The following is a 131053-nucleotide window of genomic DNA, read 5'->3' on the forward strand; positions in this document are numbered from 1 at the left end:
ATCTGCAGCAGGGGTAGCATGGGCGACATGGTGCAGCATGGCATTTGTAGTGCTAATCCATGTGGATTTCTCGTTCTTGGTAAAAATGGCAGACAACTGGCTTCAAAGATATCTTCTCGCACTTTGCTCGCTTTCAAAATGCCTCTCCAACTCGACATTTTCATTCTGCTCAGCGGTCTCCTAATGTCATGGCATTTCCTTTTCTCTTTTCCTTGCTCTCAATTTCTGCACATCATTAGACAAACACCTTCCCCATAAAGCAGCACTGATGACAAAATAAAATGTTGCGACAAAACGAATTCCACCACATGCAACTATATGTTCCTAAATGCATCTACATGGTCCTAAATGAGATCTTAGACATTCAATAACTTAAGTGAAAAGGTCCCAAAATACGACCTTTTTACGGAGTTATCAGTTCGACTTCTCAACCAAGTCTACCTCCACTACCTTAGCTCATCACTAAGGATTTTCTAACAAATTCACTAATTTATTCTTTCTTTTTCAATGACAAAGAGATAACCTTTACAAGACTCCCTAGCTTTTCAAAAGATCAGCTAGAACCAAAACCCCTTTACAAGAAAAGGAAATGTAAATAGAGAAAACCTCTAAAATGTAGGGTGTTTACAAAATAAAGTTCACAATAACAAAATATTTACAAGAGAATATGAATAAATAGTGAAAAGTTCTTCTATTGTGTTTGATTGCTTGGATAGGTGTTCTAGCCCTTCTTCAAGTGTCTTGAACTTGTATTTATATGTTGGAATGAGTTTGTGGTCGTTTCTAGCCTTTGGGAGTAATTTGAAGCCATTAGGGATGTTTTCTCTGCAAAATAAAATTACCCAGTACAGAGGGCATCGGTACTCCTATAGGGAGTATCGATATTAACTTTGTTATTTTTAAATAAAACTAGTAGTTGGTCCTAACGGTATCGATACTGAGCCTATGGTATCAATACTACTATGTAAAGTAGTATCAATACTCCTTTAAGAATCGATACCATTTTTACATTTTGGAATTTGAGCAATGCTTGTAGTATCAATACTACCTAGTGAGTATCGATATTTCCCTTACCTAAGGTATCAATACCATATGAACAATATCGGTACTGTTAATGAGTTATCAATACTGTAAGAACAATATCGGTACTTCTTGTTCAAAAAAGTATTTTGTGCTCAATTCTAAGTAAAATGGACTTTGAATTATTTTGGAAAACTTTGAATAAATTTAATTAAAGTCAAAAAAACATTTTGCCATAAATTTTTATATCAAAACATAGTTCAACAGAATTTGTATATGTTTGGTAATGATGATTATTTAGATTGTGTGATTGAAATTAAGATCAAGCAATATCAAAGCTAAGGAAAAGCTTAAGGATGAAATGTGAAATCCTAAGGGAAGTTTGCAAGCTAAGGACACCAGGTGAGTGCAAATTTAATTTGTACTTATGTTATCGAACAAACATTAGCTTGCGATGAGCCAGTTATGGAGTTACTATGGTAAGGAGTGACTCCTAAAATGTTATGTTATTTGTGATGCATGCATATATGTGCATTTGGTGAGCTAATATAATTAGTGAACTAGTTGAAAATGAAAATTGGTGAAACCTACTTAGAATTTATGTTATGGACGTTAAGTTTAGAAAATTACCATAAATTATAAAAAAACAATTAGAGAATGATTTTTATACTGTTGGATTCTTATATCAGTCAAGTTTTTTTAGAACAAACAGAAATTGATTTTGAGGTATATACAAAAATATATGAATTTTTAACCAATGATAGGTCAGAAATGGGGCAGCAGATTCTGCAAAACAGATTTTGTAGGTCAACTTTAAAAATTCACCATAAATTGTACAAATTGAAATAGAAGGAGTTCCTTATATGTATAGATTTGTATTTGAGTATAGTTTCCATTGGTACAAACGGAATAATTTTTAAAGGTTTATATTAATACATAATAATATTTCTTTAAAGGTAGTGCAAACTGCCATGATATGAAATTAAGACAAATTTTGGGATTTAACCAAATTAGAAGCAAATGATCAAGTTAAAGCTTATTGCGGCTTATATTTTGACTTGTATATAATATCAAAGTGAGTGCAATGCATACATAATATTATACATGGATGTTTATACATCATTGGGTAGGAATTACGATAAGTCTACCTTAATTATATTGTCATGATATTTATGGAAATTATCATATAATTGATATATTCTAGATATGTCAAAGGTGAATATAGAATGCATTGATCACTTTTCATTGCATATGATGTTATCATGAATACATATCATGTTTATCATAAATGTTATTTTGGGTATGAATTACCCAAAGGTTAAATGGTTTTGATATACTTTGCCATGGATGGATCAAATAAAAATAGACTATATGCCCAAGTATGTTATTGAGGGTCATTGGTATTAATGACATGTCATAGAGTCTAGCAACTGCATATTAGGTAGAACTAGAGTGTCTAGCGAAGACACGGTACAAAACACTACGGTGTATAAGGTGGGAACGGCTTGACCTCAGCACTACGGTGCATTATTAGGTTAGCAAGGCTCGACCTCAGCACTACGGTGCAATATTTGACTCCTATATCGAGTCCTCATACAATTATACTTTGGTCTATGGTTTATTGGTTAACAAATGATAAGCAGGTGCATAAGCTGTTGAGCTCATGGAATAAATGAAAAGTATATTGGTAAGAAATTTATATGTGATTCATATCATGTTCATATTAGTAGCATGATTGGAAATACATGTATAGTGATCATAATGCATTGAATATTATTATTTTTGACATTTATGTGTTGCATTGCCTTAAATGTTTCTATGGTTGCCTCACTAAATGTATACTTAGCGTGTGGTTATTTTCACGCGTAGGAAAAAAAAGTAAAAGGAGTAAGGAACTGAGCTTGACATCAATCACCAAGGAAATATTTACAGGTAACAGTGATGACATCCTATTGTGTTCTAAAAGTTCTAGCTGGCATGTATACGAGAATGAAATGTCTGCAATTTCTTAATATAGTTAGTATTAAATATAATTAATAGTATGGATAAATATTATGATATTAAACTATGCTTAGCAAAAATTAATTTGGGTTTTAAATCAAATGTGTTCGACAATCTTATTTATTTTATGAAAATAGAACAAAAATATCTATCAATGCTTGAAACTGGTTTTGAATTGATAACTAACAATATTATATTACGATTTTCTCTGAATAATTATTTTATAATAATTGTTCAAGTTATGAAACTAGATATGTTTGAATGAAACAAAATTTTACTCAGTTCAATTAAATAAAAGTTTTGAATTTATGATGTGACATCTATAACTCGTATATGCAAACCAATACGAGTTATGGGTGTTACAAAAATATTTATATATAATTAAAGAAACATTTTAATATATTTTATATAATCGTATTTTTTGTTAATGTAAAAAATATTCTTAATTTTTATTTATTAATTATATTATTTGTTGTCTAAAGAAAAATTTACAAAGATACAAAATGTATATTATTTGTTGTATAAAACAAACTAAATGGATGCCTTGGTCCAATTGTTTGGTGCTTTCTACTTTACCTAAGGGATCCTTGGCTCAAATCCCACAAGTTGATTATGTTGTTTGTTTATTTTCTTGCAAACCAACGTGTCACCTTCTGATTGGAGTAAAATAAATTAAGTTCTCCAATCGAATGACGACGCATGCATTTATTTTAATTAATTAAAATGAAGACTAAATTGAAAGAATATATAAATAACATGAACCAATTGTGTAATTATACAAAAATGTTTTAATTGCCACGTCACATGTCCCATTAATTGTTAACCACATGTGGCTTTATTGAAGCACTTAAATAGTTGAATGGTCTGTTTGATCAAATTGAAAATCGGTAGTCAAAATGATTTTTGACCGTAGTTGAGTGGTCACATGTGTAGTTTACCCTATTATAAGCATAGAAGTGAAAATTCAAGTTCATTTAAATTGAAATAAATCTTTAATAGTAATTTTAAAATTTAGGGATTAATTTGGAGTTAATTATGTCACATGTCCCCAAACTATAACCTTAATTTAATATTGATCCTTAAACTTTTGAATATTTCAATTTCATCCCTAAACTATGACTCTCATTCTAAACTAGTCCTTAAATTTTTAAACATTCTAATTTCATCCCTAAAATATGACCTTCTTTCTAAATTGGTTCCCAAACTTTTGAATTTTCCAATTTTATCCCCAAATTCATCTAAATATGTAATTAGTTTCAACCATAATTTAACTTAAATTTTGTTTTTTTGAACATATAATAATATAATTTGGCCTAACGATTTTATTAACAATGGATGTGATTAGTATATACATATAGTTTGGGATGAAATTGGAATATTCAAAAAATTTGGGGACCAATTTAGAATAAAGGTCATAGTTCGGGGATGAAATTGAAATGTTCAAAAGTGTGAGGACTGGTTTAGAGGATATTCATAGTTTAGGGATGAATTAAAATATTTAAAAGTTTAGGGACCAATTTAAAATGAAGGTCATACTTTGAGAACATATGATGCAATTAGCTCATTAATTTGCAATATAATCAATTATATAGGGTTTTTAAAATATTTTTTTATGATTTCCAATTCGAGGAATTGATTCTTTTGCCAGAGAGATCAAACATTTTGATTATAGTAAGCTCCAAAAATTTAGGCGTAAGGAATTGGAAATCATTTTTCAAAACCAATTAATAAAACTTTACGATTTAACATATTTGATCATTTTTCGTACTTAACCTAATCATGCTTACTAACATATAACAAATAAACCAAATTAAACGTGATTTTCAAACAAAATCAAAATAAACTAAAACCTGGTAAAAAAGTTCATAATAAATGTAATAAGTTGAAAATAAAACATAGTAAAAAATCGATTCTAACCAACAGGATTAGTTTAAGTGATAAGCAAATTGATATCGCTTAAACAATGTCTTAGGTTCAAGTCATTCTGCATACATAAAATTCTCGCTGTGAGACTCACCCACCAAAGCCAAGTGTACGACCCGGGTCGATCTAGATTAATCAATGCGAAGTCTTGGAATTGGAGGACAAAAAAAAAGTCTGTCCTAAAGAGTTCCCACATTAACAAATTCCAAAACAAATTGATTTTATTACATATTCAAAAGATGAATACCACCCCAAAACTATTACAGCTTTCAGCCTTTATCAGAAGAAGATGGAGGACCCGTGCGACCAAGATAAGAAGGAAAGGGGCATAGTGAAAAGCCTCTGAGAAATCTAGTTTCAGCACCTTCTGGGTTACCATTGTTCGATATTTATAGAGTGAAGGACTTCGTTTTCTATCAAGATGTTTGATGAATGCACATTGCGTACGAGTCACTGACAACTGAGTTCATCACCTCTCGAAGTCTCCAGGTGAGCTCCTTGCATGGCAAGAATCTTGTCAACGGGTCCTATTAAACTTATAGGTCTTACGTATGAGACGTTGCTTGACTTAGGGATGAGGGCGATCAATAAATAAAAAACAAATGGAATTATACTATTGTATGTATATTATATTTTAATCTATACTATTAATAAAATTTTTGAACTCAGCTTCAGGAGTCAGAAATATCATCTAATAGAATTACATAAAAAACAAATGGAATTATACTGATAAAATGATGCAATGGGGTGTTTAAGTTATTTTAAAAATTTGCCACAAAAGTACAAGCGTATGCACGAAAGTTTCATTGCATGTGATTACAAATCTTAAGACTACATCCCTAACAATTGATGCTACCGTAAAAGCTTTAACTATTTTAATAAGGGTTTAACATAAAAAAATGTTAAATTTATTGATTTTTTTCGAATTAAAACTAAATTAATAGAATGCATATACTTTTAGACTAAAAATGTTATATTCCCAGACTACGTTAGACTTTTGTTTCAATTTTAATGTCGGCTTGACCTGCTTCCAATAATATTTTAAATGAGTGACTAAATTATAATTTTTAGTAAAAATATGACCTCTCTGTAGCTCACTTAATAATTGAGTGTCCTAAAATGGATTTTACCCTTGAATAAAGTAGGGTTCCAATTCCTATATTCAAACTTCAAAATCACGCAAATCACGCGTTTAAATAAGACTCCTGCTGCTCATGAATTTGCTGTTTTCACAAACTTTGAAGCGTCAAAACCAATTTCGAAGCCAAAAATAACAATTGTATTTGCTACTCAAATTTTGTCTTCAAACCCATTCAAAGAAGGTATAATAAGCTACAAAAGGGAAAGGGTAAAAGTAAAAGGAAAAGAACCCGATTCGTTTTGTTATTGCATGTAAAAGGGGAAACGATGTCGACTGATCTCAATGATTACACTATCATCAAGGAAGGAGAAGCCGAGATTCTTATGCATGCTAAAAATGAAGTCTTTTTCAACAAAACCCAGGTTTCAGATTTTATTTTTATTCTGGTTTCAATTGGATCCATCATTAGAATTTTCATGGGCTTTAGTCGATGGTTTGCCTTTTTTTTTGTTAGAAGATTCTCTTCATTGCGATGAATTTTTTGTTTTAAGAGGAACTAATTATGGATTTTTAAATTAAAAAAATGTAACTTCTGCTTAATCGGATGAACTGATGGGCGGGGAAAATATAATTGAATTTCATCGTTTTGTTTTGTTAGATTTTTTTCATTTTTTAGTTTTGGTTAATGGGAAGCTTTTGATTTGAATAAAGAGTTCTATATTAATGATGACTTATTGTTAGAAAAACTCTACTAGAGAGGTCTTCTACTAAGTTAAGTTGTTTATGAAAATTGAAAGCTCTTTGGTCGGTAGTGTGAACTAATGGCGCCGTGATTGGCTGCTGAGAAAGGGCGGGAAAAGGAAAGGAATTGTGAAATATTCTCTAAGTACAGCTTTCGCTGAAAACATGTGTACTCTATTTCTAGATGCTTTGAGTGGGATTTTGTTTCCGCTGCTGTGTAATTGTGGTTTTAGTTGTTTAATGATTGGTTCTTATTCACTAGTAGGGATTTTAATTGTTTACTATAATAATTAGGTTAATAACAGAGACATGTCCATAGCGGTCCTGAGGACATTTATATCAAGAAGGAAGCAGGAAGATGAGGCATTGTTGTCTAAAAGAAACAAATCAGCACCAAAGGCGCTTGATAAGAATGTTCCTTATTCTGGCGTAGAAGATAAACCCGCTGACTCTGATATGAATATTGAAAAATCGAATGAACAAGGGATTGAAGAGAAATTCAATGATGACCCATGTACAACATCAGAAGAACCGGTAAAGATAGAGGGAAAAGTTCGAGGGGAGCTCAAACCTCCAAGAGTTCTAGAGGTTGTTCCTCAATATTCTGTTTTTCCAATGTAAATATATATGCTTTTACTCCCATTGCTATATGTCATTTTCTTGTTGATTATGTAGGCCTTGTCTGCATCTGGGTTAAGGGCTCTGAGATATGCTCGGGAAGTAAAAGGGATTGGCCAAATTGTTGCCTTAGACAATGATAAAGGTATTATAGATGGACACAAATGTTCTGGATGTTATGATATTGAAGGTTTGCTTTGGACCTAGGAGGTCCTTTAGTTTCTGCCTTTCTGGTTCCCCTGCGCATTTCATGCTATATTACCTACCAAATGCGAACAGATTTTATCTAATATATATATGGTTTACTTGCTGCTTATATTTCCCAATACCTTGTGTCTACTTGCAGGGGCAGTTGAAGCTTGCCAGAGAAACATAAAGTTCAATGGCTCTGTAGCATGTTCGAAAGTGGAATCACATCTTGCTGATGCTCGAGTATACATGCTTACCCACCCAAAAGAATTCGATGTGGTATGGGATATGTTATTTTATATTTTATAGCAACTGTATAGGCAAATTAAATCTGCATGTATGGTCAACTGCTGCAAAAGTATTTGGTAATATATGTATCTAGTTAATACTTTAAATCATGTTTTGTAGAATATTTCCATTTTCTGTAGAAATAGTTCTTATTATGCATTCATTTGGTAGATACCACTTTAAACTCGGTGAAAGAGAAGCATGCTAATTTATTAGAAATTTGTAGGCTATTGCTGCTAATTGTTTTCCACATTTCATGATTAATGGGCAACTTTTGCTGTTTGTGGGTTGCACAATTGAAGGGGAGCTGTGCTTATGCCTTTTATTGCTAAATATGCTTTTCAGGTTGATCTCGATCCTTATGGTTCACCTTCTGTGTTCCTGGACTCTGCAGTTCAATCTGTTGTCGATGGGGGCATGCTGATGTGCACTGCAACTGATATGGCAGTCCTTTGTGGGGGTACTGGGGAGGTTTGCTATTCCAAGTAAGATTGTAGTACCTTTACTTTCATTTGAAATATGGCTTTGAATATTTCAGCTCATCTTATTACTGCAAATTCAAACAGATATGGATCATATCCCTTGAAAGGGAAATATTGCCATGAAATGGCTTTGAGGATCCTCCTAGCCTGCATTGAGGTAATTTAACGTCCTTCAGATGGCAAGTTCATTTAGCTTAGGAAACACATGATATAGTAAACACATCTTGATCTGCTGCTAAAGAAATGTGGCTACTATAGACTTCTTTATTGTTTCACTTGTACAACTTCAAATTGATGGACATAAGAATTTAGAAAAGATAGTTCATAGTTGTAACTATATCACTGTCTTTGAAGTTTATTCTCTTAAACAATATAGCTGAAAGCCGTCTTTTAGAATTAAATACCAATAACAATCTTCTTTGCCATAATTAGTATTTCTTCTTTCTTGAGTGCAGAGTCATGCGAACCGCTACAAACGTTATATTGTTCCTGTTCTGTCTGTCCAGATGGACTTTTATGTCCGTGTTTTTGTTCGTGTATACTCGTAAGTGTCCTGTTCTTTTAATTCGGTTTTATTAAGTAATGTTGCTCTCACATGATGATGATGGAAGGCCAATTAATTCAATGCAGTTCCGCAAGTGCGATGAAGAATACACCCCTTAAGCTCTCATATGTCTATCAATGCACTGGTTGTGATTCTTTTCATCTACAGTCTCTTGGGAGAACTGTTTCCAAGGTGTGCTTCCTGATTTACCATGCCGATGGTGCTTCTCGTTTCTTTTTAACATGTGTTTTACATCATCCGTGCTTCTACTTAGTGGAGTCAAATGTGTGTACATCTGAACTCACACTCATTTTGAGAATATGCCAATCTCTGAGTATTCAATTGCTTAGTGTTGCTAGTGACATGTTCATCCTACTAGGAGTTTTTCTAGAACGAGTCCAAATTGACATTTTTGGTTTTTACATGAGTGACTATCATTCTTGATGCAGCTTAATTTTTGAATTACACAATAGTTTGATCTTACCACCTTTCTATTTCTAGAATACCAGTGTGAGGTATCTCCCAGGCTTTGCACCTATCGTCCCTCAAGAGTGTAGTGATTGTGGGAAGAAATTTAACATGGGTGGACCTATATGGTCTGCTCCCATCCATGATCAAGATTGGGTAACTAACATCCTAGCTGATGTAAAATCAATGAAGGATTTTTATCCTGCCTACGAACGCATCTCGGCTGTTTTGACTACAATTTCAGAGGTATGCATTTTTTTTCCTTAACACCTCTTTGGCGACCCTTTCACAACCTTAGAACATTAGTTTCTGTTAGGGATTTCAGTAACTGTGAGCCATCTCATTTTCTATGCTAAACTATGAAAACTATGGCACAATATGATTATTTAGACTCAAATATTTCTATTGTGCAAGTGTTAGCTATCGGATATGTAAACTTCATGAAATATATATGATCAATCCTATTAAACGAACAAATCTGTTTTCTTTTCAGAGAAATTTTTATGTTCATCAGCTGATTTGCTATTTCTTTGCAGGAATTGCCTGATGTCCCTCTATTTTTGAGTCTGCACAACCTCTGTGCTACGCTAAAATGCACTTCCCCTTCGGCGGTTATTTTCCGCTCGGCTGTGATCAATGCGGGATATCGAATTTCTGGAACTCATGTAAATCCGTTGGGACTAAAATCGGATGCTCCCATGGATGTCATTTGGGACATAATGCGCTGCTGGGTAAGGGATTCTTCCTGTTGTTCCTTTATCTTCTGCATTTTTGTGTGGGTGTGCACACTAAAGAAATTTTTGTTTAAGTATTGGAATTTCAAACTGGTCAACATCCTATGCTCTACTAATTTGATCGAAACGTGATGAAATGGTTTTCATGAATTTTTTGTCTTCTATGTAGGTTAAAAATCATCCAGTGAAGGCTCAACCGGCTGATCAACCTGGAAGTGTGATACTTGCCAAAGAACCGGTTCTTCAAGTACGTCTTCCATGCCACTTCCTTTAGTTGCATGCTCTTCCCCTATCCTCTCTGTCCTTGTTTCATGTTCCATGTGTAAACGCGTGGCTTCTCTAACATAAACATGTACAACTTGAGATTAGAGGTGGGAAATGTTGTTTTAAGTTTAAACATCCTGCAACCTGTGCATCTATTTGGCAGGCAAATTTTGCTCGAGCTGTTGCATCCCTTAGCAAGGCGCAAGCTAAAAAGGTTGCTCGCTTCCTGCCAAATCCCGAAAGGCACTGGGGGCCAAAGGTTAGGGCTGGTCGCCAAATCACCAGCAAGCACATCTCTCTTTTGGGTGAGGATGCAGTAAATGGATGCCTCAATGATCAAGACAGTGAGCGTGATGCCAAACGTCAAAAGACCGAGAAGTCGGATGATGATGATGCTATCGCAGAACCATAGATCTAGGAGGGTAGCCTAGCCAAGGTGGTAGAAACTCGATTGTTACTGTCTCATCGCCTAGAATTTGTCATGGTTTAGTGGGTTAAAATTCATTGTTCTGTGACTATAATCCGTTTTGCAAAATGCAGTTTCTGTTTGATAACTAATTAAAATTTTTAAGCAATTTATTGAAGTTTTGGGGTGTTGGAAACCATAGGGAAAGTTTGATTCTCTGCTTAGTTTTTGTAATTGTAATCTGTCATGGAACTGGAAGTTGGAATGACATTCCATCCGTTAACACGGTTTATTCTCATTCGAAAGAAACCAAGCACACACCCTGTGCTTGTATGGGAGATTGGTTGAAGAATGGGAAAAATGAAAGAAATACTCCATTTTTTACGTGAAGAAACAAAGTAGGATATGTAATCTCATAAAAACAAACCCAGAGAACTGTAAGTTGATGCTCAAAGTTATGCAGTTATATATATATATATATATCCTAATGCCCATATAAATAAAAGGTAGGATTTTAGATATTTATTTTCACTCGTTTAATGATCTTAAAAATGTGTGAAACTGAAAATAATTTAAATTATCAAGACAAACTATGGTTGTTCAAAGCAGGGATTTAAGTTGTAGCTGTGTTTTCAGTTGCGTTGTGTTTATAATGATTATAGACATAATAGATGTTATTGTGGCTATTACGAATATCGCGATTGTATAATAACAATTTCGAACTACACCGTTACAACTATATAATGATCATTATTCTAATAACAGACCGTTTTTTAAATTCATGATTCAAAGAATAACATGTTTTTTACGCAATGAACAATAATATTTCCTTTGACTTAACTCTTTACTCATTCTCGAAAGAAAAAATCTACTCCTTGCATTGCGAATCAATAAAAATAAACTTGAGCTTTATTTAAAATTTAATTATTTCTTTAAATAATACTATCTTTAAATTTAAATTCTCTTATTGGAAAGTAAAATGAAAGCAATGTTAAATCAACTAACACATATTTATTCTCATTTGTAACTTGATAAACTACATACCAAAATCTAGTGACCAAACAAAAAAAATATTAAACTTTATCCAAAACTGTAGGGAAATAATGGTGCAGCCGACTGTTAAATAGAATATAAATAATAAATGTGATTTTCTAAGCTGCTTTGCCATTGGGAACAGAAGATCCTGCAGTGGGTGGGTTGAGCTCATCCCAGGCTTTAATCCAAGTGATCATTGCATCAGCCAGTTTGTCAAAGTAAGGATCAACTCTGCTAAGCTTCTCTTTCACCTGCTTAGCCAGTTCAATGTAGCACTTTTGAACGGTGGTGCAGTCTTTTGGAAGAACAGCCTGTTGGAAGAAGGGGATGATCTCTTCCTGCCAGAAAATTCCCTTGTATTCCTTCCTTAGGTTCACAAATGGGTTGCTGACTTTGCTGTGGTAGATGTAGGGCAGACCCGTTTTCACCCCCAATCCCAAATGATCACATATCACCTAAACATAATAAATTAATCATCGAAGTTATGTAAATTAGACAAGATAGATCATAAGTTATTTGAGTTAGATTTCATCAAAGCTTGATTAATATTCTATTCAAATGGACTCGATTTGAGCTCAACTTGAGTTCTTAATGAGATAAAGTAAATACTTTATACGTAACTTAAAAAGCTTGCAAGCGACTCAAAAAGCAATATAAGACTTTTATCTATTTAAAATTCATGTTTGAGTTTGAGCTTGAACAGATCTTGAGTTTCAATTGAGATAACTCCGAATTGTTTTGAGTTCAAGTTTTTTCAAGTTGGAGTCGAATTTGATAATTTTAAGTTCACGAGCTTTTGAGTTGAACTTGACAATCATAAGTTTGTGAGTTTTCAAGTCGAATCAAGCTAAACTTTAAACTTTTAAAATTAAGTCGAGGTCAACAATACTCAAACTCGATTCCGTTCATTTAACCCTCATCATCAACCAAAAATGAACATAAATCATAAGAAGAAGCAAACCCCCATGGTGATGTACCTTGATGCACCAGCCAGCCCACATGTCGTCATAGCGACCGATTGGCTGGCCATCACCCATGAGCCCAAAGTACATGGCAGGGCCAATCAAGTCACGGTCGAACGCCAGATTCATACCACACATGGGGAACAATGTGCCCTTGGGGATGGTAAAAACCGAGTCGACAAACCTATTGTTCCTCTCGAGAGGCTTCACCAGTTGGGTTGGTGCATCGTAGTCCGGAATGTTCAGCTACAGGCCGTGAGAAACAGCGGTCGGGACACCCTCACGGAGACTGAAAGGATAACCACGGACGAAATCCGCACCGTCTCGGAAGGGATCATACAAGGTGTTGAAGAAGAAGGGAAATGATGGAGATAGAATGTTCTTGATGTGCTGCTCAAGTGCTTTCACCACTTTCCCCGATGGGTCCTTGGCAACCTGATCACAGAATTCACTAAAACCCATGTTCCAAAACATCTCAAAACAAGATTAAAACAAGAAAAGTAGCTTACAAAGCAGTCATCATCGATGGTAAAAATGTACTTCTTCTTAGAAACCATGTAACCAAAGCAACGACAAGCAGAGTCCTTGAAGGAAATGCAGGAAGCCTTGGGACCAAGAATCTTGTTGATATCGTTCCTGTTATAAAGCTCATAGTCGAATCCAGGAGGGACCTTGATGGTCTTTGAAGGATCACCATCTTGAACGATGATGAGATGGTAGGACTGGAAAAATGGCCTCCACATCTCGAGAAAGTCCAAGTTTCTTATAGTGGGTATAACAATGTCCAGGTCGTCTTTCAGCTAAGGCATTACCGGAGCTGCCGTCTGGGTTGCCGTTGCTGGCTCAACCATTATTGATAGAAATCAAGAAGAAGCAAAAAAGATATGTTTTTGGTTGTGTTTGAGATGGATGTGGATGAAAGGAAGAGGTTTGTATGGGAGTATATATGGAGAGAGAGACGTGAGAAACGAGTCGGGCGCCATGAGTGAAGGAAGAGAGACCAGAGCACGTTTAAGATATTTGGAGGTAATCACGACTTTTTCAGTGCCTGTGATTTAGCCTTCAAACTTTGAGCTTTTTTGTCAAACCTAAAATATCAATATTTATATGGCTAAAATTAAAAACCATTTTACTAAATAGATATATTATTAAATATATGGAACTAAGGATAGACATAATATATTTATATTTTTATTCGAATATATATATATATATATATATATATATATATATATATTATGGTATCATATGCTTGTATTTGTATACAACCAATGTTCTTACAACAAGAGGGAATTCATTGAATCATAAAATGTTGATGTAGTCAAGTCTTCACCACATCCTCTGCCTGTAATTCATCTTATGGTGTGCAGGCCCCTGATGTTGATCCAGGCTGCAATCACAAAACAAACCCACATTTTCTTACCAATTTCGAAGGTCTACAGATATTTGAGAGAGGATTCGGATAAAAATATTAGACTCGAAATAAATTTATATTAACAAGACACATACCACACATGCATGGATATCATCACATCCACATAACAACTTCCCATTCAAAGTGTCCACAGCTTGGAATGATCCTCCTCCTTCGCTCCTCTATCCAAACCAAACCAATATATTTATATATATATATAGGATTAGGATCCAGTTACATAGTGTAAGCTTTTTAAATTTTACTTTGATTTAAAATCATTGGATGAATGAAAATAAACTATTGATACATTACAATATTTTCAAATTTCAAAGTAAATGAAGTTAATGAACAAGAAAGAATAGCAATTTAGAGGGACAATATTCACACAAATGCAGTAATGTCATGACATTGTCCTCCAAATGAATGGCACATCCACACATCTCCATCGAAATCGTAAGTGTCGAACATCAACCCTCTGGCTCCATTCTGCAACTCAAAGTGGAAAATAACTAGAAATAGAGATATTAAAGATTGTAGAACGTGAGTTGAGAAACATACGTTGAGCTGAGGAGTGATCATGTCTTCTTGATTGGTAAAGGTAACTCGAGGAATTGGGGTATGCAAAGGGTATCCATCGATGGCATATGCATTGTGGATTGTCAAGAAGGCGTATTTGTTGAAAGGAAGAGAGTTATTCTATTCACCCATAAGTAAACACACAGAATTAACATGTAAACTATACGAAGGGTTAGGATTAATTTACACAATGTAAAACTCTTTAATTTTAAACAGATTTATAACCGTTGGATGAGTAAAAATGGATGGATACGATTAACTCCTTGTTTTTTTTTCAGTAAATATGTTTACATTTCCTACTTTTAATCTCAACCATATGTTTTCACTCATCCAACTGTCTTAAATCTGTGTAAAACTAAAAGAGTTTTACATTATGTAACAGAATCATACCTCTTATATGAATATAATAAATAATAGAGTTACATTGTTCTTCACTCTACTTTACTCTCTCTCCTATTTTACTCACCGAACTTTACAAATTGAATCATTTTGCTCACTCCCCCATTTTCTCTCTAACGTGGCATTTGTTTATTATTTAATATAAAATAATTAAAAAAAATAAAATAAAAACATAAGGTGGTTGGATGCCACCGCCGTCCACAGTTGACTACCATAGATGGTGGTCGTTTGGTACCAAAATGGAATGGGTCACTTCGCCTCGACATCGTGAGTTCGAATCTAACCTCCATTTTTACGGAAGTTGCTTCGAATTCCATGAATTTGAGATTCAAAGTGAGGAAACCGAAACATTTCAGTCCAAATTCACGGGTTTTGAGACATTTTCCAGTGAAACAAAACCATATTTGGGCTCAGGGGTCGAGACGAACAGGCCCATCCCATTTTGGGACCGAACGACGATCATCTACGGCTGTCGACGATGGTCGAAATGACGTGGTGGCTGGCAGAGAGAAAATGGAGAACGGAAGGAAAAGGGTAAATTACACCATGAGTCATTAGAAAAATGGGTAAATTACACCATGATTCATTAGAAAAAAGGGTAAATTACACCATGAGTCATTAAACTTTACTCTACCTCATATTTTACTCACCAAAACGAAGTTATTTTAGAGTATATTTGAGATTTTCAAAATGACGTCGTTTTCATTCTTATGTCACGTCATAACACCGTTAAAAAGTTAACAGCAGAGTGAGCAAAATGATTCAATCTGTATAATAATAATTTACCCACTTTGAATGAGCAATATGTAAAGTTACCGGTCATAACACCGTGTAATTTACCCTAAGTAATAATTTGAATCAAATGTATCAAAGCAAACAGATCATTTAACTTTTAAACATGTAAATTTGAATTATGAAATCAACACATATTTTGTAATCATAATAATTATTGTAATTGTGAGTTATAAAATTTCTTTTCCAAATTTTAAAAATAGTTTATGATTCTTTATGCTAATTTATTGATAGAAGAATATGTGTATGTATTAACAAGTTATAAATTGAATTATATTCACGTAATTTTTTCTTGGATTAAATTATTAGATATGAATAACTCAACTATATAAAACATCAGTGGTGAAAATAATTTTGGACGATGTCGTTACCATGACATAACAATTATTGTTATGGTTACATGTTCGTTATTTAAGTAATTGTTCATAATAATAAGTATTGAAAAACTATATTTTAAGGATAGCTTCACAATAATAAGTATTGAAAAAAAGAGTCACTAATAACAAATATTAAAAAAACTAAATTTTAAGAGTATAGTCATAATAATAAATATCTAAAAATTGAACCTCCAATAAAAAGTACTAAAAAATTGGATTCATAACAACAAATAAATATTAGAAAAAATTGAATTTTAAAAGTATGCCTCTAATAACAAATATTAAAAAAATGGACCCCTAATAACAAGTATTGAAAAAATTGGACATTTAATAACAAATGTTAGAAAAAAATATTGGCAAAATATTGGACACTTATACAAATATTAGAAAAAAATAAATTATAAAAATAGGCCAATAATAATAAATATTAAAAAGATAAGCTCATGATAATAAACATCAGGAAAAAATTGAAACCATAATAACAAGTATTTCAAATAATTAGACCCTATAATACATTATAAGAATTCTAACCCCCGGGCAAGTGCCCCTCCTGCCCAGGACCAGATACGACACTGCATTTATCAACTAATGATTTTCATCTAACATGAACTATTTAGATCAAAAATTAAAATATTACGAACTAGAATGCTTTATAAAGAATAATAAGGGCTAGAATTATTATATAAGCAAACATTAAGTTTTTTTTTAAAATTATACCAAACAACAACTATTAAAAGTATTTGAATTTGTTTGTCTTCTCAACTCGAATGAATCCTAATCTAAAATAATTCAATTAAGTTTGTTATCAATCTGAATAAAAAAAATAAAACCTAATACGTATTTAGATGAAAATATTTAGGTATCTAATTATATGTTCAAGTCAAGTAGAAATACGGGTATTTATCCTTAATTATTATCATGTTCGTGTTTTTCTGGTGAGTATGAATTTAGGCCCACTTTCTTAGAAGCATGACATAAACGTCTAGCTCTAGCAATCCCAACTCTCAATTGAAAGCCAAAGGTCAACAAAGAAGCTTACGAATTTGTTCACTTACCAGAAGCTGGAGTTGGTTTGTAATGGTTGATCTCACGCATCTGGAACCTGAAAACCCTTGTGGGCAAGCGAAACAATACAGCCCAGCCTCGCAATCTCCATCCGAAGAACATTCGTCAAGCAACTGAACACATCAGAACTGTGAATATTACAGAATTCCACAAATTCAACAATAATAAAATCATATGAAATTGAGGGGGGGAAAAGGATACACGTATGCATTTGAAAACTCTACCTTGCACTGTCCATTAGAGCAAGCTGAAGCAATACTGAGAAACACAGAAATAGCAGTGACCAAATCCAGATTCTGAAAAAGATTCATTTTGTTGGTGTTTTGAAGGACTGCAAGGTGCAATCCTCATGGACAGAGTGGGTTTTATTGTGGAATAAATTTGGGGTTTTCTTCTTCTTTTTGGCTGAGAAAACTATGGAAAATTTTCATGAGATTCATAGTTGAATATATGGGGAAAAAAACAAGAAAACTGGACATTTATTGAGGGTTGGCTATCCACTTAATGATATTAATTACCTAATTAAGAAACAAAGTTAAACATTCCACCGGGATTTTAACTTCTAATATGCAACACTCTGGCTTAATTACTTTGTAATAGGGTAAAATAAAATCTTTAAACCATATTTAACATTACGTTTTGATAAAAATTAAATAATTTTTAATAAAAAGATTTAAATAATTCATTTTCTCATTCTCTCAAAATCCCAGAATTAGATTCCCTTTCTCGTTATTCTTGTTTCTACCAATTGACAACCTTCGTTTAGGAGTCGAGTGAAAGGAGGAGAAGAAATAAATTTTCGATATAAAAAACGTAAATTTTGATTGAGTAAACTATGCATTTAGTAAATCATTTTAATCATACAATTATATTTTTTAAAATTATATCTAACATTACGTTTTGATTCTATTTTGGTCACTCACTATTAGAAAATAAATATCGATGAGATGACAATCTTTTATTTCTTTTAATGATGATGCGACATTATCTTATGATGACACACAATATTATCATTAAAATTTTAATGGTGGACGACCAAAACGGAACATTAAGTATGATTTTTAAGAAGAAAGTTGTTGAGTGACCAATCAAATTAACGAGAATATGTAATGACTAAATATGTAGTTTATCCTATTTTTCTAGTAGAATATATCATGTGTACTAACATAAGCCACCCCTCAAATTTGAATCATATTACATAAGACATCTGAGAAATAAAATTAGTCCACTAACAATTATTTCCCGTCCAGCTCAGTTGGTAGAGCGCAATGCTCTTAACCTTGTGGTCGTCGGATCAAGTACTACGGTGGGCAATTCATAATTCTGACTGTCGGAGGTCTTTTAAGGAAGCTTCTCTCAACCTGGCGTTGGGGGCAGCCTATTACCTTACCTCCCCTCACCCCATTACATATGGGAATAGGGTCAGCTAATTTAACAATTATTTCAGAATAAGATGATAATGATCCCACTAGCATTGATATGAAAAAAATCTCCATTTCTTTAAAATGGTTGATGGAATTTATTTTAGGGTAAATTACATAGACGGCCATCAACTATTCTCCCTTTCATTTTGACCTCGGATGTTTTGATTTTGTCAATCTGATCATCCAACTATTTAAATGTTTCAATCAAGCCACTTGCCACTAACTTTTAATGAAGTGTGACAATTGCCGAATTGATCCCTAATGTTTATATATTCTATCAAATTGATAATAATCTAATTCAATTAAAATAAATTTAATCTCTAATTAGATGACTGAGGTTGGGGACCTATATCTTTATAAACTCCACAAAGAAATCCATATTTTTCCGGCTAAAGAAAACACCTGGAAATTGTTGTTATGCAATTTATCTCCTAAAAGCCAAAGAAGAAGAAACATTTTTGGGTAGATGTTAAACTGTTTTGTGGCAAAATATATAAGCTTAACTGGAAACATTTAAGCTATTCTGCAAATTAAGCATGCTGCCGCCTTTCACATGACGGTTTGATTAAGATTTAGTTGATCCTGATCATGATTGTAAAGAATCACTGGTACATGAAAGGAACTCTAGAAAATACTTTGTGAATCATTTTTTTATGTTCATGGTAAAAGAATTAAGTTTTTTGTTCAGTCAAGTATAACATCCGTACCATTTTTTTATATATTTATGACCAAATATACATTTATACCAAGTTTTTTAACTGCCACGTCACTTTCTCCCTTAAAAGTTAACAGCATGTGGCTTGATTGAAGTATTTAAATAGTTAGATAATCTGATTGACAGAATCAAAACATTGATATTCAAAATGAGAGGAGGCACTAATTGAGTGGTCACACGTGTAGTTTATCCTTTATTTTACAACATCCAATCGACGGTCTCAAATTAGGAAAGGGTTCGGGCACTAGGACTCGTTATTTATTGAGGACCCGAGTTCGAGCACCAAGGATAGTGTCAGCGTTTAATGTCAAATGAGTGAGAGTTATCTTTAAACAAATACTACTTTGTACTTACCATATATTAATAAAAAAAATAGGAAAGGGATTTATTAAAGGTATAATGCAAAAATTAGCCCTCAATGTTTATTGAAATGATTATTTTTCCTCATATTCTTTTTTGAAACATTTTGGTCTCAACGTTTCGTTTTCAGGCAAAAGTCTCTTTCATAAATAGAAATTGTTAATTAACAAACTATTAATGCTCTAAAATATAGATTCCTTTTATCCTAAAATGAAATATTGATAATCAAAATACTACGAAAAAACAATAATCAGAATGATTATTTGATCAAATGTTAGAGGATTTTTCTATTAAAATAAAACGTTGAGAGCTAAAATACTTCAAAAAACAAAGAAGAGATAAAATGACTATTTTAACCACGTTGGAGGCTAATTTTAATATTATTCTTTTATTAAATTAGATGCATTGGTAAGTGAACCCCAACAAAGATAATTAAATTTTAAAACTTTATATATATTATACACTCTATTTAGTTCAAACTTCGAACGACCTAACAAATCAATTCTAATAAATATTTATTCAGACATATTTATACAAAGACCAGTTTTCTATCTCACCTCAGTGGTTAAAGGAATCGTTGTTGTTCTTAGAAGTTATAGATCCGAGCACCAATGACTTTAGTACGGTGATTGAACGTTAATTGTCAAATAATGGAGAATATGTAGAACAAATACTACTTTATAATCACATTAGTTTAATAAAAAAAATTCTATCTCACCTGACTTCCATATAAATATTTACTTTAATTAATTTTATTATTTTTAAATTCAAAATTTCTATAAAATTGGAAATTTTAAACAGAAAAAGAAATACTATCACTGTCAGAGATAATCTTTCTTTATATCCATCTTATTTTTTTTTTAAGAAAATAACCTCAGTGACCAAAAATCCCAGATAATATACGATTTTGACCAATTTTTTTTGGATTTGCGAAAATGACCAACAAAATCGCAATGCGATCTCTAATTCGCATTGCGATCTCCAGTATCGCAAATTCGCGTTGCGATAGTTGAACGCAATTTTCCATTTCGCGTTGCGATTTTTCATTTCGCGTTGCGATTTTTCATTTCGCGTTGCGATAGTCTACAGTTGTCGTTGCGATTTTCCAAATTTGTTGCGATAGTCTACAGTTGTCGTTGCGATTTTCCAAATTCGTTGCGATAGTTAAAAAAAAGATTTTGTTTCTTAAGAATTTTCTCTAAAAAGATAGTATCCGCACGGACGTGTCGAAGACACGTATTACCACGACCACGACCACGACCACGACCACGACCACGACCACGACCAGACCAGACCAGACCAGACCCGACCCGAGACGAGACGGCGGCGGCGGCGCGCGAGAGTCCCCCTTGTTCTCTTTCACTCAACAAGGAAGTGCAAAATCCAAGCATTAAATACCATTCCCAATAGTATTTTCAATACTATGTGGGATTGAGCATTACTAATCCTATTGTGAAGATTGTTGCTTGAAGAGTTGAATAACGTTCATTACCACAAGCGTTGCATGATTGGTTCTGGTGGAGGTTCTGTCGGGTTTGTATTCTTATACTTGAAGAAATGATGATAACCTATGCTACTTAAATTAAGCACATGATATCTACGTATATTACTCTTAAGAATGTAAGTTGCTATATATGTGTCGTAACCGTCTTTCGGATGGGGCCCGAAATTGGGCTTCGACTTGAAATAATTGGGTTAGAGTCGCCACTGACCACTTTAAAACGAATTTAGGTGGGTCGGACACCATCTTACCTGATCTGCGTTGTACCAGAAACGTATCGGGTTCGGGAGTCGTTTACAGTCAATGAAGGGTTAGCACCCTTGAACTGCCCTTTCGGTACCAATTAATTTGTCGATTGTCTTAATTGCGAAAATTAAAAAGTTTAAATTTAAATTTAAAAACCCGATTCAAATTACTTACCTTTGATCGATTGAACTTTGTCTAAAAAAAGTCGAAAAGATTAGATAAAAAAACAAATAAATATTAAATAAAAAAAATGATGAATTTAGGGGAAACAAGATAAAAAAAAGAAATAAAAGAAATAAACAAGTGAATAATAATGATAATAACAACAATAATAATAAATGTTAAATAAAACAAAAGCAATATGAAGAAAAAATTAAAAATAATACAAGTAAAAATGATACGTAGATTAATGACCGCAATGAAAATATCCAAAACGTTTAGGCTCAAATCGAAATACCAGAAAGCTGCATTAATGGTCAAAGAGCATGATTATAAAATAAGGGGGACTAAACTAGACATTTCCCATTTTTTCTCAAAAACACGGTGGGTTTTGGCCCAAAACGACGCAGTTTTGGTTAAGCTATTTAAGCCTAAAATCAGGCTTTTCTCACCCCATCCCCCCTCATTTGCTAGATTTCTCTCTCTCTCCTCTGATGATATCTCTCCCTTCTCTCTAGACTCGACCAAGGTTCGGTCACCGCCCGGTGACCTCTCTCCATCGCACTGCCACCTCCCCGGCCGCCGCCGGCGGCCGGGCAAAACCCAAAACATCACGAGACACTCACCTTCCCCCCCCCCCCCCGAGATTCTAAATCTGAACCCCAAAACGTTAAACTCGAGCCGTCCCGGCGTAGATCTAGCAAACAAGGCTCGGCTTTTTACCTTCTTCCAACGGTCTCTTCAACTTCCGGTGACTGTGTTGCTGTCTTTGCTTGGATTTTTTTACTTTGCTTTGCTGTGGGGCTTCGGCCTTTGGGTTTATGTTTCGATTTGGTTTTTCGTTGGCTATAGTGGTTCGGTTTTGCTATTGTGGTTCTGTTGGTTTTTTGTTCGATGTGTGGTACGATGGTGGTTCTGGTACGGTGTTGGAACTGTGGTTGGCCGCTCTTGTGGCTTGTTGGCCTGATGGTTCTTGGTTGTTTACTAATGATGGTCGGTGTATCGTTGTTGGTACTGTTTGGGTTCTCTGTATCGATGATCTACTGTGTTGACCGATATTGTGGTCTCGGTTTTTGGCTCTCTGTTTCTGTCCCCCCTCCGTTGGCCTCACCGGGGGCTTTTTATAGCCCCGGTGTTGGTTGTTTGGCTCCCGAAAATAACGGGATGTGGGTTGTTGCTTGTTTCGATCTTCCAGTTCATGGTACCGGCCGCCTCGGGATGGTTCAGTCCCGTTGGTGCGGCCGGAATGTGCGCTGGGCGTTGACTGCTTGGCTCCATGCTTCTGGAACCTCCTATGTGGCGTTGTGACAAGGCTGATGTTAGGGTTGTGAAAACCCTAAACGTAACCGGGCTGGATCAGGCCCAATGTTGGACCCTGGACTTGGATAGATTGGACCCCGTTTGGACCCTAAAAACAAAAAAAAATGAAATTAATAATAATAAAACAGAGAAAAGGGGAAAAATAATAATAATATAAAAAATATTTTCCCAAAACCTATATAATATATACTTTTAAAAATATTTTAAAATTATATATTATATACTTTTTAAAAATGTTTTCAAAATTATATAGTTTTTAAAAATGTTTTTAAAACTATATATTATATGTTTTCAAAATGATTTCAAAAACTATATAATATATTTATGTTTTCAAAATGTTTTTTTAAAAACTATATATATTTTTAAAATGTTTTAAAAACTATATAACATGTATTTTCAAAAATGTTTTAAAAACTATATATTATATTAATTTTCAAAATGTTTTTTTAAAAACTATGTAATATATATATTTTCAAAAATGTTTTGAAAACCATATATTATATTAATTTTCAAAATGTCTTAAGAACTATATAATATATAAATGTTTTCAAACATGCTTTTCAAAATTATATTATATATATATATTAAAAATGTTTTCAAACTATATACTGTATATATATATATATAGAAAAAAAAATAAAAAAATGGGACGAAAATGAGTGTCTACAATATGCAAGCAAAGTCATCAAATTAAAGGACTACTTTTACTTGTTTCAAAACATTGTTAAAAGTAAAAAATTAGAAAAAGTGGGGTAATGTTCAATCCTACATAGTATTCAAAATACTATTGGGAATGGTATTTAAGGCTTGGATTTTACACTTCCTTGTTGAGTGAAAGAGAACAAGGGGGACTCTCGCGTGCCGCCGCCGCCGCCGTCTCGTCTCGGGTCGTGGTCGTGGTCGTGGTCGTGGTCGTTGTCGTGGTCGTGGTCGTGGTAATACGTGTCTTCGACACGTCCGCGCGGATACTATCTTTTTAGAGAAAATTCTTAAGAAACAAAATCTTTTTTTTTAACTATCGCAACGAATTTGGAAAATCGCAACGACAATTGTAGACTATCGCAACGCGAAATGGAAAATCGCAACACGATTTTCAACTATCGCAACGCGAAATGGAAAATCACTCGCATTGCGATTTTGTTGGTCATTTTCGCAAATCCAAAAAAAATGGTCAAAATCGTATATTATCTGAGATTTTTGGTCACTGAGATTATTTTCTCTTTTTTTTTCCTCTTCAAATGAAAGATTCGCTTCACATTAATAATTACGCCAATAAGTAACGAGAGTTTTTAAATGCCTAAAAAGTTTTATACAAAAGGGGTCCTGAATCGAAAAAAATGGCTAAAATGTCTTTGTAAAGGTTTTGGTGATTTATGTATAAGATTGTTATTTAATATATAATCAATAAAGAAATAATTTTATAAACGATCTTAAAATAATATATATATATATATATATATATATATATATATATATAAGTATAATATAATGTATGTTTAAAGATATTTCTCAATCACTTGACATTGAACATTCATATCATTAGCACTCATGATGTTTAAACACGTTATCAGAAGAAATAACAACTCTTTTACCATTGAGATCGCTTGGTTCATATAATATGAGTCTATTGTTTGATCTAAGTGGTAAAAAGCTATAGGGTAAACTCACTTTTAGTACATAAACTATTAGTTTTATTTCATTTTAATACTTAAACTTTCATTTATTTCAAAACAATGTCTAATATTTACTTTTTGCTTCATTTTAATACATCGCCAAATAAAAACTTAGCGACAATGCATTTTTATGTGTAAATTACATTATTCATCACTTAATTATCTTCTCACTCCTATTCTGGTCACTAAAGTTTAAAATTTTTCAATTTAACTACTCAACTTTCAAATTATTCTTATTTTAATCACTCTAATTTATTTTATTAAATTTTTTTTGGTGAAATAACATTTTTATTATTACTTTATTAATATATATAATTAAAATAAAAAATTAAATTTAAAAGTTAGAGTAATTAAATTAGGAGTATTTTGAAAGTTAAGTAAATAAATTAAAAAAATTTAAACTTTAGTGACCAAAATGGGAGTGAAAAGATAGTTAAGTGATGAATGATGCAATTTACCCATAAAAAATGTGCCAAACGTATAACTCACCTGTTAAGTTTAACAAAAATAAAATGTTATGTATAATTTTGAAACATATGAAAGTTTAGGTACTAAAGCAAAACAAATTTGATAGTTTAAGTACTAAATGTGTAGTTTATCCAAAGGGATATTATTTTCTTCAAAGGATTCAGAGTAGGGGTGAGTGTTCGATCGAGTCGAGTTAAAAAATTTTGAGTTATTCAAGTTGACGAGTCCTATTTTACAACTCGAAGTTGATCTAAATTTTTTTCGAGTCGAGTCGAGTTTATATGATTCGAGTCGAATTTTTGAGTTTCTGTTTGAATTTAACTGTAAATATTTTTAATATTATAATATTATTTGATTCCAATTTAAATAATTTTTTATAACCATATACAATACATATATATTTTTTTCATATTGTTTCATATGTGATATACGAGATATTATTTTATGGACCCTTTTCACCACGACATAAATGGTCCCAACCGATTAAAAAGATACATATCAATCTTTTTTCCATGATATTTATACACATGAATTTTATTTTCCAAATAAGTTTCGTAATGCATACCAAAATTAAACCAAAATTTAAACATTGTTTTTGGGTCTTCATTAATACATATAAAAAAAAGTTTTTATCTCTCTTCATCTATTTTTTTCTTTTAAAGTTTATCTTTTTATCTATGTTCATCCAAGTTCTTTTGCACAGCTTTCTGAATTAAAGCACCTAAGGTTTTCATCTATTAAGTCATGATGGTCATCGTAAAAAGCTTAAATTTAAAAATTTTGTTACTTCTTCGTGGCAACAGAAATGGTTAGTAACCTACTTTGAATGCATTCATAAAAGTCAGGTCAAGTGTGAGATTGTATTTAGATGTTATCAACATCATAAGTTCATGATTCATTTTAGTGCATCTCTCTCGATGCAAACTAGATTAACATTTTAAAATTAATTTTTATTGTTCTTTAGTTAGTGCCTTCGTCAAACCTCTCAAATAGAGAAGAAACAACTTTGATATTTTTTATGAATATTTATTCCACGATTTTTGTACATAATTGGTCACAAAAATCTTAGTTTCGGTAGCCATGAAATCTTATGAATTTGAGATAAAAAAAAAAGAGAGACTTTAAATGAATAAAAATAACTTGGTTTAAACGGAAGAAAGAAAATTTGGATGAAGAAAGGTAAAAAAATTATATGATTCAATGAAAATCCTAAAAAATAATGTTTAAATTTAGGTTTAATTTTGAGATGTATTAATAATGAAACTGATTTGGAAAATAAAATTCATGTGTGTGAATGACATGGGAAAAAATTGATGTGTATCTTTTTAATTGGTTGGAACCATTGATGAAGTGATGGAAAGAATCCATGAAATAGTTTCTCATGATATACATATATCATACAAATTCGAGGGACTCGACTTAAACTTAAAAATTAATCCACTAATTATTAAAAATTTTGATTTATTCGAGTTGTATTTTACAACTCAATTTGAACTTAAATTTTTTTCCGAGTTGAGTTGAGTAAAGTTTATGAAATTACAATTCGAAGTCAATTTGAGTCGAGTTTTCTCGAGTCAAGTAGAGTCGAAAAAAAATCAGTTTTTTAAGTCGAGTTAGTTTTATTCACTCATAATTCAGAGGACTTAAACAAGAATAATTACATTTGTATGATGTATATACATTATTAATTGATTAAAATTTTTAAATATGCATATACATCTCAACGGGTGCCGTTGAGATGTGTTCAGACAACTCTAGAAGTTGCTTCAAGTTATAGAAAGCGAAAATTCCAGAAAATTTATATATATATACCACACACACAATACAAGTACTTAACAACCAGTTGGTAAGCCATCTCCCAAGCTCTTCCCATATTGGAAATGTTGGAAGTTTTTCTTTATCTTTCTTAGCACTCAAACAGCACCAACTTTTCTTCTTACTAATAATATCTGCAATTGCAGTTTCCATTTCAGTGTCGGAAGAAAATTTATAAAGAGTAGTTGTTTGCATTCTGCCATTAGCCAAAACCTAACTCCATCCATTGCAAGTCGATAGAGATGAAAATTTTCATCTCAGTTTTGTTTCTCTTTGTGCTCTTTTCTCATTCGGGTGCACATTTATTCAGTTCCCAGAGCTTTCTTTCTTTGTATGTTTATTAAATTGCATTGCGTTTAATTTCTTTGCTTTGTTGCTGCAGCTGCATATGGTCCTTTGGATCCAAATGGAAATGTAACAATCAAATGGGATATCGTTTCTTGGACGCCTGATGGCTATGTGGTAAGTGCTACACATTCTATTTGTTATTCGGAATCAGGTGAGTTGCACTGATGATAGCTAGACACATGTTCCTGCAGGCAGTGGTAACAATGAACATTTTTTAAATGTATCGGCACATAATGAAGTGGACATGGGCTAAGAAAGAAGTAATATGGTCCATGGTAGGGGCTCAAACCACTGAGCAAGGTGATTGCTCCAAGTTCAAAGGGAATATACCTCACTGCTGCAAGAAAACCCCAAAAGTTGTCGACTTGCTCCCCGGTGTTCCCTATAATCAGCAATTCACCAATTGCTGCAAAGGTGGAGTGCTTGCAGCATGGGGTCAAGATCCTCAAGCTGCAGTCTCAGCTTTCCAAGTGAGTGTTGGATCAGCCACTTCGAACAAGACCGTCAAACTTCCCAAGAACTTCACTTGGTCCGCAACCAGGTTACACCTGAAGTCCTGCAAAGGACGTGCCTTCGACGACTTTTCTCACCCGGACTGGCACCGGCAAACTCAGGCCCTCAGTAAGTCCTTTTGGCTCACACGATCTGGACTTTATCTTAGTTTATGGAAGATTGTTGCTGTTAGATTGATTAGTTTCAATATCCTGTCCTGCAGTGACATGGAATGTGACCTGCACTTACTCACAATTTCTAACTCGGAAAAACCTGAATTGTTGTGTCTCTTTCTCATCTTTCTACAATGAAACCATCACTCCTTGCCCATCTTGTGCTTGTGGATGCCAGAACAAGAACAATTGTGTCAAGTGAGCTGCCATTCCACTCCAGTGCTTAAACTTGATTTACTTTTATATGAACATCAAAACCTTACAATGAATGAGATGATGCAGGAGTGATTCCAAGATTCTTAAAATGGTAGGAATGAACACTCCAAGGAAAGATAATGCTCCACTGCTTCAATGCACACACCACATGTGCCCGGTTCGGGTACATTGGCATGTCAAGCTCAACTACAAGGACTACTGGCGAGTTAAAGTCTCGATCACCAACTTCAACTACCGGATGAATTACACGCTCTGAAGCCTTATTGTCCAGCACCCTAATCTTAATAACGTAACACAAGTTTTTAGTTTCTATTAAAAGCCTCTGGTTCCTTATGAACCAGTCAGTAAGCAGTTGACAACATTTTGCTTGCATTTCTCATTAGAACGGAATAGTAATTAGATACCTAATCGCGGGTTCGCGGCTATGTGATAATGTGCAGATGACACAGGGATGTTCTATGGCATGAAGTGCTACAATGAACTATTGATGGAAGCAGGTCCATTAGGAAATGTTCAATCAGAGGTACTTCTTAGGAAGGACAAGGACACCTTCACTTTCAAGCAGGGGTGGGCATTTCCCAGGAAGTGTATTTCAATGGTGATGAATGCATGCTCCCTCCACATGATACATACCTCTTTTTACCAAATTCTGCGCATCAACACCTATTCTTCACCAACTTGTCATTTTTTGCTGCAATTCTTTCCTTATCGGTGACCATTTGGTAACAAAAATTTAGCAAAATGGTATCCGGATTTGTTCGCAAAGCTATATGCATCCCCTTCGTAACAAAATTCTAGCAAGGGGGTGAGTATTTTTGAAGTTCTTTCAACTAGTCAGAAAAAGGCATTTTGTAACAAAATTCTAGCACAATGGAATCCGAGTTTGTCAGCAAAGCTAATACGCATCCCCTTCATAACAAATAAAGTAATGCACCTAATGAAATGCGTTTTTTTTTGCTGGTGATGCACAATATTGAAATGCCAGTGAGTTTAGTCCTTGATGCCCTTACCGTAGTGCATTCACCGACCATAACATCACGAGAACAAACGTGGAGAACCTCTCTGTAGTTTGAAAGATTCAGTCACAAATGGTACATACTAGATGTTTGAGAACAAAATTGATCGATGTTTACTCGTATCCGAATAAAAACGCCATTGCTGCCAAGAGAGTCACCAACAGAGCAATTGTGGAAGTAAGCTGATGGGAACTGGCATTAGGCAACAGAGGATAAATATCAGGAGGTGGTACAAAATAATCATCTGTTGAATAAAATAAACAAAAGTCTGTTTAGTGACTAAAAAAATGAACTTCATTCTTCAGTAGTTCCACTTCCAGATATAAGGGAAAATAAGTATATTTCCTCTTTACAGGTAACATCTGCTACCCTTTACAACCCAGAAACAATAAAACTAGCATTCTACTCTGGAAAACATTAGATGCACGGAGCAGGAAACATACAAAAGTGACCAGGATCGATTGAACTTATTTCTGGATATGGTCGGGGATTTAAATTGTGGTGCGGTTGCGTTTTGAGTTATGTTACTTTTATGATATTTTATGCATATATAAAGAATTTATATGTAGTAAGTGATTCTCACCTTTCTGCCTCAATTTGATTTAATGTGCTATATATATATATATCCTGAATTCAAAGAGTGCAAATATGAAGAGAAAAACGTACAGAAATGAATATGTAAATAATCATCCAAAATCAATGAAATGTACATTCTATAACAGTATGTACATGTAAATGTGGATTTATTGGGCTATTGAGTCACGAGATATGTTGGAGAGACAGAAGAATGTGGAGGGCACAATTGATGCGTGACAGAGCTTTTAACTTTGTCATACTTCGATTGAGACATGTTTAGGACTCTACGAGTCTTTTTTAAGTGTTGTAAAGAGATTCTTGTATCCAATAACTTGTTTTTACGTAATATTTTATATGATCATAAGGGTCAATAAATCAAAGATAACAATTATAATATATGCATGTTGTGATTCATATACAGTGGTTAAAAGAAGCATGTGATTAGTACATGGAACTTGGTAAAAGATAGTGGTATGTGTGATGCATATGCAATGCTTTTATTTCACCTATATCGTAGTGTATGTATGTTGTGATTTAAAGCATTTATTGAGTTCTTATGAATTCATATTCGTTTTACTAATTATGTAACATTTTAAATTCGATCAACAACCTCTGACGAGTTTACAAGTATCACATTTGGTCATAGTGGCCCAAATATATGTAAAACAATACAAGCCAAAATAGCTCGATACTATCCTAAAAGTTGAGTGACTTAATTGAAAGGATTCTTTGTTATGCGGCTAAATTAATAACGGCTTAAGAGTTATATGATCATTTGAATAGTTTATCCATAATTGAAATAGAATGATTTTTTTTAATAATCTAGAGTGATTATAAAATAATATATCAACTTTCTTAACCAGTTAACAACACATACTATACAGATGTGATTGCTCGAATTCAGGACATCTTGAGAGAATAATTTAAAATAGAATAATTTTAATACTTATTATGAAAGAATCAACAAATAAATTATTATTACAATGATTACCATTTTTTATTCTTTTATCAATCTAGAGGGGGCAAAATTGCTTTAATAATATTGTGAGAAAAAAATTGCCTCACATAATACCCCAAAAGATTATTTGTTGAAATAGGACCCTCATTAAAGTGCTAAGGGGAAGACATTAAGGTGGTGTTTGTTTTTGCAGAGGTAAAAGGTCTGCAGTCTGCGAACCACATCTGCAGACATCTGTAGTAGAAGAGATGGACCAAAAGTCTGCAGTCTGCAAGAAGAATACTGTTTGTCTTTTAACGTCTGCAAACTGTTAAAATGAACTGAAATATAAATAAACTGATTCTTTAAACTTAAAAGAGTTTTGCAATATTGAGATTTAAATAATTTTAGTTTTACAATACTGAAATTTAAATAATTCATACAACTACAATAATAAATTATTTAAAATAAATCAATCCATATTTTAAAATAAATTATTTAAAATAAATCAATCCATACAACTACAATAATAAATCAATCCATATTTTAAAATAAATCAATCCATACAAATAAATTATTTAAAATAAATCAATCCATACTAATAAATTATTTAAAATAAATCAATCCATATTTTAAAGTAAATCAATCCATACAAATAAATTATTTAAAATAAATCAATATATACAACTACAATAATAAATCAATCTATACTAATAAATTATTTAAAATAAATCAATCCATATTTTAAAATAAATATGTATTTATTGACTTATTTATCCATGCATTGTATTTTATCTTTATTTTTAATTTTCTTACTGCCGGATGTCTTCCACGGAAGCTGCTCTCAACCTGGCGTTGGGGCCAGCCTACTACCCCACCTCCCCCTTACCCCATTGCATATGGGAATAGGGTTTTGTTGTTGTTGTTGTTGTATATTTTAAAATAAATCAATCCATACTAATAAATTATTTTAAAATAAATCAATCCATATTTTATAATAATTTATTTTAAAATAAATTATTTTATAATAAATTATTTTAAAATAAATTATTTTATAATAAATTATTTTAAAATAAATTATTTTAAAATAAATAACCTTATTAAATTATTTACAATTATTTTAATAAATAACTATATTTTATAATTGTTCTTGAAGAGGTTTGAAGACCTTTGAAGACATAAAACCAAGTATGCACCAAGAAGAGCTCGTGCAGACGTTTGAAGAGCTTCTGTCTTCTAAAAAACAAACAGTCTGCGAAACCTAATGTCTGCGCATAGTCTGCGCGACGCAGACATAAGTGATTTGAAGAGCTTACACAGTGAAAACAAACACCACCTAAGATCACTACATTTTTAGGAGACACCGAGAATATCATGCATCTTTAGTATCCATGTATCTTTCGGTGAAACTTAAAACGCATTGTGCTTCATACATCTTCCAACGTACACTATATATGCCATCCTAATTAAATAATAATAATCTCCTAATAACCTATACCAACTATTTTTTTTCAAACGCCTCAACCAAAAACAGTTTTGCCTACGAGAGGGTGTTTTTTTTTTCTCTTTTAATTTAAGGGGTTTCCTCGCAATTTCATCAAGCCATTATTTAAGTCATCAATGGAGGGCTAATGAAACCACTAACACATATAGGATATCACATTATCACGTTGAGAATAAGATTTTCGATGACTTCGAAAATTTCAACTCGTACTGAAATCAGTCATATTCAAACGATGGAAGATGAATTCATGGAACCATATAATATGTTTTCCCTGAATAATAACAGAATGCATATTAGCTTAACCTCTTACAAAAATGTTGGATATCTTCTCTCAGCATAGTTCGAACTCACTTCATGTTCTTTTTCTTTCTCGTAAACACCTACCGTTTCTTTTTTGGACTGCACTTGAAAAGGAATCCCTATGAAGATGAAGAATCGTTTATGTTCTCTTCTAAGCTTCTTCATTTCGAAGAAAAAATCCCCTCAATGTTCACAACTTCCGGAGGATATATGCCGTCAGTTTTCATTGGCCGAGATCAAAGCCGCGACCAACAACTTCCATCCGGACACCATAATCGCCACAAGTTATTTTGGCAGTATTGTTTACGAGGGGACCATAGATGATGGAACCATTGTCGCCATCAGACGCTGCGGAAGCAGTTTTGGAGGAGGAGCGAGCGAGTTACAATTAAACGAGGTACAGTTGCTTTGCCAGTTGCGCCACCCGCATCTCGTCTCTCTCATCGGCTTCTGCCTCGTGGAAAAGGAGATGTTCGTGGTGCTGGAATACATGAGCAGAGGGTCACTCGCCGATCTTCTCTATGGGGTCGGCAAGGACTTCGTTCCACTGACTTGGAAACATAGGCTGCAGATATGTATCGACGCAGCACGCGGATTACATTACCTTCACACCGGAGCCAAGCGTTCTGTGATCCACCATAACATCAAGAGCTCAAACATACTTTTAGACCAACAACGGTTCTGTAAACTCTCGGATTTTGGATTGTCGAAACTGGTTCCTCTTAACACGTCGAAAGCATCGATAAGAATCGACACGGATGGGGTGCTGAGAACTTGTGGATATATGGCTCCAGAGTACTGCAAGCGTGTGCTTACGGAAAAATCCGACGTCTACTCATTTGGGATCGTTTTGTACGAAGTTCTTTTTGGCAGACCACACTATGATAGCACACTACCGGAGGAAAAGCAACATCTGCTTGTTTGGGCCATGGAATCACTAATTGAAGGAACCATTTATCATGCCATTGATCCCTACCTCAAAGGAAGGATAGCTCCAGAATGTTTGAACAAGTACTTGGAAATCGCTTCCAGTTGTGTCCGCCATAAGGGAAATGAAAGGCCAGTAATGGGGGAGGTGGAGGCCACACTAGAGCTTGCCTTGGAGCTTCAAGAGAGAGCAGATTCTGAAATGGAGGCCATGAATCCTTGTGGACAATGTATGTATGATGAGGCATCCATTTCTGCCTCTCTTAGGAATATTTTGGGTTTTAATGGCCATAATTTTACTGATTTTGGTTTTCACTTATCAGATTCAGATAGCAATAATGTCAATAATAATAGTTAAATGCTTTTTCAGGGTACTAATATCTGGTTAGCTAGTCGTCTAGTTCAATTCCATACGAAAATTTTTCGATATCAATACTTATATGCTCATCCTAAAAAATATTTTTGCATCTACCTTTGTCACTATTAGACTATTAGTAGTATGTTAAGTGTGATGAGAGTATGAATGGATGCGTGAGGCAGTTAACATTGTTAGCAATCTGTTAGGGTGTTAGTTTCAGGTTGTTAAGGCTGTTAGAACTGCTGTGCAGTTACAGTTTGGTTAGTTGTGCAAGTTTGTAGACAATGCCAGCTGATGTATTGCAAAGTTGATATACATTCTGTTTTAGTATTCTTCATATATTACTATCTTAACATGGTATCTTTCGCTAAACAATCTGGGTGGTTTTCTTGTGCTTTCGCTGCTTAAAAAGAAAAAAGAAGGATAATCATCATCATGAATACTGATCGGTTGGCTTCTTCAATGGAGAATGTGTCGAAGAATGCAAAGACATTCTCTAATAAGAAGGTTAATTTCATTCTTGATGAAGCGAATTTTCTATTATGGAAGCAACAAGTGGTGTTCACTGTTCGTAGCCATAGACTAGAAATGCTACTCAAAGGCTCGATGCCTGCTCCATCGCAAACAGTGCTTAATGAGTCTGGTGAAGATGTACCAAACGAGTTGTATAAAGAATTTGTGGCGTAGGACAGTGCCCTTGCATCCTGGTTGCTGTCAACGATTAGTCCATAACTTCTACCTCAATTTGTGGGTCTTGAAATGACCTCTGCGGTTTGGACCACGGTACTTCAGTTTTTCTCGAATAGATCTACAACTGCTGTCATTAGCTTGCATTACAAGCTCCAGTCACTTAAAAAAGGTGATGAGTCAATGAGAGTGTACCTTACTCGAGTTAAAGAAGTTTGTAATGCTCTAGCATCGTGTGGCAGTGTTGTGTCTCAGGCAGTGCTTGTTGTCAATATTCTGAAGGGATTGCCTCGCGAGTATCAACCTTTTATGGCTGTTATAACCACTATGCGAAAGTTGGTGTCTCTTGATACTATTTACACCATGTTGTTGGATGCTGAGACTTAACTAACTGGATTCTGTGATCCACTTGATTCATTTCCCATGAGTTCTCATGTTGCTCAAGGGCAAGTATCATGTAAAACTGTAGATCAATCTGAGCGTAATGTTGTGTCTCGTCAGATGTATTCTTGTGGTCAATCGACTGGTAGAGGACGGGGTAGATCTCGACTGCAGTGTCAATTGTTTGGGAAGAATGGTCATTTGGTTGATCGATGTTGGCATTGATTTGATGAAGACGTTCCTGGAGTTACAGCTAATAGTAACTCGTACTCAAAGAATGAGTCTGGTACTGCTTACTATGCTGCTAAAATAGTAAGGATGTTGGGTGTGATTGTGGTGCCAATCAGAAGTCTGGTTCTCATCAGCTGACTCAACTTAAGCCACAAGCATCTCGCGAGCATTGGGTTGTGGACTCGGGTGCCACACATCATGTCACTTCTGATGGCATGAATATCTCTCAAACGATGGATTTTAACAATCCAGGTAAATTAATTGTTGGTGATGGTATTGCATTAGATGTTAAATATGTTGGTCAATCTCCTTTATATACATCTTCTTGCGTGTTGTTATTAACCGAATTATTTCATGTGCCAAGAATAACTAAGAATATACTCTCGGTGTCAAAGCTTGCTAGGGATAACAATATTTTCTTTGAATTCCATGCACATGAGTGATGTGTTCGTGATAAAAAGACTGATGCAACTTTGCTTCGAGGGAAAGAAGATGGTGGTTTGTACTCCTTTGTTATTGATTCATCGCTTGAAGAAAGTTCCAAGGCAGAAGTTTATGTAACACAGTTGTCTACATCTGTGTATGACTTTTGGCATCAATGTTTGGGACATCCCTCGCATGATAGCCTAGTAAAAGTTTGTAAGGAACTGAATGTAATTTTGCCTTCAAGTATTAATAAAACGTGTGTTGCCTGCCATATGGGAAAAAGTCATAAGTTACCATTTCATGCATGTACAATTGTGTATGATACTCCATTTCAGTTAGTATTTACATATCTTTGGGGACTTTCACATGTTTTCTCGAATGGTTATAAGTACTATGTAACATTTGTTGATGCATGCACCAGGCATCCATGGTTGTATCTGTTAACAGATAAGGCTCAAGCAGTTAATTTTTTCGAGATGTTTCAGCAAATGGTCAAGGTGCAGTTTGATTTGCCAATAAAGGTTGTTCAAAGTGATTAGGGAGGTGAATATCGTAGGTAGTCGAATTATTTGCTGAGAGTGGGCATCACACACAGCCTTACATGTCCACATACCTATAAGAAAAATGGAGTGGTTGAATGCAAGCATCGTCATGTTTTTGAACTTTCTCTAGTTCTGCTTGCTCAAGCATCAATGTTTGTTAATTTTTGGGCCTATACAGTGGTTACTGCAATTCACTTGATCAACAGGTTTCCTACAAGGGTCTTGTAAGAAGTTTCGCCGTTTGAGAAGCTTTTTCATCGAAAACCTGATTATGGGAAGTTGAGGGTGTTTGGTGTCTTTGTTTCCCTCATTTGAGACCTTATTTAAAGTATAAGTTGGATTTTAGGTCCAAACCTTACATATTTTTAGGTTATAGTGTGCAGCATAAGGGGTTTCAATGTATTGCTGAAGATGGTAGGGTTTATATAACAAGGCATGCGGTGTTCGATGAAATGCAGTTTCCTTTTGCAGGAATGAGTGTTCAAGTTTATGTTACATCAAATATAAGGAGTTAACTTGATTCACTACAAATTCTAATTGATTTAAACAAGTTTCATAGTGAAAGAGGCACTGCATAATCTGGTCATGGTTCAGTGGCCAGTACTAGTGGCAGCTCTAGTGATCTACCTGGTGCTAGTTCTGGTTCTGGAATGGTAGAGGTTATAGATGGTGTGCCAGGTGTTGAGCACCAAGTATCAGTTGAAGTCTCATATATTGATCAATATGTTGGTGATGATGAACAAGATGATGTTGTCAGCCCTCATGGTGATGATCAATGGTTGAATCTTTGTAATGCTTCTGCAGAAGGTACATGCAATCTGAGTGGTGCACAAATAAACAAGCATCCAATAATGACAAGAAGTGTGAGTGTGGAATATTTAATCCAAAATCATATACAGCTGATGTTTTTAATGAAGTTCTAGGTGATATTTATGAAGCACTTAAAACTTCCAGTTGGAGAGAAGTTGTTTAGGCTAAGTTTAATGCACTACAGAGAAATAATACCTGGTCACTTGTCAAGTTGCCTGCAGGGCATGAGGTTGTTGGATACAGGTGGTTGTTTAAAGTAAAAAATAAGTATGATGGGCCTGTTAAAAGACATAAAGCTCATCTTGTTGCTAAAGGATATTCACAAGTTCATGGTTATGATTTTAAAGAAACATATAGTCATGTTGTTAAATTTGCTACATTGAATGCAATTCTTTCGATTGTTGTTGTAAAGAGTTGGCCCTTAAGACAAGTTGATGTGAATAATGCTTTTTTGAATGGTGATCTGATCAAGGATATGTTTATGCAACAACCACCTGGATTTGAGGAGTATGCTGATGATGGTAGTCTACTTGTATGTAAACTTAATAGAGCACTGTATGGATTTTGAGAAGCACCAAGAAACTGGCATGACAAGCTTAAAGCCAGTTTGATTCGGTTGGGCTTTAGTGAATCTCGAGCATATGTAACACTTTTGTAAAGAATGATAAAGGGTGTTATACATATATTCATGTTTATGTTGTTGATGATATCATTTTTACAGGTGGTTCTTCTCATGCAATTGATGGTGTGGTTCAAGCCTTGAATCAAGATTTTTTCTTGAAGGATCTAGGAGAATTGTCCTAATTCTTGGGTATTGAAGTCAAACGCATCAAGGAATCCTTGGTGCTATCTCAGAAGAAAAACATAGTTGAATTGTTGGAGAGGACGGATTTACTAAATGCTACACCTTCAGCCACCCCGATGGTAGGTTCTCCAAAGTTGACCCAGGAAGTTGGTGAGCTGTTGACAAATGCACGATATTAGTATAGCATTGTTGGTGCTTTGTTATATGTTTGTCATACGAGACTCGATGTTGCATTTAGTGTCAACAATGCAGCTCAGTATATGCATGTTCCACGTGAGTTGCATTTGGCTGCAGTGAAGAGGATACTTTGATATTTAGCTGGAACACTAAACTATGGTCTCACATTTTCATGTATTGGCAAATCACTTGAAGTTGTGGCATTTGTTGATGCTGATTGGGGTGCCAGCCTTGATGATAGGAGATCAATGTCTGGACATATAGTATTTCTTGGTGCATGTCATGTGGTTTGGTGCTCGAGGAAGCATAAAACTGTCTCCAGGTCTACAATGGAGGCTGAATACAGAAGTGTAACTAATGTTGCTGCTGAAGTTACATGGATGAGTTCATTATTGTGTGATATAGGAGTTGAAAATCGAAATGCACCTGTTATTTGGTGTGATAATACAAGTGTTGTTGCATTAAGCACGGATACAGTTCATCACGCACAATCAAAACATGTAGAAATGGATGTGCATTTTGTTCGTGAGAAAATTGCAGCTAAACAACTACAGGTGAATTATGTTCCAGCTAGTCATCAAATCGCAGACGGGCTCACCAAGTCACTGACAAAAAGAGCATTTGAAGTGTTCAGGGATCAATTGCATGTTTTGTCTTGTTAATGAAGAAGGAAAAGGAAGGATTAGGTAGAATATTAGACTATTAGTAGTATGTTAAGTGCGATGAGAGTATGAATGGATGCATGAGACAGTTAACATTGTTAGTAATCTGTTAGGGTATTAGTTTCATGTTGTTAAGGCTGTTAGAACTACTGTGCAGTTACAACTTGGTTAGTTGTGCAAATTTGTATATAATGGCAGCTGATGTATTGCAAAGTTGATACACATTCTGTTTTAGTGTTCTTCATATCTTACTATCTTAACAGTCACCCACGTTTGAGTCTATCCTACCGACCACCTAAATAAGTAGTTGATTTCCCATAAATACTCTGTTGAAAACATTTTGATATTTCGATATAACAAATTAAGTTAAATGAATTTTAAGATTTTCCAAATGATTTTCTAAGTATATTCGATAGAATTATTCGAATATCAAAACATTACTCCAAATCTTTCAAAGATCATTTTTAATCCTTACTCAAAGTGTAAATTAAGTTTTAATCTTAAAACAATTTCAAAATAATTTTACAAAGTATTTCGAACCATTTCAAAGCCAAAAATTCCAGATTGCTCAGAGGGAACCGATTCCCCCCTAAGGGGGTACCGATTCCCCCTGAATGGTTTGGCTCTGAGAATTCCAGTATGCTCGGAGGGAACCGATTCCCCCCTTGTATAATGGTCGAAATATTTGAATTTTACACTTAGGGAACCGATTCCCCATAGGGGGTACCGATTCCCCCCACGATCCAAGTTGTTTTATTAATTGTTTTCACACTAAAATGGCTATATGATCTTCACTAATCATCCCCAACGTTAAGAAGTGATTCAAGGTGTATTTAAACAAGTTTTGAAGCCCTTGATCAATATGAAATTATAGAGAAACAAGAGAGAAAGCATCAAACACCAAGTTTGTGCAAATCAAGCCAATTTTCCTTTCAATATTCATTTTGCTTTCAAAGAACACCATTTGTGCTCATTTGTAATTATTTGTGAGTGTTCTTTTCTTGTTCTAAAATTGTGCAAACATCTTACCTTTTGAGGTTTTCCTTATAAGTTTGCAAATTTGTAATCTTCTCTTTGGGAAAGAGTGTTCTCAAGAATTGGAGTATATTCTTGAGGGTGCTGTAAGGTTATCTCTTTGGCCTCAAAAGAAAGAACAAATTAGTGAATTTGTTGGAAAATCCTTAGTGTGGATAGCTAAGGTAGTGGACGTAGACTTTGATTGAGAAAGTCGAACCACTCTAAATCGCTGTGCAATTACTTTCAATTTTCTGCAAAAGCTTCCACCAAATTTTTAATTACCAATTCACCCCCCTCTTGGCCAATTCTGCCAATCGATTAACTCAACAATTAGCATCAGAGCCTCACTCATTTGAAGGTTTAATCGTCTCTTGAGTTAATCCGAGAAGAGTTAAATCGATAAAGATGGCGTCTACTTCCGGTTTATTCTCCATGGAAGAATCCAGATCTATTGACGTGCCTCCACACTTCAATGGAACAAATTATCATCATTGGAAGAGGTGTATGATGATATTCATCAAAGCATTTGATATGGAAGCTTGGATGATAATCAAGAAAGGATATTTCTCTCCTACTAAGAAGGCAAAGAAGTGGAGTGTTCAAGAACGGAAGGAAGCTCAACAAAACTCAAAGGCTATGCACATGTTGTGTTGTGCAATTGATCCTAATGTATATAAAGGAGTTTCTTCTGTTCAAGTGCCAAGGAATGTGGGATAAGCTGAGGAGATCTATAGAGACAAGGAAGAAGAAGAACCAATAAAAGTGATGTCTCTATTAGCTCTCACAGAGCCAAAGGTATCTTCTAACTCAAATATATCAAATTCAAAATCTTTTAATGAGTTACGAGATGCTTATGATAATTATTTACGGAGTTTGAGACCATGAACTCCAAATACAATAAATTGATTTCTAAATTTATTGCTAAAAATGATCTTCTTTTGAAAGCTAAAACAGACTTGGAAATCAAATGAAATGTTGAGAAATGAGTTAGAGCTTTCAAAAATAAAATCTGAAAACTTTGAAAAAGAAATTTTCAAATTAAACAAACTTCTTCTAGAAAATGAAAATGGATTTTGAAAATCAAAATGAAATCTTGAAGAAGGATTTAGAACTCTCAAAAATGAAATTTGAAAGTATTGAAAAAGAAAATTTCAATTTGAAAGATAAGCTTGAATGTTTAACAAGAGAAAAAGAGATCATTCTAAATAATTCATCTAGTTCAATAATGACAATGTTCACATTGTCATTATCATGGTCATAAGGAACTTACTTGTCCTTTAAAGAAAGGAAAACAATTTAAAATTAGACAAGTATGGTTCCAAAAGGAACAAGAGGCATTGAAACTAATGTTCAAGGATCCAAAGCAATTTGGATACCAAAATCTACTTAAATGTCTCTGTAGGTGTGAGAGCAATTGTGATAAAGATGATGATATTCAAGATGCTCTAAGCCACCCATAAAAAGGAATGGGTAACCTCTAAACTTAATGTTTTTTATTATTTGGTTGCTCATTTAGTTTATGCATGCATGAGGTTTTAAAAAGTTGAATTATGTTTTATCTCATGTATGTTGAAAATATTGTATGATGAACATGGTAAATTTTGGTAATGTTTTATAAACTCTAGTTCATCATATTAATTTTTCGTCAAAATTGTTTTAAAAAGTAATTGATATCTCTTAACATTGATATCGATTTTTCAAGAACTTTGGTTTTGCAAAATTTGACCTAAAATTTTTTTCTTAATGTTTATGAATATTTTTTGTTTAAATATTATAAAGTTTTAATACATAACATTTTCAAAACTTTATGCATGTTCTCTTAATCTCTATAATCAACATTGCATAATGTTTTATATGTGAATGGTTAAAGCATAATCTTTGAAAATAAATTTGATAAAAGATACAATGTTTTATTTTAAATGATTGCAATTGATTAACATTGCATCTATTTTCGATTATGCTTGTTGGTCATAAATAGGGATATATATATATACATGATGCATTTAGATTTTATTAATATGACTATTTTGTGCCTAGTTGCTAGGGATGAGCATGATGATTTGTTAGGCATAGAGACTAGGACATGCTAGTATGAGTGTTTTGCAACGGCTAATTCAAGGTGATTTAGTTCGAGGTTGCCTAAGCTTAAATTTGATAATGATAAAATCTGTAATGATTATGCTAAAGGAAAACAAAAGCGAGTTTCTTTTAAATCCATTATGATGTATCAACTAGTAGAGTTTTTACAATTGATCCATTTAGATCTTTTGGGCCAACTAGAACTACTAGATTGGGTGAAAAACAATATGCATTTGTCTTGGTAGATGACTATTCTAGATATACTTGGGTTCTATTCTTAAGTACAAGATGAAGCATTAGAACATTTCATCACATTTTCAAAAATTATCCAAACGAAAAAGGTTACTCTATCACTAGTGTTAGAATTATCATGGAAATGAATTTGAAAATCTTGGATTTATTGAATTTTGTAATTCTAATGGTATTAGCCATAATTTTTTCAGCACCTAGAACCCCTCAACAAAATGGAGTTGTTGAGAGGAAAATCGAACTTTAGAAGAAATGGCTAGAACCATGCTTTGTGAAATAATTTGCCAAAATATTTTTGGGCGGAAGCCACAATACCGCTTTTTATGTTGTAAATCGAGTAATGATTAGGCCAATTTTAAAGAAAACTCCATATGAAATTTTCAAAAATAAAAAGCCTAACATTAGTTATTTTCATCCTTTTGGATGTAAATGTTTTGTTTTAAACAACGATAAAGAGAACCTTGGCAAATTTGATGCTAAAAGTGATGAAGGAATTTTTCTGGGTTATTCCTTAAATTCTAAAGCTTATTGAGTATTTAATAAAAGAACTTTAGTTGTAGAAGAGTCTATACATGTTGTTTTCGATGATAATCCCTTCCGAGGAAGGATTCTTGTGTGAATGATGATGTAGGTGTTATAAATACAAATGATGTTAGACATGACGTTGGAGAACCATCATCAAAGGAAGAAACGAAAAATGAGGAAACTCATGATCCTCTTGAGAATCCAACCATTGAAGAAAGGGAAGTATCTTATCCAAGAGAGTACAACTATGTCAAGGATGGTGATCCATCCAAAGGGGTAACAACTCGATCTTCTCTTAGAAATATTTGTAATTATGTTGCATTTATCTCATGCAAAGAGCCTAAGAATATCAAAGAAGCATTAAATGATGAACATTGGATTATGGCTATGCAAGAAGAGTTAAATCAATTTGAGAGAAGTAAAGTATGGACATTAGTGAAAGGCCTAGTAATAAATCTATGTAGGTACTAGATGGGTATTAGGAATAAGCTTGATGAGAGTGGTAATATAGTGAGAAACAAGGCTAGACTTGTTGCTCAAGGGTATACTCAAGAAAAGGGCATAGACTATGATGAAACATACGCTCCGTAGCTAGGATGGAAGCAATTAGAATGTTATTAGCATTTGCATGTTCAATGAATTTAATTATATCAAATGGATGTTAAAATTGCTTTTTTAAATGGTTTTATAAAAGAAGAAGTGTATGTGGAACAACCTCCAGGTTTTGAAAATTCAAATTTTTCGGATCATGTTTTAAAATTGACAAAAGCTCTTTATGGTTTAAAGCAAGCTCCTAGAGCTTGGTATGAAAGATTGTCAAATTGTTTAATTGAAAAAGGTTTTTCAAAAGGGAAGGTTGACACTACATTGTTTTTGAAGCATAAAGGTAAAGATTTATTAGTAGTTCAAATTTATGTTGATGATATAATATTTGGTTCTACTAATGATGTTCTTTGCCAAGAATTTTCTAAGCTAATGCAAAGTGAGTTTGAGATGAGCATGATGGGGGAGCTCTCATTTTTCTTGGGACTCCAAATCAAGCAAAGAAAAGATGGCATCTTCATCAATCAAGCTAAGTACGTCAAAGATATGCTCAGAAGTTTGGACTGGAAAATGGGAAACCTCATGACACTCCAATGAGCTCTTCAACAAAGCTTGACTTAGATGAAGGAGGTAAATGTGTAGATGTCAAATTATATAGGTCAATGATTGGATCTCTACTTTATCTAACTGCAAGTAGACCGGATATTATGTTTAGTGTTTGCTTATGTGCTAGATTTCAATCATGTCCTAAGGAATCACATTTACTAGCTGTTAAGAGAATCTTTAGATACCTTAAAGACACTCCTAGTCTAGGAATTTGGTATCCTAAAGACTCTAGCTTTAGCTCATGCTTTTTCTGATGCGGATTATGGAGGATGCAAATTGGATAGGAAAAGCACCTCCGGTACTTGCCAATTCCTTGGAAATATGCTAATTTCTTGGTTTTCAAAGAAACAAAATTGTGTTGCATTATCTACCACTGAAGCCGAATACATTTTAGCTGGTAGTTGTTGTGCACAAGTTTTATGGATGAAACAACATTTTGATTATGGAATTGAAGTAGGTACCATTCCTATCAAGTGTGACAATACTAGTGCTATTTGTCTCACTAAAAATCCCATCCAACACTCTAGAACTAAGCACATTGAAATAAGACATCACTTCATTAGAGACCATGTCACTAAGGAAGATGTAGTTCTAGAATTTGTTGATACTTTGCACCAATTAGCGGATATCTTTACAAAACCTTTAGACAAGGAACGATTTTGGACACTTAGGAGAGAATTAGGTTTGACCAATCTATCTTCACTGAGTGTTTAAAATAATTTTAGCACTTTTAATAATAAATGAAAAATGCTTATAATAGCAATTTTTGATTGCATTCATTGCTATTAGTTAGGGGGAGTTTATGATTCGTGATGAAAAATTAATTTTATGTTCAAATATCGTTTAAAGATTAATTGAATTGTTTGAACATGATTAATTTTCAATATATGAGTTGCCAATACCACTAGAGGAAATTAATTTAGCATTTTGGGTGTTTAAAATCGGATTTTAGCATTTTGGTACAGAGAGAATCGATCCCCCCTTGAGGGAACCGATTCCCCCTTTGAAGGGGAACCGATTTCCCCCCCCCCCCACAGGGGAATCAATACCCCCCTGGGGTTCTGGTTTTAGCACGGGCAGAACCAAATATTTGCTCAAACCCTCTCTTATTCCTTCACGCCGTTTCTTCCCTCTACTCTCTCAAATCTCCATTCTTGCCTCAAATCAACGTTTTTAATCGGAATTCACTTCAAATATCATCCTCTAAACCTGTTGGAATCATAAAAAACGTGCAAACTTCATCTAATCTCACTCAAATCCGAAATCATTCAAGGTATTTTTTCAAAAAAAAATTTATCAATTTATGAACATAGAACTAGTTTTAATTATTTCTAGGTTGAATTATTGATTGGACATTTATTATTTAGTGATTAGAAACTAGATATTACAACTAATTTCATTAAAAACACAAGATTTTTTCAAAATTTTCGAAATAAAAAAAATTAATTTTCAAATTATTGTGTTTTGATTAAATTATGTTGTTATTATGAAAACTATACATATATGTTTCTCAAAACCATTTTCAAAGTTTTTCAAAAACTTTGCCCATTAGGATTGATTTAGAGAACCTTGAAATAATGAGGACTCAATTGAGTTTTGGGATTGATTGAATTGCATACATATTTTTTTTTAAATTGCAGGTTATCAATTCTATTTCGATTTCCTAAACCATGTCCAATCCTAAACGTGCTAAGTCTTCATCTAGTCGTTCACACCGTCAACCAAATCCACCTCCAAATCCTCCTCCTATTCCAATTTCTAATCCTAATCCCATTGATCCTAACTTGACTATCCAAAATCCGTGTTTCAATCATCTTGGTTCTAGAAATCATCGTTTTTGGTATTATCAATATTTTGACTCTTACAAAATCCGGGAAGAACGTATTCCTTCTCGTCAAGCTATGTTAGCTATCAATTTTAAATATCTTCCTCTTTTACAAGAGTGGAAATTTGATAAACTCTTTGACCTTGAACCCATCGTTTACCATAAATTTGTTCGTATTTTCTATTCTAATGTCGTTTGTGTTAAAAACCAAACTGAAACTGAAACCATAGGAATTCGTTCCTACCTTCTAGGACAGTTCTTATATATTGACTCGGCTTACATAGCCAATACATTTGGATTAGATAATGATGGTATTTCAAATGAAAAATAGGTTTTAGGATCTCGTTATAAAAGAAGGGATAGTGCAAGTGTCCTAGACCTTCATGAACGTTTTCTTCATCTAATGATTTCTTGGTGGTTTCGACCATCCGGAGGTCGTTATTCTACTCTTAGAGCCTTAGATCTTTAGTGGTTACATTGTTTCGAAAACTATATTAAAATTAACCTACTTTAGATTATTTTTGCTGAAATTGTTGAAACCGTAAATCTTGTTCCTAACAAGAAACTCTGTTCATCTCTTGTTTACGGTTGCATTTTGAGTAATCTGTTTTCCAAAGCTGGGCTTAGAGTCGGTCTAGATGTCATTTTTCCCCTTAAGAAACAAATTAACCTTCTTTCCTTAACGAGAGCGGGATGGATTAAGGATAAGGAAACCGGTGAATGGGTTCGATCTTCTGCAAATACTCTGGGAGCTAGTTCTTCACAAGCTCCACCCGAAGCTGACGAAGATCTCGAGCTTGAGCAATTAATGCGAGACATCGATGAAGCCGAAGATGAGCCTGAGCAGCCTGAGGAGCAGCCCGAAGAGCAAGCACAACAAACGCATCCAATGCCTCCATATTTCCAATCCTTTATGGAGACATTAGATTTTCGATACGCTACTATGGATTCGCGCTTTACTTCTATAGAGTCCCATTTATCCACAATGGGAGCTCAACAATTAGAAATTCTTCGGGAAATGCGTGCAAATAATGAAGCAACCAACGCACGTATTAATGACCTCACTAACGAAATGGCCGCTATGCGAGCTCGTTTTCCTCCTCCTGATCCGGATATGTGATTCAATGTTTTGCTTTGAACTTCAAACTTATTGTTTTAACATTTTGAATATTTTGGAATGTTTGAATTTGTGGATTGATTGACTTTGAATTTGTTTGGATTTATGAATGGTTAGAAATTATCTATTTGGTGTGATTAAATTCATTCATTATTGCATCATTTACTTCATGATTAGATATATGGCCAATTTTGCCATTTCACATTAATTATGAATATTGATTATGAAACTAATGGCTAACGTTTCTCTTGCTTGTGGTCTTAGCAGCTTATGTTATATATAATCAATTGGCTAAATGACTTCAAAAACTTGTTTAAATTCTTTAAAATGTCTTTTTGATTTAACAAAAAGGGGGAGAAGTGTTAAATGGTTAAATGGTGTTAAATGTGTTTTCTAAATGCTAAATGGGAGAAGTGTTAAAGTAAGGGGGAGTAATTTCAAAACTTGATTTCAAAATCTTAAAATTACTAAAATGTTTTGTTATATCAAAAAGGGGGAGATTGTTGAAAACATTTTGATATTTCGATATAACAAATTAAGTTAAATGAATTTTAAGATTTTTCAAATGATTTTCTAAGTATACTCGATAGAATTATTCGAATATCAAAATATTACTCCAAATCTTTCAAAGATCATTTTTAATCCTTACTCAAAGTGTAAAATTAAGTTTTAATCTTAAAACAATTTCAAAATAATTTTACAAAGTATTTCGAACCATTTCAAAGCCAAAAATTCCAGATTGCTCAGAGGGAACCGATTCCCCCCTAAGGGGGTACCGATTCCCCCCTGAATGGTTTGGCTCCGAGAATTCCAGTATGCTCGGAGGGAACTGATTCCCCCCCCGGGGGTACCGATACCCCCCCTTGTATAACGGTCGAAATATTTGTATTTTACACTTAGGGAACTGATTCCCCATAGGGGGTACCGATTCCCCCCACGCTCCAAGCTGTTTTATTAATTGTTTTCACACTAAAACGACTATATGATCTTCACTAATCATCCCCAACGTTCAGAAGTGATTCAAGGTGTATTTAAAAGTTCTGAAGCCCTTGATCAATATGAAATTATAGAGAAACAAGAGAGAAAGCATCAAACACCAAGTTTGTGCAAATCAAGCCAATTTTCCTTTCAATATTCATTTTGCTTTCAAAGAACACCATTTGTGCTCATTTGTAATTATTTGTGAGTGTTCTTTTTTTGTTCTAGAATTGTGCAAACATCTTACCTTGTGAGTTTTTCCTTGTAAGTTTGTAAATTTGTAATCTTCTCTTTGGGAAAGAGTGTTCTCAAGAATTGGGGTATATTCTTGAGGGTGTTGTAAGGTTATCTCTTTGGCCTCAAAAGAAAGAATAAATTAGTGAATTTGTTGGAAAATCCTTAGTGTGGATAGCTAAGGTAGTGGACGTAGACTTTGATTGAGAAAGTCGAATCACTCTAAATCGCTGTGCAATTACTTTCAATTTTCTGCAAAAGCTTCCACCAAATTTTTAATTGCCAATTCACCCCCTCTTGGCCAATTCTGTCAATCGATTAACTCAACATACTCAAAAAAAAGAAACTGGTTATCCTAACAGTATTTTTATAGCAAACACCGATAAATGATCAATTTTAAGAATTAGAAAGCAAAATTAAAAGGAAAATTCTGGAGATAATTATTTGATTAATTGATTTCTTGTTTGTAGAATGGTCGTAGTTTAGATTAAATATAGCACTTTCAAAGCTCCCACCATCACCAATTATTATCATTGTTATTAAATGAACAAACCTGGTCAGCCATTAAGTAAACCATATGAGATACATCAGACCTAACTTGAAATCAAATATATAATGATGCTACAATAAAAATATTTTATTGATTTCAAATAAAAATACCGGGGAGCTTTAGGAGTTGAAATCAGGGTTTTAAACAGTAATAAGCGACCGCGATAGCGCCTGCGATATAACGATAGCGCTGCCTTCCGATAATCCCGCTATAGCCGTAATAGCGTCTGCTATGGCCACAATAGTAGTAAACACGACATAACAGAGAATGCGGCCGCGATTTGATTCTCTGTTTGAAATTAGACCGTTTATTGGTAATCGTCCACTACCGGCTTCAAGTATCCCCCCCTTTTTTTTGACAGTTGAAATTGACATGGTTTGATCTTACACACCGGAACAGAAATTCTAGTGCTTTACAAACGATCACTAGAGATGTTAATGAACAGAGCATTTGAGACTTGGGACCACGTGACTGCTAGCTACCAGTTTTGATCATCGTCCTTGAGGATTTCTAATCTCGGAAAAAACTGCCTTAGACAAGGGTCTATCAGAATCTTTGCTGGCAAAACTGTCACTTGTCGTTAAACTGAAACTGCCGGTGCTATTGGGGTTGAGGACATGATCGCCGAGGCTACTGAAAACGTCGCCACTATCGTCTTCCAATCCTTTCAAGGGGGTCTCCTCATCAAACTCTGCTTCTATGGAAGCCCCATCGGTAGCAGATTTAAGCTTCGCCTCGCCACTTTCTTGCAACTGTAGCGCAAACTCTAGTCCCCACACCACGTCGCCCATCGAGGGCCTTTCGGACCCTTCGTCGTGCAAACAGCTCATCGTCACTTCGGTGAATTTTTTCAAACACTCGGGTGCAATCTGACCCCTCAATAATGGATCAATGATATTGTGAAGAGTTCCACTTCGGTGGCAGTGTTGAGCCCATGCTGCTAAGCTGATCTGTGACTTGTCGACTGATCGACTAATCGGTGGCCTAGCACATAATATTTCACATAGGACCACACCGAATGAATATACATCGGATTTCGCTGTCAACTGTTGACGACGATAGTACTCTGGGTCCAAATACCCGAAGCTGCCTTTCACCACTGTGCTAACATGTGCCTGGGACATGTTGGTAGGGCCGATTCTTGACAACCCGAAATCTGAAACTTTAGACACCCACCTCTCATCCAACAAAATGTTTGTGGTCTTGACGTCTCGATGAATGACTATGTGCTTGGCACCTGAGTGAAGATAATTCAACCCACGAGCTGCACCGATACAAATCTCTAAGCGTTGTTTCCATGGGAGAGCAGGGTTTTCGGTGTTGTAGAGATGATCACGAAGTGTACCACGAGCCATGTAATCGTAAACGAGGATCATCTCACCATCATCGTTGCAGTATCCGATTAACGACACTAAATGTAAGTGGCGTAGCTGCGAGAGCATCTCGATCTCGGTCTTGAACTCGTGAGCCCCTTGTTGAGACTCTGGATTCAACCGTTTGATCGCAACCGGGGTTGCTCCGCCATCGATAAACCCTTTGTATACATTGCCAAAACCACCGACACCGATAATGAAAACACTGTCGAAGTTGTTGGTTCCTCCTTTGATCTCAGCAAGTGAAAAGTAGCGGCAAAGGTCGGATGGTAGGGATGAGCCACGGGATTTGGTCGACTTGGTAGACTTGGTTGATTTGGTTGTGTAAGAAAATTGGCTCCACCATGAAGCTCCGTCGTTGGAGCCTGAATCTTTGACTCTTCTCTTTTGCCGGAAAACCAAGAAACAAATGAGACACATAACAATTAGGCCACCTGTCACACCTGCCACGATACCAATTGTTGTTTTGCTGCTGCTCTTGGACTTGGTTGATCCCGGTGGTGAATTTACCGGAGGATTTATCAGGATCGAATCCGGATTCGGTCCGGAAAGATCCATATTATTGCTCAATTTGAAGATTTCTAGTCCATTCAAGATTGCATCAGAGTAATTCGTCCTCCATGCCGGAGCAGGATGCAAAGCAACAGAGAGACTTTGTTGCTTTAGATTTCCCCTTCTTCCCATTGCCACAACATAGTCCTTATACACTGGGAACCCATTTCCAGAACTCCAGGCTATAACATCTGCTTGAGTTTCTGCGGTTAAATTAGCCAAGAAGATCTCGAAGACTCTGTTACCTTGTTGAGTTATCTCTTTCTGAAACTCACAAAAATGTAATCTGACATAGTAACTGAACCCAGAATCAACAAGGAAATCCCATGTCAGATTGTAGTTCTCATTCTCTGTCTTGTTCGTTCCCATGGTTCTGGCAGTGACATAAACATCCCTTGGAGCCGAGTAGGATGGTATGTCGCTGAAGGTGAGACTAATACCGGTATTAACAGGAAGAGCACTAGGCTTCGCTATTGTCAAGTAATCGTCGTCGGTCGACCAGTGCCGGAACATCCCGGTGTCTAATCCCGGCGTGATTTCCTTCCCGCCGACGTTGACTCGATACACACTCTCGAGGGCAGTGTTGTTTCCTACGGGGAACAAGGTTCCATCAGCCTGGCCTATAAAAGGCACCCCTGCTTCGCTGCTCGGTGTATAATATAGATTTGTCGGCATGGAAACAACTTCAATTCCATTGATGAAAGCGTAGGAATCAGCGATATCGGGACTTGGGGTGAAGGTTAAGTTTAGCCTTTGGCTATCATCCACGTTTAAACAAAATTCTTTGACCACAGTAGCTCGTCCTTGCGCTTGCACATGGAGTAAAGCACTGAAATTGTTGAGGAGGGTATAAGGACCTGCTTTGACAGAGAAGAAAGATTTATTAGAAGGGTCGTCAAAGCCTGGATATGTGACCGGGTAGAAGTGCAGGCGAATGAACTTTTGACCGGCGGTTAAGGGAATCGAATAGGTGAATTCGGAGTGAGAAAGACGGGCAGTGGAGTAGGGAACACTCTCAACTGAGTTTTGTATAGGTGCTGTTAAAGCCGTGGATGATTGGTTGTTATTGTTTTGTTGCTCTAAAGGGGTGAATTTTCCGACATCTCCCACCCAAGGACGGCCGTCGAGAGAATTATCGTCGATTGAAGAACCACAGTCGATAGTGATGTTTTCGATGGGGCTGTAAGGGGTTACACGGGTGTCGGAGACAACAGGGACATCAAGGTATGCTATGAAGAAGAAGAAGAAGAATAGACATGGAACTAACAGATTTTTGCTTGTAAACTCCATTGTCGTGGAGGGAAACCAGAGAATCAAAGAGAGAGAGATTTGAAGAAATCTAGAAAGTATGAACTCTTTTCAAGTACTGAATTTTCAAGTACTGAATTGTTACGAAATTTGATTGGATTTTCTTCATTTCCCTTCATCTTCCTCAGTTGTTTTCTGATCTGGGGGTCAACTTTGCAACAATTGCACGCGGCTTCATTTTAACATTATATTGATCCATTTCGCAATCTGAAAATTAACAAAAGATTAAGAAAGCGATTGAAAAACAAACAATAATATATTTTCCTCTTCTTGTATTACTGTGACGCATACAAGTCACGGAAGACTTGTCAAAAGCACCATAGGGCTTGGCAGGACTTGGTTGGTTGCTTCTTCCTTTCTGGGGCGAGGGATATTTTCTTCCTTATTTTTTAAAATCAATTTGAATTTCATTGAATATAGACACAATGGCTGCTGTCAGCAACTAGCCAACCATACTCCATAATGTCATCTTGTATATGCATTAATATTTTTACCTAAAATAAATGGAAACACTATTCCAATATCCAAATTTAGAGCTGCAAAAATATGGGCAAAGAAAGTAGGTTTACTAATATATTATAATACTTTAATAACATTCTTTATCCTGGAAATTTTTAAATATTTATTTTAGTTTTTCAATTTCTTTTTTTTCAATTTTATTGGTGCACTAACTTTTATTTTTTTATTAAATTAATCTAACTAATAGAAAAATAACAAGCCTATTAAATTGACATTATATATTTTATTTTATTATCGGTGCTGACGTTAGATATTGTCTTCTTATGCCAAAAATAATATATGTAATAAAATATTAAATGATTCTAAAAAATAAAAAAAAATCAAATTTATAAAAAAATCATTAAAGATATAAAAATATTATTAAAATTAGAAGAAGAAAAGATTGTTGACGTCACCTTAACAGATTTATTATTTTTCTGTCCGTTGATTCCTGGAACAAAAAATTGATAATCAAAAGAGATGAAAAATGTTTAAGGATTAAAATGTTTTTTTTCCTGAAAAGTTTGAGGATCAAAAATTTTATTAGACTGATATAAAATCAACTCTTTTTTTTTTGAAGAAAAACATGATATTTTATTTATAAGTCGTATCAATAAACATCTTGTCAAATACAGACTGAATAAATAAAATCGTGACTATCGAAATAACATATAACAATGATCACGTAGAGATAGCTTATAAACAAAACCAAGAGAAACTTGAAGAAGAATCAAAATAATCAACGAAAAAAGCGATCTCCCCTTAACAACAATCTCATTCGATATCTTTATACAATAATCAACGAACCATCTTAAACAAATGAACAGATGAACCATACATCAGAAAAATAACAACCATATATTCAGGTAAAATAAAAAAACCAATAAGAAAACTAAATAAAAACATGCACCCAGAATCCATGATACCCTTTACTAAATAAATGGTCAAAATTATTATTATAGTAAATACAAAAAAATATAAATTATAAGGTTTACTTTTCAAATTGTGAAAATAAATTATATAATGTCCTTATATTAGGTTAAAGGAAAAATAAATATTAACTTTTTAATGATTAAAAAGTTTTATAAATATAAAAAATTTAAAATTAAAATTGAGAACGGCCTGCCCTACGCTCCTGGGCATTACTACCCGTGACCATGCAAGTGTTGTGCAATTGTATTTTCACTATCCAAAGTCCAAACCTTATCATTACTCCCGTACAATCAGGGGTGAAACACAAGCTAAAGTAGAGGGGCCTATAAAATTATAATGTAGAATCTTAAAATTTTAAAAAAAAAATTAATTTGAAAACTTTTAAAATTTTACATTAAATTTTAAATTTTTTTTGAATGTTTTTAATTAAATTCCTCTCATATTTTAAAAAAAATCTTCATTAAGCTTCTAAAAATTTTAATTAGCACCTAATTCTTTTCGAGAAAAAATAAACTAAACTCTTCAAAAAAATTAAAAATTTCAATTTAAACCTCTAATTTTTTTAAAATTTTAAATTATCCCAAACTCTATCATCAAATTCTACCACTGCGTATAATATCGAAGTTGTTGATATTCAACAGAAGGTGATATTGATTAATACATCTTTAATTTGAAGAGGAAATAATATATGGTACATATAATATAGGGTAAATTATACGAGATATCATTAGATATTTATGTATATATCATTTGTATTATTAAATTTTTAGTTTTGTTGATTATAGCATTAAATTTTGAATTATATTTTAATTATATTATTAAATTGTTAACGACAAGATAATGCAATTATTAATGGCAACGTGGTTATCACGTCATGCTCAAAATAAATCAAAACAACATCGATTTATTGGACAAAAATTAAGTTCAAATTACACTTCACGATAATCAAGCCTAGGTCCTTTGAAATGCAAAGCTCATACCCGACCATGAAATCAACTCGAGTTTTAGAATAATTACAACACAAAGGATATACATTTTAAAGCACGGTTGAGATTAGTTCCGAAATTCTAAATAATCAAAAGAAAATCTAATCCTAAACTTTCCCGTTATATTTTTCTCTAAATTTCTGTGTCTGCATATCGTCCCGCCTCACATACACAGCATGAAAGCCTGCACGTTACCTTGATCATCCTGCAATGATCAACGTCATCAAAAAAGACTTGTGTATCCTCATGGTACCAATAGGAACCCACCCGTCCTTCTCTTGCATCAGATGGTAACACTGAGAAATCATTTATCATCCTAGTATAATCCCCTAAAGCCTGGACCAGAACCACAATCAACTACGGATTCAGAAATTTAAGGTTGAGGTTGAGAACTTTAATTCTCATTTTTTTTAAATTATGGGTATACAATATTTTTTGGCTCACATCTTTGGCTTGGACATACAATTATTTGTTAGGCAGTCAACATATAAAAGATTAGAGATTTTAGAGAAGATGGCCAGACTCCTTTTGTGTACAAAACTGGCGGACTCGTATTATGCATTTAGATTAGGAACTCAACATATAAGGAAGCCCAAATATAATTTGGCCCAACTCACCAACCCACTCGTAAAACTCCTTACACAAATAACTAGAGTTTTTCCTATAGTATTTTTTAATAAATATGAGGTGAGTATAAGGTAATATATGTTTAAATATTCTCATTCATTCTGAAAATAAATGCTCGTGCTCATACATATACAATGTTTGAACCTAAAACTTAAAAAAATAACAACAATATATTAACTATTAAGATCGCTTAGTTCGTGTTTTTTTTATAGTATCTTAAAATTTTAACTCTCAAATAAGAATATTTTTATATTTATTCCTACAAATAAAGTGGTTTATTCAAATAAGAATTAAAAAGTTTCTTAAACTCTAATCTTTGTATATCTTCTAATTTTCTCTTACAATCATTATTTTCGTAAAATATAGTTTATATGTTATATTCAAACAATAAATATAAAAATTAAACAATCTTTTATCTTCGGGTCTCTTTCATTTTTTTTTTCATTCATTCCTATTTTTAATTTTTTTTAAAATAGTTGTAAAATACATTAAATAGTATCAGTGATAAAATAAAAAAAATTTCTTAAAAAATTTGGATTTGGACACTTGTGTTTGCATGATTTTTGTTGTTGATAAGTTTAGGGTATGTTCAAAGACTTTCAACTCTTTGACAATGAATGCTTGTAACTCTATACTTAACTCAAACTCATGACCTTAAAAAATAATAATAAATTCCTTAATTACTAAGGTCGGTTGATTTGTTTGCAAGGTAGTTGAATTATTAAAATATTAAACTTATAAATTTTTATGCTCTTATACAATTAGATGAAATTAAATGTGAGTTGAGATTTCTTTTCTTACCTTTTGACGTTAGTTCATCCTCTTTCCCCTACCAAGTTTCTTTTGTCACGTGGAATCAGTTGGTTTTTGGGAATTTTCATGCAAATGCGGTGAAGGATTTTTCTATATTATATGACAAAACAAGCCACCCACCTTTGTTTCCTTCTCCCATGAAATAAGCCTGGCGGGTGTCCTTTCATTGTCACTGCGTCGCAGCCGCCGTTACTTCCTCAAATGCCAAATTCCTCATCGCTACTCCAATTACTTGATCAAATGCACTTCTTTTTACATTTTCTGGACTGGAATGGAAGGAAATGAAAGTGTAGTGACAAAACGTAAACTTTTACAGAATCAACATTTTCAAATGAAGATGGAGAGATTTAATTTGTTTCAAATACATAACTTTGTGTTCGGGTGTTTAATTAAGATATTCTTTTCAATTTACTTAATTTTTTAAGATATCATCAGAATTTGGTAAATGTTATTTTGCTCTCAAAAATCGTCAACAAATAAAAATAACTTTTTGAAAAAACGGCCAGCATGTGATGGCGACTTCCTTCTATTTTTTTTTTGTTTCTTTAGTACTACACCTAAATAAAATTAAAATTTTAAGAGTCTAAATAATTATTTTTAAAATGAAAAATAAGTTTAAGGAATGATTAAAATATGTTGATGTTTAAACTGTAAGTATAGAAAATTAAATTCATAGGGATCAAAAATGAAAATTTAAAAATTTAAAATTATGATTATATAAATATTGAAAAATTATATAAATTCAAAAAACAAATCGCTTCAATGGAACACCCAATCAAAAATTATAGTAACATTTAAAAATTTTATACTATGTTTATATTTGAAAGGCTTAATACAAAAACAAATATCTAAATTTTGTCTCGAAAAACGATTTGGTGTCTAAATAATTTTTCGTTAAAAATTGGTGTCTAACATTTTTCAGTTACTTCTAGGTGTCTACCGTTATATTGTTTAATTTTTAAAATTTTATAATAATAAAAATATTATTTTTAATAGAAAAGAAAAAAAACTTAATTTATTTACGAAAGAACCCCAAAATTTAATGAAATTATAAAAAATTCTAAAAAGACCCCCGTTACCAACCATCACCGACCATCTCCGTCTACCATCGTCATCGTCGAACGATCACCCACCCGTCGCTGGCCACCCATTGATCAATTTTCGCCCTTATCGTCACCCAAATCCCCAAAATACAAATCCCTGAAGCTTTAAAATCTTAATCTCCACGATGGAACGCCAAAATGAGCACCGACAGAGCGACAACGAGGATAGGTTTTGAGTGGAATTACATTGTGGTGACGACATGGCTTATGGATGTCGAGATCGATCGAAATCGATGAAAAATAGCGACTGTGGTTTAAAATTCGACGAACCTTTGAACACTTCTCCACGATAAACGGTGGTAGTTTACGATGAAAGGCCAACGGGAATTTGACCGGAGGTCGACGTTGGTGCTAACAACGGTGGTTGTGACGGTCACGACTGGCCAACCAATATCATAAAAGGAGGAAGGTGGAGTTGTTGTACGTGGCTATTTTTTTAAAATAAAAAATATTTTTATTTTTTAAATTTTAAAAATAAATTTTCAAAATTGCCTGGGCTTGTTAAACTTTTCTTGTAAACAATACAAAATGCACTGCTTTTTTTTCATTTAATAGAAATTTATATTTATCATTTTACAAATAACTTACTAGAAGAATCTATTTGTTACGCCAGCTCACCAATGTTGTTACACCCATTTTAAAAAACCATCTAATATTTGTTTTTTATTAGCTAACATTCTCCCTACGTCTTGTGGCTTCAACATCACCTCTAAAGACATGCAACATGTCACGAAACTTGGAAAAATAGGCCCTCGATAAGGGTTTGGTTTAACCATCTGCACACTGATGTAAGGCAAGAACATAATTAACGGCAACATCACAAGTGGCGACCTTTTCCCGAATGAAATGTAAATCCAACTCAACATGTTTCGAACGTGAGAGAAATACTAGGTTTGCGCTCATAGTGATGACACTTGAATTGTCGCTCCAAATGGCAAGCTGACTAGAGCACACTATACCCATATCTTTGAGCAAAGTTGTACCACACAACATTAGCAACAACTTCTGCAATCTCAGATACTCCGCTTCAGTGGTGGACCTCGAGACTGAGCGTTGTCGTTTAGATAACCAAGAAACCAGATTTCCTCGAATGAACACACAAAATTCAGAAATAGAACGGTGATCATCAACGTTTTTTGCCTAGCCAGCATCGGCAATGCTTCAAGTTGAATACTAGTGTTCTTAGTGTGGAAGATTAACCCATAATCCAGAGTCCCACTGAGATAGTGAAGGATGCACTTCACGGCTATCCAATGTTGTTCACACGGGCATGCATATGTTGAAACAACAGGGCATATGTTGAAACAACAGGGCATATGTTGAAACAACAGGGCTTGATACGTGTCACTTAATAGTCAAATTTAACAGTTGTTACTATCCAGGCACTTAAAAGTGCTCCGATGAAAACATTAGGCACATAAAATTCGTTTGATACTAAAATTTTTTTCGAGACAAAGTTCGTGCACATATTTTTGTAGTAAGTCTATTTGAAACAAACCAAAAGGTATTATTTTAAGTTAAAAATATTGATTTTGAGAAAATTCATGTTTTTCATTATTTTTAACTAATGTCAATAAAAAAATATTTTTGAAAATAATTATATAAAATTAATATATTTATTTTTGAAATTTTTTTATTAAACATTATTTATAAAGTTAAAACATATTAATATTTTTATTAGTTTAGAGTGATTACAAGTGATGGTATCTATTATAAAAACTCTCATCTATTTGACGGAGCTCAAATATCATGGTGTTCGAACTTAAAACGTATAAAGATAACAACAATTTATTTAATTAAAGAGCTCAATTAGTTAATAATGTTTTAATATTAGTTTTTTTTAATAATGACAACTGAATTTTATTAATAAAAATAGAGGAATCAAAATTACAAAGCATCTAAAGAAAAAATTAGGGACAGTAGTCACCAAAAACTCATTTATAAAATTAAAATATTAAACTCAAAGATATGAAGATAATGAAACCTTTCAAACATCAAAACAATCTAATAATCTTCATAAAATTCTTTGTCTCTGTTGAACGAAATATTTTACGATGTGTTAAGGAGTAGTGAGCGAACCAAACAATTTGGTAGACTGATTCACTACACAATTCTGATTATAACGAAAAATGATTATTTATAAAAGAGGGTATATTATTATACGTGACCACTAACAAACCAATCAAAAAATAAATATCGTAAGAATCTTTATAAAAACACAAACACGAACATAGAATATTAAGAGAAAAACTAAGCGAAAGAAAATAGAGAAACTATCAATTAAGAATTATTACTTTCGTATTAATATTATTTTTAATACAATATAATGTGATGTATCGTATACGTTAGAATTATCATCCTAAACAAAAAATTATAGTATTTTTTATGATTCTAGAAGATATTTTTTACTCCAATAATTATTTTAAAAGAAGACTAGAATAGTGCGTAAGTGAGAGCTAAATATGTGAAATCAGTGGATAGACGCCAGCTAGGTCCCACCTACCAACAGTGGGGGCAAAATGGAGAAAACAGTAGCATCCCGGTTCTATAAATGGAGGCCATAAACTCTGGTAATACGCCGTGAAACAGTTCCGATACAACACAGTCAGCCAACAATGGTGGTGAAGGTATATGGCGCAGCGTTTGCTTCCCCAAAGCGAGTGCTTGCATGTCTGATCGAGAAGGAGATCGAATTCGAGACAGTCCCAGTTGATTTGCTTAAAGGAGAGCACAGAGACCCTGAATTCCTCAAGTTGCAGGTACTTCTGTTAACAAAACCTCCATCATCTCACTCAGATTTCATGTTTTACCATCAATATTCTTTGTCTTCTTTTCAGCCTTTTGGAACGGTTCCTGTTACTCAAGATGGAGATTATGTTTTATATGGTAATTTAGCCGATAGCTTCTCTTCTCCCCCGATTTTTTTTCTTCTAGAAATTATTTTTTTTTGACGATTTGGGTTTTTCAGAATCCCGTGCGATCATGAGGTACTATTCAGAGAAATACAAATCACAAGGGACTGATCTGCTGGGGAAGACGGTAGAGGAAAGGGGACAAGTGGAGAATTGGCTTGAGGTGGAGGCACACAATTTCAATCCACCCGTTTACAACCTCACCCTTCAAGTGATGTTTTCATCCAAGCTGGGGTTCCCTCGAGACGAGAAGGTGATAAAGGAGAGCGAGGAGAAGCTGGGCAGAGTGCTGGATATTTACGAGGAGAGGCTGTCGAAGAGCAAGTACTTGGCGGGTGATTTCTTCAGCCTGGCCGACCTTAGCCACCTGCCGTTCGCTCAATACTTGGTGGGTCCGATCGGGAAGGAATACATGATCAGCAGCAGGAAGCATGTGAACGCTTGGTGGAACGAAATCAGCAGCAGATCATCGTGGCAGAAGGTTCTCCAGCTCTACCCTGCTCCGATCTAACGAGTGTTGGGTTCTTTTGAGTAATGTCTGCTTTGTTTGAATAATGTCCTGAGAACTCGGTTTCTGTGGTTACAGTTGTCCTGTCCTGCGTTTGAAGTTATGAATAAAGATGAATATAGGGTTTGAGACTGATCTTAACCTTCCTTCGACGGTGAATCTTCAGGAGAAATTATAGAATGTTGAATTCTGTTTTCCTAATATCACTCACCATTCATTTTCGTTTCCTAAACTACAATGCATGTTACGGCGTTGCTTCACCATTGTTAATTGAAGAAGGCCTGCCATTTGAGGTTATGTGCCTCCATTGTTAACTCATTTAGATTAGAGAAAATAACCTCAGTGACCAAAAATCTCATATAATATACGATTTTAACCAATTTTTTTCGGATTTGCCAAAATGACCAACAAAATCGCAATGCGATCGCTAATTCACAACGCGATCTCCATTATCGCAAATTCACGTTGCATTTTCGCAATGCTATAGTTGAAAATCGCGTTGCGATGGTCTACAGTATCGTTGCGATTTTCCCAATTCGCAATGCGAATAAGTAAATCGCAACGCGAATTGGAAAAATCGCAATGCGAATAAGTAAATCGCAACGCGAATTGGGAAAATCGCAATGCGATACTGACTATCGCAATGCGATAATAAAAAATCGCAACGAGATACTTACTTTCGCAACGCGATACTGACTTTCGCAACGCGATAATACATAATCGCAATGCGATTTTCAAAGCGCCATTAGTATCATGGCCAAGTATTTTATTTTTAAATTCCAAACATGAATATTAATATATTGGAACACTGAACTGTCCACAGTATATCCCGTAATCGCAACTCATAACCTAAAACCTAAAATCACAACTCAGTCTCATCTCCATCTCTCACTCTCTCACCCATCTCCGACGAAATCCGTCCCCATCTCCGGCGAAATCCGTCTATCTAAATCTCTCAGAGCCACCCTCACAATCAGAAATGGAAAATCAACCAAATCAACCAACGAGGGTTAGTTTTTTTAATTATTTTCTTTTTGAAATTTTTGCATTATTATTAGGTTTTTCATATTGAAATTGATGATAAGTTTACTGGTAATTTCAATAATAGATTAACCATTTCACTTATATTGCTTATTAAATCAACCAAGAATCGCAACGCGAAATGCAAATCGCAACGCGATTTTAGTTTCGCGTTGTGATTCTCTCGTTGCGATAGTCATTTTCGTGTTGCGATTTTCATTTTCAGAAACTATTCTTCTTCTGCAAATTGAAACTTGAATGAATTGCATTACTTCAACCAAAAAACAAAGACAAATACGAAATTCACATTGTTGCATATTTAAGTTTGAAGAATAAACTACTACTATTTATGTTTATTATTGTTTTTGGTATATCTTCACAGTGTAGTTTTTGGTATATCTAATTTAGTATGTTTATTGTTTTTGTAGAACTTTTATTCGGCTCAATTGACCTTGAGAAATAAAGTCAGCCTGGCCAAAACAATTGCGTCGAAGCTTTCACCTGCACAAAGAAAAATGTTTGAGGATACATGCTTCGGGCCATGGCTGAAAGTATAACATCCCGGTGGAGATGCGATGTTGACACACCTGTTTCTTCAAACCATGACTAGAGATCTACCAGAGACTATACAACGTCGTGATGAAGAGATATGGTTTGATTTTCCACCGGCGTATACGTGTTTTGGGCGGGAGGAGTTTTGCTTAATCACCGGTCTACGCTTCGGACACGATGATGTAGGTCGGTACACTAGACACATTACCCGCCCATCATGGCTATCCCGGGTTTTTCCTGAGCTGGAGAGGCCGAGTCTACACGTAGAAGACCTGACAAGATTTTTGAATAATAAAGATGGTTTTACTCGGATGGATGACGTCGACGTTGTCCGAGTATGCCTTCTAATTCTTTTGCATGCCGGCTTTTTAGGCAGAGATGCCAGACAACCTATTCCAAATGATCTAATCAAATTGGTAGAAGACCTAAATGCGTGGAACCTGTTTCCGTGGGGCTCGTATTTATGGAAAGCTACATGGAATAAGTTATCGTCTGCCTTGGATGATCGAAAAAGTTTGCATGGCGATGGTTCCAAATACACTTTGACAGGCTTTATTTGGGCCTTTAAGGTAAGAATTTTTATATAATGTTTCCAAAATTATAAGTAATTATTTAACAATTACTAATGTTTGTTATTATATTGTTTGTAGATTTGGATATTTGAGGCCTTTCCCGCCATGAAGACATATGCAATAAAAACTTCAAATAATATTCCCAGGGCTATTTCCTGGAAGAGGAAACGAACCTTGCAATGGGAAGATTTACTATGGTATACGATAATAAATAATGTAAGTTAACATAAATACTACCATATGTTTATAAACAAGTTATTACTAGTACACATTTAACTTTGTTTGAGCTTTTATATTGTTAGGAGGCCAACACTCCTCTACAGAGGCTGACACCCACGGAAGCTGAGCTTGCCACTGATTGGTGGCAAGCTAGTAAGCGTTTTTTTGATGGAACAGTTGATGAGCAGCCTCCACTTCGGGAGCCATCACCTCGCCCAGAGCTATCACCTCACCCAGAGCCATCATCTGATCGACCCGGCTATACACCTCCACAACGACAGCCATCACCTATTCTGTCACATCATCGAGCCTCTTCTCCACCATCACCGCAAGATAGGCGACCGACAAAGATGCCACGACGTTTATCTCCCTGTTCTCCACCTCCACCTCAACGGGATGAGTTAGGGGAGTTACGTGATGAGGTCAATGCCTTGCGTGAGGAGGTCGGTACTTTACGCAAAGACGATGGTGCATGACGTGTTGAGGTGTCTACATTACGCGGTGAGGTAGTCACTCTACGTGAGATGGTAGCATCGTTGCAGAATGAGGTTCATACTCTACGCAACGAGGTAAGTTTAAGATTTTTCATACTCGTAATTCATTCGGTTGCTGCCAATCTGTTTTTGTTAGTATTTGTTTTTGGTTTTATTTTTGTCTTTTGGTTGAAGTAATGCAATCCATTCAAGTTTCAATTTGCAGAAGAAGAATAGTTTACTTTCGCAACACGAAAATGACTATCGCAACGCGGAAATGGCTATCGCAATGCGAAATGAAAATCGCAACGACAAAATCGCAATGCGAAATGAAACCGCAACGACAAAATCGCAACGCGAAATGAAAATCGCAATGCGATTTGTGTTTCGCGTTGCGATTTTGTCGTTGCGGTTTCATTTCGCGTTGCGATTTTGTCGTTGCGATTTTCATTTCGCATTGCGATAGCCATTTCCGCGTTGCGATAGTCATTTCGCGTTGCGATTTTAAGTTTCGTGTTGCGAAAGTAAACTATTCTTCTTCTGGAATGTTTATATATGTTGTCCTTTTAAATGTTTATATAAGTGCTTACTTCTGGAATGTTATCTGAGCATTTTGTGAACTATGATAGAATAATGATTTGGGTGAATACAATGCTAGTTTGAAACATATTTGTCTTTGTTTAATATCATGTCTGTTTATTTACTGATTTATGTATTAATTTTTTTTAGCGGCCCGATAAGGTGGATGCTTTACGTCGGGTTTTCCTTGCACGACGGAGTTCACGCATCAGACGGCGTGGACGTGCTATTACGTCTCCGTTCACCCCAATGGTGCGAAGACTCCGCAAGAAGAAGCCCGACTCACCGGTCATCCCTCAAGAGTCCCCTCCAATCGTTCAAGAGGCCCCTATTCTCCCTCAAGATTCCCCCCCACCGTTCAAGAGGCCACTGTCATCGTTGAAGAGGTCCCTCCCACCATTCCAGAGCCCGATTCACATGGGGTAATATATCGAAGTATTGAGAAACCCCACCGGTTCCGGACATGATGGATGAGAGTTGGCTCTCGTATGAGTTACCGGCTAGTACCCTTCCGGTATCTGAAGTGGAGAGGAGACAACTACCGGAAACAATTGTGGATAATACCCTTTGGGCTAAGACCGCAGTTGATTTTTATCTACATGAGCGGAGCCAAGGGTGTTACACTGACATCAGCAAACTCAACGATGAAATGTTTTTGTTGCTTGATCGGTCTTGGTGGGGTGTGCTATTAGGGGTTGAAGACAGTGGCTATTTGGATGGGGAGGTAAGACTATATTTGTCTTATATATGATTTTGATTAATTTGTTTAAAAATTAATGTAATTCACTAATATATGTATTTTTTTGTAAAACAGCATATCGATGCGTGGGTGTCACGTCTACTAATAATAAGGAAGCTTAGGAAAAATAAAAAAAATTCACTATATACAATAATGCCGACGGCTTTTCACGCAGTTCACTTGAAGAATCAACGAGATGAATCATTTTTGTTGGGCAATGGACAAGCTAAACTTTATCCTGCATGGTGGGAGGTCGATAAGGTTAGTGTTTATTTTTTAAATTTTTTAAAGGTGTTAATAAATAAGTGCGCAAATAAATGAATTATTACTTATGATCGCAGGTGTTTATCCCTGTTTTGGAACGTCGTCACTGGCTTCTCGTCCAACTTTAGCTCCCATCCCTGAAGATAATAGTGTATGATAGCATGATCAATTACATATCACTGTCTGATTTGAGAGATATTTTCAAGGGATGGAGCTCTCATTTGGCTAAATTCTTGGATGGGATTAAGTATTGGAGTCATTCTGGACACAAGAAGCCAAAGAAGTTCAATGTCACAGTTGTCAGAGACGAGACCGCGCCACAGCAATCGCCGGGAGCCAGAGGGGATTGTGGTCCTCTCGTATGCCTTTGCTTGGCGCGTTTGACGACGGGAAGCACAGAGTTTTTACCTCCCACCGATAGAGATAGAGCTGCAGTAGGCTTGTGGTTTCGGCATTATATGGCTAGAGCAATATATTCGAGACGCTGCCTACCTGCATCCGCGTTATGAAAGTGTCCATTGTTAATTGGTAAGTCAAATGCAAGTTTTGTTAACATATATACTCCTTTTGGTTTGAAAATGTTTGGTTAAGTACCTAGAATTCAATAATTTGCTGTTTGTAGGTTTTAGATGTGTAGGAAGTCTTGTTTGAGCAAATGTTTGGTTTCTGCAGGTTAATCCTTAAGTGAGCTGCGTGAAATGGATGTACGGGGTCACAAAGTTGTTGATTCATTGATTCAATAATTGATGAAGAAATAAGAATTATTATTATTTTTGATTGTTTAATTGATTTGTAAAAGATGATTTGTAAATCTTGATTTGTTTAATTGATGTGTACATAATTTGTGTTGAAATGTAATAGTTGATTTGTTGATTTTCAATCTGCTTTATGTTGAAGGCAAAACATACTATCGCAATGCGAAATGGCTATCGCAACGAGAAAATCGCAATGCGAAATGAAAATCGCAACGAGAAAATCGCAATGCGATTTTCATTTCGCATTGCGATTTTCTCGTTGCGATAACCATTTTCGCGTTGCGATAGCCATTTCGCGTTGCGATAGTCATTTCACGTTGCGATAGTCAAATGAATGTCTAATAAGTGATGACAACTGAACAGATCATAGCAATGTTCAAACTCAAGTTACTAATACATGCCTAACTGAAAATGTTAAAAGTGCACACATAAAATACACATAATGCAAGTTTTGTTAACATATATACTCCTTTTGGTTTGAAAATGTTTGGTTAAGTACCTAGAATTCAATAATAATTGTTAAAAGTTTATGCATGTTAATCCTCGTTGCCTTTTTCATTTCGCATTGCGATTCTATCGTTGCGATTTGCATTTCGCATTGCGATGGTCAAATGATTGCCTTTCGCAACGCGAATCTGACTTTTGCAACGAGATAATACAGAATCGCAATGCGAGTTTCAAAGTTCGCAACAGGTTTTAGTTTCGCAAGCCAAATTTTGAGTGTATATATATACGCAGCAGCAACAACTCATAACCTAAATCCCTAAATCGCAACTCATTCCATCTCCATCTATCACTCTCTCCGGCGACATTCGTTCCAATATCCAACGACATCCTTCCCCATCCGGCAACAGGTCTTAGTTTCGCATCTCGTTTGTTTAGTTACAACCATGAAATCATCTAATGTTGATCATGTTTGGATAGATTTGTGTTTTGGAGGGTCATGGGAGAATGTTCATGGTGTTTTACAATATATGCCTTTACCCATGAATCTTCAACTAAAACTGTCATTAAAGAAGTTAACTTATGAAACCCTAATGTTACGTGTTTCAAAGAAATTGAATTTAGAGCCCCTAAGTGGATTTAGGCTATCTTATTAGAGAAATGGTAAAGTTTATTTGTTAACCGACAATGAAGATGTTGAACGATTCATTGCTTACATTAATGTTTCAAGTGATGATGTTACATTGTATGTTGTTGAACCTAGAAGTAGTATTGTTGGGTCAGTAGCGGGTAGTAATCAACTAAGTGGGTCAAAAAACCCACATCCTTTCTCTAATCCAAATCCAAATCAACTTTCAACACCAAATTCTGGTTTTCGTATTGACCAATTAGACGATGATGAGCCAAGAGAAAAAATTGTGAGTACTAGTCAGTATTCGAAATTTGATCTTGGTCAATACCCGGACTTTGATATTGGTCAATACACGGATTTTGATGATGTTTCAGAAGAAGAAACAGACCCTGCGTGTAATGATTTTGATATTGGTCAATACCCGAATTTTGATGATGAAACACCCGTTGCCGAGGAAGATGTTGTTGATGATAATGAGGAGGAAGTTACGACTGTGAATGAACATGTTGAACATCCATTCTGTAATTCATATAATCCTGAAGAAGAAAAAGAAGAAGAAAAAGTCCCCGAAGAAAAGAAAATGCCACGGGAGTATAACTGGAATATGCCAGAATTACTTCAGTTACCGGAAGAAGAGTTGGCAAAGAAAGTAGTTGATTGTTACACAAAAGTTATTCGTATCAAGAAAGATGATTGTTTTAATACAAAGGAAGACTTGAAGATAGCTTTGTATACGAAATGTGTGGAAGATGGCTATCAACTAAAAGTTAACAAATCAAGCAAAGATCGTTTCGAAACAAGGTGTACGATTGACAAAAACTGTACGTGGCGTATGATTGCAAAGAGGATAAAAGATTGCGCAATGTTTCAAGTTAGGACTTTTATTGATAAACATACATGTTCAAGAACCCAAGTTTTTCCTCACCATAGACAGGCAAACAAAAAGGTGTTGGGTGGTTTTCTGGCTGAGTTAATGTTTTTGAATGGCAGGGTATATCGGGGACATGAAATTATGACTGACATGAATGCTCGGTTCAAGATTAGTATATCATATTCTCAAGCTTGGAGAGCCAAATGTTATGCCTTGGAATTGTTGAGGGGGTCGCCAGAAGCATCGTTTGCCCAACTGCCGGCTTATTGTCACAATTTAAAGCTGAAAAATCCTGGGTCGGTAACTCATATCAAAACAGATAGAGATGGACGCTTTGAGTTGCTGTTTATCGCCATTGGTGCTGCGGTTAGTAAATCAATATAATTCTGTTGACTCATTTCTGTTAGTTACATGCATTTAAAATTTAAATGATTATATTTCTTGTGTATATTATTTTGTAGATTCGTTCGTTTATTACTTGCATGCGCCCAGCTATTATAGTTGACGGAGCACATTTAAAAGGTCGATACCTTGGAGTAAACTTATTAGCAGTAGCCATGGATGCTAACAATGGGATATTGCCAATAGCTTACGGGGTTGGCAAATCTGAAACCTCTGATTCATGGACATGGTTTATGGGGCATCTTAGGGATTGCATAGGTCCTATTAGCAATCTGACAATCATATCCGATAGGGCAAACTCAATTGACAACGCTGTTAGAAGGTGTTTCCCAGATGCTTTTCATGGACTTTGTGGTGTTCATTTGTATAGAAATCTAAAATCAAGGTCTGCTGGTATAAAAAAGCACAAATGGACATACTGGAAGGCTGTAAAGGCTTATCGGGAAGTGGATTTCAATAAGCATATAAACTGTTTAAGACGTGTTTTGCCTCAGTGTGCTCAAACACTAGAAGATATCGGGTTTGAAAGATGGTCAAGAGTACATCAACTTGGAGCAAGATATGGTTTCATGACGTCTAATAGTGCAGAATCAATTAACGCTCTAAGTCGTCATTCCCGAAAATTACCCATTACTATGTTAATGGAGTTTTTTCGAGCCTCTATTCAACAGTGGTACTACAAGAAAATAAACCATGCAGGTATTATTTCTTTGAATTCGTAACTTATCATATATTTTACTAAGTATTATTTATTTAAATTTACAGGAACATTGGAACATCGTGTTACACCATGGACTGAAAAAAAGATAACGAAACGTGTTGTGAAGTCAACGTCATGGAGAGTTGAACCATGTTCAAACACTTTGTTTGAAGTACTGGATAATAACTTAAATGGGCTTGTCGATCTAAATGCAAGGACGTGTAGTTGTATGAAATGGCAAACATCTGGTTATCCATGTGGCCATTTTATAAAAGTTGCTCTTCATCTAAACCAAGATGATTCAAGCACATACGCTATGGATTGCTACACTACAGAAGTATATCGACAGACTTATGCCGAGATTGTCTACCCTATTTCATATCCTTCTGAGTGGGACATACCAGATGACTTACAAACAGTTTTACCACCAGCCATAGACAGAAGGCTATCTGGCCGACCAAAAAGTCACGATCGTATACCGTCTAAGGGTGAAGAGAAGAAGAGATCGACATGTAGTCGGTGCAAGGAAAGTGGTCATACAAGGTTGACATGTGGATCACCAGTGCCATCACAATCATCTTTTCCTCTACCAAAATATGGATCATCATCAAAATCCAAAGCTCATATGGTGTCAAGAAAAAGGCAATCAAAATCGCAATCATCTTTAAAATCCCAATCACAACTGGCTTCACCTTTTGGGACTGTTAACTTAGGTGATTTTTAAATGCAAACGTTGTATTATGTAGATTTGATGTGTGAACTTTTAACATTTTCAGTTAGGCATGTATTAGTAACTTGAGTTTGAAAATTGCTATGATCTGTTCCAGTTGTTATCACTTAATATGCAATCATCTTAATGTCCATCGCAACGCGGAAATTACTATCGCAATGCGAAATGAAAATCGCAACGAGAGAATCGCAATGCGAAATGAAAATCGCAACGCTAATTTCGCAATGCGAAATGAAAATCGCAACAAGGGAATCGCAATGCGAAATGAAAATCGTAATGCGAAATGAAAATCGCAACGCGAATTTAATTTCGCGTTGCGATTTTCATTTTCGCGTTGCGATTCTCTCGTTGCGATTTTCATTTCGCATTGCGATAGTACTTTTTGCCTTCAACATAATGCAGATTGAAATCAACAAAATTAACCATTACATTTCAATCAATTAAACAAGCACAAATAAGAATTATGTTAACATCAATTAAACAAATCAACTTTTACAAATCAATTAAACAATCAAAAAATAAGCAATAATTATTAGAGAAAATAACACTTCTACTATTGAATCAACTTTTGCAGCCATACATCATTTTCACGCAGCTCACTTCTGAGATTAACCTGCATAAACCAAACATTTGCTCAAACAACACTTTCTACACATCTAAAACCTACAAACAGCAAATTATTGAATTCTAGGTACTTAACCAAACATTTTCAAACCACAAGCCTATAAACATACCAATTGTTTATGGACATTTTTATAACGCGGATGCAGGTAGGCAGCGTCTCGTATATATCGATCTAGCCATATAATGTCGAAACCACAAGCCTACTGCAGCTCTATCTATATCGGTGGGAGGTAGATACTTTATACTTCCTGTGATCAAACGGTCCAACGCCAAGCATACGAGAGGACCACAATCCCCTCTGGGTCCTTTCGTTTGTTGTGGTGCGGTCTCGTCTCTGCTAACTGTAATATTGAGCTTCTTTGGCTTCTTGTTTCCAGAATGATTCCAATAATTTATCGCATCCAAGTATTTAGCCAAATAAGAGCTCCATCCCTTAATAATATCTCTTAAATCAGCCAATGATATGTAATTTATCATGCTATCATATACTATTGCCTTAAGGGATGGGATCTGAAGCTCGACGAGAAGCCAATGGTTACGTTCCAAAACAAGGATAAACACCTGCAATCATAAGTAATAATTCATTCATTTGCGCACTTATTTATGAATACCTTTAAACTCAATCTAAAATAAACACTAACCTTATCGACCTCCCACCATACAGGATAAAGTTTAGCTTGTCCATTGCCCAACGCAAATGATTCATCTCGTTGATTCTTCAAGTAAACTGCGTTAAAAGCCGTCGGCATTATTGTATACCGTGTATTTCTTTTATTTTCCTTAAGTTTCCTAATTATTAGTAGACGTGACACCCACGCATCGATATGCTGTTTTACAAAAAAAATACATATATTAGTGAATTACATTAATTTTTAAACAAATTAATCAAATGAAAATATAAGAAAAATAAGACTTACCCCTCCATCGAAATAGCCATTGTCTTCGACCCCTAATAATACGCCCCACCAAGACCGATCAAGCAACAAATAGATATCATCATTGAGCTTGCATATGTCAGTGAAACACCCCTGGCTTTGCTCATGTAGATAAAAATCAACTGCGGTCTTAGCCCAAAGGGTGTTATCCAGAATTGTGTCCGGTAGTTGTTTCCTCTCCTCTTCAGATACCGGTATGGTACTGGCCGGTAACTCATACGAGAGCCAACTTGAATCCATCATGTCCGGCACGTCAGAGTGTTTCTCAAGAATCCTACATATGACGCCATGTGAATCGGGCTCTTGAATGGTGGGAGGGACCTCTTCAACGATGACAGTGGCCTCTTGAACGGTGGGAGGGGACTCTCGAGGAATGATAGGGGCCTCTTCAACGATAGGAGTGGACTCTTGAGGGATGATAGGCGAGTCGAGCTTCTTCTTGCGGTGTCTTCGCACTATTGGGGTATACGGAGACTTAATAGCACGTGCACGCCGTCTGATGCGTGAACTCTGTCGTGCAAGAAAAACCCGACGTAAAGCATCCACCTTATCGGTCCGCTAAATAAAAATACAAATATCAGTAAATAAACAGACATGATATTTAAACAGTGAAAACAAAGATAAATATATTTCAAACTTTCAACCAAAAGACAAAACAAAGACAAATACTAACTTCACAGTGTAAAAAGTTTAGCAGTTTTGGCAGCAACCGAATAAATTTACTAAGCAATCTAAGTGAAATGGTTAATTTAAGTGAAATTACGAGTAAATTTATCATCAAGTTAAATATGGAAAATCTTAAACTTACCTCGTTGCGTAGAGTATGAACCTCATTCTGCAATGATACTACCATCTCACGTAGAGCGGCAACCTCACCACGTAAAGTAGACACCTCCACACGCCATGCACCATCGTTATCGCGTAGAGTACCGATCTCCTCATGCAAGGCATTGACCTCATCACGTAACTCCCTTGACTCATCCCGTGGAGGTGGAGAACAGGGATATAGAAGTCGTGGCATCTTTGTCGGTCGCCTATCATGAGGTGATGGTGGAGAAGAGACTCGATGATGTGACAGGATAGGTGATGGCTCTCGTTGTAGAGGTGTATAGTCGGGTCGATCAGGTGATGGCTCTGGGTGAGGTGATGGCTCTCGAAGTGGAGGAAGTGGAGGCTGCTCATCATTCGTGCCATCAAAAAACGCTGACTAGCTTGCCACCAATCAGTGGCAAGCTCAGCCTCCGTGGGTGTCAGTCTCATTAATGGAGTGTTGGCCTCCTAAAAATATAAAAACTAAAACAAAGTTAAACGTCTACTATTAATAACTTGTTTATATATGATAGTATTTGTGTTAACTTACATGATTTATTGTCGCATATGGTATTAAGTCTTCCCAATCCAACATACGTTTCCTCTTCCAGGAAATAGCCCTAGGAATATCATCTGAGGATTTTAATGCATATGTATGCATGCTGGGGAAAGCCTCGAATATCCAAATCTACAAACAATATAATAACAAACATTAGTAATTGTTAAATAATTAATTATAATTTTGAAAACATTATATAGAAATTCTTACCTTAAAGGACCAAACAAAGCCTGACAAAGTGTATTTCGACCCATCGCCCCGCAAACTTTTGCGGTCATCAAAGGCAGACGACAACTTAGTCCAGGTAGCTTTCCATATATACGAACCCCACGGAAACAGATTCCATGCATTTAGGTCCTCTACCAATAATATTAGCTCCTGAGGAATAGGTTGTCTGGCCTCTCTGCCTAGAAAGCCGGCATACAAAAGTAGTAGAAGGCATACTCGGACAACATCGACGTCATTCATCCGAGTAAAACCATCTTTCTTATTAAACAATTTCTTCATGTCGTCGACGTGTAAGTTCGGCTTCTCTATTGACTCATCAGGAAAAACCCTGGATAACCATGATGGGCGGGTGATATGACGAGTGTACCGGCCTACATCATCGTGTCCGAATCGTAGACCAGTGATTAAGCAGAACTCCTTCCGCCCAAAACAAGTATACGCCGGTGGAAAATGAAACCATATCTCTTCCTCACCACGTTGTATACTGTCGGGTAGATCGCTAGTCATGGTCTGAAGCCACAAATGGGTCAAACTAGCATCTCCACCCGGATGCTGTACTCTCAGCCATGGCCCGAAGCAGGTTTCTTCAAACAATTTTCTTTGTGCAGGTGAAAGCTTCGAAGCAATTGTAGTGGCTAGGCTAACTTTATTCCTTAATGTCAATGAAGCCGAAAAAATTTCTACAAAAAAACAATAAACATACCAAGTTAGATATACCAAAAATTACACTGTCAAGATATACAAAAAACAAAACAATAAACATAAATAGTAGTTTATTCTTGAAACTAAAATTTGCAACACTGTTTTTGTCTTTTGGTTGAAATGAAAATCGCAACGAGATAATGAGAATCGCAACGCGGAAATGACTATCGCAACGAGAGAATCGCAACGCGAAATGACTATCGCGACCAGACAATCGCAACGCGAAATGAAAATCGCAACGCGAAATGAAAATCGCAATGCGATTTTGGTTTCGCGTTGCGATTTTTATTTCGCGTTGCGATAGTTATTTCCGCGTTGCGATTTTCATTCTCGAAACTATTCTTCTTCTGCATTACTTCAACCAAAAGACAAAGCAAAGACAAATACTAACTTCACAGGCTAAACAGTTTAGCAGTATTGGCAGCAATCGAATAAATTTAATAAGAAATCTAAGTGAAATGGTTAATCTATTATTGAAATTACCAGTAAACTTATCATCAATCTCAATATGAAAAACCTAAAATAATGCAAAAATTTCAAAATAAAAATAAAAAAAACTAACCCTCGGAGGTTGATTTTCCATTTCTGAATGATTGTGAGGGATTTTTGACTGTGAATGATTGTGAGGGATTTCGCCGGCGATGGGGACGGAAATCTTCGGAGATGGGGACGGATTTCGCCGTAGAGAGTGAGAGATGGAGATGGGACTGAGTGTTGTGTTTTTGGGTTTGAGGTTATGAGTTGCGATTACTGTGGACGGTTCATTTTCCGATTTATTAAGAAAAAATACGTGTTTGGAATTTGAAAAAAAAAATACGTGTTAATACGAATGGCGCTATGTAAATCGCGTTGCAAAAGTCAGTATCGCGTTGCGAAAGTAAGTATCTCGTTGCGATTTTTTATTATCGCATTGCGATAGTCAGTATCGCATTACGATTTTCCCAATTCGCGTTGCGATTTACTTATTCGCATTGCGATTTTCCCAATTCGCATTGCGAATTGGGAAAATCGCAACGATACTGTAGACCATCGCAACGCGATTTTCAACTATCGCATTGCGAAAATGCAACGCGAATTTGCGATAATGGAGATCGCGTTGCGAATTAGCGATCGCATTGCGATTTTGTTGGTCATTTTGGCAAATCCGGAAAAAATTGGTTAAAATCGTATATTATATGGGATTTTTGGTCACTGAGGTTATTTTCTCTTTAGATTATAGCTGCTACTTGATCTCTTGCAAGGCTAAAGAAACCGATTCCAGCTGTTGACACGGTAAAATTCTACTCCATTTCTAATTTTATAAATTTAATTAGACTCTAAAAATATTTAAATTTAAGTTGATTTATAAAATAAAACTCAAATATCTTAAAATTTTAGCAATTAATTGATTAATTTTTAATTTTTAAGTCAAGTTTTTTAACTTCGTATGATATATATGCATCAATATATTAAAAATGTATATATATATCGGGAAATTATTAAATTAGAATCAAATAATATCATAACATTATAAATATTTACGATTAAATTTAAATAGAAACTTAAAAAAATCGACTCGAAAAACATTCAAATAAAATTTAAATTACAAAATATAACTAAATTTTTGACTCCACTTAACTCGATTGAATACTCGCATTCAACATTTAAGATCAAATATTATTAAAGATCAAATATTAAGAGAAATAACTTATTTAAGTGCAAAGAGTTAGAAACATATTAGAAATTTATCTAAAAAATTGGAGCGATAAAAATCTATTTTTTTTTTATAAATTTAAATTAATAGAACCTAAAGTATTATTAAACCAAAAAATGGTTAGAAATGGAAATCCCCCTCAGTTGCTATAAGAAGGGTTTATCATAAAAAGTACGTTGTTGGGCCATCGCTTCGATTCTTTAAACAGTAAATGTGTAAGTTCAAAGTTCTAGGGTTGGAATTCTATACATTAAAAAATTGTAGTGCCTAGGCCACGACGGGCGCATTTTTTATTAATTTAACGTGATTTGTTATTACAATAATTTTTTTTATTTATTTAAGGGGATTATAAAGTAATATCTGTTTTAAATACTATCAATCATTTAACAATAAATTCTCAATCATCCTACTGCAGTCGTTGGTGCTCGAACTTGTGACATCAATAAACAATAGTGATTCCTTTAACCGCTGATCAACATTATATATTCTTCTATTGGCATATGTGGGCAATATCACACATTTTATTAAATATATGCAAATTAGTTACCTTGATTTACGAATCGAAATCATAAATCTTAAACTAATTTAGGTTACAATGGTTGAGCAAAAAATCATTATAAGGAAATATTAAACAAACCAACCACCAGTTTAAAGTCATGAAGCCAATTATTGCGGCAAAGGAAACAAAAATCACAAACTAAAATCCCAGCGGTCAAACTGAATAAATAAATACTAGAGCCACAACAAAAATGCCCGATTTGTTAAATGGTTACAACTCTGTGAGTTTATATGTCATCTTTGGAGCCTACAGCAAATTTGGCTATGAAAAAGCCAATTGTATCAAGTGGGGATGAGGGATCAAACCTTTGAACCAATTCCTCCTCTCCCGGTCTTAACCACTCTCTGTATTGTTATCAAGTATCAGTATACAGTTTATAAATCACCGTCGCAATATAACTTGGTTCTCTCTAAGAACAAGGAATACTTACTCAACATATCCATCTGGAAATTCACAACTGCCGACAAGACCAGCTCCTCCAATTCTTGGATGCTGGACAGAAAAAAGTGTTTCATCAGAGAGCTAATTAACATCGATAATAGAGATTTTGTAACGAAATGGTAGGACCTCATAGAAAAGCCATTCAAATGTTAGTCAACTCTCTCTGGAGTTTTAATGTGTTGTAATTACCTGCGGAGCTAAAGACAGGAACTTATATGTATCCAGAGCATACCGGACCAATGCTTCATTCTCACCAGGATTGATTGTACACCTAAACATAACATTATTTGAAAATAATTCGCGAGGGAAAACAACAAAAATCAGTTTAACCCTTCCATCACTTGATAAACAAAAGAACAAGCAAAGTATGATAAAACTAGAAGCACAAGCTACAAATCTCAATAACAGCACCTAACCTTGCAAGTTACATCCGTGTCCTAAATAAGGATCCAGTAAATAACAGCTAATTACCTCAAAATTTTATTAGAAAGCACACACAGCCAATCAGAAATAATGCAAGCAACATAAAACATTTATAGTCCTATTATGAGAAGAGTAGATTAATAAATTATGAAAGCAAAAATATTAAATTGTCCCAAGGAAGCAAACTAACGTTGAGTACACAAGGACACCACCAGGGCGAACTAACCGAACAGCCTGATCAAACATTCTCCTTTGATATTTTGCATGGTTTCTTAATGTCTCAATGGTTTCCTGTATGCCAAAGAAAATCAGCACAGTCAAATCAAATTCAATGAAGGCTTTTCCATTTCTTTCCATTAAATAAAAAAATTGAAGAATATTCAATAGAAAAACTAAAAGTAATGCAAGTTATTTAACTTTTATATGATTTAAACAGAGAAAATGAGTTTATCTTGGGAATAAGACTATTGAATTATCTGCTTATCTTCTCCTTCCGAACTTACAAATCTCACCTTAGAGGTGCAACTATTGTATGCTTTACTCATCCCCAACCTAACATCCCTAAATTACTCCAACTCTTAAATTTTCATCAAGTACCAGTGTTCCACACTCATATCCCATGCATATCCAGACAAGGGTATGAGGATATGACCTTTCAAAGATCCTCTAAATATATAAAACTTAGGAAAAACTATATAAACCCGTGTTATATACATATCGTGTCAGACAGTCACACTCGATTACGAGTAATATAGCATCCTCCCACCCTCAACAAATAAATAAACGAAAATATGGAGGCACCTAGAAACAAAAAATCACCAGCCAAAATCCCTGTAGAAGGACAAAAAGATTGAAGAAATACAATAAAGCTTAATTTATGAAACTGCAGAAACTAATGGTTAGTAATTCACAAATAACAAGAAGCCAATGCAACATAGTTCACATAAATTAACCCTCTAAAAGGAAACAAGTAATGGTGTACACTTTATATATATATATATATATATATATATATATATTTGCAACAACTGTTTTCTAAATAGTCCAGACCTTCTAAGACTATAAATCATTTTTTGAGTGAAGGGTATAAATATTTTCCACTCTTCTAATACTAAGCATGTGAATGGACATAATTTTGAATGCACAAAGATTAAGAACATAGATATTCATCACTCTACTGATTCTAATGGTCAGAATTTAGAATGCAGTTGCATCACGGACACAGATTTCATCACTCTACTGATACTATGCATGGGAGAACAGACAGAATTTAGAATGCAGCTGCATCACGGGCATAGATTTCATCACTCTACTGATTCTATGGACTATGCATGGGAATGGACGTGTGAATGCAGAATGATTAGGGACATAGATATTTACTACTCTACTAATACTATGCATAGGAGTGGACAGAACTTAGAATGCAGTTACATCACGGACATAGATTTCATCACTCTACTGATTCTATGCATGGGAATGGACAGAATTTAGATTGCGGCAAAATAACCCGGAAGAACAAGTATCAGTTTGTAACCAGTATAAACAGAATGCCTTACCTCTCCAGCAAATAGCCGAGGTCTCAAACCAAGAGCAGAGCAAGGAGCGTCAAGAAGGACACGATCAAATCTATTAGGAAGGAAGCCTTTAGAATTCTCCACTCTGCCACCCAGGCTTTGATTTCTCCCTGGACCATTCCTCATTCTTCGCATGGTCTTCCTAATGTCAGCTTTGCTAGCATAAGTTCTCTCATTCGCTTTTTCATTGCTAACTATAACATTGAGAATCAGAGACAAACATGTAACTCTAACTCTCTAAGCCTTTTACTCATGCAAAACAAAAATGGTAAAGAAAGCATCGTATAACAATGAAATCAAATTGGGAAGATATAAAAGAAACTCATTTTCATGATTCTTTGCAAGAGAGAAGGCTTAAAGGTTGATTCCATTATCATTTCAAACAATTCCACTAGAGTCTAAATATAAACACAATATAAAATTTCATACAGATGCAAAAATGTCTTGAGTTCAAAGTTTACGATTTGTTTAGTGTGGAAAACTTTAACCTATAATTTGACACCACTCATATCCTTAAGCATGTAGGCAAATCAGCCATCCTTCCAAGAAATTACAACTATTGGTACTACACTAAAGAAATTATCAACACTTTAGTTCTAAAATATTGAATTTACAGCAACTCAGAAAATAAGAAAAGGTGTTGCAAAGATTGACATGCTGAACTGAAAAATATTATTAGATCATAGTTATTGGGAATCAAACAGGAAAGAAAGCAACAATCATGTAAGATAATCAAATAGGTGTCTCGAATTTTCCCTTGGCAGACAATGGAGAGACAATCCTGTCAAGAAGGATATAGAAAGCTATCACTCAAGAGCCTAACACAATTTTGGCGCTACATGTGAATCTTCGTGAAGAGGAGTTTTCACTTCATATTATTTACCTCAAGAAAATGAAAAACACAGACTTTTGAATAGGAAGTGTGTTACATAAACTAGAGTTCTTTATCTACTAGGTTTCTTGTTTAGTAAGACTCTTATCAGCTAAGAACTCATCTACAAAGACTATTACCTCCTAAGAAAGTAATCTAATCAGATAAAACTGATCCTAAGAAATAAAATTAAAAAATAAAAAGACTTCTAATTTAGGCTTCTTTCTACACTACCAGATGCTCTCGTGCATGAAACCAAGGCTCAGTCTGCCTATGGATGGATCTAACATAACAGTACAATAAAATTTCTTAACATGAATAGGTAACACTATATCCAATAACCTAGATTGATCAAGAATGTTCTAGTATTCAAAGATAATGTGTGGAATATGCATTTCCCCCTTTCACCTCCACCTCCCAACAAAAAAAAATAGAGGACAAACAAACATGTTCTCATGAACAATTGACAAATTTTACATACCATTCTCCTCGCAAGTTGTATTAACATTTGATCCTACAATAGTAGCAGATGACACTCCATTCCCAAGAGACTTTGAGTCAGACCTCTGAACCACTACATCATTGTTATCCTTGTTATGGCACAAAGTGGTCATATCACTAGACCCATTTTTCTTACGAACAGCTTTGAGAGCATCTAGTTTATATGTTGTAATACAAGTCAAACCCAACTCAGCTGCCAATTTCTGAATATCCATCACCTATAAATTAAGAAATCGAATCCTCAAAACAAATATATTCCATATTAGAAAATAATACATCATCTCTCAACAGTTCATTAAAGAAGAAATTTCCATAGCAATCAAGTAACAGTTAATAAAGATCTCAACTGTTAACTTGCTTGTAATAATTATTCTGAAATGACACCAGCAATTATGGAAACTCAGCGGTATACATATGCTTAATTGAAATTAATTGATAAGGACCATTCAAAGTACCTCCCTATGCCAATTTCTCAAGAGGACTGAAAGCTAAATGTCGGATAAGTTGACCAGTAAGTCCAGCAAGAGAAACACAACAAGGTTGGCTAGTGTTTCTCCATTAGGGATCCTTCCATTGAAAGGTTATCTCTTTAGAAAGAAAGGACTTTTGGCAAAATGAATACTTGAAGAAAAGAGAAATCCTATATATACTTGAGGGTAGGGGGCTCCATGGCAGACGGGCTAAAAAGGAGGCTTGAGGGAGTATGGTCACACTTTCTGTAAGCCCCATGCTTCGTCACTAAGGTCCTTATTACAACATTAAAAGGTCAGACAATGCCATAGAGATCATGGGCCACAATCAAGTTTTGCAGCAATCATGAAGAAAGGATGAAAAGGAAACTATGCATGAACATCATATTTTTTAAGCAGAAAATATATATAATGACCAAAGACAGAAGGTCAAGTGGAAACAGGCCCCACGATTATAGGACCAGCGGGAAAAAAAATTCTTCCACTGTCCCATTAAACCAGACTTTATGCACTGGAGACAATACTTCCTGAAATAAGCCACATTGTTTGAGATCCTCGTTTGTATCTCACATCTCCATGACAACCTCTAATCCTCAACTCTAAATAGTGTACCCTTCTCTTTTGACCAAGAGCCAATGTAATACCGTGACATTGATTTTCAGTTACCTCAAGAAAAAGAATAAACAATAGGCATGTTGAAGATTAACAACTACAATACTTAGCACTAAAATTCTAAGCCACATTTTAAGAAAGGTATAACCGGCATAGCTTTCCAGGAGGATGATTAATTCTTAGCTTTAATTAATTGGTCCAGTTTGATTTTAAAACACTGCTTTAAGTCTCAGAAAGGTAACCACAAAGTAACGTGCTTATGTAAGGATTTGTGGTGCAAATGATGTTGATAGCATAGGAATGCCGGCGGTGGATATAGTGTAGGAGCAGCATTAACTATGTTTGCATTGATTAAACTCTACAAATAGTAAAACATTTATGCAGATTCTTTTGAAAGAAAATAGCATGAGTCATTTGTTTACAACATCAACAATCAATTAATCAATCTTATAAAAAAAACAATCAATTAATCAAGCAAACCTAGAAACTATTAAGTCTCATGTTAAAAGGTAGATGATAATAAACTACTTCGTTTAGTTAGATAGTAGCACCTTATTATGAGATCTATCTGCTGCAATGACCTCCCCTTCATCCTTCATAAGTATAGCAATTGCAGTTGTCTTTCCTCCTGGTGCTGCACACATGTCTAGTATCCGCTCACCTTTCTGAGGATCTGACACACATAAGAACACATGCAATGACCATGTCATGCAAAATTTTCACAATTCAAAAGCATGTATGTTAAGAAAACCTCAACCAAATAATACTCCAGACAGAGAAACCAGACAATCCTTTTAGAGGAAAAAGATTTAAAAGGAGACAGACCTTTCATTTTCCAAGGATTATATCCACACCTTCAAGAATTATATTTCAACCAAAAACAAATGAAAGGGGCAACTAAGCACTTGATATACACAACAAAACCCATGGTACCAGCTGCCAACTATTTTTCATACTACACCATTAAATAGCCTAAAAGAGTAAGTATGACTCCTTTCAATATCTGTAGTATTGCCTTTGGCCAAATACTTCACGTCACAGAATCTGGTGTGGACAAGCACCGCTCAAATGCAACCCTTACATAACAACCTAATATAAAATTTAGGTGACTTTATGAGTTTCTTGTTGGAAAATCTATACCCAATAAATGAGACATCTTTCGTGTTTCTATTTTCTTATGGTCCTTTCTTGTCCATACAAAAAGCAAAGACGTTTTTCCTTTTTCCGGTAAGAAAAAGGCCATCCTCAATGTGGTCTATGATAAGTGGAAAGCATTAGTATTTATGGAGGGCAGGTAACTCTTTCTGTGATGAGGGGGAACCGTTTTTATTTTGGGAGGACAGTGAACTTGTTTTGGTAAGCATCATTAAAAGTAGTAATTAAAAAATATTGGCCTACTAACTCTAATTGCACGTTGGTTAACATGGGTGAACAATCTTGAATCTTCAACCTTTTTGTTGAGTAATCACCACCATCTTCTGAGACGAAAACTTTCTGTAGGCTTCATTTATTAAAAGGTAAGCCACACCAAGATCTAAATATGTATGCAAAGCTCAATCAAGAAAAATAAGCTCAATCACAAAATAAGAACACATCAACTGATTGCATTCAAACCCACTTCATTATCACAATGACATCCCCCATAATATTCTTTAGTGCCTAATTAAAGTTCCAGGGATCAGAACATGTACAAAGCATTCCATAACAGTTCAGTATCGAAGATATTTCAGAGCTTAAGAGAATTGAACAGAGAAAAATGAAGAATCTAGTATCTAGATAGATAAAATGGCATAGCTTAAAAACAAAGGATTCCTAAATAAGACATAGAACTTCAAAATAAGTGTGGATACCAAGAGCATGAGCAGCAACAATGCTGGGCAGGTTTTGAAGAAATATTTCCCCCTCGAGCACATCTATAAAAGAAAAGGGAAGTACCAAGACCAATTCAAAATTTCAGAAAACATTATCCAGAACTTAAAGATTATTCCACAAGTCTATTAAAGCATCTACATGTTTCAGATTATGGATGAATCATACCATAAAATGAAGGCAACTTAAATACTCGATTATTCATATCAACAGCAATTCCTTGAGAAGCACGAAAGATCCCAGCTCTTGACAACATTGTTGTTCCTTGACCGATGTATAATCCATTTCGTTCAAAGTAAAAGGGATCTATAGTGTATCATACATAGAATTCAAGAAATTTTAGTAGTTTCGTAGCACTAGAAGAAACAAGCAGTCACACAAACCATAAATACAAGAAATGTTATACAAAGTAACAAACAGGTTTAACCAGACTAATTACTTAGTCTGTAGATTTAATATGAAGATTAAAAAAAAAGATTCAGAATTCAATCCCTCCCCGGTCAACAGTTGTTCCAATTGAGCTTGGCTTTACCTTTCTTTCTCTTCTTTCACCCAAATATCCTTTTTTTCCCTAGTATTTACTTCAGAATAGATTACATTACACTTTACTCTAGACTAGAGAAATGGATTGGAATTAATACAGATGCATCATTCCTTGTGAGCAGGTGGTGTCCTTATCATGTCTTGCATCCAGTCCTGAGCCCTATATCTCTTTCCTTTTCCAAAAACCTAAATTTGGTAGCATCAACATCTTGACCCACTTTCAAGATAAATTAAGGAAAAAATAAGGTAGTTTTAACTTTTAATTGAACATATAGCAAGATCAATCATACACATGCCATTCTAATAGCCACTTAAATTAATTCTTCTAACAAAAAAAGGTTACAAATGTTTATAACAAGATCAACTACATTAAAAAATAAAGAAATATAGTAATATTCTTCATCTGTTAAGATATATCATAATCTATGTAGCATTGAATTGCTAAAAACCAAAGGATCAAAATGGTAAAGCACTGCCACTGATATTAAAGCAAAAAACATACTACTTACCTGTCGGCAGTCCCTGCAGAACAGTCCCACGTGTTATACCAAGTCCCCATCCGCCATCAGGAGAAGGCTGCTCCACTGCAACAGAAACTGCAACTAGATCCCCTTCCTCAACATGAGAACTGCAGGCCATAACCCCAGGAACATATACCTATAGATAAACCATGAGAAGAAGAAAAAAAGATCGATTTTAAGTTGACAATGAGTACACGAAATTTTACAAAGCCTCTTGAATCCTTAAGAAAAGTTGTTGATACCTTTTAAGGAGAAGATACACCTCAATTTTAAGTTTTTAACTAATAATAGATAAAGAAGCATTTGCAGACCCATAAATTCCAAATTTAAGTGACAGATAAAAATGAATTCTTGAATTACGCATTAGATCAACAAGCTGTACCTGAGCACCTCGAAGAACAGCTTCAGCACATTTCCTACTAACAAGGACCTCCTTGGGTGGTTTGTTGGGCAAATAACCATAATCAATATCATGTGGTCCAGAACCCTTAACAAATACAACATACCCTAAACCCGGTATCTGACATTTACTGATGGACTCATGTTGTAAGCTAGATTGAGTCTCAGCCATATCTGAGTCAATATCATTACATGCTTTGGTCTCCCTCAAATTTATGTCTTCAACATCATTTTGAGACCCCGATTTTCTCATGATTTCCCAAAGTTTCTCAATGACATCATCACTTGTGGACTTGAGAGTGTTCACTCGAATACAAGAATAGCAAGACGGCCGCCTAATCAACAACCAACAATGTCATCACAAAAAAATGAATGAAAGATAGCATGGCAAGCTAATGGACTCTCATTTTATGCATTTTTTTGGTAAATGCCTTTTGCCTATGAAATCCCATTGAAAAAAGAAGCAAATGCATAAAGTAAAAGACAACATCAGTATGTGATTAGAACTGAGCAAATTAGTAAACTACAACATCAAGATAAAAGTAAAATATATATAAATAAAAAGAAAATCTAAAATGAAAGAAGCTAAGGAGTAAATAAGGTGATAAGCTTAAAGCTTTTTTTTTGGTCGAGAGAGAAACGTCGTACGTTAAGGCTTTGGAGATTTGAGCGAAATGGGAAGACCCATATGCATTGATGAAGTAATCTTCGACTTGAGGGTTCCATCGCAATATGGGGTTGTAACTGTAACGCTCTGATGCTGCACTCATCTTTGTCTACATAAATCAAAGCATAGTAATAAAAAAATCAGATCATTTATACATATAAAACAAGGGATTGATTTCGGGTCGTTAAGTGAAAGAGAGAGAGAGAAGGTGCCTGGGAAGTTGGGTTTCGAAGGGTGAGAAAGGTTTGGCGGAAAACTGCGGAACCAACGTTTTACCATCTTCGAGTAGACGCAATGAAATGAGTTGAGGTGGGCTGGACCTGAAATAGCGACGCCCATGTAAGCCCACACAAAGTTAAGATGGAAACAGTATCATTGTGGGTTTTTTAATGCCTATACTGTGGAAGCAAAGGGAGAGGAACCATGAAATCGTATCAAAACAGTGAGCGGCAGTTTCTCTTCGAAAATGGCTGCTTACATGAAACAGTTTCATTATGGATGTAAGTTTGCCGGCGCTGAAAAAAGTAGGCCATTATTCTATCCTCTATGGATTTACTTTGGTTGAACCTCGTTTTCTGTACGTGAATGGTGTTTCCATTTGTGTTGGATGGAGTTGGAATTTTTTAGCTTCTTCAGTTAAGTTACTCGCTTCGCTTTATTTAGTTCCACCCTTTATTAGATTAAAAGCACTCTCAAATCTATTGAGACCTAAATGATAAAAGTGAATGTTATTTGATATTTAAATGATAAAAGTGAATGTTATTTGAGTACCCGGTGTTTACTTTTTATTTTATTTTAGTACCCGGAGTTTACTTATTGTTTTATTTTAGTGCCCAGAGTTTACTTTTTGTTTCTTAGTACCTAAATTTTTAACAGCATAGTACTAAAATGAAATAAAAAGTAAACTTTAGGTATGATTTTGAAAAAATTAAAAGTTTAGATACTAAAACAAAACAAAGTGATACTTTAGGTACTAAACATGTAGTTTACCCTAAAAAGTCAAATATTTAATATATACTTAATTATAAATAGATTATATTTTACCCTTAATTGTTTAAATGATGTCAACTAAATTATCTACATATTAATGTTAATATTTGATTGAATAATTAATATAATAGTTAAAATTTTAAAATAATTACATATTTGATCCTTGTTATTTTTATATTTTATATTTTATAAAAAAAATTAAAAACTAAATAATATTAAATTAACATAAAATTTAGAAGAAAAATATTTTTTTTGAGATTATTCAATTTTTGATTATTCAATTTTTGATCATCTCTAATTATATGTTTCTTGTTATAAATTTAATTTTTATGTAGTTTTCATATATATTTCTTATAAGTTTATATATATTTGGGTGACAAAGGAAACCACGAAATAATTAAATGATTAAATATGTATTTTATTTTTATGTTTTTAATTGAATTAACGATCTGAGATAAATGAAGTAACGATTTAAATTTTATGAAACAAAATATTCAAAAGTAAGATTTTATAAAGATAACTCAATACAACATACAAAATTTAGGGAACAACAATAGTACATTTAAATTTAAAAAATATGAATATATTAAATATATAATAATCTCGTTTATCACACGGGTGAGAAGTAATATATATAAATTAATGAAACTTGTTTTGATTACTATTAGGGATGGATAAGGATCAAGTTAGGTTGAATTGTATATCGATTTGATTCGATTTAAGAAAAAATATTATTTAATCTGAAATTAGATTTGATTTGGGTTTAAGGAGATAATACCTTACTCAAAATCTAAATTGTTTTTTAAGCAAAATTTGCACTCAACCCAACTCAACATAATATATATAAATATTAAATAAAATAGATATCTAATTATAAAAAATCTAAAGAATAAGTATTAGTGTAATGATCAATTCAACCCAAACTCAATTATTAAAAAAAAAGAATATAACCTTATAAAATCAGATCAAGTCAAAATTTATAGAGCCTAAATACTAATTACTACAAATGATTCATATCCAAGTATAAGTCCAATTTATTATTAAAATACATAATTGTCAATAATTTATATAATAAGTGGTTAAAAGTTTATAACTAACATCTTTTCTCGAGGATCCAGACACGTTATTTGGATCCAGAGTGTTGTGAAACAGCACAACCAGAGGAGAAATGTGATGTTTATTCATTTGGGGTCGTTTTATTTGAAGTTTTGTGTGCTAGAAGGCCATTTGTGGTACATGATGGGAAGATTACTTTTCTAGTTGATTGTGCCTGTCGGTCTAATAGAGATGGAACGGTTTATGATATCATTGATCCATATTTGAAGAGGAGGATTGCACCGGAATGCTTCAAGATGTTCGTGGACATCGCGGGTTCTTGTACTCGTGTAGTTGGTGATGTACGGCCCGAGATCAGTGAAGTGCAGGTGATGCTAGAGCGTGCTTTGGTACTGCTAGAGAAAGCAGATTCCGATCCGGCGCATATGGCCCCTTATGGTGAATATATGTATGAAGAAGCATCTTTTTGTGCTTTTGTCCCTCACCACAAATCCAGAGTAGACAATGATGTTTTAGAAAGGAACTCTGGAATATCCGGGATTGCGCCAGACAGTTCTGATGTAGAAGGTGTCTCTGGATTAATCTATCCAACTATGGATAGCGGTGACTTCGAGTCGTTTGCAAGTGATGAACTGAGGGAACTAAGGTGACTTACTTATGTAAAACTACATGCTTGTTCCGCAAATGGAAAATGGAGTCCTGGAAAATCAGCCTTTTAACTTGTTTATATTTTGTTATCCTTGTGTTAATCTGTCTCCTGCGATTTTAGCGGGCAATTTTATGATGCATTCTTGGTTTGATATAGCGCGGTATGTCTCGTGTTATCTTGGCATTGTTCTCGGTTTCTTAGATAGACCTGAAGCTTTCCTTTCTTCCAAAGGCGGGAAATCATAAGTGTTAACTTTGCTAACAACTTGTTCACTATATGCAATATCATGCGCAACATCATCCCTATAATCAATGCCAATTATATTTTTTTCTTCTCGAATTTGTTATGTCTACAAAACTGTTATACTCATGAAACTAAATTTAAATAATGATTGTCAACTGAATCCAAAGTCAGGCTCGCATAACTAAATTTTCTTCTTCTCGAATTTGTTATGCTCACAAAACTAAACTCCCGTTTTCTTCTCAAATCTGTTATGCCCACGGTTGATTTGTTCAACACAAAATTATCCTTTGCCACAAAAGAAAAAATAATAGTTCATCTTCTATAATTGTTGAACTCTGTAAAATATAAAATTTGGTAGTATTTCTATGCCCTTTCATCATAATAAGAGAACTCTTGCAAATTTACGTATCTCTACCTTTCACAACGTGAATCTGGTGTGGCGATCCTATAACGACTTCTCATACTTCAAAGATGTCATTATCGTGATCGAGTCAAGCAATTCGGATATTCTGATACTAATTTTTAGAAGAAAATGACATGCATGACGATCGTACAATAAAATAGACACCAAAATTTTGTGTGGAAAACTCATTCAAGAAAAGCTACAGGCAAAAGAGGAGAAAATTCATTAATATCAAGAGAAAAAGAAAACAAGAAAATCCTCATGAACAACTTAATATCTAACCTTAATTAAGATAAATACTTAATTACAAAGTAAACTTATAGAGTAGAAATCTACTCAAATTTATATATTAATTAATTTGTGTTGCTTTGAGTTCGAGTCAAATTCTACTATTAACGATGATAGGAATATCCACGACAACTACATGGGTAAGCTCCACACAAGTACACAAAAAAAGATTCGTTTATAGAATACTCTGTAATGTTGTGAGCTTTCCTAATTGTACGCGAATATCGGAGTTCTTATTCCTCCATTGGAACACTAGAGTTATTAAAAGATACATTCTCAATATATCTTCTCATTGTTTCATTGGGAATGTCATTCTACGTCTTTGCTCTACCGTCATAATGGGGATATCTTTTCTCTAGCCGAAAGTGTTGAGTTGCCTCCACTATATGTTTGTTGTCCACTAATAACGAGATGTCTTCACCAAAGACGTTGAGATGCCTTTATCCGGAGTAGAAATGCCTCCCTCCAAGCTTATAGTTCATTAGATAGGTTTCCCAAAACAATGATTACTTACAGATACAGTCAGTGCGAAGCAGATCACACTTGTTCTTGAAAATTACTTCATCTAAAGGTAAAATGTTCACTCTTATTGTCTACGTTGATATTGTTATAACATAAGATGACATAGAAGAAATCATCAAATTAAAAAGATACTTGCTGCAGACTTTGAAGTCAATGACCATGGAACTCTCAAATGCATTTTAGGTATACAGGTTGCTTAATCTAAGGTAGGGATTACGATCTCTCAAAGGAAGTACAGTTTAGACTTGCTAGCCGAGATTAGAATGCTTGGTTGCAAACAAGCGAAAACACCTATGGATCCTAATCTAAAACTAAAGAAGAATGAAGATGGAGTGTCAGTCGACAAAGAAGTACCAAAGAGGCAAAGTCTAGTAGGCAAGTTGATTTATCTTTCACAATCAAGGCCAACCATTATATTCTCAGTAAACATTGTCAGCCAACATATGAATGGACCATAAGAAAAATATCTAGAGATTGTAAATTGAATCTTTAGATATTTAAAGATAACATCGAGTCACAATTTACTATTTAAAAAGAGTAAATGAGATAAAAATATACAGTGATGCAAGTTGGGCTGGGGAGTTAACTGAAAAGGATCTACAACTGGCTATTGCTCCATTGTTCGAGATAATCTTTCCTACATGGAGAAGTAAAAATGGCCATTGAAGTATGCCTAGGTGCTTGAAGGCTGAGCGTGAACGTGGTATTACCATTCATATTGCATTGTGGAAGTTTGAGATCACTAAATAGTAAATACTAATGCATTGTTATTGATGCCCCCTGGACACCGTGACTTTATCAAGCATATGATTACTGGTACCTCACAGGCTGACTGTGTTATTCTCATTATTAATTCAACCACTGGTGGTTTGAAGCCAGTATCTCTAAGGATGGTCAAAACTCAGACCTGTGAGCATACTTTGGTTGCATTACCCTCGGTGTCAAGTAAATGATTTGTTTTTGTAACTAGATGGATGTCACAACTCCAAAATACAGACAAGGTACGATGAAATTGTAAAAGTCTTTCTTATCTTAAGAAGGTTGGTAACAATCCTGAGAGGTCTACTAACCTTGACTGGTATAAGCGTCTTAGTCTCCTTAAGGCTGTTGACCAGATCAATGAGCCCAAGGGCCAAGAGGCCCTCGGACAAACCACTCCGTCTCCCACTTCAAGATATCTACAAGATTAGCAGTATTGGAACTGTTATTGTTAGTCGTGTTGAGACTGGTGTCCTTAAGTCCGGTATGGTTGTGAGTTTTGGCCCCTCAAGTCTGTTGAGATTCACTATGAATCCCTCCCAAAGGCTCTTCCTGGTGACAATTAAGGATCTTAAGAGTGGTTATGTTACTTCAAATTCAAAGGAGGTTCCTGCCAAGGAAGCTGCCCACTTCACCTCTCAGGTCATCATTATGAACCACCTTGGTCAGATTGGAAATGGATATGCCTTAGTCCTTGATTGCCACACCTTCCACATCACGATCAAAATTTACTCAACTGTTGACCAAGTCGACAGACGATCCGGTAAGGAGCTTGAGGAGGAGCCTAAGTTCTTGAACAACGGAGATGCAGTAATGGTGAAGATGGTTCCGACCATCACTTTCTCATAGATGAGAGCCAAACTATAAGTCAAAACAATTCCATGTTATCCGGTTAGCGTGGCATATTAGATTCCATCACTTCCAATAATGTCAGTGACCAAATTATTACTTTTTAAACATCAATGGAGAAAATAACAACTTTCTCAAATATCAATACCGTCAATATAATTTAATCCAAAAAACCATTCCGCATCGACACGATCGCTGATTACTATTTAGGGTTCGTCAAAAGGTGCGAAATTTAACTGTCTGGCAGCTTTGTAAATCGCCATTCTTATTGTCATCTACCATCATGGCAGGTTCTTCAAGCTCACGTTTACGTTTCTTTCAAGTCACTAAGAAAGCGGCTGTCTTCATTTCGCGACTAAGGAGTCAACAAGGATCTTCTGGGAAATCGTATTCCACACTTCCGGAGGAACTATCCGTTCGTCAATTTTCACTGGCAGATATCAAAGCCGCCACCGCCAACTTCGATGAAGGCTTGATTATCGGTACAAGTATTTTCGGATCTGAATACAAAGTGATTATAGATCATGGGGCATTTACTGTTGCTATCAGACGCATGGAATTATGTCTTACTTTATTCCGAACTGAAGTGGTCTTACTTTGACAGTTGAATCACTTAAATGTTGAATCTCTCATTTAATTCTGCGATGAGAAGGGAGAAACACTCCTTGTTTATGAATATCTGTGCAACCGGTCGCTCTACGATTGTCTCCATGGTAATGCTATCAATGCTAATCCTTGGGAAAAGAGGCTAGAAATTTGCTTTGGTGCAGCACGTGGATTACATTACCTTCATACCGGAACCAAGTACGTAGTAATGCACCGCAACGTGACCAACACTATTCTTTTAGATCATGATTGGACTCCTAAGCTTTCTGGTTTCTTTGTGTCCAAGTTAGGACCTCGGAGCATGTCGAAAGCTTTGAAAAGAAAAGAGGCACCAGTTGAGGGTGCTTTCGGATACCTCGATCCATAATATTATCACACAAGTACCTATCGGAAAAAGTTGACGTTTATTCATTTGGTGTCGTCTTACTCGAAGTAATTTTTGGTCAAGCGGGATCTCACTTTCGGATGAACGATGAGGAAAAATCTCTGGCTGGATGGACATCTTTGTGTTTTAGGAATGGGACCCTTTATCACTACATTGATCCATATTTAAAGGGTAGGATAGCCCCCAGAATGCTTCAACAAATTTATGGAGATTGCTATGTGTTGTATCTCTGTTACGGAAGATGAACGACAGTCCATGGGTGAAGTGGAGGTGACTCTAGAACTTGCATTGGAACTGCAAAAGAAATTAGAGTCTGAAATGATAAGTTTTTAATTCCTCATGACGAGTTCATGTATGAAGATGTAATATTCTGACGCTGATAGAACAACGATTGGGGATTCAATAGCCATCAATGAATGCTGATAGAACAACGATTGGGGATTCAATAGTAATCAAAGAATGAAGGTACACAACATATATGCTTTTTTAGTTAAAGTCAGCTGTAACTGTACAATATTCTGTTTGTTTAGTAGAAACTTTCATCTTTTGTTGATATTGAAGATCGTTCTCATATGCCTATCTGGCTATCTATATATGTCATTTCTGAATTTGTTAACAGAACTATTGCCCTTTCACATTTGCATTGTATATGCCAACTTTCTTCTCAAATTATTCTGTGCACTTTTTAAGGAATGGAATATGTGAATGTGTTCACAGATATGCTCGAGTCGGTTGATGTAAAAAAAATTGTTCTATTGTTTTCATTTACCTGCTGGCTGCCATTGATCCCACCCATGAGCCTCGAGAAACTTTTGTTTCTTCTTTGACATTACCAAACAACTTTGATGCAACTTGCCCATTTTTATTCTCCTTATCTGCATTTCTTTCCTTGGTTCCTTTGGGGTCGTTGTGCTGCTGGCAGCAGATATAATCACTATTATTCACATGAAGGTGAGACGCCCATATTTTCAATCCCACATAAGCCTTCTCCCTGTATATATGACCTAATCAATTCTTAGTCTGAAAGAGTTATCCTTGATCTCCACATCACCACTGGCCTGAGGTTCATTGTTTGAAGGAAGCATCGACTTACCCAGCTTAATATTTCTTAAGCTGATAGTCAGTGCAATAGAAGGTAATGTACACAAACAAATCAGCGTCTAATTACATCCCTTCTTTAACCAATGCTTTTCCCAATTGTCAAGCAAGGCCTGCCCCCAATTATGACCTGCAAGACATACATTGCTTCTTCCATGCCTTTCACTGACTGTTTTTTATTGCCCCCATTGCCCCAGTGCTCATTAATCTTACCAAGCCCTTCAGGCTTTCCCAAGCTAGAAAGTGGAGGTCGTTTTTGATATCCCTTCTTCTTTCCTTTTTCTTTTTTAATTAGAACTTGAAATTAACTCAAGACTTTTGCCACACCAGAGTAAATTCCTTCCAGAGATAAAACCATCCTTCAGTGCTCCACTAGGTCTAATGAGCACAATGTCGGCCAGGACTGCTGACTGATCCCTTTCTAATACTGGTACATGTTTAAATCCATTTGTTTGTGTACATTTTTATCCACCACTTGGGGGCAAGAACATTTTCATCTGATCTGTTCTCTTGTCTGTCCAACTCAATCAGATAAGTAGCTTGTATGAGGCATGTAATTAAAGTTCTCCTACGTTTGCATCATTCCTGTATTTAAGAATCATTCATTAGCATGTGGCAGAGTTGCTTATATGCATTTGAGCTTCAGAGTTTAAGAGAAATAATCTCTCTTTTTTATGTACCAATCAAAATATGATCTTGTAAATATATTAAGTAAATTGAACAAATATTCATATGCAACACTCGTCGTCAAATATGTGTAATAATGTCATTTCAGTCCATCAGGGGTACTACAAGTCTGCTGCAACTACTTTTTAAAGTTATACTATTGTAAATCTAATTAATAGTTGTGCATGCTAAACGCTGTGCCTGTTGTTGGCATATTCTGTAACTTGACATTTTTATGATTGTCTCTCTAGTTTAGAGTTGAATAGCCGATGTTCTGTACTGATCTTCTACTGAAGTTTCTTGTACACTTAGGGTCTGTTTGTTTCCCTTATTCTTTCTTCTCTCTTTCCCTCTGGCTTAAGATTTCCTTCCTCTCTGCTGTTCTCTTACAATTTTTTTACCTTTATCTTTACATATCTAAAAATTACAGATTTCTTTCATCTTCACTTCCTCTAATGAGTTTGATTTTGCTGTTTGTTTTTTCTTTATAGAACTGCTCGAGCCCCAATCCTTTATCTTTATAGAAAGATTGTGAGGAAGTAATGTTAGATGCAAAGGTGTACATCTGATGTGCAAATTTTGAACTGTGCTATTAGTACTTTAACAAATGTTAGTTCCAACTTTTGTTTTGGAATATTTTGTGTAGACTTGAAATTGATTTGGCTTATATTAGCATTTATGTAGTTAGTGAACTATTCATGTTAAATGAGTAGTTGGTATACTTTATAGTTTTGAGGATATATGAATATTTGATTCCTTTATGTTACGTTTGTAACATAAGGAAAAAGCTTAATTGTTACAGAGTTATTACATTAATTTTAAAATAGTTTCTCATATTCAGTACAAATTTAAATTTGCACATAAAAAGATGAGTGGGTGGATAGCGACATGTGGGTAACCGTTCGGTAATGGCCAGTGATGGTAATGGGAGGTTTGATTTTAGGGGTTTACATTATTTTTGTTGTTGAAATTTTAGGAAAAAGGAGGCTTTTTTTAAATAATAATTTTAAGGTTTCTAAATAATTTTTTTTAAAAAGATATAAAATTGCCACATGTTATGTTTTGAATGGTTGATGCATATTTTTAACTGTCCCGATGGATCAGATTTGAAATAACAACAGAGAAAACATTAGACACTTTGACCCAAAAAAAAAACTTTAGGCACCAACACTTTGACAAAAAAAAAAACTTTAGGCATAAGAGGTATAGTTTGATACTAAATTTTTTAAATAAGTCAAATACAAATCAAAAGTGATAAAGAAAAATCTATTTCTCTGTGCATAAGAAGGTATACAGAAATGGAAATGGAAAATAAACAAATAAATACACTCTGATATATCTCTTGTATAAAAATTATATACACTAATATCTATATTTACGTCCATAATATATATATACAGCAAAAACATAGGAAATCAATGAACTAATACATATACAAACTAGCTTTCATATGAGTCCGGATAACTCGTAGTCATAAATGCTCACCTCCTGCTGAATTTCAGTGCATACATCATTGAAAGAACCAAAACATTGCCCATCAACATGATCAAGCTGTAAAAACGCCTGTTGATCCCCATATACCAATGAATCCTCCAGCTGATTATCCATGAACATATATTCCGATGAATTCGTATCATTGACCAGGAATGAATTGACCGATGCATCAAAGGATGATTCTGTGCTACTCTCAGGGTTCCTGAGATCATCTTCAACCTCAAGAACAGGCTCCGGTTGCTCGAGAATTCGGGGTGAAGACGAATAAGACAACGACAAAGAAGAAGAAGGTGATGAAACAGTGGCATTTCCAGTGAGCTCTTGAACAAGGGTTTTGAAACTGGAGCTGTGGGTGATGTAAACCTTGGGACGCAACACCTTTATCAGACTGTTCAATGGCTTCTTTTCACTATAGCTAGTCTTTGATATTTTCGCTTTCGCTTGCCTTAATATCTTCTTCCCCATAATTTCTAGTTTTTTTTTTACTATATACTTGGATTTTTTAGCTGTAATCCCAAGACCCTGTACATGAATTTATATATGAAGTTGTACATTCATTGAAAGAAACATAAAGAAACAGAAGCCATGACAATTACGTGAACTAAATGATTGAGATAGGATGATATTGATGTTAAATTCTGTTAATAGGAACCCTTGCGCACCCACCAACATATATTGATTGATTAATTAAACTATTATTTCTTTCTTTGTCCATCATTTTCATAGTATGATGGGGATAAGATGTGCTAGGGTTTGTATTCACACGGTGGTCTACTAGAGTATAAATAATTTGAGAGTAAATTACACCGTATATCATTTAACTTTAGGTGATCATTAAACTTTAGGTGATGCATTCTTTATGCTAATGAACTTTCAATTGTTCTAATTATAACAATAAGTTTTAATTTTAACTTCAATTATATCATCAGATAGTTAAATTTTAATGACACAATGATGTGTGTATATCTTTATGTCATTGTGATAACGTGGGCAAACCAATGTTGTTTTGGTGTGGCTATTGATGCCTAAAATGACGTCGTTTTAAGCACTGAATTTTAAGAGTATATCGATTTTGCCATTAAACTTATAAGCATTTCACTCGTCACTTGTAGCCAATCATTACATGTCACCAGTCATCTTTCATAGCAAAATCAATATCAAAACGTTCAAATTTCACTCATTTTTCTTTTCATAGGATTGGTTTTCCACGAAATCTACAAAAATCTATATAAAGGTTTAATATGTTAATATCATGATCTCCTTCAATGATATTTTATTGAGACTAATTTTTAGGTATATTGTTCGCCTTCTCAAAATAATGTTTCTCATTGTTCAAATTTTTGAACAAACACCCCAAAGCCCTCAAATCCCTAAAAATTGTGGGTCTTCTGTTTTGTTTAATTTTTTTTGAATTTGGGTGCACTTCATGGAAATCCAATCTTATAAGAATAAAGAAGAGCGAAACGAAAGACAATTGATGAAAAACGACGATTGACTGTTAATGGTGGTCGAAAAGGTGCAGTACCAAAATATTAATTTGTTTAAAAGTTTATTTGCAAAATTGATACACCCCAACTAAAGTCCAGTGCCCAAGATAATATTGTTTTAGGTGTTAATATCCGCATCAAAACGATGTTGTTTTGTCCAGGTCATCGCGTCGTTTGGATGTTACCAGTTCATTGGTATAATTGAAGTTAAAACCAAAATTTATTGCTATACTTGGAGAAACTGAAAGTTCAGTAGTATAAACGATACATAACGTAAATTTCAGGGGTGTCTGACATAGTTTACCGATAATTTAATTAAACCCGTTATGTAGAGATAAAAATAAATTAAATTTATTACTAAAAGTTTAATGCTTAATTAAGATTTAATAAATTAAAATAATTTAATTGAAGGAATAGAAAATTACATGTAGGTTGTATATATACGGTGGAAGGGAATTGATGGCACGTTGTCTGTTGTTGAAGGATCGTCGTTTACTTAAACTTTCTATTCACATTCAATCAATGTAATTTATGAAGGAATTATAATCAAATAGTCCCAAGATTAAAAAAATAAGAATTATGTCTCAATTTACAAGCACAATTATTAAACGTAATATAATAAAATATTATGTAAACACACAATGATTAGACAACTATTGAATATAAAGAAGTGAGGAACTCCCCTAAATGAATTACTTACAAAATAAGGAGGATCAGTAGAAAGTTTAATACAAACAATCAAGAATGCATAATATAATAAAATAAGGTTCAAGACAAGAGGAAAAGAAGACAAACGATCAGAGATTCAAAACTTGAAGAGCTCTCCTTTTTTGCTAGAAAATGTCAAACTACACCAACACGATATCAATAGATATTATTTTATAATTATATAAGACTATTAAAGAAAACTGTCAAACAATCAACGGGTTAGTTCAAGTGGCAAGCAATTTGGTATTCTTTAAGTAAGGTCTAGGATTGAGTATTTGTGTATGCAAAAATCCCCCACTACAGCAAAACTGTTCTGTAGCGGCGTTTGGAGAGTAAACGCCACTAACTTTAAACATATAACAACATTTACAATCCAAACGCCACAAAATGATACTTTAGCGGTGTTTCTTAAACAAACGCCGCGATAGAGTAGTACTTTAGCGGCGTTTTTATATAAATGTTGCAATAGGGTTCGTTTATAGTATCGTTTTTCCAACAAACGTTGCGATAAAGAGTACTTTAGCGGTGTTTTTATACAAATGCCAAAATAAGATTCGTTCATAGTAGCGTTTTTCCAACAAACGTCGCGACAAGGTAGTACTTTAACAGCATTTATATACAAACGTTGCAATAGGGTTCGTTATAGTGTCTTTTTTCGAAAAATGCTACGATAAAGTAGTAATTTAGCGGTATTTTTTTATACAAACTCCATAATAGGGTTCGTTCATAGTGGTATTTTTCCAACAAAAAAAAAAGAGGCCACGATAACATAGTACTTTAGTGGCATTTTTATACAAACACCGCTACAAACTTGAACTTTGGTGGCGTTTTTTAAAAACAAATGCTGCAAAAAGATGAATTTATATCAAACCTAAACCCTTTATCCATTTTTCATCATCTCTTCCTTTACCTGTTTCTTTCCGCCGCTCTCACTCCCTTTTCTCTACTCTGTGATGTAGAGCTAACATAAGCACCGAAGACATCGATGAGTTCTTCGAGAAATCCACGAACTTTCTGGTGGTTCTCTTACCTCTGCTCCCACTGAATCCCTTTTCTTCATTGACAAGTCTAAAGGTTTTGTTTTTACTCTTTATGTCTATCTTTTTCTCATTGAAATTCAATTCCCTTAAATGGATTTTCTGTGTTTCAGCAGATCTTTCTGTGAAGAAGAAGATTAAGAAGAAAAGAGAAGATATTGCGAGTGGATTGTAATATCCCAAAATCAGGGCGAGTGACTAAAATATAATTTTTGAAACTTTGAAGTATGATTTCAATAGATTGTAAATATAGGGACTTATTTGTAAATATTTTTAAGGGATTGTTGGTAATTATTAAATGAAGTAAAGGATAAAATGGTCATTTGACAAGAAAGATTTTTATTTTCCCTTATAAGATAAGAAAACCACGTGGGAAGAGAGAAAAGGTTCCAGAGTTCTCTACTCTTCTTCCTTCTTCATACGTGAAGGCTTGAACAAAAGGTGAGTCTTCTATTTAGATAATTTTTGGTTAAATTTAAGGTTGGGTTATGATCATTATATGATAACTAAGCTTAAGGAAAGCTTAAGTTATCTTAAAATCAAAAGATAAAGGGAATATGGAAGATTAAAGATTTGGAGTTCTTGAGTGAAATATTGAAATAGAGTTTATAATAAGAATTGAAAGTTGAATTTGACTTTCCATCAATAAGAATAAGAGATTTATGAAGTTAGAAAGGATTAATAACAAAGTTGAAAGTTTAGTAAGATTCTTAAATTTTAAGAATCATGATGAGATATGGAAGATAAAGATGGTTTATATGGATATAAGTTAGTTTAAGTAATGGTAGTTGAGTTTAATGACATGATAGGGGCTTAAAATAGAAGAATTGAATGAAAAGTTGATGGTTTTCAGGCTTAAAATGCAAATTCTGGGCAAGGTGTATCGATGCACATTCAATGTGTATCGATGCACTCTTTAAAGAAGAAACATCGAATACAATTAGTGCATCGATGCATAAGGAGTGCATCGATTCACCCCCTTAAAATGAAAACATCGAAGGTGATTGGTGTATCGATGCATGGGTAGTGCATCGATGCACATGTTAAAGAATGCATCGATGCACTGTAGAATGTATCGATGCACTTCAAAGGGGAAATAAAAATAGACCTTTCTTTTGGTCTAAGAAATGATAGATTAGAGTATATCAATTGGATATTGATATATATCAATGTGTGATTATGTAGATATCGAACATGAACAAGTTCTGGAATGATTATCAAGTTAAGATTCGATCGAAAGAGAGGAAATCATAATTGGATTGGAACGTAGTGAGGCCAAGGTGAGTGCAGTTTATTTTTATAAGATTATATGGAAATTGGACTTGTGATAAGTCTATTTCCTATAGTAATAGCTCATTAAGTCTTGATCATAAGTATGTTAACAACATGAAGTGTATGTATGTTTGATTATATGAATTGATATGTTTTTGTATGTGCTATGTGGTTTACGTAAAAACACTATTAAGTGTTAAAGAGAGAATATAAAATAAGTTATGAAATTATAGGAATATAGAAGACAAGTCAAGTGATATATGGAAATGGAAATAGATGTCTATGAAGAGTTATAGGAGAACAAATATAAGTCATATGATAATGAAATATAAGACTATGTGAATACATGGTTATAAAATAAAATATGTAATAATAGGAAAATATGATGAAAGTGAGTTCATGAGAAGTGATAGGAACTAGGTAAACATCTGTAACAATATATGCTCAATAGAAACATGAGTTGGACAAGTACATAGTGTTATGATCCATTATGAGAATTAGTATAATAGAGCTTTTTGATTTAATGAGAGTTAAGGGAACTAAATAAGATTGAATTATAGAATGAAATGGGAATATTATATCAATTAGGAAACTTGAATATAAAAAGGATGATACGAATATATAAGATAAGTTATATGCTAAAGATTTATGGAGCTATATGAAAAGGTTATAAGGAATATATGAAATTGAATTAAGTAAATATATTAAATTAATATATAAATAAAATACTATTAAATGATATATGTTTAGAAATACGACATAGTTTATGTAATCTAAGGGAATACAAAGAAATGAAGCATAAGGTAGATGATATGACATAAGTTATTATATACATATAGGATATATGTTATCAAGTAATATGAAAGGACTCGGGAAATTGATATAAGCTATGTGGAAGTGTTCTAGGTGTTTCTATGTGCTATATGAAGTATATATGATTATATGTGAACAAGATATGATATATAGGTTTACATGAACATCTAAGAAATGATCTAAGCTATATGATATGATCTACGTGATTATATGCACTTTGTATATATATTATATGACATGGATCTATGTGACTACGTGAGAAAGAATATAAGCTATGTGACGTGTAAATATGAATTATATGAAAATGTTCTACGCGTAAGTGAACTATGTGTGTATATATATGAATATGTGAAATGACATAAATGATAATGTACATGTTATGTGTCATGAGAGCTAGGGGTATAGTTGGCATGCCAATAGTCGAGGGTCTACGCGGTCTTTCGGGACATATATGTATTCCTTGGAACATGTGTGATTTCTTTTGAGACACATACTTGATCCTTTGTATATGTATATGTATATGTATATGTATATGTATATGTATATGTATATGGTTCTTAAGGAATTTTCTACGTGGTCCTTAGGGACATTTTATATGGCACTTCGGTGCAATTCTACGCGGTACTTCGGTGCAATTCTACGTGGCACTTCGGTGCATTTATACGAGCTGTGGTGACAGCATTAGTGCACAACCTCAATAGACTCACATATCTATAGTTCTAAAAAGTGTACATGGGCTAAACAAAGAGATAACAATGAAGATGGTACTTGTGAAGTATATGTTTTTGTGATATGAATTGTATTATATGATTGTTATGATGATGTGTGTATGGTTTGAATGAGTCATATGCTGATGAAAAGTATGATTAAAGGATATAAATTATAATAATGTGGATAATAGAATAAGATTAATTATGGAAATAATGTGTGATTTGTATATATGTACATTATATTATATATAATGATTGTGTGACATCATGAAGTAATATGTTCATACATATTTAAGTATTTAGAGTTTCCTTTATAAATTTAATGTCTCACTAAGTCATAGATTTAGCGTGTGATTGTTTCACACGTAGGTTAAAGAAGCGAGAAGAGAAGCGAAGAAGAGCAAGACAGGTCATCATCTCCCTTACAAAATTTCAGATCAGAAAATAGATGATTTAAATGTGTTTGGTTAATTTGAATATAGTTGTCATGTACTAATTGATTGAGTTGAATATGCTCTGATCGATTTTGATTATTTTGGTCAATTTATATAAATAAACCGCTTTTATTTTAATGAAAGTTTTAAATTTTGTCAAGAGTCAAAGTTTGAAAAGTCAATATGACACCTCAGACTCGTATTTGGGTCGGGTATGGGTTGGGGGTGTTACATTTAATGGTATCAGAGCTAAGGTTTAGCCGATTCTAGGCTTAAAGTGAAGTCAAATGAGTTTTAAAAATGTATACATGCCAACATAAAGTGAAAATTTCTGATCTGATAGTGTAAGGAGTGTGTTGTCTTGCTAATAGAATTAGATTGCTAAGTTATAATAGAAGTATGATTATGATAATTCAGAAATAAAGTGAAAGGTGATATTCCTGATTGTTGTAGCTATTCACCTGTCCTGGCCAGGCAGGATAAAGAGCGGACACCTCAGGAAGTGCCTCATAAAATCAAAGGTTGATTTCATAAGTCGAAAGCATATTAGAATAATGATAGAAGATTTTCCTAGTTTTGAATCAAAAAAGTGATGTGAAGTATTCTTATTATTCATTGGATAAGGTAGAATATGGTGAACAAGTGTCACCATAAGAGCGTTAAAAGATCAAATGATGCAGTGAGAATTGGTAGAAGAGTTCAAGAAAAAATGTATTAGTGACAAGCGCATAAGATGTATAAAGTCAGAGCTTATGGGTTTGAAACGAAGGGATAATATTGAGTATAAGCAAGAGTGTGTATATGATAAGGTTTTGCAGTTAAGATGGAAAGAGTTAGCGATTGGCTAACCAGAGTATGTGATAAAAATGTATCGGAATTATAAGATTATAAGATATTGTCAGGTTAAGATAAAAGATATGAAGTGGATCTGGATATAAGTTAAGAATTGATCAGAAGAGTTTAAGAATGTGTATATCGATGATCAGCTTATAAGACAAAGGAAGTCAGAATGTTGAGTTTGAACAACGGAAATTACCGGATGTATGAGGATAGAGGTGAAATTGATAAGTTAAGTAAACTAATTTTTAAATAATTTCTATCGGAAAGGATGTATATGATTGGTAGAATAGGCTTGTGCCCTATATTGAAAAGATGTTATTGACTAACTATCAGAGTAAAAGTGATAGAGTTATGAGATTGCAGGAAAAGATAAAGTTGAGTTAATAAATTATGATGTGAATCTGAATATAGTTGTGTATTATGATTAGATAGCTATGATATAAAAAAAAGAGATAAGTATTTGCATGAAACCTTAAGGAAGAAAAATACAATTATAAAAAATGATAAATAATGAAGCTCTGTATAAGAAATGGGTTATCAAAGTTATGAGGATGCAATGAAGATTGGTACATAGAGATGAGTATAGGTGATAACACAAGAGTATGTGAACATGAAAGGAAAGATATGATTTGTGTATAAGGAATAAATAAAGGAATAATGGAATAAAGAAATGAAAGGGATTGAATTAAAGGATCAGATACGATAAAGGTTATATGGAAGTGTAGATGTTAATTTTGATATAGAAGTAAGAAAAGTGTGCAAGGTGATGTGAAAAGATTCTTTAAAGTGTATGTTGAATCATATTTAAAGAAGATTTAAGGTCGTGTTCTTGGTTAAATGATGATGGAAAAAGAATTTGGTTATGGTTATAAGGTAATTAGAGATGGATGTTATTGTCTATGTGATGAGTGATATTATATGGAATATTAGAAAGGTCAGAGGAAAATGCAGCATCGAATGAGAGAAAAGACATGAATGGATTGAGGTTACTGGTTACTGTGTATATAATAAGTGATAGTAAATAAATGTATAAATGAAAAAGGAAGTTGAAGAACTAAAGGAAGGAAATGTTAAGTACAGGAGGCAACATGAGAATATTCGAGGACGAATTTTCTTAAAATGAGGGGAGATTTGTAATATCCTAAAATCAGGGTGAGTGACTAAAATGGAATTTTTGAAACTTTGAAGTATGATTTCAACAAATTGTAAATGCAGGGTCTTATTTGTAAATATTTTTGAGGGATTGTTGGTAATTATTAAATGAAGTAAAGGGTAAAATGGTCATTTGACAAGGAAGATTTTTATTTTCCCTTATAAGATAAGGAAACCACGTGAGAAGAAAGAAAAGGTTCAAGAGTTCTCTTCTCTTCTTCCTTCTTCATACGTGAAGGCTTGAACAAAAGGTGAGTCTTCTATTTAGATAATTTATGGTTAAATTTAAGGTTGGGTTATGATCATTAGATGATAACTAAGCTTAAGGAAAGCTTAAGTTATCTTAAAATCAAAAGATAAAGGGAATAGGGAAGATTAAAGATTTGGAGTTCTTGAGTGAAATATTGAAATAGAGTTTATAATAAGAATTTAAAGTTGAATTTGACTTTCCATCAATAAGAATAAGAGATTTATGAAGTTAGAAAGGATTAATAACAAAGTTGAAAGTTTAGTAATATTCTTAAATTTTAAGAATCACGATGAGATATGGAAGATAAAGATGGTTTATATGGATATAAGTTAGTTTAAGTAATGGTAGTTGAGTTTAATGACATGATAAGGGCTTAAAATAGAAGAATTGAGTGAAAAGTTGATGGTTTTCAGGATTAAAATGCAAATTTTGGGCAAGGTGTATTGATGCACTCTTTAAAGAAGAAACATCGAATACAATTAGTGCATCGATGCATAAGGAGTGCATCGATGCACCCCCTTAAAATGAAAACATCGAAGATGATTGGTGTATCGATGCATGGGTAGTGCATCGATGCACATGTTAAAGAATGCATCGATGCACTGTAGAATGTATCGACGCACTTCAAATGGGAAATAGAAAAACCTTTCTTTTGGTCTAAGAAATGATAGATTAGAGTATATCAATTGGATATTGATATGTATCAATGTGTGATTATGTAGATATCAAACATGAACAAGTTCCGGAATGATTATCAAGTTAAGATTCGATCGAAAGAGAGGAAATCATAAGTGGATTGGAACGTATTGAGGCCAAGGTGAGTGCAGTTTATTTTTATGAGATTATATGGAAATTGGACTTGTGATAAGTCTATTTCCTATAGTAATAGCTCATTAAGTCATGATCATAAGTATGTTAACAACATGAAGTGTATGTATGTTTGATTATATGAATTTATATGTTTTTGTATGTGCTATGTGGTTTACGTAAAAACACTATTAAGTGTTAAGGAGAGAATATAAAATAAGTTATGAAATTATAGGAATATAGAAGACAAGTCAAGTGATATATGGAAATGGAAATAGATGTCTATAAAGAGTTATAGGAGAACAAATATAAGTCATATGATAATGAAATATAAGACTATGTGAATACATGGTTATGAGATAAAATATGTAATAATAGGAAAATATGATGAAAGTGAGTTCATGAGAAGTGATAGGAACTAGGTAAACATGTGTAACAGTATATGCTTAATAGAAACATGAGTTGGACAAGTACATAGTGGTATGATCCATTATGAGAATTAGTATAATAGAGCTTTTTGATTTAATGAGAGTTAAGGGAACTAAATAAGATTGAATTATATAATGAAATGGGAATAGTATATCAATTAGGAAACTTGAATATAAAAAGGATGATACGAATATATAAGATAAGTTATATGCTAAAGATTTATGGAGCTATATGAAAAGGTTATAAGGAATATATGAAATTGAATTAAGTAAAAAGATTAAATTAATATATAAATAAAATATTATTAAACGATATATGTTTAGAAATACAACATAATTTATGTAATCTAAAGGAATACAAAGAAATGAAGCATAAGGTAGATGATATGACATAAGTTATTATATACATATAGGATATATGTTATCAAGTAATATGAAAGGACTCGAAAAATTGATATAAGCTATGTGGAAGTGTTCTAGGTGTTTCTATGTGCTATATGAAGTATATATGATTATATGTGAACAAGATATGATATATAGGTTTACATGAACATCTAAGAAATGATCTAAGCTATATGATATGATCTACGTGATTATATGCACTTTGGATATATGTTATATGACATGGATCTATGTGACTACGTGAGAAAGAATATAAGCTATGTGACGTGTAAATATAAATTATATGAATATGTTCTACGCGTAAGTGAACTATGTGTATATATATGAATATGTTAAATGACATAAATGATAATACCCATGTTATGTGTCATGAGAGCTAGGGGTATAGTTGGCATGCAAATAGTCGAGGGTCTACGCGATCCTTCGGGACATATATTTATTCCTTGGAACATGTGTGATGTCTTTTGAGACACATACTTGATCCTTTGTATATGTATATGATTCTTAAGGAATTTTCTACGTGGTCCGTAGGGACATTTGATATGGCACTTCAGTGCAATTCTACGCGGCACTTTGGTGCATTTATACGAGCTGTGGTGACAGCATTAGTGCACAACCTCAATAGACTCACATATCTATAGTTCTCAAAAAGTGTACATGGGCTAAACAAAGAGATAACAATGAAGATGGTACTTGTGAAGTATATGTTTTTTGTGATATGAATTGTATTATATGATTGTTATGATGATGTGTGTATGGTTTGAATGAGTCATATGTTGATGAAAAGTATGATTAAAGGATATAAATGATAATAATGTGGATAATAGAATAAGATTAATGATAGAAATAATGTGTGATGTGTATATGTGTACATTATATTATATATATAATGATTGTGTGACATCATGAAGTAATATGTTCATATATGTTTAATCATTTAGAGTTTTCTTTATAAATTTAATGTCTCACTAAGTTATAGACTTAGTGTGTGATTGTTTCACACGTAGGTTAAAGAAGCGAGAAGAGAAGCGAAGAAGAGCAAGACAGGTCAACATCTCCCTTACAAAATTTCAAATCAGAAAATAGATGATTTAAATGTGTTTGGTTAATTTGAATATAGTTGGCATGTACTAATTGATTGAGTTGAATATGCTCTGATCGATTTTGATTATTTTGGTCAATTTATATAAATAAACCGCTTTTATTTTAATGAAAGATTTAAATTTTCTTTGAATTTTGTCAAGAGTCAAAGTTTGAAAAGTCAATGTGACACCTCATACTCGTATTCGGGTCGGGTACGGGTTGGGGGTGTTACATAGATAGTATGTTGAAAAAGAACCTTTTTGTTGAAGTTGTACCCTCTTTGAAACAGAAGTTTCTAAGAAGAAAAAGCATAAGGCTTCAAAAGCTAAATATGTTATAGTTAGAGATGTTACCAATGTGAGTAGTTATTGAAGTAAAGCTAAACTTTGTTCATTATTTTGATAAATATTGATTTTGATTTGTTTTGCTTTTAGGATGGATCTGTCCCTAACTCTGGCATGGTTCCCATATGGGGAGATGAAGGTATTATCCTATTTATCCTTTCTCATGGCGTTCTTCTTTTGGGATTACATGTAAATTTGATTCTCTTCACGTTATTTATGGTCAACAGGGTGGTAAATCTAGACAGGTGTCACAACAGTCCATTATTCCTGCAGTGGATGAGCCTGCTCTTGGCTATTCATACAATCCCTAATTTGAAAGTCATCAAGTAAATTTTGAACCCCTTTATTGTGTATATTATCTACTTTACTCTTTGCCCTACTCTTTATATGTTGAGATATTGTATATTTCTCTCATGTCAATCCAGGATTCGTTGGCTCAAACTATTGCCGAATAAATGCAAAAGGCCTACAAGATTGAGTTGGGACCCCAACTAGTTCCATTAACAGCTATAGGAGAAGTGGTTGATGAAGATGATGTGAGTCTCTATTGTTCTATTCATATATTAATTATTCTTTATACTTGCAATGCATTTCTAGACACTGATAAATTGTTTTCATGGAATCCGTTTTTACCATTGTTTTAAACTTATTGTTACCGTCATTGACTTAACCATCTTTTTTTAGAAATACTTTATCGTGGTAGATGATAGAAATGATGAAATGAATGAGCAGGATTTGAATGAGGATAATCTAGAAATGAATTTAAAAACCAGTTGGTTAATCAGGTATAGTTCTTTCATAATGTCATATGCTTTGCTTGATTGATGCAAGGGCACTTGCAACAAATTATTGGGGTTTTCCTTAAGCATGTTACATGATTTACTGCTAGCTAATGTTATCATGATAGACTTATTCTCTTTCATAATGTTTTTCATCTGTCTTTGTTGGCGATTTAATACAGATTTATCTTGTCTAATGACATGAACTTTTTTATGAAATTTATAAATGTTTGTATTTTTGTGTTCCTTTGTATATATGTATATCTTACCTGGATCTTGCTTGTCTTTGATACTGGTTCTTCCTTGAAAAAATGTTCCAGTTATTGGAAGTCAAAATTGTGGGCATCGAATTCGGTGCATTTAATTTGGTTGATTTTTTTGGTATGGGATAACTATACTTTAGTCCCTGTACTTTAGCGTACTTTTAAGATTAGTCCTTAAGCTTCAACTATAAATACCCTAACCCATTTAGCTTCATAATCATCCCAAATCATTTCTTTCTCCCAATACTAAAGAGTTTAGAGAGTTTTCTTGTGAGTTATGAGTGTTTTGTAAACACCTGTAAATTTTCTCTCTTTAGTAAAAGATCTGCAGTATTCCAGAGACGTAGGCTTAATTGGCTGAACTCCGTTATCAATTTTGGGTATTATTTTTCCGCTTTATTTCACATTCTCACTAATCTGGTTATAGGGAAATTACTCGTACTCGTTTATTTCCCAACAACTGGTATCAGATCTTTTGGTGGTGAATTTTGTTTTTTTCTGCGATGTTACTATTCACATTAATAGTAAATTTTGTAAATAGTAAAATTTGGTCGGCGATACGATTTTGTCGACGGAGGTGTTCTAATACACGATGGTTTGCAGGAATTGTCAGAAATGATCTAAAAGAAGCTAGATTCGAGTGGGAGCGATTACTTTGAGAAACGAAGTTGATGAGCTCAAGAGGGAGCTGCTCATATGCAAGGGAGAAATGAGTGAATAGGGTGTGCTCAAGACCTTCTTGGAAGGACTTAGACCAGGGGCGATGCTCTGGGGAGAGCAAGGTGATGCCTAGAGACTTTCGGAGTCCATATCTGTAGTCGGAAAGCTGACTGAACTTGCAAGTGACAAACCAAGTAGTGATGTGTCGTCCAGGCCCATGTTCAAAGATAATGGTAATAGTGGGGGGACCAGGAAAAGGTGCAGCGGAGAGATGGTATAGAAAGCTCTTCGAGTGGTCAAGGTGAGCCATTGACTGTTCGTAGCCAAGGAAAGCTATTGGGAAAGAATGTCAATGCTAAGTCCGATGTAAAGAAGAAGGGGAACAAGGAAAAATTGATGTGCTACTTATGTGATGGTCCTCATTTGATTAGAGGATGTCCCAAGAAGCGTCGCCTTACAGCCATCATGAAGAGGATGGAAGAAGGCGAAGTAGCGAGAATTTGTGCGGTCGCAAGTGTTAAAGCTACCAAGACAGGAAAAAGACTTGGCCCTATTAATGGGATCAATGCAGCCAAGCAAGGATAGAAATATGACGAGATTGCTGGTGTCAAAGCAGTCGAGCACAAGAAGGGACCCGGTGCGATAGCAAGAGATAAAGTCGTCAAGCTGAGGTGCAAAGTGAGCAAGTCTGCTCACAGTATGCCAGGATGGAGGCGTGGTCCAAGTTTAGGCGTCTCAGGCATAAAGGGACACTTAAGGAGTATGCGAGTCGATTCATAAAACTCATGCTCAAAGTTCCAAGTTTGACTGAAGAAGATAAAATTTTTCACTTTCATGTTCGGATTGAAGCCATGGGCGAAGAGAGTGTTAGGGCGAAGAGAGTGTTGGAACGAAGGAAAGTCAAGGAGTTGTCTAAAGCCTTGACAATCGCTGAGTCCATCAAATAATTTGGAGTCAAGAAGAACAAGACTTCCAAAGCAAAACTGAAAGCTGAGGATAGTGGAAAGAGATTTCGTGATGAAGGCTAGTCAGAGGATGAGGAACGTTGTTCCTCGAGTGGCAGAGAAAATCCACTTAATGATGAACCAGATGGTGAGTCTGGGGAAGATGTGTGCAGTCTTGGCACAAGTTCAAGTGCCAAAGATGCTAAGCCGAGGGTAAGAGTCGAGCAAACGAGGGGGCACAAACTTAAGATGCCAGAAGTGTTGCAAGATTACCCGAGGGGAGTCGAGTCATCCAAGGTGATGGATGAGCCCAAGATCGAGTTGTCCAAAAAAGAGGACGAACCCAGGATCGAAGAGGCATTGAGATTTGACTCAGTAAGGTTCATTTCTGCCAAGGCAAGTAAATCCAAGTGCAGGAGGAGTTGGCCATGTGCAAGGAGTTTGTTGAGCATGTTCGTGTAGAGAACATGGCTTCAGAGACCATCATAAGAGAAGGGTTGAAGCAAGGGCTTGCTGAGGATGTTCAAGTAAGGAACAATCCTTCAAAGACTAGTAGACAAGAGTCGAAGGCAGTAAAGACATTAGAGGATAAGGCAACCGTGGAGAAACTACCCACTTGCAAGGTGAGAAGTGAGCTCCAACCTTCATGTTAGAAGGGAGGAGGCAAGAAAGGGCATCAAAATTTGTCGTGAGAAATTGTCAATGCATGGTGGTGTAAAGAACTCCAATGACAAGGGTTCAATGCGAGGAGTGTCAGACTTTGGAGAGTAAGAAGAACTAACGCAAATTTTGAGTAAATGCCAATGAAATCAGAGGGGAAGGTACATCTCAATACTACTCTAGTGTTCTTTTAAGGTTGATTTGATGTTTTAAGTGAGTATAGGTCGAGCAAGACCTAACTTTTAACGCGGAGAAACCAAAGTTTGGAGGGGATCCAAGACTTTGCCAGAGGACCGGGAGGGTCCAAACCGAGGTAAATCAAGACTTGTAGGAAAGAGAGTTCTTACGGTAGAGATGCATATGTGGGAGTGTTAGCCCATTTCATCACTTGGTGGCAAGAACCAAAGCAAGCACAATCGTTATAGGAGATCGAGTCCTTATGGGGGGACATGAGCAAGTGGTGGTGTCGAAAGGCAACCAAGTTGATGTTACATGCGGCAAAAGCCAAGGCAAGCAGTTCGTATAGGATGACCAGAGTGCTATGATTAAGCAATACAAGTGGAGGATTTAGTCAAGTGTGAGTCTTCCATGAAAGATGAGATAGACTCGCTTATGTCAAATCAGACGTGAGAATTAGCTGTATTACCACCAGACAAGAAAGCGCTCCATAACAGACATGTTAACAAAGACGGTGACTACGGACAAACTGAAATTGTGTTCAGCTTCAATTGGCATGCTAGAGTAACAAGACCAGAAATGTTGCTGCATTGATCGAGGTGTGAAGACAGATTAAAATCAGTCTTCAAGTGGGAGATTGTTGGAAGTCAAAATTGGGGGGTTGGAAATCAAAATTGGGGGCACCAAATTTGGTGCATTTAATTTTGTTGATTTTTTTTTTGCATGGGATAACTATACTTTAGTCCCTGTATTTTAGGATTTTCAAGATTAGTCCTTAAGCTTCAACTATAAATACCCTAACTCATTTAGCTTCATAATCATCCCAAATCATTTTTCTCCCAATACTAAAGAGTTTAGAGAGTTTTCTTGTGAGTTGTGAGTGTTTTGTAAACACCTGTAAATTTTCTCTTCAGTAAAAGATCTGCAGCAGTCCGGAGACGTAGGCATAATTGGCTGAACTCCGTTATCAATTTCGGGTATTTTTTTCCGCTTTTATTTCACATTCTCACTAATCTGGTTATAGGGAAATTACTCGTACTCGTTTATTTCCCAACATGGTTGTACCCAAGGGTGGTTTGCTGCTTCTATTTTTCATCTTGCTTCAAAGTGAGTTTGGTTGCCTTTTTATCTTCATGTGTGATAGTTAAAATTTTCTATTCAAATCAAAGATTAGGCTAACATTCAGGTTTCGTGGATTTTCCTTTCATTGAAGATTGGCTATTTTTCCCTAATGAATTTCTTGATAATAGAAAATAAAACATAAATTCAAAAGAAAAACCAGGAAGGTGGAAGAATTGATAATAAAATTATGGTATGTTCCATATTTTACTACCAAGGTAATCCCAAAACACCATTTCAAAGATATATATGATTCTCTTTGTACTTTTAGCAGGCAAGCATTGTTCTATTATTCTAAAATTTGGAAACCAAGTTCATTGTATGTACGCTTATATTTTATTTATAGTAATTGTTGAGAGGCATGAAGAGAACAAATTTCTTTTCATTTTGGAAGCATAATAGAAATTGTTATTGAGAAGTTGCATTTGCGAACCTAGAGTTTCTATTGAATATGTTTAGGTAGATTTTTTTCACCTTAGCTAGCATGCACTGTTAAGCCTCATTTCTTTTTGGTTTTATAGTAGTGGGTAGTGTCTGCCAATGATAGTATAATACAAGTATAAAGTATTTGTTTTCAATACATGCATCTCCTGTACACTTTCTAGCTTTTTTTCCTTCTCTCTAGTTATGAATTTTGATGTTTCTAAACAATGGTGCTATACAGGGTGCACTTGAGAAAGAAATTTTCATCTAGTACGGAGACACAAACCGATATCAAGTTTAGGAGGTCATTGGAAAGGGAAGTTACGGGCTTGTTGCTTCTGCAATCGAAACCCACACAACCAGTCTTCTTTAATCGATTAAAACAACAGCTGAGTCAAGTTGATGAAAAATTACTCAAATGAAAGTCGAAGCTGAAGCGAGAGAAGCAGAGAGAGCAGCGAGAGAAAAAATATGAAGAACTTCAAAATCAAATTGAAGCTATGAAGCAGATGATGCAACATAATTAAACAAAGAATTCATCATCCTAGGTGTTTTATTAGGTTAATGTTTTGTTTATGTTATTAAAAAATATTGAACTACATTATATTTAACTTGGATGTTTGTAAACTTTGATTTATTTATGTTTTTATGTATTATTACTTAATTCTAATCGTAATTATGTTTAAGATGGTTATTGGATATTGTTACAGGTTAAATTTGGGTAATACAAAATATGAAGAAGATATGTTGAAAATCAGTTTCGATTAGCGGCGTTTTAGGGGCAAAACGCCACTAACGGAGTGCATATTTGGCGGCGTTAAATTAGATACGAAAAAAAGAGTTAAATTAGATGCGAGATTACTGAATTGGATTGATTTTTAATTAGATTAGATAATTATAAGATAATATTTATTTAGAATTATTTTAATCTATTGATAATTTTGTATGCGTAGAAACTTCCAAGGAATGTAACATTATTTTTTAATCAGTGAAATTGTTTAATAGATTCTAATTAACTTAAATATTACATTCTTCGAGTTGACTTGGACGTCACAATTTAAAGAAAAAATTGATCCGATCCATTGCAGTCCATCAAACCTTGCAAGAATACAAAGATGTTAGGGTTTCACTATTCCTATTCCATACTACTAATATATATCTAGGCCTGTAAACGAATTTAACGTTTAGTGAATCATTTGTGAATTATTCAGTAGAAAGTTCGTTTATTTATTAAACAAACGAATATGAATAAGATTTTGTGTTCGTTTAATTAAATGAACGAACACGAACAGATGACTCGTTTGTTCATTTACGTTCGTGAACGTTTGATAATATGTTTATTCGTTTATGTTCGTTTACTTTCGTTCGTTTATGTTAATTTATGTTTAGCCCAATCTCTCTAGATCCATTTAAAATATTAAGGCCCAATAAATTTTAATTTAATACCCATTAATATTTTAAAATTCAATTAATTTTAAATACAAATAAAAAAAACCAAAATAATTAAATACAAATTAACTATGAAGTTTCAACTTATACTAATGAATTTTATGTGATTATTGTTATTGTTGTTTATGTTCGTTTATTTCATTTATTGTATTCGTTTATGTTTGTGTTAATTCATTATTTCGGTTAAAGTTAAACGAACGAATATGAACAAACATATATTACTTCGTGTTAGTTCGGTTAATTTACGGGATACCTCTTTGTAATTTTCCATTCTTTCTCGACTTAGGGCTTCTGCTTGGAGACAACCCGAGGAGTAGTTGCAGCCGTCGTCGCCATGGTGAAGTTTCTGAAACCCAACAAGGCCTTAATCGTCCTCCAAGGTCGATACACACCGGTCGCAAAGCGGTGATCATGAAATCCTTCGACGAAGGCACACGTGACCAATGTTTGGTTGCAGGGATAAAGAAGTATCCCAGCTAGGGTATCCGCCAAGAAAACAGCCAAGAAGTTACGCGTTAAGTGCTTCGTCGAGCTCGTCAATTACCAGCATTTGATGCGCTACACCCTCACGTTGACTTTAAAGAGCGGTTTCCGTCGACGCTCTTCAGACCAAGGACAAGAAAATCGATTCTTCCAAGGAGAGGTTCAAGACTGGGGTGTTTTTTTTTTTACTAAACTTAGGTTTTGAGCGTCTTTTTGGTACCATGTTATCGTTTTTGTGCTTGATGTTCAACCTAGTGCTTCGAACATTTTGCATTTTAAGGACGGATTTGAATCCGTTTCTATGATATGTTTCTGGGTTGTTTTGTTGTACGATGCAATGCTATTTACTCATTTCTCTTGGAAGGTTATGAAAGATTGCTTTAGATTGATGGAAGATGATCTTTGAATTTCAAACATTCTTCAATTTTTTGTATTATCATTGCAGCATTTAGGTATTTGTTGAACCACAAACCATTAGATCCGTTTTGACAAACGACCAAGGGAAGGAATGAATAATCAAAGACTCATAGGGCTTTTCCTAAAATAATACCGACGATCAAAAGCTCCTCCCAGGATGAACTTTGAGGTGCCGCTTCCAACTTTTATCTTGATCTTCCTTTTTTGACGGTGGTATAAAAGTTAATGGGTAAACTATTCAAGTCACCGTTTAATTATGAGATTAGTGTCGATATGATCATCATACTTTCAATTCTGACAATATAGTCATATGACAGACAAATCACCTGTACGGTTTATTTTGTAACGTAGTTGGCTATATCGAAATCACTTAAATAATTATATAATTATATTGTCAAAATTTAAAATATGATGGTCATACTGACATTAGTTTCATGGTTAAATGGTCATTTTAAGTAGTTTACCCAAAGTTAATCAATTACCATCCGATGATCTGATTTTTTATTTTTTGAAAAACTGTCTTACCATGATGAAGGTTTGATTGGTCATTACACAACGGGTAGTTCTATAATACGATAGTTTAATTCAAGGCTAATAAACGATAAGAAATGAGTACAATTGAAAATATTATAAGAAAATATAATATTTTCAGTTGGACGCAATATTTTTTCTTATTTTTTATAACATTTTAGATTCAACTAAAAATGTTATAAAAAAGAAATATTTTCGATTGTCAACAGAAAATATTATGAAAAAGGTAACATTTTTTATTGAACCGAAAATGTTAGCAAAAAGTTAGTTTTAGGTTACAATCTAACAAAAAAATATTATAATTTTTATAACATTTTCAATTACACTTATTATATGTAATTCTTTAACCGGCTATTATCCTTAAACTCATACACAACATTAAACACATAACTAGTAGAAATATACCAGTAGGATTTCATATTTGGTCTCGAAGTGGCGCCCAATCCATAAACGACCGACCAACCACCCTTTTATGTTCACAAGTTGTACCTAAACCTTATCTGATAACAAAATCAATTACAAATGTAAATTTACCCAACATAACAACGACATTTCCCATTTTGTTTTCATTTGAATTCATAAGAGTTTTATGGGTCGGATTACCTATTCAAATGAATATCCGAGAAGGTTTTGACCAAGAAATTTACTTGAACAAAACAATAAGCTACACTTAAAAACTCCTGAATTTATCCGACCCGTGAATACTTGTATCGTTTTATTTTTTTGTCGGTTTAGTCGCAAACACGACAACAAATGAAATGCAGGTGAAAAACAAGAAACAAAGCATGACAGAAAACAGTTGCTTTATTAAGGCACCAAATATCTTTACAGATATGTCGTATGAACTCTATGCATATCAGAAGAGTCCACAGCTACCACCTTTATTTACTTACCGACTTAATAGAGATAGCTGTCAGTTCACAAGAAGCAGCATTACCATTTTCACCATCATCAACTAAGTCTCTTCACTGTTTCTTCTGCTGGTACTTGAGTTCCTTCACCCTCTCCTCCGTCGCCTTCAACGCTCTCCCGTATTTGTTTATTAACTGCAGGTAGTAATGAGTCCAGGATTAGTATTTATTATAGTACAACCCTGCTTAACAACAGCTAGAACTGTTATTTCTATATGTCAACCAAGAGAAAGTCGAATAGCAAGTTTTCAGTTATTATCATTCTTCTGCGGTTTCGGCTCACAGCACCATCGATACTTACTACAATCATGATAAACATGACATGACCAAAAACCCTTCTTGCGATTTGAAACCAAACATTTAATTGGAAAAATTTTCTCTATGGTCGATGAAAGCTTGAGAAGGGAAACTAAGAGTGACTAACGGTCATACAAGATAATTTGCTAGGACTTACTTTAAAATTTAAAGATAATTCAGCAGATAGAGCTAACATCCTTAAACTTACTTCGTCGACCTCCGGAGGAGTAATTATTAATGGTGGAGACATCATTATGCTGTCGCCTGCAACACGTATAAGCAACCCTTGCTTCTCACATTGTGATCCAAAATATGCACCAATTCCTGTCGAGTAACGATATAAAATCCGTCACTCAATTGCCTTTATATAAAAATAAAAAAGCAACTCAAATCACCTATCATGCATACAGATGATAGTTTTCTCTCAAGGAGAAATAGGAAGTAGAAATGGAACATACCCCATTCAGAAGGGAACGGATCATTAGGTGACTTGTTGTCTGTAAACTCGGTACCATGAATCAAGCCAGTGCCTCTGATCTGCAGAATCAGTGAAGGGTAACCATTTCATGTCTCACGCTTACTGAATATTGACTGCATAAACTGGATATATCAAATGCAGAACGTACCTCTCCAACAATAGGACTGTCGGAAAAGGATTTTAGACCATCTTGAAACCTAGGTGAGATGCTCTCCACTTTCTCAACAATGTTTCTCTCCCTGCAAGGATGTGAAATAGACTTCCCTGAGTATTGCACACAATATGCAAATTAACTCGAGTCAGAAAATGTCCAACGACGTTTTGCAGGTTAATTGATTAAATAAAGAATATTTAGCTGAAAAAGAGAGCCATATAACAGATTTCTTTAAAACGACTGTTAACCATATACAACCTGAAGAAATAAGCTTGGTAACGTTTTCATTATGGCACTATTTGGTTATTACTTCGGTTATTCATGTGCCTTTCAAGATAACATGAAGATTTAACCTATTTTTATTTTTATTTACTCCATGGAGTTCTACTCCATGAAATAACAGCTATATAGAAACTTCTGTTAGCTATCTAGACATTTAAAAAATATGTTATTTTTTCTACTTAGTGGCAGGATAGAAACACACTTGTAGAGCTTGAGTGCTTCAATTGCGACTGCACAGGATACAGGGTGTCCAGAGTAGGTGAATCCATGAGAGAAAGTACCTGAAATGAGCGTAAATTAGACCAGGCACTGAGAAAGTGAATAAGAACACGTCATTTAATGAGTAATATTCCATACCAAGTTTGTTGCTTTCAGAATAAATGACTTCTGAAATTTCAGGGCTCACCATGACTCCTGCGATGGGCATATATGCCGAAGAAAGGGCCTGTAGAACACAATACCAGCATATGCCAGAAGATGAGAATTATCTCACAGTTGTAGCCTATTTTATACTCGAATATATCATATTACAGCTTCACCTTTGCTACTGAAACAAGATCTGGTTTAATATTGTACTTGTCACACCCAAACATTGTCCCAAGCCTTCCAAATGCACAAATAACCTAAAGCAAGAACACAAGCATGCTTAAAAACAAATAATGGAAATATTTCTAAAAGCATTGATGGCAATATCAATATGGACACAGAGATAATTGAGTACCTCATCTGCGATAAAAAGTATGTTGTATTTCTTCACAACAGCTTGTATCTGCATGATATTTGAAATTCTACATCAGTAAAAACAGCAGAGAATTTTTTAAAGATATCGGAGCAGAAAAAATGAAAAATTGCAGAAAAGTGATAATGCTTTTGCACGCATCAAACTATGTTGTGCTACCATGCCGTTTTGAGTTCCAGTAAATCAGGAAAACCATGTTAAAATGCTCATGGGCTCAGAAAAAAAAACAGTTATTTCAAACTATAATTAGCTAGTAAAAGCTCACCTTCTCGAAATAAGTAGCAGGAGGAAGTATAACACCTCCTGCTCCCATCACAGGCTCAGCGATGAATGCAGCAATCTAAGATAAACAAACTTGCTAGGTCAGCTATAAAACCCCTTCAAGTTGCAAAAGGATTCCCATTTCATGTTTAAAACATATCAGCTGACATTACCGTTTCTGGACCCTCTTTCACGATAAGATTCTCTAAATTGTTGGCTAATCTGGTTGAGTACTCCTCTTCCGTCTCACCTGAGACATGAATAAAGATGCCTGTTATTTCGAACTCTCAAAAGTATATCTCAGAAAAGGCTGGTAAAATTGAAAACCTTCGAGATGATAGCGCCAATAATGAGGGCAGTCGGTGTGCAACACGAATGGAGCTGGAAGGTCAAACTTTTGATGTAAAGCAGGAAGCCTGTAATGGCAATCTAACCATTACAAACTAGATTTCAAGCAACTAAGCATAAATCTTGACAAAAAAAGTAAAACATTTTGACAAAAAAAAGTAAACTTTACCCAGAAAGACTAGCTGATATCAAAGTTGAACCATGGTATCTAGAGATATTTAGAGAATAGAAGGGAGGTAAGTACTCAAGAAATAGCACAAAGAGAAGCAAAAAAGAACAATATTGATTCAGTAGTTGAATTTTACGATTTTGCTCGAGCAATAAATTTCTTCTTATTTGGTCTTCCAAGTGCATTATTATAATACCAAACGAGCTTCACCTACATATAAATAATGAAGAAAGTCAAACATCAGCAGGGACCAACTTCACCCCCTTTTCAGTTTATACTTATCATCAAGATATGTCCATTACATATATGAATGCTTGAAAAGACAACCTGAGTATCATTTGCTTCAGATCCACTGTTTGTAAAGAAGACCTTTGCCATTTTTCTTGCAGTAAAAGTTTCAAGAAGATCCTTAGCAAGATCCTGTAAGATCAATATTTTCTCTCTTTAAATTTGTTTGTAATAAACAACTCAAAGGCAATATGAACAATATATATTATGCAGAACACGACATAACCTAATGAGAGAAATATTCTAAGTGAAAAAATTGCATTGGATGGATGAAACCATGGGATTATGAACTCTGATGAATACCAGTGAAGGTTTTGTCGTACGATTCCAAAACGAATGGTAAAATGGCAATTTATTCAATTGAGCAGTGGCAGCTTCCACAAGTCGAGGCTCGTTTCCTCCTACAAAATTTAGCAAACATAAGGGACTTCATGAAATTCTTCTGCCATAAAATCATAGCGTTTAGGCTCATTTTTTTCTGTTGATTAAAAATGCATGGGTAAACAAGAAGATGCAGTGGACATTTAGAAAAGGCATAACTCCAATTTAACAATAATCCTAGAATGGGAACACAGTTAAGAAGTTAAAAGCTCTAACTCAGTTTGTGGTGGTGCATTTGCATATGTTTCCACATGCAAGAACAATAAAGAATGACTGATCTAGATACAGCACATTCTAAAAGGGGCAAACAACAAATATTTAACATGCAGGCATAAATGATATACTACATCCCTGAATGGTCATCACAGATTATAGTATAGACCAAGTGCAACAGCAGAGACATCATCAATGGTAGAGAATATTGAATGAGGAAGAGAATGCAAAGAAAACAACAGAGGAAGTACGGATGGCAAAAAAAAACCGAACCCGTCAGGGAAAACCGAATTAAACGGGTCGGGTTCGGGGATGATAAACGGGGACGGGGATGGGGAAAACCAAAATTTTTAAACGGGGACGGGTTTGGTAATCCCCGCCCCGATTAACCGAATACCCGGCCCGATAAATATTAAAAATAATTATTTTATTTATGTATATATAATATTAATAAATTTAATTTAAATTAAAAATATATATATAAAGGAGATTAGGATTTAGGAGTACACATCTAGACCTACTCGTCACTTTCTCTGCGGCTGATCTCAAGTCTTGCTTCGCCGATCTTCACCTTCCCTGCTCCACTGCTGGTGACTTCACTTCGCCAGCCGATCAATTCGGAGCTTGATATTTTGTCTTGGTGGAAAACAAATGGTTTCAAGTATCCAACATTACAAAAAATTGCCCGAGACATATTAGCAATTCCAATATTCACTGTTGTGTCCGAGTCTGCCTTTAGTACAAGTGGTAGATTGGTGAGTCCTCATCGGAGTCGTCTTCATCCAAAGACGTTGGAAGTGCTAATGTGTGCCCAAAGTTGGTTAAAAAACGAAATAAGAGATAATCAATTGTTTCTTTTACTTATAAGTTTATTTTTTCAATTGTATTGTTGATATGATATGTTATATAAATTAATAAATACAGCAACTTGTTCACAAGAGTCCAAAGCATATTGTTAAAGCATCGAATATGATCGTGATGATGGTGACGAGGTACTAAATTGATATACAAGTTATACGTGATATCATTAACTTTTTTATATAAATTTTGGTGGCTTATAATTTTTTGTGTAATTGTAGCAATCGGGGGTCACAACTGTTTGATGACAGTGGTGGTGTCGTTGACGTGACTTGGAAGTTGGAACTTTGGAAGAATGATTTCGTTTATGAAAGTTGAAACATTATATTATTAGTCGTTGTCATTATATTTGTCTATTTGAATTGTTTTGTTTTTATATTTTGGAAGCATTTGGTGGTGTTTGGCGTTTCAAGTAAGTTTAGATCCGATAATGACATTATTTTTTAAATAACTCGTGTCATCGTGTGAAATTTAAACGGTAACGGGGATCCCGTAGTGAAAAATAACCATCTAAGGTAAACGGTTATTTAAACAGATAATTTTCACCGCGGTTATTCCTGTTGTGAAAATTACCCGTTTAAATAACCGTTTATGCTAAACAGGGATACTCGTTTCCCCGCGGTTTTCCTCGATTACCCGATGGGGATCTCCGTTTAAATCCCTGCGGTTTTTTAAGCGGGGACGGGTACGAGTTTTTTAAACGGGGACTAATCCCTGCCCGAAACCGCCCCGTTGCCATCCCTAAGAGGAAGAGAGCCGAGAGATATTTTTAAAATAACAAGACAACATCAATACCTAATGCCGTACACCATAAACCAGCAAGAGCATCCAGATACCTTTTCCCATTGGCATCATAAGCATAGCATCCCTGTGCAAGATTAGTTTTACATTGATATCACAGCAGGAATGAAGAGTAGCTTTAGAAGAAAAGATGAAAGAGCATTTCTTGAGGTGAGTTCATTCACCTAAGCAATTTTGATTAAGTAAAAGAAAAAATATATATCTTAGACTCGTACCTCAGTCCTTTCAATAACCAGGGGATTCACGTCAGTGGTCTGCCACCCTGCTGTAAATGGAGCGAGCATATCATGCCCCTTAAACCTGATATAAAGGAGATACATTAATACATACCCCATATGCATCAATATAGAATGCACCTTCAAATATAAATTGTCAGACATTAAATGAATTTATTTAAAAGAATAATAATCAATTTAAATCTCCAGATTTCATTTCTATATGCATAAACAAAGGTATCCACAATATGAGTAACAACACAGACAAGGGATGTACACTACTATATGAGATAAGACGAACATGAACAAAAGTTTGAATACTGAGTTATTGATACCTAAAATATACATACCCTTACCATCCTTAAAATCTGAATCTTCTTTCTGCAAAGATGGCTCAGTACTATAAAATCTTGCCAGCAATGGACCCTTAAGTGGGTGGTCCATAGAACTTCTGTATGCAGCAGCATTTTTTATGTAGGAACCAAACTGTAAATGGCAAGGGGAAATAAAATTAATACAATGTTTGAGAATCAATGCAAAAAACTAAAGGAAGACGAAAAATCAAGTGGCTGTTGCTCCACTAAATTTGATATATGATATCTTAAATGAACCAAATCAAACACAGCTGCTTAAACCCAGTTCCTTCAGGGAGAAAAACATTCCCTTTTACCACTGACGCCACTCAATGACTTAGTAATGTGATCATTCAGATGTCACGGAAAGGGGTTTCATATTAATGGATTATAAACAAGACATGGCTATGCTAGCCAGAATAAATCTTGCGCAGGTCAGTATTTTCTCAGAAACCAAGCAGAACCTGAAATTACAGCCAACGAAGTTGAATCTTGAAAATGAGGTAGTAGATTTAGTACGACAAAACATTTTTCAGTACTGAAGAATCCAGTCCATAATTTCCTGAGCATCTCCGATCATATTCCCTTTTAACATTTTTACGAAATAGATACTCAAAAGTAGATCCAGGAAAAACAAGAAAGTTAATTTAATTTTAAATTCAAAATGCTTAAACGATGATATCCATTAACTCTTATCTGCAAAAAAGTATACATAAAGCCGGAAACAGTGCAAAAAGTCCAACAAATCATGACAACAACAGTAAGAGAGAAAACACTAATAATTAAGCTTCTTCCTTCTACTAACACTTCTCAGTCAAAAAGAAAATCAAACATGATGATCTACAAGTCTTTGTTTACATCAGAAGAAGCGGAAAAAAGGGTATCTTGTCATCATCCGATCATGGAAGAGAAAACATGAAAGATGGCTTCTTTAAAACAAAAGGTCGATCGAAGGGTAGACCAAAAAGAAAAAGAAAGCATCTGGCTATTGCAAAATTAGAACCTGGGTTTTGAGAGCTGATCGAAGGAGGCTGTTGGGCACCATTTTTATTTTCCTCTTTATTATCTAAAACAAAGACAAAAGCATGCAGAGAAGCACAAGGCCAAATGAGAGCCGGAGAGGAGAGAGTGATGCGAGAAATGAAACTTTAATTTAGTGTCTGATTTTTCTTACATGAACCAATAATAGATGCGGACAAATTGAATGTAGGCTCCACCGTCAGCACCCTGTCATATTAAGATTAAGATTTTTTTGTTTTTCTCTCTCCTCTTGTTAATTAAGATTCAAAATAATCCGAGTTAGACTAAGGTGGTGTTTTGTTCGTTGAAATGTTTATGAGAAAATTAAAATTGTGAAAGAAATAGAATTTGTAGGAATTGAAATCTAAATTTGAAATATGTTTAGTTGACAGAAACTTGAATTGGAATCAAATTCTATATTTTGTTTTTAGTAATATAAAATGACAAAATTACCCTTCTTATTTTTTTTTGCTTAATTTTAATTTGTTTTATTATAATTTATGTACCAATATATTATAAAAAATTAAAAAATATTAAATTTTCATTTATTGATTGATTATTTATTTCAATAAATTATAAAATTATATTAATAAACATTATAAGTTAAAATCATCTCAATTAGGGATGGCCATAGGTCGAGTTTTTAGTCCACCCGACCCAACCTGAGAGCAATGGAACCTCCACCTGAAACCCGACCTGACCAAAATAAAGTTTCATCCGACCCGACCTGAATATATGAATTAGAAACCCGACCCGAAATAATAATAAAATATTTTTATTCAATAAAAACAGTGACTTAATTGAAAAAAATTATATATAGAGGGGTATTATTGTAATTATTCCTAAATATAATGTAAAATTATATTTTTTGGGTCGGGTATTTTTCACCATAAACCCGAACCGACTGAAATATCACACTTAAAAAACCCCGACCCGACCTGAATATCACACTTAAAAAAACCCGACTCGAATATCACACTTAAAAAACCCGACCCGACCCGAATTCAAACTTAAAAAAACCCGTCCGACCCGAACCTGAAATTTTAAAAAAAAAATCCGACCTGAATACCAAAAGATTGATGAGGGTAGTATGGTCAAATTCCATATTCCCTCCTCCAAAGGATTTCAATTCCATCATGTTATAGATGAAATTTACTTTCACTCCCTTAATGTAATTGGATTCCAATTTCCCATTTGAAAATTTGAACCAAACATGAAAAAATAGTAGAATTGGATTTCTATTCCCCCTAATTCCATGAGATTCCAACGAACCAAACGCCACCTAAGAGTTGAAATTGCATAAGAATTTTGATTTCAACTTGATTATTTGAATTAATTTATTTGTTTTAAAATTTAATGTAGATTCTAATATGCTGATTTAAAATTAATTTAATTAAAGTCGAATCAATTTTATTTGAATTAATATATGCTCGAATTAAAGTAATTTAACTCGAAAAAACTCAAATTGAAAATAATTCCAATCAACAAATCAAACTTAAAATAATTACAAAAGAAAATAATTACAAAAGAAAATAATTCGGATTTAGTTTATCCAAATTTGATATAAACAGAACTTTGACATAATGAATAACAAAATATTGATATTTGATAAATAAGTGTTTAAATTATATATTTTTATTTAAGTGTAACAGTTTATTTTATATCATTAAAATTATAATTTCTTTTTCGGAGAAGAAATATTTTACCAATTTTTAATAAAAAATAATTTTTAAAATTTTTAATATAAAATAATAAGGTAAAGACACAAATGATTCTCTGACTATAGATACTATTTGATTGAGTTATTTGACTATTAAAAGTTATAAAATGATATCCGATTATATAGAGTTGCTTTGTTGAGTCCCTCGACTATTAAAAGTTACAAAATGGTCACTTGACTATTCATTATATTCAAACTCGTCATTTTCATTAAAATTTTAACAATAGTCTGAGTTGTACGCTAGCTTGTTGAGTGAGATATGATAAAATACAATCTTAATCTCAAATAATTATCATATCTCAGTCAACATGTTAACATTAAGCTCAGAAGATTGTTAATTTTTTTATAAAAAGGACGAGTTTAAAACATAATGAATAGTCGAGTGACTATTTTATAACTTTTAATAGTTAAGAAACTCAATAAAACAGTATCTTATAATCTTAGAACCATTTCTATACTTTACCCAAAATAGTAAGATAATTTCAAATAGAACCATATGTCATGCATTCATTTACAAAACTATTTTTTAACAGACGTGACCAGGAAATTGGGACGTGATAAAACGTTTAAAAGCAGCGACCACGATTAGTCTCAGGATAAAGTATTTAAATAGTCCCCAAACTTTAGGATGCTTATATTTAGTCACCTAATTTTTGAAACTTATAATACAATCATCGAACTTTTAATTTGTTTTCATTTCCGTCCCTATCGTTACCTCTGTTCGTTTTTTTGTTGATGTGGCAGTTAACCTCCCGTCAACTCCTTCTTCTTCTCCTCCTCCTCCTCCTCCTGAAAACCTTATCCTCCAAAAAATCAGAAACCTAAAAGTCAAGACATTCAAAATTTTGAAAATCAATTTAAAACATTCAAATATTTATATACCATGTTATACGATCAAATTAACTCAAACAGTTATTTTTTTCTAAACACTTACGGTAATTACACCATACAATCAAAAGTAGAGGGTTTCAGTGATTCGGCTTCGACTCTTGATCATTCATACATACTATGCTCCTTGGAATAAACCCGAATGATCTTGACGCCAGACAGAATAGTGATTATCCTGTAGGCTAGCTCCGACAGACGATTCACAAGAGAAAATTCGCCCAAAAACTAGAGAAAAAAAGTCTCTAGGGTTTAATAAAATATTATAAAATCAAAAACATCCAAAAAGCAGTCCACAAGCCGGGCTGTTATAGCAAAAAAATCGTCTTTATTCGAATTTTGCCAAAAATAGCAAAATCCCGAAAATCACTCTAAATTGAAATTCGAAATAAAATAAGCAATCTCCCAAAAATCCGGTCTAGATCGGATTTAAATTGACTTCCTAATTAACAAACGAAAATTACCATAAATAGTAAAAAATAGTAAATCTAGTGATTCGGAGGGAAAACGGCAGAATTTGAGGTTGAAAAAAGGCCATATGGAGCGTAGCTCAATGTGGAGAGCGTGCGTTGAAAAGAGCTTTCCGGATTGGGGTCTTATGCGCGATTCTGACACCTGTAGCCAAAGTTATGGCCAAAAGACTGAAAATACTCAAAACGACCCCAATAAGGAACATGTCACAATCAATTCCCGCCTTTGCGCTGATCTGCCAACTCATGGTATCTCAGCGCCATCAACGTGCAATCTGATAGCTCAGCATCATCTGTCTCGGATCCCCCTGCATCAGTCACCCCGGGTTGGAAAGAACTCGTCCTCGAGTTCAGAGTAGTGTCATCAGGATCCACAAAACAATGACTCAGGTGCTTCACATTAAAGACATCAGAAGTCTTCAAGTGACTGGGAAGTCGCAACCTGTAAGCATTATCATTGATCTTCTGCACGACCTCACAAGGTCCAATCTTCCGATCCTTAAGCTTATTATACTCACCAACAGGAAAACGATCACGAGTTAATACAGCCCAAACAAAATCACCAACATCAAAAAGTACCTGACGACGATGATTGTCGACCCGAGTCTTGTACTTGGTATTGCTCTCATGAATGGTCTGTTTCACCTGCTCATGGATACCCCGAAGATACTTTGCCATCTCTCTGCTTTAGGACTGAAACGTCCTATACGTGGAATAGGGGCTAAGTCCAACACCCGGATGGGTTCTGACCATAGACAATCTCAAATGGGCTTAAACCTGTGGTTCTGTTTTTTGATCTGTTGTAGGAAAATTCTGCCTGAGGCAATGCCAAATCCCACTGCTTCGGCTTCGTTCTTGCTAAACACCTTAAAAGGTTTCCCAAACTTCGGTTCACCACCTCAGTCTGGCCATCGTCTGGGGGTGGTAGGCGCTACTGAAATTCAACTGCGTTCCCAGTTTCCCCCACAGGCTCTTCCAGAAATGACTGATGAACTTAGTATCACGATCTGAAGTGATGGATCGAGGAACACCATGTAAACGTACAATCTCCTTGAAATAGAGATGGGCAATCCGGTCAGCATCCATAGTCTTTCTGCAAGCTACAAAATGAGCCATCTTAGAAAACCTGTCAACCACAACAAAGATAGAATCAGAGGCCCTTTGGGTGCGGGTAAGCCTAGTACAAAATCCATGCTGACATCAAACCAAGGAGCTTCAGGAACAGGTAAGGGAGTGTACAATCCCGTATTGGTGAGAACTCCCTTAGACCGCTGGCACACATAACAACGGTCCACATAATGGGCCACACTAGTCAACTTGGGCCAAAAATTCAGAAGAGATAAGGGCCAATGTCTTATCTCGGCCAAAGTGTCCCTCATTATGGAGTTACTTATAATTTGCTGCCTCAATGAACAATCTGGAATGCACAATTGTAATCCACGAAACAGATACCCATTATGCAAAACAAAATCATGACGGTGACCCTCAGTTACCTCCTGAAATATCCTTCCAAAGGAAGGATCAGCTGCATATATGTGAACGTCTCAAATCCTGCAACTTTAGTCTCATGGTGGTGAGAAGTAAGGTACGACGGCTCAGGGCATCTGCGACGCGGTTCAAACTCCTGCTTGGTGCCTCAGCGTAAAAGTGAATTCTTGCAAGTATGCTACCCATTGGCATGACGTTACTCAGCTTGTGTTGGCCATTGATGTACTTCAAGGCCTCATGATCGGTAAACAGAATAAACTCCTTCTGTATAGGTAGTGACGCCAATGCTTCAGGGACTGAACTAGGCATAGAACTCCAGATCATAAGTGGAATAATTTTTCTTTGATCCCGATAGCTTCTCACTGAAAAAAGCAACGGACGACCTGCCTGACTCAGAACACCACCAATGCCAACGCCAGATGCATCACAATTTACTCGAACACTTTGTCAAAATTGGAAGTGTCAAACTGGAGCCTTGGTCATCTTCTGCTTGACCAGTTGAAAAATGGCCTCTGCCTCCTCAGACCACTGGAAATCACGCCCCTTGAGGTACTCTGTGATAGGGGCGATCAGAGTACTGAAATTTCTAATGAACGACGGTAAAAAGACGCCAAGCCATGGAAACTTCGGATGTCATGTAAGGTTCTTGGTCTGGGCCACTCCAAGACTGCATCTATCTTTGACTGATCTGCATGAACACCATCAGTAGACAACAAAACCAAGAAAGTCACAGAAGTAGTGAAGAAAGAACACTTCTTTTGATTGACAAACAAGCACACTCCGTTTTCAGCATCTCAAAAACAGCACGGAGGTGATCGAAGTGTGAAGTCCAGTCGGACTATAAACGAGGATATCATCGAAGTAAAACTACAACAAATTTCCCCATAAAAGGCCGCAAGACCGATGCATAAATCTCATGAATGTACTGGGCGCATTGGATAACCCAAAAGGCATGACCATCCACTCATACAACCCTTGTGGCGTTTTAAATGCCGTCTTCCACTCATCTCAGGCCTTATTTGATTGGTGGTAACCGCTCTTAAGGTCAATTGAGAAGATCTTAGAACCAGATAGCGATCCAACATATCATCTAGACGGGGAATTGAAAACGGTACTTCACTGTAATTCTGTTGATCGCTCGGCTGTCAACACACATACGCCAAGAACCATCTTTCTTTGGCTAATAGAGCAGGGACTGCACATGGGCTCTCTCTCGGATATAGCCCCTCTCCAAAACTCTTCACCTGTGGTGCAACTCTTCGGCCTCCTTGGGATTGGGGCGATATGCTGGTCGATTTGGCAAACTTGACCCAGGAACAAGGTTAATTGATGCTGAATATCCCTCATAGGTGGTAGTCCAGGAGGAAGATCCTCTGGCATCAAGTTAGAGAATTTGCTAGCAGCCGCTGCACCTCTACTGGTAAATCTGTATCCACGTCTACTGCATTGTCGCAAGGTAGCAAGGCATAGACCACGCCGCCATGCTCAATCATCTAAAACCTGGACATAGAAAGCAGATTAGTATTATGGGTACTGGGGTAGGAGTAAGTCCCGCGGGGGGTGCCAACACAATCTTTTTTCCCTTGATGCTAAGGGAATATGTATTCTTCCGTCCATCATGAATGACACTGCGATCATATGCAAGGTCGACCCAACATATGACAGCATCCATAGACAAACATCACACCAGGCATTATCAAATATTTTCTACCAATTGAAAAAAGACACGAGGCATCGCCTATCAACTGTTACCTCACTGTCTTTATTTAGCCATGACAAACTTGTATGGCTTAGGATGACGGTCCGTCTTCAAACTGCAATTTCTGGACAACCTCCTCGGACACTACATTCTCACAACTGCCGCTGTCAATGATCATTTTGCAGACTTTATCTGCAACTGTGCAAGTCGTGTGGAAAATATTGGTTCTCAACCAATGTCCCTGAATGCCCTTGGGGGTAAGTAGACTCTTGCGAACGACCAGAGTCTCATGACCATCTCCATACAACACATCATCAGTCTCATCATCGTCATACACGGGTTCGCCAATCTCCTCAGTCGTCTTCCACGTTTTCCTCAATCAACAAATTTTTGCCCTTTTGACTAGCAGGCTTCCTGCAATCAGTCGCCCTATGCCTTGTTCACCACAACGAAAACATCTAATAGTAGGGTTAGAATTACCCTGCGGTGGCTGCTGAGCAGGACGGGACTTGAGGGCGAATGGTCGACTGTTGTGATCGCTCTGATCACTGGTCTCCTGTTTTGCTGTTTTTCAACAGCAAGTGCACGCTGGTATGCTTCCGAAACACTCACAATGAATGAAGGTGAGGACATCTTGCAAGGGCTGGCGTAAACCCCCAAATATCGCGCCACCATCTGCTCCTCCGTCTCAGATAAATCGTTCCGGGCGACCAATTGGTAAAACTCCTCCGTGTAATCATCGACTGATCGCGCGCCTGCCTCAACGAAGTCGCTGAAATAAGTTTGCGTGTAGCCGAAGGGAAGGAAGTGGCCCTTCATCTTCTTTTTCATCTTCTCCCAATCAGTGATCTTGGCTTTGCCCTGTTTTTCGTGAACGTCGTAATGTTCCCACCACGCAGATGCTCTGCCCTTGAGTTGATCGCGATCAGTTTCACTTTCACACGATCGGGGACTTCCTTATATTCAAAAATACGCTCCACTTCATAATCCAATCCACGAATCCCTCGGCCTGTAACGTACCAAAAAACTCAGGGAGATCGACCCGAAAACCGAGGTCTCCATGACGCTCCTCCCGACCACGGTGCTCCCGAATCCTGCGCCCCGGAATCCTGCGCGATTGTGATATGGGTTTCAAAAGTGGAATTGGTATCGTGATCAAAGGCCTCACGATCCTCGAAATCCTGCGCCGCAGGCGCTGGGTTAATTCTGCGACTTGCCTCTGCAAATCCGCAATCATCCATCCTGAACGCTGCGATCACGGCGTTGGGCTTCCTCATTCGGAACTGCTTACGACACCACGACCACGACCTCCAGCCATTGAAAAATGGTGAAATTTCCCAAGAAGATGTTGAAGCTCTGACACCAACTGACGCCAGACAGAATAGTGATTATCCTGTATGCTAGCTCCGACAGACGATTCACAAGAGAAAATTCGCCCAAAAACTAGAGAAAAAGTCTAGGGTTAATAAAATATTATTAAATCAAAAACATCCAAAAAGCAGTCCACAAGCCGGGCTGTATAGCAAAAATCGTCTTTATTCGAATTTGCCAAAAATAGCAAAATCCGAAATCACTCTAAATTGAAATTCGAATAAAATAAGCAATCTCCCAAAAATTGGTCTAGATCGGATTTAAATTGACTTCCTAATTAACAAACGAAATATTACCATAAATAGTAAAAAATAAGTAAATCTAGTGATCGGAGGGAAAACGGCAGAATTTGAGTTGAAAAAAAGGCCATATGGAGCGTAGCTCAATGTGGAGAGCGTGCGCGTTGAAAAGAGCTTTCGGATTGGGGTCTTATGCGCGATTCTGACACCTGTAGCCAAAGTTATGGCCAAAAGACTGAAACATACTCAAAACGACCCCAATAAGGAACATGTCACAATCAATTCCCGCCTTTGCGCTGATCTGCCAACTCATGGTATCTCAGCGCCATCAACGTGCAATCTGATAGCTCAGCATCATCTGTCTCGGATCCCCCTGCATCAGTCACCCGGGTTGGAAAGAACTCGTCCTCGAGTTCAGAGTAGTGTCAGGATCCACAAAACAATGACTCAGGTGCTTCACATTAAAGACTCAGAAGTCTTCAAGTGACTGGGAAGTCGCAACCTGTAAGCATTATCATTGATCTGCACGACCTCACAAGGTCAATCTTCCGATCCTTAAGCTTATTATACTCACCAACAGGAAAATGATCACGAGTAATCAGCCCAAAACAAAATCACCAACATCAAAAAGTACCTGACGACGATGATTGTCGACCGAGTCTTGTAACTTGGTATTGCTCTCATGAATGGTCTGTTTCACTGCTCATGGATACCCCGAAGATACTTTGCCATCATTGCTTTAGGACTGAAAGTCCTATACGTGGAATAGGGGCTAAGTCCAACACCCGGATGGGTTTGACCATAGACAATCTCAAATGGGCTTAAACCTGGGTTCTGTTTTTGATGTTGTAGGAAAATTCTGCCTGAGGCAATGCCAAATCCCACTGCTTGGCGTTTTGCTAAACACTTAAAAGGTTTCCCAAACTTCGGTTCACCACCTCAGTCTGGCCATCCGTCTGGGGGTGGTAGGCGCTATGAAATTCAACTGCGTTCCCAGTTTCCCCCACGGCTCTTCAGAAATGACTGATGAACTTAGTATCACGATCTGAAGTGATGGATCGAGGAACACCATGTAAACGTACAATCTCCTTGAAATAGAGATGGGCAATCCGGTCAGCATCCATAGTCTTTCTGCAAGCTACAAAATGAGCCATCTTAGAAAACTGTCAACCAACAAAAGATAGAATCAGAGGCCCTTTGGGTGCGGGGTAAGCCTAGTACAAAAACCATGCTGACATCAAACCAAGGAGCTTCAGGACAGGTAAGGGAGTGTACAATCCGCATTGGTGAGAACTCCCTTAGACCGCTGGCACATAACAACGGTCCACATAATGGGCCACATCACTAGTCAACTTGGGCCAATAAAATTCAGAAGAGATAAGGGCCAATGTCTTATCGGCCAAAGTGTCCCTCATTATGGAGTTCACTTATAATTTGCTGCCTCAATGAACAATCTGGAATGCACAATGTAATCCACGAAACAGATACCCATATGCAAACAAAATCATGACGGTGACCCTCAGTTACCTCCTGAATATCCTTCCAAAGGAAGGATCAGCTGCATAATATCTGAACGTCTCAAATCCTGCAACTTTAGTACTCATGGTGGTGAGAAGTAAGGTACGACGGCTCAGGGCATCTGCGACGCGGTTCAAACTCCCACCTTGGTGCCTCAGCGTAAAAGTGAATTCTTGCAAGTATGCTACCCACTTGGCATGAGTCTACTCAGCTGTGTTGGCCATTGATGTACTTCAAGGCCCATGATCGGTAAATATAATAAACTCCTTGTACTAGGTAGTGACGCCAATGCTTCAGGG

At 35.0% G+C, this 131053-nt stretch overlaps 9 protein-coding genes and 5 pseudogenes across 11 annotated transcripts; 8 read left to right on the forward strand and 6 right to left on the reverse strand.

Moving 5' to 3' along the window:
- The first annotated feature begins 6351 nt into the window (after positions 1–6351).
- On the forward strand, positions 6352–10954 carry LOC120212102 (probable tRNA (guanine(26)-N(2))-dimethyltransferase 1). Its single transcript, XM_039210522.1, has 12 exons — positions 6352–6447; positions 7061–7354; positions 7442–7529; positions 7731–7852; positions 8207–8346; positions 8428–8500; positions 8799–8887; positions 8974–9079; positions 9389–9601; positions 9892–10086; positions 10259–10336; positions 10517–10954. Exons 1-12 carry the CDS (start codon positions 6352–6354, stop codon positions 10763–10765), a joined length of 1743 nt encoding a protein of 580 aa, XP_039066453.1. The 3' UTR covers positions 10766–10954.
- Positions 10955–11889: 935 nt separating this feature from the next.
- LOC120212075 lies at positions 11890–13607 on the reverse strand (annotated as a pseudogene).
- Positions 13608–13977: 370 nt separating this feature from the next.
- LOC120212057 (PI-PLC X domain-containing protein At5g67130-like) lies at positions 13978–17794 on the reverse strand. Of its 2 annotated transcripts, XM_039210491.1 has the most exons (6): positions 17604–17794; positions 17370–17492; positions 14729–14866; positions 14558–14656; positions 14266–14352; positions 13978–14146 (listed from the first exon to the last, which is right to left on the reverse strand). In XM_039210491.1, the coding sequence occupies exons 1-6, from the start codon at positions 17688–17690 to the stop codon at positions 14114–14116; spliced, it is 567 nt and encodes a 188-aa protein (XP_039066422.1). In that variant the 5' UTR covers positions 17691–17794; the 3' UTR covers positions 13978–14113. The 2 variants fall into 2 exon arrangements, with proteins under 2 accessions (XP_039066422.1, XP_039066423.1); XM_039210492.1 differs by lacking the exon at positions 14558–14656 and having other exon boundaries at positions 17604–17792.
- A 9508-nt stretch (positions 17795–27302) lies between these two features.
- On the forward strand, positions 27303–29015 carry LOC120212060 (annotated as a pseudogene).
- A 3734-nt stretch (positions 29016–32749) lies between these two features.
- Positions 32750–33907, forward strand: LOC120212076 (receptor-like protein kinase FERONIA). Its single transcript, XM_039210500.1, has one exon. The coding sequence runs from the start codon at positions 32750–32752 to the stop codon at positions 33905–33907; it is 1158 nt and encodes a 385-aa protein (XP_039066431.1).
- A 14545-nt stretch (positions 33908–48452) lies between these two features.
- LOC120212103 (receptor-like protein kinase FERONIA) lies at positions 48453–51638 on the reverse strand. The gene has a single exon (XM_039210523.1). The coding sequence runs from the start codon at positions 51564–51566 to the stop codon at positions 48843–48845; it is 2724 nt and encodes a 907-aa protein (XP_039066454.1). The 5' UTR covers positions 51567–51638; the 3' UTR covers positions 48453–48842.
- Positions 51639–59127: 7489 nt separating this feature from the next.
- Positions 59128–75986, forward strand: LOC120212105 (glutathione S-transferase F9-like). Of its 2 annotated transcripts, XM_039210525.1 has the most exons (4): positions 59128–59303; positions 59382–59430; positions 59513–59977; positions 75975–75986. In XM_039210525.1, exons 1-3 carry the CDS (start codon positions 59160–59162, stop codon positions 59965–59967), a joined length of 648 nt encoding a protein of 215 aa, XP_039066456.1. In that variant the 5' UTR covers positions 59128–59159; the 3' UTR covers positions 59968–59977; positions 75975–75986. The 2 variants fall into 2 exon arrangements, with proteins under 2 accessions (XP_039066456.1, XP_039066457.1); XM_039210526.1 differs by lacking the exon at positions 75975–75986 and having other exon boundaries at positions 59513–60099.
- On the reverse strand, positions 75177–84186 carry LOC120212104 (tRNA (cytosine(72)-C(5))-methyltransferase NSUN6-like). Its single transcript, XM_039210524.1, has 13 exons — positions 84129–84186; positions 83898–84025; positions 83233–83584; positions 82839–82986; positions 81955–82092; positions 81768–81830; positions 80469–80590; positions 78816–79053; positions 77446–77657; positions 76080–76180; positions 75656–75737; positions 75456–75517; positions 75177–75369 (listed from the first exon to the last, which is right to left on the reverse strand). Exons 2-13 carry the CDS (start codon positions 84017–84019, stop codon positions 75252–75254), a joined length of 1758 nt encoding a protein of 585 aa, XP_039066455.1. The 5' UTR covers positions 84020–84025; positions 84129–84186; the 3' UTR covers positions 75177–75251.
- Positions 84187–85576: 1390 nt separating this feature from the next.
- Positions 85577–86612, forward strand: LOC120212077 (receptor-like protein kinase ANXUR2). The gene is made up of 3 exons (XM_039210501.1): positions 85577–85591; positions 86025–86468; positions 86511–86612. Exons 1-3 carry the CDS (start codon positions 85577–85579, stop codon positions 86610–86612), a joined length of 561 nt encoding a protein of 186 aa, XP_039066432.1.
- A 2124-nt stretch (positions 86613–88736) lies between these two features.
- On the forward strand, positions 88737–89675 carry LOC120212078 (annotated as a pseudogene).
- A 283-nt stretch (positions 89676–89958) lies between these two features.
- On the forward strand, positions 89959–90648 carry LOC120212080 (probable receptor-like protein kinase At5g38990). Its single transcript, XM_039210502.1, has 2 exons — positions 89959–90264; positions 90328–90648. Exons 1-2 carry the CDS (start codon positions 89959–89961, stop codon positions 90646–90648), a joined length of 627 nt encoding a protein of 208 aa, XP_039066433.1.
- A 751-nt stretch (positions 90649–91399) lies between these two features.
- LOC120212081 lies at positions 91400–94389 on the reverse strand (annotated as a pseudogene).
- Positions 94390–112420: 18031 nt separating this feature from the next.
- On the forward strand, positions 112421–112853 carry LOC120212083 (annotated as a pseudogene).
- A 1529-nt stretch (positions 112854–114382) lies between these two features.
- Positions 114383–121456, reverse strand: LOC120212106 (probable gamma-aminobutyrate transaminase 3, mitochondrial). The gene is made up of 19 exons (XM_039210528.1): positions 121348–121456; positions 120338–120477; positions 119992–120076; positions 119771–119843; positions 117827–117924; positions 117563–117655; positions 117372–117445; positions 117236–117274; positions 117046–117134; positions 116892–116968; positions 116723–116797; positions 116440–116487; positions 116258–116341; positions 116076–116163; positions 115921–115999; positions 115431–115521; positions 115263–115341; positions 115013–115128; positions 114383–114642 (listed from the first exon to the last, which is right to left on the reverse strand). The coding sequence occupies exons 1-19, from the start codon at positions 121387–121389 to the stop codon at positions 114562–114564; spliced, it is 1551 nt and encodes a 516-aa protein (XP_039066459.1). The 5' UTR covers positions 121390–121456; the 3' UTR covers positions 114383–114561.
- Between the last annotated feature and the right edge of the window lie 9597 nt (positions 121457–131053).

This window comes from Hibiscus syriacus, unplaced genomic scaffold (assembly GCF_006381635.1).
Source record: "Hibiscus syriacus cultivar Baekdansim isolate YM2019G1 unplaced genomic scaffold, ASM638163v2 tig00109992_pilon, whole genome shotgun sequence".
In the NCBI taxonomy this organism is placed as follows: domain Eukaryota; kingdom Viridiplantae; phylum Streptophyta; class Magnoliopsida; order Malvales; family Malvaceae; genus Hibiscus; species Hibiscus syriacus.

What these genes read in the sequence shown, in the direction of transcription:
- LOC120212102 (XM_039210522.1), top strand. Translation starts at nt 6,352, where the DNA reads ATGTCGACTGATCTCAATGATTACACTATCATCAAGGAAGGAGAAGCC. An exon ending in TCTTTTTCAACAAAACCCAG is followed by an intron (nt 6,448 to 7,060) that starts GTTTCAGATTTT and finishes TATAATAATTAG; the next exon opens with GTTAATAACAGAGACATGTC. An exon ending in TTGGGAGAACTGTTTCCAAG is followed by an intron (nt 9,080 to 9,388) that starts GTGTGCTTCCTG and finishes TTCTATTTCTAG; the next exon opens with AATACCAGTGTGAGGTATCT.
- LOC120212057 (XM_039210491.1), bottom strand. Translation starts at nt 17,690, where the DNA reads ATGAATCTTTTTCAGAATCTGGATTTGGTCACTGCTATTTCTGTGTTT. An exon ending in GCTCTAATGGACAGTGCAAG is followed by an intron (nt 17,493 to 17,603) that starts GTAGAGTTTTCA and finishes TGATGTGTTCAG; the next exon opens with TTGCTTGACGAATGTTCTTC. An exon ending in ATGATATCCATGCATGTGTG is followed by an intron (nt 14,147 to 14,265) that starts GTATGTGTCTTG and finishes TTGTGATTGCAG; the next exon opens with CCTGGATCAACATCAGGGGC.
- LOC120212076 (XM_039210500.1), top strand. Translation starts at nt 32,750, where the DNA reads ATGAAGAATCGTTTATGTTCTCTTCTAAGCTTCTTCATTTCGAAGAAA.
- LOC120212103 (XM_039210523.1), bottom strand. Translation starts at nt 51,566, where the DNA reads ATGGAGTTTACAAGCAAAAATCTGTTAGTTCCATGTCTATTCTTCTTC.
- LOC120212105 (XM_039210525.1), top strand. Translation starts at nt 59,160, where the DNA reads ATGGTGGTGAAGGTATATGGCGCAGCGTTTGCTTCCCCAAAGCGAGTG. An exon ending in CTGAATTCCTCAAGTTGCAG is followed by an intron (nt 59,304 to 59,381) that starts GTACTTCTGTTA and finishes TCTTCTTTTCAG; the next exon opens with CCTTTTGGAACGGTTCCTGT. An exon ending in TGGAGATTATGTTTTATATG is followed by an intron (nt 59,431 to 59,512) that starts GTAATTTAGCCG and finishes TGGGTTTTTCAG; the next exon opens with AATCCCGTGCGATCATGAGG.
- LOC120212104 (XM_039210524.1), bottom strand. Translation starts at nt 84,019, where the DNA reads ATGAGTGCAGCATCAGAGCGTTACAGTTACAACCCCATATTGCGATGG. An exon ending in TCTGCAGGGACTGCCGACAG is followed by an intron (nt 82,093 to 82,838) that starts GTAAGTAGTATG and finishes GATACACTATAG; the next exon opens with ATCCCTTTTACTTTGAACGA. An exon ending in CAGATAGATCTCATAATAAG is followed by an intron (nt 79,054 to 80,468) that starts GTGCTACTATCT and finishes CTTAATTTATAG; the next exon opens with GTGATGGATATTCAGAAATT.
- LOC120212077 (XM_039210501.1), top strand. An exon ending in ACAAATCCAGAGTAGACAAT is followed by an intron (nt 86,469 to 86,510) that starts GATGTTTTAGAA and finishes GGGATTGCGCCA; the next exon opens with GACAGTTCTGATGTAGAAGG.
- LOC120212080 (XM_039210502.1), top strand. Translation starts at nt 89,959, where the DNA reads ATGGCAGGTTCTTCAAGCTCACGTTTACGTTTCTTTCAAGTCACTAAG. An exon ending in CTTTATTCCGAACTGAAGTG is followed by an intron (nt 90,265 to 90,327) that starts GTCTTACTTTGA and finishes TGCGATGAGAAG; the next exon opens with GGAGAAACACTCCTTGTTTA.
- LOC120212106 (XM_039210528.1), bottom strand. Translation starts at nt 121,389, where the DNA reads ATGGTGCCCAACAGCCTCCTTCGATCAGCTCTCAAAACCCAG. An exon ending in TTTAAGGATGGTAAGGGTAT is followed by an intron (nt 120,077 to 120,337) that starts GTATATTTTAGG and finishes CCTTTATATCAG; the next exon opens with GTTTAAGGGGCATGATATGC. An exon ending in TACTTTTTATCGCAGATGAG is followed by an intron (nt 116,342 to 116,439) that starts GTACTCAATTAT and finishes TTCTTGCTTTAG; the next exon opens with GTTATTTGTGCATTTGGAAG.